The sequence below is a fragment of the Thunnus thynnus genome, chromosome 1, assembly GCF_963924715.1.
Source record: "Thunnus thynnus chromosome 1, fThuThy2.1, whole genome shotgun sequence".
NCBI lineage: Eukaryota > Metazoa > Chordata > Actinopteri > Scombriformes > Scombridae > Thunnus > Thunnus thynnus.
In genome coordinates, this window is record NC_089517.1 from 32,305,253 (window position 1) to 32,426,290 (window position 121,038).

Sequence of the window (121,038 nt, forward strand, 5' to 3'; positions counted from 1 at the left end):
ACCTCCAGCCAGGTTGGAGTCGTTTCCATAGCAGTAAATACCATTTATCTAATGTATTGGCCTATTACGACCTCTCCTTTATGTGTTCCTGCTGAGGGATCCCCTACAGTCTCACAGCAGGGCCACCAACGCACAATTGATTGGGGAGTCGTTCTATTTCTGCAAGCAGACCCTCACTCATGCTTCTGCCTCTTGCTCTTCCTTTATCGCCCCCTCCCTCTAGCTGCCTATTCCTCTTCCTCCTTGCTTCTATCTATCTGTCTTCTTCCGCCTGCTCCTCTTTATCTCCCTTCCTGTCTCCTTCTGTCCCTTCGCCTTTTTCTGCCTCTGTCTCTTCACTCTCCGAGGACTGGCTACAGGCGCATTGTCAGGCTGCTCTTGCAAAAATCAATAATATCATTCTAATTCAAACTGATATCAAAAGGCACAGGGCCAGCAAACCATTTCTCTGTAGACTATCATAAGCCCATGTTTTTCCACGCCATTTATTTTTTGCCGTTTGGTCCCTTCGATCTCCTCTTTAGAGGGCTCCTCTGGGCTTCACTCACCCAGCATGTCTGAGCAGAGTTTAGATGTTACATTTGACGCTGACAAATTTGGCAGAGTATCCGTGAGTATCCATGAGCGGCCGTTTATGAGATATCCTTTTCTGTGATAAGTACCCCAGATATTGGCATATAAAGACACTTCTGCAACAACAAAGGGAGAAGTCTGCCTTAAACGTAATTTTAATCTTTCATGAGCCAGGCCAAGAATAAGACAAGTAATTATGAATTCTCAGAAGCCCAATTTCTTAAGAACAATGTGGGGGGGATGGGAAGCATAATGCAGGGATGCATTAAGCACTCATGTTTATTCCATTTTAAGTCAGCCAGTATCACTTTCTTAATGTAATTATTGCAAACTACCAATCTCTCTCCCCCTCTGGCTATACCAAACCACTAATGTTATTCCATACTCCCCCAAAAATGCATATCAGCATGTTTTGTCCAATCACAGAGTCATTTGTGAAGCTAAAATGCAGTCCAGACGTATGAGGAGATGTTTAAGGCCTTGAGGTGCTGTTACAGTTCAATATTAATGGGATAATTTGATTAACTTAGCACCAATTCAGACATTTTGAGGTTGGATAATTCACAGTCCATAAGGATTGTAGTTGGTTTACCAGAAGCCTTTTTGGAAATGCAGGAAGCTGCTGCAATGTTTGTAATGAGCAGCACAGCAAAGGAGCCCTTAACTATTTATTCTTGTGTTAGATTCCCAACATATTCTCGTCTAAAAGCATTATTAAACAATGAACTGCTAATGCAGCAAGGTAGTTTTATATTTCCGTAAATTTCTACTTCTTCTCAGTACTTCTCCTTTCTGGCTGGATCGCAACGGCGGAACCAGCCCTACACACGGGAATGTCTGTCCGTCACAACTGACTGACTGACTCACTGAGTGATGAAGTTACACCATTGGTCGGCTGGTTCTCCATTAGCCGTTGCTCTTTCAAAATTAATTGGTGTGAATAGTTTTCTATTACATCCTCAGTGGGGCATTTACACCTGTCCCACTCATTGACTAAGAGAGCCCTGCAGTCGAGCCAGCAGATGCCCTACCTTGGTCTGCACCTGAACTCCCCCACCATGATTGCACGACTGTCGGAGTTGCATGTAGTGGCATTGTTGTTGCTGACCCGGCACGGGAGGTCCGCAGCCTCGGTGCCAGCGGAGAGTGTCATGTTGCTCCTCGGGATGATGTCAAAAGCTCACCTGGTGGTGTGCCTGGGGCTGAGAAACCTCGAGCGTTGGTTCACATGACTTTGGCTGCATCCGAGCCGGGACGCAAGCTTGCAAAAAGAAAACAGCTCTCCATGTGCCCGGAGGCATGAGGGAGAGCGTACAGTTAAGGCACTCCAAATAACAATCACTCTGACAAAACACTCAATACAGAATGAGTCTTAGAAAAATGAGACATCCGCAGATAGAAACAGATGAAAGAGCAGGGGAAGTTAACAGATCATTAGAATGGTTCTAATTACAATTAAAATCAATTCTCTTTCAAATCAAACATCCCAAGATAAGAATGGAAAGTATTGTTCTTGCAGCTGCATTTGTAACCTTTTTTTTGACTCAAACATAGCTCAACCATGTCATGTGATATGCTACTTCAGTACACTTTAACAACAAATATTACTGGGACCACTACATCAAATTTCAGATGAACATTTAATATCCAGGAATTCACATTATAGACACTACTACTGACTATCCCTGTAACAAAATTGCCACAACTTCACACATTGACCATTCATGGTCAGGCCATATACTAGGTTTTGGCCTAGTCTTGTTTAGGTACTAGAGGCACAGTTTGATGTAAACCACATCACTCAACTTGGTTCAAGATACTGTCCTGTTTTTCCTGAAAGCAGTGAACTCTAGTACAAGATGATTTGCTGTTAACTGCAGCAGTTATTTAAAGAGTAGTTGTAATGTTCACAGGCAATCACATATAATTCATTCTGTATGGGGTGGGCACAGTAAGAGCATGTCACCTATTTGTCATTGTTTATATGCACCAAGTCAGCCTGACAGTCAGTCAGTACCAGTTTGTCAAACTGAGAGCACAAAAGGTTTAAAAAAAACAGTTCAATCAGGAGAGTCTAGTCTACTGGTGTAAAGTGTTGCTGATAAATAAAGATTAGAATTTGGCACTGACTCCATCTGGACATAATGACCAGTTTGTTCCTTATAATTGGCGAGCAACGAAACACCAGTCTGATTCTAGATGGAGTCTTCAAGCTAGTAGTTGGAAATCAGGAGTTGGCACAGGTGCAGCCAATTTGACTAATTGAGAGGACTGCTGACTAATGATTGGCTACTGCCTGGCTTATTTGATATAGTGTGAACCAGACTTTTAACTGATATAATAATGGAGGAATGTGTAAAAATAAACAAATGGATAGGGGCCAAGAGGAATGGCTCAGGAGGTGTAATGAATTCAAAAGAAGAAAAGATAAAGAAATACTATGTGTGCAAACTAGAAACCACATTATAACAAGAAATCAGGTTAAGGGAATGAATCAAAAGGTGTTAACATGCAGCTGGAAAGCCAGGTAAGCATAGACATGGTCAAAAAATCTGGTATATGTATTTACTGGGTTTCTCAAACCCTGGGTTTCTTTTTCTGGGTTACATCAAACTACTGCAGAAAGCTGATAACTCCCAGGTCACTTATCCCTCCTGGGGTCCGTTTCACAAAGCAGGTTTAGTGAAAACTCAGGGTCTGTTAACCCTGAAATGAGAGAAACTCTGAGTTTTCCGTTTCAAAAAGGGAGGTAACTCAAACCAGAGAAAGAGGGATAACTCTAGCCTGTTTCATAGAGAGGGGTAACTTAAGCTCTTGGTCAGTTACCGTAAGTAACAGACTCTATGAACCTAACCTGGTCGGGACCAGGTTTTTCTCAATGAACTTCGAGTTTCTCTCAGTCTCCGCCCTCTTTCAGAGCCACACACTCCATTTGATTTCCTCATTCATTCAGTCAGCAGGCGAGTTTTGGCGTAGCCTAGTTCTGCCGTCTGTCATTTAAAAAAATCATTAAAAAAAATCAGAGTCAGTATATTAGAAGTCCATTAGGCACAGTAAGTGGCGACTTTTTCACTAACATGGCATGTCCTTTTGATAACGATCCCGTGGATGAAGGTGCAGCATTACTGCACAGAGAATTAAATATTCGTTGAGAGATGGTTATCAGACCGCGGCATAGATGTTCTAGCATTTCCAGACAATTATCTTTTTGAGCGGTACCATTTCATGTCACAGTCCATCATCTACATACAAAACCTAATCCGTCCTTACATTTGCAACATTACTAATCGTAATCATGCTCTCACATCCCAGCAGATATTGTATGTTGCGCTGCGTTTCTTTGCAAACGGAAGTTTTTTGTACAGTGTCGGGGCCAGCCACTGGCCTTCCTAAATTCTGGCTTAGGGCCAGCTCCTCTGCCTCCGTTAGAGGTGGCGGTGCTGGACCACCACCCGTTTTACGGACATCTGCCTTCTTTCTGTTGGCTGAGTAGAAGTCTGTGTTAATTTAAATAGGATTAATTATTTAACAGAACATGATGTAGATGAGAAGACATTTATGTGTGTGAAACCAGCATTATGTTGGGGATAAAACAACTGCACAGTCAAACAGCCACTTAATATTTACTTTACAATGTAAAACATGATCAAATGAGGTTCCCCCATGAGATTATGCCGAGGTTTCACCTGTTTGAACAATGTTTTTATATTTCATCCTAAACTGCTGCCAGGTGCGCTTCTCCCTCGCGGGATTGGACCTAAATGAAATAAATTAATAGGCGACCAATCAAGCAGTTTTCCTCTGTAATATTATTGTGATTGCAAAGGACTACATTTAAACTTACGCATTGACCCGAGCAGCGATGTTCTCCCACGCCGTCTCCCTCTCTTTTGCAGCTGCAGCGGTGTTGCACTTCTTTTTGAAAACATGTTCAAACTCGCCGTATTATTGCATTAAGATTTCTAATTCTGGTGGGGCGAAAAACACAGCCCTCCTCTTCCCCATTGCCATGGTGACTCGTTGAATCGGGGCTCCATTGATGCTGGCTTTTTATAGTTGTGGTGCACGCGCTTAACTCCAGGTGAAACTACTCCGAGTTGAATAAACTGACTCAAATCAGCTGTTCTGGAACCGGAAACTCAGAGTTTCTTATCTCAGAGTAGATCAACTCAGAGTTCAGGATTAGACTCAGAGTTTGTTGAACCTGCTTTGTGAAACGGACCCCTGTTGTTCTCAGGTCAATTTTGACCCGGGAGGACAACAGGTGTCATTATGTGCTGTCATCAAAAAAATTTAAATGGTTTTAAAACAGTATCCTGACTAAACTTACATATACCAGTCTGCCATAATCCATCAACATATTTTCCTCTGATCTCAACTGTAGTTAAAATAATTCATAATTTCTTAGTCAGGATACTGTTTTGAAACCAATTTTTTTGATGACAGCACATAATGACACCTGTTGTCCTCCCGGGTCAAAACTGACCCGAGGACAACAGGATGGTTAAAGAAACAAAGTGTTCCCTGACTGAAATTTGACTAAGGTCACAGCTTTTGTTTCCTACAGCATAACCCCAAAAGTCACAATGGCAAAATAAATCAAAGAGATAGAAATTAAGAGATAGAAAAATGCAAAGAATGAGAAAGTTGGTTAACTTAATGCTAACAGACGGGAGAGACAGATGTGCAGGTTCAACATAGGAGTAGAAAACATTGTTTTTCCACTATAATACCCAGTAGTGACAGGCCATTTAGCGGAACAGGTGTTGTACAGGTGTCATTTATTTTCCCTTTGAGAGAGTAACAGTTGGGTATTATTGACCTAATTCCTGTATCTGGCATTAAATTGAGCATTGAATTGCTTTATTGTTTTATAGAGTATAATTAGGGTTCATTGTTATCTGCTTTTCCAATTTTCATAGAAAACAACTGATTTCTTTTTAAAAGGAGCAGATTGGTTTAAACTGATTTTGAGACTTATTTTATATGCTCATCAGTGTTGGGCAAGTTACTTGTTTTTTTTTTTTTATTAATTACTGATTACATATCATTCATTGTAAAAGTAATTACATTACTTTACTCATTACTCAGCCATCAGCTCAAAATCCTCCACACACACACACACGCTGCATCTTTTGTATTTAACATGTAGAGGTAGAAAATAAGACAGATGTTGTTTAACAAGCCAGAAGGATTCAGTTTGGATTTACAGCTAGCATTAGCACAGCCTCAGTTACTGCACACAGCACTTCAGAAGTCCTGACCTCAGCTGCATACATGATACCAATGAACACAGTGTATCTAAGTGTCTACAGTGCCATGGAAAAGTATTTACCCCGCTCCTGATTTCTTCTATTTTTGTTTATATCTCATACTTATTTTTTTCAGTTCTTCAGACTAAACTAAATTTTTTATTTTTTTTTAGTTTATTAATTTTATTTATTGAAGCAAAAACATTGTCCAACGCTTTTATCACGTACATGCAAAAGTAACTGCCCTGTTAACTTAATTGCTGGTTACGCCACCTTTAGCAGCAACAACTGCAACCAAACACTTCTGATAACATGGTGGAATTTTGGCCCACTCTTCTTTGCAAAACTGCTTTAATGCATCAGACACTGGAGGGATTTCAAGCATGAACCACCTGTTTAAGGTTCTAGCACAGCATCTCAATGGAGTTTAAGTCAGGACTTTGATGAAGCCGCCTCAAAACCTTAATTTTGTTTCCTTTGAGTCATTCAGAGGTGGACTTGGTCTAATGCTTTGGATCATTTTCTTGCTGCATAACCCAGTTGCGCTTGAGCTTCAAATCACGGACTGATGACCAGACATTCTCCCTCAGGAATTTCTGGTAGAGAGCAGAATTCATGTTTCCCTCAATTATGGCAAGTCACCAGGCCCTGAAGCAGCAAAGCATCCCCACACCATCACACTACCACCACCAGGCTTGACCGTAGGTATGATGTTTTATTGTGGAATGATGTGTTTGGTTTATGACAGATGTAACAGGACCCCTGTCTTCCAAACAGTCCACTTTTGACTCATCTGTCCAAAGAGCATTCTCCCAAAAGGCTTGAGGGTCATCAACGTGTGTTTTCACAAAATTGAGACAAGCCTTAATGTTCTTCTGGGTCTGCAGTGGTTTTCGTCTTGCCACTCTCCCATTTTTGCCCAATATCATTCTAACAATAGAGTCATGAACACTGACCCTGATTGAGGTGAGAGAGGCCTGCAGATCCTTGGATCCTTGTTTTCTCCATATGGAGACTCTAGTTTTGAAGTAGAAGAGATAGCTGCATTGCTCCACGTAAGATTAGTAAATTGACTGTTTTTCACAACGTGTCTAGAATGTGAACAGTCAGAAAAAAATATAATAAATCGACAAAACAAGAACCTGTCTGTTCCTAAGAAGGGCCCTGGAGAGACATGATGCAAATTAAAAACAGGTTGCCAATTATTCTGGAATATATGTCTGAGAAATATGGGAAGTGATGATTTAAAAGTAAAACAACAGATAAACAAGCTGTCTGGCTGTTTTCTCAGGGTCATCTACAGAAATAACGGTGGTTTCTGCAGGTCACTTTCCATTCAAATTTGCTGATCTTCATATCGCAGACATACTAATGGCACAAACAAAAAACACATGAATTTACTATGTTGCCTGTCAGAAATAACTACTGGTGGCTACATCTCAACTTAAAATGTTCCTGAAACATGCTGGGACTCTTTGATGCTTTCAAAAATGGAGACAGAGCCACACTGACAGAGTGGACCGTTAATTCTCTACTCACAGGCAGCTCCTCAACTCCATCAAACAAGTTGGAATTAGAAATAAACACTTTTATTTTTGACATCTAAAAAAGCCATTCCTCCACTGATGGCCACTAACAACTCCTCTACTTTTAAGAATTCATGATTTAATTTCAATGCAATTTGATGAAAAATACACAAAAACAAAACAAGCATGTAACTACCATATGATTTTCTATATTTTTCAAACTTTGCAGTTCACCTCCCATCATAAGATGTAGGACTTAGTTTACTTTATATTGGTAATGGTGCAGTGGCTTTAAGATATGTGAACATATAGTATGTATTAAAATTAAGAAGAATAACTGCCTGGCAAAGTCCTGTCAGTGTTAACACCTCTCCAGCGTGGGACTCGGGGAGGCCGTGTGTAACTTTATGATCAATCTGATATTCACATCCACTTCACACAGCCAGGTGAGCGGAGGTGAGCTCTGTCAAACTCTTTTGTTTCATTCTTTACACAACTATTTCTGTCACTTTCCATGTTTACAACTGAATGCCGCACTATCCCTACACCTCCAGGAGAAACTGTCTGAAAATGTGGCCACTATTATCACATCTCACCCCTCTCTATGATGGCCTTCTTTTCACGTGCACATTCGAATGTGGAAGTTCAGAACAGCTGTACACACTTTTGCCTTCTGATGTGGTCATACGACAGGTCGTACTATTTCTTTTTGAGTATACCAGCCCTTGGGTAAGGTTGGGGAAAGATTTTGGTTACAGTGAATAAAACATTAATTGCAGGTCTGTGATGGAACATAAACTCTGGTATCAGAGTCCATCTGAGATGTCCATCCATGATCCCAACCTCCACACCTTTACCTTTTCCACCTCGCTACATACAGTATAAGACACACAACTTTCCTCATTGGCACAGGATGTACATCGTAAGCCACAGAATTGTCCAATATTCATGTAATTTCCAGTGACACTGGGTTGGCATTTTTCAATCTGATGCCCAATCAACAGGATAACATCATCACTTTCTACAAATTTGTTCATGTGACCATTTTCTGATCTGCTGCTGCAGTGGTTAGGTTTTGGTTAGGTTTTGGCCAAAGAACTATCTGGGTACAGTTCAAAGAAGGTTGTGCTTAAAAGAAACCAACTTTGACTTTTGGTTGGAAACGAAATGCGAGTCCCATTGACTCATCCTGCTACCCCAACCTCAGTCTATGAGGTTTTGAAAAAAAAACAACAACAATGCTACTTCCACCTTTGGTGCAGACAGACCAGTCAAAATTCATGAGACTACTAGAGGTTCTTGTCAGGTTAGTGTAAACGTAGGTCATTATAGGCATTTTAACAAACTAGAAATGTTGCTGTTTTCGTGTGAGCACTGACAGTATCAACATGCTCTCACAAACCCTGCTTTAAAACAAGGTCAGGTATGGCCACATTTAAATATCCACAGACAACTGAGTATCCTCTACGTCATATGGATCATTGTCAATTCTGATGGCCTTTAACTTTCTTGAGATATATGTTAATTTTCCTCCCTGACAGAGCAACCACCTGCTGGTTTGTCTGGCCAGTCAGTGGTAATGAGGAGGTTGGTATCACATGAAAAAATGGCTTCAACACATACCCTGTACTCTCTATCCATCTGCATGGCGCCTGTTGGATTATCTCTGCCAGCAGCCACCTCACGTCACTGTTAATACTAAGTTAAGCAAATGCATATTTCTTCCGAGCAGCACTCTTTCATTTCATGAACGACAGCATTAGTTTGTCAGCATTTTGATGCTCTCCTCAGGCTGGGATTTAACTGAGGGATTAGATGTTACATTCACTTGTTGTGACTAACTTCATCTTTCCTTCAGGTGAAAATGAAGTGCTTCATCAAATGTCCGCACCAGAGCCCTTTTTCACAACATTACCAACTATAATATCAAGTGCACAAGTGTGACATGAAATGACATATTACATTCACATGATATTTTAGGGATTTACAAGGGTGACTGATAGAGAAGTCATGCATTTCGTGACAAGCTTGTTGCAGTGCCTCTGAGAAAAAATAGTCAGAAATATTAAAGACACTTTCATTTTTTAGCCCCGGAAAGATGATTACAGTCAGGTCTTACAAGAAGTCGTATGAGATATTTGAGTTTAATGTTATAAAATTTAATTCAGCATACAGAATCTGATAAAGAACAGGCTGCAGTGACGGATGTCTGTCTCTCACAGTACTTGAGTACCCTGCTACCCTTATCAGCAATAAGAGGAGCATTAACATGATAAAAGACTCCCATCTGCACAACAAAGTGTGCAGCTGTGATACAACACTACAATCTACACATTGTCATGTCAAAGACCTCCAAATGCACATATTAGATCAAAGATGCCATCTTGAAACAGATTCAGCCCATGTGGGAATGTTTTTGCTATTATTTAGCACTGATTTATGGAGCTGTCCCGTCTCTGAACACATGTTTTTTAAAAGCTTTCTAGATCAATCATACATGTGCTGTAACTGGCTAAAGGTGTTGTTCTAGGCCACTGGGCCCTGCAGTCACCATCTGTTTGGTTTCTTCTTACCCTCTTTGCAGTTTATTCGATGAAATAAGCCTGCGCCCTTTACAGTGACAGTATATCTATGTAGAACTTGACTCATACTTACAGATTAACACAGATGGCTTAATGCTGTGAAAAAAAGAAAAAATAACATAATCTCTTCCTTTCAATGAATTAAAAAAGGATACTGCTTTAAGAACCATCTGGCTGAATCGAGGCTGTTGATGATGACTATCTATAACTAATCACCCATCAGTTTTGTATGTAACCAGGTCACAAAGAGTTAACAACATAGAAGTGCCTTAGCCAATCAGAAAACAGGTCCACAACACTTAAGGCAAAATTTCTTTTTCTAGGATGGCAACGGAATAACCCGCCCTACTCTGCCTCACTCTGCCTCTGATTGGCTAGAACTCATTACCGTCATTGGATAGGTTGGTTCAGTTCAAGCATGAGGATTGAGATGGTTTAACCTGACTTGTCAGATGGTTTATTACACGGAACCACTGAAGTCTTCCTTGGAAACTGTTTGGAAAAGGGCAGACACTTTCAAAACTATTTGGCAGGTGATTGAATGAACCATCTGTCTGTCACCATCTATCACGTCCATCTTTCCTTGCAAGGCAGCTGGATTCTCGAGATCACGCAAGAATCCTCATATGTGGGAAATGACTCCGAAAATATGAAATATTTTAAAAATGCCAAAATACACTGGAGGGGGGCTTTAAGCGATGAACAGTGCAATTAGCCAACTGTTTAAGAGCTCAACTAAAGTAAAGCTGTTTACTGGAAAGAATATAAAAACATGACATATACAGTGTTTAATTACTCAATGTTTTCTGTGGTTGGTAAAACTACTGAACTGTTAAATTTTGAAGCATCACATTAAGTTATGTCTTGTCGGGTATTTTATTTCATTGGTATAGTGATTTTGAATTTTGAAGAACAGAGACATAAGAATATAGTGTTTCAAGTTTACACTGTTTAGTTTGTAATTCATATAATGTTTTGCTTTAATTTAAAGACTTTATACAACGTTGAGATAAAATAGAAATTTAGTTTTGCTTTACTAAGAAATGTATTTACTGTAACGGTTATTTAAAATATGTTGATTGTACAATTTACACATATATATTTTGTTGAAGTTAAAGGGATTAAAAATTCCTGATAAATCAGAAAGGCAATTGACTAATGAATCAATGACTGCAGGTCAGGTTTTTTAAATTGATCTGAAGTTGATGGCGAGCCAACCCAGACAACGCCTCTCCTGCCACTGCAGTAGGATAAACATCAACTGCACAAGCCCAGCACCACTCTTACACTCTACTCCCAGCACCATTTGCACTACCGCAGATCCCAGACTTTGACTTTAGCCCTTTTTGACCTGGCTTGGAAAAGACACCTTCTTCATTCTTCTTCAACGCATTCTCTGTGCCTGCGGAAGGACTGAGTTGTAATCAGGCCTGCACGATATGAGGAAAATCTGCAGTGTGCGATAACATTATTCAATACTGGGATGACAATATGACTTGTGATAAATAATAAATATTATAAGCCAACTTCAATTTCACACCATTACTGTCATTATCTGTTGTTTTTATGTGTTTGTAAAACCAAGTTAACCAATTTAAAAACAAACAAACAAATATTGAAGTGTACATATTAGCTGTACAGTTCCTGTCTTCCTGCTTTAAGGTACACTGCTAACATAGACCCAAATACTGAATAGCCTATGCCCACTGAATAAAGAAATGAAATAAATTATTTCGAACATGCTTTTGTTGAACATGAATACCCAACCAGTTAAACACAACATTAATTTAAATAAGACATTATAACTATAAGAAATTTAACTTTAATTTCCCCTGCGCCCTTTAAAATATTTTCTTCAAAACTCAACAAATGTTAGTTAATAACCTGACTGTTTCCTCTCAGATTTTTTTCAGGGGGTTGGTAGGCCCCGAAACTACTAGTTATGTCGCAGGGTGGGCATGTCACAGATATGGATAAGTGGTGTCAACAGTCGACATAGAGTAGTAAGCAGTAACCAACCAGCAGTAAGGTGGTTGTCTGTATCTGTGTTTTTCTCTACACTGAGCCGAAATTAAACGAGTGCACATAAATTAGGTAAATAAATATTAACATTTTTTATTTACAACGCATAAATAAGTGTAAGCCTTATGGATGATAGATGGACTAATCAGTCTCTATTTTAAAAACAAATCTCGATTCTCACAGTGTCTATATGGTCCTTAATATAGATCACTGTTTGTAATATAACAAAATAACTACACTGACTTATGGGGAATTAATTAATCAAACTTAAAGCCAAATCAAGACAACAGTTTCACTGATAAATGAATCAGTCAGATGAATGATGAATCAGCATTTTGTGTTTCATAATAACTGAAACTGAAATCTGTCAATTTTAGTGCTGTTTACAACAGTTACTGAGGTCAACAACGTTTTAACAGCTTAAGTAAACATTGTCTTAATAGAGTTGTTGAGTAGTGTTAGTGCCTGTATTCAAAGATCTGTAAGTCCTTTTAAAGCAGGTTTTAATCTTGTTCTTTGACATTTGTTTGTTTAGATGTCCTTTAGTTTATAAGTGGATAACAGATTGTGCTTTTAAAAATATGCCTCCTGCTTTGAATGTGTTCATGTCTCTGCTGGGGCTGCTTCACATGTTTCTCCTTCCTTCTTAAACTTTTTCTTTTAATCTTGAATCAGTTGCACCTTTATGTTCTCCTTGTTTTTCTTTCAATACCATTAACATTACATCCTGCAATTCTAGCTCACTTCTGTCTCCTCTCTCCTGATTCCTTCACTTGCTCTGAAAATATAAAATACCTTCCTTTAAAAATCTGAGTGAGCATAAAGCAGAACTTTAACTTGTATGGTGTTAATTACACTAATTGTGGACAAATGACAATCTGTCTGAATGCATCAGCCAGTCAAGTTATCCAAACTATGAGGCTACATTAACATTACTGTCATGTTAAGCAGCAGCAGCAGATAAATTGGATGGTTAAAACAACACTAATGTCAATTTAAAAAAAAAACTTTAGCTCCACTTAGGAGTTTTTGCTAGCTACTTACTTTGTTGTATTTTGTCAAGCAGATTATTATTTGATGCCGCACATGTCTGTTAATGTTATTTATGATCCTCTGAACTCTTCCTCTGTCTCATGAAAGCGGCTCCAGTCTGCCTGCTGGCTTCAGCACGGAGGGTTCGTTTGTTTTGAAACCTGTGTAACACGACTGGGCAGTGGTTTGTTGGTCCGTGTTAACAGTAACAGCCATCTCCATGTCACGTCTCTCAGTCTATGGTATCACCTGTAAATAAAATTATTTTTCTTATTCATTGCATTTCAGGCAGTCTTTTGCGATGTGCTTATCGTGCATTTTTGTTAGCAAGTTTGTCAGCATTTTAGCCACTCTAATGGCAACAAATGTTGAGGCTACTATCCGTTCCTGCAAGCTATTTCATCTTTTCAAGCAAGGAAATGGGTATGAGCCTGCAATGTATGTGCTGCTGATGAGCCTTCTTTAATGGGTCCAACAACAGCCATATGCTGGTTCATCTATCATCTGCAGCCCTGCCTGACCGTTCTGACAGCCTCCAGAGTGAGACTGCTGTTTAACCTGCAGACCTGCTGTTTAAAACCTCGAGTGGACGTAATTAGCTGCCCTGACTGTCTCTTCTTCCTTTACTTCACCCTTCTCCCCCTTTTTCAATTCTCAAACCTTCTCTTGCTCAAACCTCTATTAAAGGATAAGGCTTGCAGTATTCTGTATTTTTGTTTTTGTCAGCAAACCCCAAAGTAAGGCTGTGTCAGAAGTCACTCCCTCATTCACTCATGCATTATTCCCTCTATAACACATATGAAATAATTTACTCTATTGTGAGCAGTAATTTCAGAGACTTATGAATCATCATCACTTACAGGTGTAGTGTTGCACAACACACATCTACAAAATGCTGCACGTTGCATCGTGGGATTATTAGTAGTAGTGTCCATGGCATTTGGCATACTTTTTACGTTGTGGCATGTGGCATTGTGGCCATTGTGGCATGTAGTATATGTGTCAGGCACTCTAATAAAATTGAATCCAGAACCTTGAATCCAGTGGACCTTGTTTACACAGCTTGAGGACCTTGATTTCGCAGATGACCTTGCACTAGTCTCTGAAAACCACACACACATGCAACAGAAGACAAATAGGCTACAGACTAATAGTGACCAGCTTGGACTCAAGATCAACACCGGAAAAACCAAGACAATGAGGTTAAATCTGAAAACACATGATCCAATCACACTCAGGGGAGAGGCCATAGAGGACGTGGAGCATTTTACCCACCTGGGGAGTAACATCAGCAAGGATGGAGGAGCAGACAGGGACATTGAGGCACGCATCAGCAAAGCACAGGTAGCATTCAAGATACTCAGGCCAATCTGGTTGTCCAAGCAACTCTCCAACAACACCAAGCTACGGATCTTCAATACCAATGTGAAGACTGTCCTGCTCTATGGCTCTGAAACGTGGAAGACTACCGAGGGCCTCACAAGCAAGATCCAAGTGTTTGTTAACAAATGCCTGCGCTACATCCTCAAGCTGTGGTGGCCCATCAAAACCACAAATGTGGAGGATAACAAACCAGGAAAGCATAGCTACCACCATCAAAAGGAGAAAGTGGAACTGGATAGGGCATACCCTGAGGAAGGATTCAAACAACTACACTAGACAGGCTTTGGGTTACAACCCGCAGGGGAAGAGGAAAGCCAGTAGGCCAAGAAACACCTGGAGACGTTCCACACTCCAAGACCTGAAGAACATCGGAGTGAGCTGGCAAGAAGCAAAGGCCCGGGCCCAGAAGAGAGTGAGATGGAGAGCTCTGGTGGACACCCTATGCCCCTCAACATGGGTAAAGAGGATTAAGTCAAGTAAGTCACTCAAATAAAATGGCAGACAGTTAATATAATTCATGATGCAGCATATAGGGAGTGACTTCTGACATAGCTCAAACTATCTAGTTTTCCATCCAAATGTAACACGAATTTTAACCAAATTTTCAGGAAATCAGCAAAGAAAATTCAAATTACTTCATGTTTTCATCCACTGCCATTATGTAAATATTAGGAGTTGGGTAAGCCAGATAAACTTGTGGTGCTAATTTTCCAGTCTGGAGCCATTTAACCAATGCAGAAGAGGAGGGAGCAACCATAATTAAAAGAGCACCAGTCAAACTTCAAACAGTGAAAAATAATGAAGAGAACATGATGGAAATATAGCATTCAGTGGACGATTACGTCACATGCACAGTGTACATAATTTGTTTGTCGGTTTCCACTTAGTTGCATTTTGCTTTTATTCATACACCAACTTTTCCACCTTGAGTGTAGAAACTTTTTATGCAATATTTCAATAATTTTTTTATTTTTCTGTGTTTACACTTTAATGTGAAAATGTGGATAAAAACAAGTGGATGTAAACTCACCAAGTGTTTTAGCCCATCTCTCAATACTTTCCAGCTTCCCTATCCTGTTTGTGGCATTCAGCCCCAAATCTATTGGTTCCTGAATATGTAAATCTTCAAAAAGTGCTCATAAATATATGCTTTCATTTTTACATGAGAGCTTAATAATTTCCAAAAACAGCTGTGCACTGTAGTTTCTAGCAAACAATACTAAAACAGGAGTAAACAGTGTGTTTGTGACTTCTTTTTGCTGCAGATTAATACACATTTGGTGTGTGAGTAAGTATATACTGCACCACTGGAGTATGTGGGAATGCCCCAATATAAACTCCAGTGCCTGTGCTCTTTTTTATGAAGGAACATGTCACCCAGTGCAACAGTGTGGCTCATTGATCTGTTTTTAATGATTTTTAGACAACAGTGGAGTCTATGACACAAAGGAATAAGATATATCAGACTTTGGATACACACACAATATTATAAATAAAATATAATAGATCAACAGTAGACTGCTGTTGGTTTTGGTTTTTAATGGGATTTCATTACAATAAGAAAAAATATCACCAGACGTACTCTTTAAAATTAGGTATGATATAATCTGCACAAACTATAAAACACAAAATGGCACTCTTCAACATTTTTCATATTACTGTAATAGATGTCATGTCATGTTACTGTAATACATTTGCAAATGAAAGTAGAAGAGACCTTATGAGCTTGTAAAAAAATACTCAGGCTTAAGAAAGAAAAGCAAGATGAAAAACAAAGATTTTAATTAGCAGTTTAAGAGGAACTTAATGTCACAGCAGTCAACCAAATTAATTAAAACCTCATCGTTATCCTCTGGGCTGCACAGTGTCATCATGTGGCTTCTGCTAATTTATACAATCAATTACTTTGATTTAGCATTTATGTTTGTCACTTTTGATACCCATAAATACTAAGTCACTGTCACAGCACGAAAGGATCCCTGACCATCTTATTATCACTTTCTTGCATTGTTGGGATCCAGGACTTTATTCTGCTGGAGAACTGTTACTCTGGTGAAGGGATTCAGATGGATGCTTTAAATGTGAGTATAAAAACTGAAACCTGAAACCAAAACAAGCTACATGCTCAGTGGATTTTAATGAAAGCCACAATTTAGTGTGCATGTAATTGCTGTGATTATGTGGTGATTGCGTTATGTAGATTACACACCTGTTATGAGCCCCCCACTGGCAATTTGTATTTGACTGAGAGATGGAAATTATTGTCTGACTTTGATTCAGGTTTAGTTAACTTTCTTTGTAAGACACTCAGGGATGGGCATTCAGAAATTGTGGGGTGTTTGAAAATTAGAATAAGATAACCTCCAAAGGAGGGATCTGTCAGTGCTTACTCCTGATTCCACCTCTCCTGTTTTCTGTGAAATATTACTGTTGGAGCCGTGAGTTTGCGTTTAGATTTTGTGCATTTGCAGCTACTTCCTAGATTGAATTACAATGAATGCAAGAACAGAAAATTCTAAAGCAAAATATGTTTCGGTTCCAAGATTATGATGGATGAGGGCAGTGAAGGACGACAGTAAGTAACCTGACAATGTTCCTGTGATAGATATAGGAAATAAATATAAGGAAACAGAGCAAAGCAGAAAGGTGGTTAAACTGTTTCTTCACGGAGTTGAAAGAAGGAGGAAGATGTGGGTGGGGATATAAGATTCAGTGCGGTGATTCACTGGATTGCTGACCCAGTTTGGAAGAACTTCAGAATGGCTTTCCACAATTCATCCTGACAACCAACACACAATGACCAGCCCTGAACTGGTCATAGTGATGGTTGTTAGAGTTGTAAGTGTAATAATGTTCTTTGTCTCTGGGTTATGATGCATGGAGCGAGGCCAGGCACAAAAAAATACACATACACACACTCAGTCACACACAAGATTTTATTAAGAGGTCCTTAAACAAACAGTCGGTCAGGGAAGACCTGAAAAAAGTCCAGTTTCCAGTCTGTTGTTCAGTATCTGTTTTGCCAGTCCAAGTAGATTTTTCTGTCAAGCTTTGTGTGTGTGCTATAGCAGGAAGCCCAGTATAAGAGCACAATATTGCTGATGGTATACAGACTATTTGGCTGCACACTGTGCACTGTGAGCCACTCTTATCGTCCAGTCCATAGCTGCCACTTTAAAGACTGTATGTCATGGTGAGTATAAAGCCCCAGTCAGGTTAGAAAGTGGAATTTTGGTGATGTCATGACTACTTGTAAGGTTAGCTAGCTCGGTTGCTAAATGAACAATAAGTTAATGATTATTCAAGAGATATATTAGGCATATCAACTGCTTTCTGAAAGATGACTACATGCTGCATCTCTATAATGAAAGAGCTTATTCTCTGGCAGAGCAGGGTTATAAAAACATTAAATGGTGCAACACAACTAGCAAGATAGATCCTTCCTTTTTGGACTCTGAGTCCTCATTCCCTCAAAGTTCAGTTGTGCAAAAATAGTTTCCCATTGGTTGATGGCACAAATTTGCATGTTCAAGTTCCCCAAAGTTGAAAAGTTACTGAATGTAGCAATTCCACTGAAATGCATTGAACTTGTTCCTGTCTTTAGTGCCGCCCCCTCTGTAAAACTTCAAATAATTCGTTGCTTGTATTCTTCATTTGTCAGAGGGTGAAACTAGTAAAAGCAAATGATGAAGATGATCTAATAAGAGAAACTCACAGAAAAATGAATGATTCAGTTACGTAATTGAGTATACTTTTAAAGTGTTGGCTCATGAATAATCGTTAGCTAGTATAAGTATAATCTTTGGTCAGTAAGAAGGCTGAGCTGAAGCCCAGCGCATGTCATTAAATACATTACTTGGAACTTTTGCCTCTTCGCACAAAATAAACATATTGTATCAGATCTGAAACTTTCTAAAAAAAAAAAGCAGAAACAGCCCTGTGTGTATTTGCTGGGAAAAATCCTGAGAGAGTGGAGCACTCAGTGCACTTGGTTAACATAATTCGATCTCAAAAGAAAGAAAACAGAAGGGCATATGGTAGAGAAGGAAAGAAATTAATTGAGGAGAGAAACAAACGGCATTAGACTGTCAAAAATACAAAATACAAAGATGTTAGTAGATACAAAGAAAAAGAGAGTATGGGAGTTCAGGGGAATTGCAGAGTGCTGTTTACTCTCTCTGCCGTAAGGGCATGATGAAATATTGAAATATTGAACCAGATATTTTGCATGGCCAACAGGCTTTCATCAGTGCAGAATCTGTTCTCTGTAATGAGGCCAGAGTTAGTCCTCCTATGGTGAAATGAAGACAGGAACACAAGAAGGATAGAACTGCACCAGGCATGATGGTCCTATATGCTGTTAGGTCTTCTGTTGCTCTTCGCAGGTGTGTTCAGTCCAGGATCTTGGCATGATGGCTGACTTTGTGGACAAAAGAAAAGCAACAGTTCTCTATGCCGGCAATGTGAGACAATTTTGTTTTTTTACAAAATGGAAACATTTCTTATCATCATTTATTAATGACTATGATCAAACCCACTCATTAGCTTAATTCCCTCACTTGACATTTCCCTGCCACAAACAGAACACCACCAAACAAGCAGGTTGCTACTGTAATGGGCTATTGTGCATCTTTGGATATACTACAGCAGTCCATCCTTACACTCACCTCTCTCACCAGGTCTGAATATGATTATGTGAATATGTGCATAATCATATGTGATTACAGCCAGAGAGCAGGGGGGGTCTGCTGGTGAGCGGATGGGGCCTTTTTTTTTTTACAAACTTTATTTATAGATTTTATATATAATACAAAATTGTGCACAAAGATATTGCATCAACAGTGCTATTTCAGACAACAGACAGAAATAAAAAGGAAAATGTGCCTGAGGGACAGGGCCTTTGCATAATGTCCCAGAGCATGTAGCACAGGTGACAAAGCCAGTCATTTAAAATGGACAGAGCTGCAGTTCACACCACGGGAGTGCATGATATGGATGCAGGCTGCATAGCAAGAAAGATGGATGAGGCCTCATTAAGACCTCTCCTGTTATGCACCGGCTACCACAATAAATGAACCATATTCTGTCATAATACAAATAATAATGCTTTGTCCCCATTCCCCCCCTCGAACGCAGCTCCTTGTTTCAGAGTTGGCTTCAGTTTGGAGAATCCTCCTTGAAAAAGAGTCATTGGTGGTTAAATTACTCTTGTAAGGTACAGGACTTAATCATGAAAAATTACACATCATGAAAAGTTAACAGCAAAATAAAAACACAGTCTGAAAACAAGTATGTGGATGACCACTGCTTCTAATGTTGCATTTCTATCTGCTGTTCATTTTTTTGAGATATTCACAAAGTGTTATTAGCCTCAGTGCCGGGTGCAGTGGTGAAAAATCTCCATTTGAGAAGTCGTCTTTTGAAACCATTTGGAAAAGGGCAGGCACTTTCAAACAACAAAGGTAGGTGATTGGATGAACCATCTGTCTATCATCGTCTTACCTTGCGAGGCAGCTGGATTCGTGAGATCAGGTGAGAATCCTAATTGGACGCTGATTGGTCTGAGCTAGAAGCCTGATGAGATGGATTCTCGCGTGATCTTGTGATGTCGCAAATCCAGCTTCCTCGCAAGGTAATGAGTTTTCCACTAAGACGCATTTAATATGCAATATTTCAGGTGTATTGAATCATAATTAAAAGAGGACAATGGTTAGCAGTAATAGCACATACAGCACTCATACAGTAAATACACCTTTGAAAAAAAATAAGAGAGGAGCCTTTCATAAATAGTTTACAAGATAATACATAAAACATAGGACAAAAGGAATAAACAGGACATTATGCGTTAACAAGTGTACTCAGTAAAAATTTTAAATCAGTTCTAAAATTGTTAGATGGTGTAGAGAGGCTAAAACAGGAATATGCTCACAGACTTTTCAAAGCTTGTTAGAAGCCTTGCATTTTGCCGACATTCTGGACAAGCTGCAGCATGGAGACCAGTCTTTGATTTAACCCAGAGTGTAGTCGTATAAACAAGATGGGATAAAAATGTGGATAACTGTCTCAAGGTTTGCAAAAGAAACAAAAAAGACATTATTTTCAGCAGCAGAAAACGAAAATGAACAATCAGATTTACTCAAAGCAGAGGTTGGATGTGTGTTTTTATCAAGCAGCTTAGTATAAGCAAGCATGTAGTATAAGCATTATCAAAAGAGTCAGTGTGTTCAAAGTTTAGTGAGACAAAAGAACAAAGAGGCTTGTTGTTTGTTGAATTGCTGGTTTAAGCAGAGCAGAGCACCAGCTATATGTCCGCTGCAAAGCAATTGTGTAAGATTCTGTGTTTAAAAATGATTTTGCCAGAGGAGGCATGTTATACAGAAGACAAAAAAAATGGGGCTGAGAATTGTTTCTCAGGGAATTGCTTTTAGAAGCAATTTTTAGAAGCTAAAGATGAAGAGGCATTTTCTGCAGCTACAGTAAAAGTTGTTTTTTACAGATAAGAATAGATCAGTGGTCTCTATGTAATGATGAACTGTAAAGCTTTAAAACCTTCCTGAAATTTCTGTTGAGAAGCAGAACACCTATGAGGAGACACGGGAAATACTGTAATTATCTCCAAACTTTTCATTAAACAAGACTAATGGCCCTATTTTCATGCCGGCACATGACCAGCACATGCGGTGTTCCAACAACCAGCGTTCCAAGTGTTAGTAATTTCCTGACTATGAAATTTGCTTTGCCCGTCTGTGTGGTATTTTGGCCTCTGAGCCACATCACTCAACTTCCACTTTGATGATTTTATCAACAAGAACAAAACATACTTGCTGCAGGTGCACATAAATAAAAGAATAATGCTTAAAATAAAAGTAAACAATTTTAATTAAACACTATGCAACAAGATTGGAACCAAAAAAATGTGCATTTAATGCGGTTAAAGCAGGAACATACTATAGGTAAATCAGCTTGCAGCAGCATTTATCTGTAAATTTATGGTTGATTGTTACAGTATCTGTTGTCCACAGATTTGTAGTATTATATATAAACCTTCTCCTTCTGTTCATTAAATCCCATCTGAAGGTAGCAGGACAGATATGTTGATACATCTGCAGCATGCAATTCGAGAAGTGCTGTTGTGTCATTGCACTCATCCTCTCCGCACCATGATTATCTAGCAATCCATCCAACAGTTTTTGAGATATCTTGATCAAGGAGGTTGACCAACCAAATGACCAAACGACAGATGTAAAGGTCAAGCGGCTGTGGCTGTGATTTTTAAGATTTTGGGGCAAATGTATTAATGGTCTCTTGAAATTCTGCAGGGATAAAGTTAAGTGGAAATAATGAGAATTTAATTTGAGAGATGCTTCCTGTGTGATATACCCAAATGAATTGCCTGCTGTTATATATAGGAGAGATGCAGGAGAGATTAAAGTTGAGCTACTGTGGGGTTTGTACTGTATTTAAAGTCTGCCTAGAATGCAGTGTCAGCTTAATGTCAAAAAAGTGAAATAAAAGAAAAGTAACTCAAATGATAGTAAGGAAGAACTTCTGGTTTAATAGCACAGCACAATGATTGATGGTTTGATATCTCAACTGAATCAAGGAACCACAAGCATCATGGGGCCATTAGTATACAATCTCCCCTTCTGTTCTTCAGCCCTGTGGCACTAACAACTTTCAGGATTTGTGAGCGCAATAAAGAGACCATAGATTCAAGGTAATTTGCTCCACAATGAGGTGAGACCCCGAGTGCTCACAGAAGGCTTGCTACAATGCCAGATCAGTTAACCTATTCATCGGTCAAAACAAACAAGCCTCAACGTCAACTTTTATCAGACCTTTATTTCATAACCTCGGCGCAGAAATGAGATCCTCTCTGAGTGGTTTATAGGGAGACCGTGTTGAATCCTGGGAGATGGTAGCCCGCCGGAGCAGCAATTGCTCTGATCTACAGCAATCTATTGATCCAGCGAGTTTGTCCAATCAATACAAAAGAAGAGAAGAGGGGAAACAACATTAGATGAGAAAATAGCCTATTTAAGGAGCCTGAAGAACGGGAGAGAGGGCTGCGTACACATTCTGATAGGACAGGTACTGTATGTGGATTCTGCACGCACACATAGGGCTAGATGAAAGGAAATGCATTTTTTCACGGAGACCAATAGAAAAGCTCTGTATTATTTCCTTGGGAGTGCCAGGAATGTAATGAGAAAACTAGCAGAGGGAAAAAGGCTGCGGAGGGGCTGGTCGGGATGAGATATGAGATGAGGCAATGAAGCATAGCCGGCACGCCGCAATTGAGTTGTCTGTGTTAGGTGGACATTACAAAATACGTTACTGCAGCAAGTCTGTCAGCTCTGCATACAGATCTCTTCATATCGGCAACAGGATGACCAAGGGGATAAAAAGAATATAAATTGTAACATTACTGGTTTGACCCACGCAACAACTGGCATTTACATGAACAGCCATGTGTTCTGTCAGTGTAACCCTGAGGAAGAAACAAATCTCCTTTTTCTGGAAAGGAGCCTTTAATCATGGCTAAACTGTAACAGACAGAAGCTGATGGTGAATGAGACATTAAACCAATCTAACGAAACAATTATCAGATAGAGGAGGGATGAGTTGTAGAGCACATGGTCATGAACTTTATTAAAGTTCCTTTTTAATGAAGTTAAAAATGATTTTTTCTTCCAACAAAATCCAATAGTTGTACCACATAGCTTAACTACAGAAAATATTTATCAGAATATTTAAAAACTTTCATAGAGAAATTCATCTCAGTAAGCGTCAATGAGAAATATTCTTTGGACATACATTATGTTTTAAGGTTATATTGAACATATCAAAAAGTGAACAGTATTAAGAACATCAGCATTGTCACCAAGGAAAGAATGAAAATTAGTTTTCTTTTTCTCTTGACCACATAGTACTTTTGATGTTTTGTTTTTGTTTGTTTTTTGGGGGTTTGTTTGGTAAAGTTCCTCCTGAGAGGAGTTTTACAAACCTTAGCATGAGTATTTTGTCTCGTGAAACTGGATCTGACACCACCATTACAGTCCAGTCATACCATTATTTAAATGTCCAAAATTTGTAAAAATGCACCAATCTGTCAACTTTGGTGAACTTTGACAGATGAATTTGCAGTGTTGACTAATAACAAACTATGACAGTGCTGACCTTTGAGGAAAGGGAGAGCCAGAGATTTCTAAGTGACCAAGCTAATGAGCTTGCTATCTGACAGTGAGCTAACTAGCTCGGAGAGCTTTTTGAATCATTAATGATTGACTAGCACTAGTTCCTGGCTGATTAACTCACCAGCTACAGTAATTCACCAACTAGCCTTGTGAAATCCTTACTTCACCAAGCATCTAGCACTGTCTACTTTGCAAGGGTGCACCATGGATGTAATATAACTTACACTGGATTACAAGATGGCACTCCAATAAAAACATGTAATAAGCATAGTAAGTAATAAGCATAGACTTTATAAAAATGGACATAGCCACCATGATGTCAACCATTTGTTTGTGAACTCCTGTTTTGAAGCCTCGAGTTTGGCATTTTGAACATCGCCATCTTGGTTTTTTGGAGCCAGAAGTGATGAGAAGTGACCATATTTGGACAACCATAGCACCTCACACACTGCCGTGGTAGCAACTTGTCAATCACAAGGTAGCCACACTCTAAAGCATACCCTACTTTATTGTCTATTTTCCTCTAAATGGGACCATAATATACAAAATGAACATCATGCTGTATTGAAGAAGATTTGAAACTAGTGATTGAGTCCATAAACTCATTAGGAAAATGTTTACTGAGGTAGTAAATCAAGTGAGAAGTAGGGTCATTTCCTCATAGACTTCCATTAAAATGGACTTCTTTTTCGAGCCAGTGGAGTCGCCCCCCACTGGCCTTTGGAGAGATTGCAGGTTTAAGTACCTCTGCATTGGCTTAACTTTTCAGACCCAGGGCTACCCGCTTGGTAATAAGTCAAAAAAGTTTTATAGCTTCCGGGTTTGCTTCTGCTTTGTGTGACCGACATGCTCATTAGTGTTTCTCGCGCTGGTTTTACATGTGCATGTAAAAATGCTTTTTGGCCCATATTTAGATTTTTCTTTTACAATAATGGGAGTGTCCACTTGGACAAATTTGCAGTAAGGCTGTGTCGGTGCTATATCCATCTGCCTTGGACATCCATCTAATGCAGGGTTATACTTCCCCATACCACTTCCTGGTGTGACGGGGCCTTAAGTCTGCTCTTGCTGCATTGGGAGGGGCAGAGGGTGAAAGGCTTTCATGCCCCTTCTAGTCCACCATGTTGGCTAAGCAGCACTATGAAGTCCAACTCATGCAGGCAATTTAAAAATCCACACGGTCAATGCCTCCCCTTACTCTGAAGATATCTTTCATGTTGAAACGTTAGTTGCTGCACATTTCTAAAGGCTTTCATGCATGTGTGTTTCATACCTCATCCTCCTACAGAGTTAGAAAATCATTAGTTACTGTATGTGGGAGAAGAAAAGCAGCTATGCCGCTTCTACTGATTCACTTCCTGTTCTTTAACTCTAACTAATGTTCCTCTGTTCTAAATGTGTTTTCAATATGCAGCTCAGTAGCACAAATAAGATATTTAAAAAGAGCATTCTTTCAAGACATTGTGTGTTGTCCCCTTTAAAGCTTGAATAATTAAATGTGATATATAATTAATACAGTCACGCTTGAAATCAAAACAAAGAATCCTCTCTACACATCACACTGACAAACTATGGAAGTGGCACATTTAGGCAGTGCACTATAAAATCCTGTCCAGTGTGCTTTCTGTCTAGGAGGTTGTTGTCACAATCTTTCAATATTCTCTGTATCAGTATCTGCATCACAGAAAGAAGTCTCCTCTGCTAGCACTAATTCTTATTATTAGTTATTTCGAAATTCATTATTTGGAAAATTAATCAAAACTCATTGAATGATAGAAAATTTAAATAAATGATCCCACTAATCTGAAGGATAATAGGTACTTAAGTCCTTCATTGGCAAAATTAAAATAATACTATGTTTATTAGACTGATAGGATACTTCATCTTTTAAAGACAAAAGATGGAATATGCATGGAACAATGAACTTAAGTTAATGTTTTCCCCCAAAAAATCGATGCATAATATTTTAGAAAACTATTAATATCACTACCAGTTTGGAAATATACATAGACAGATGTTTACAGTGATCCTGTATTCTATGATAAATGGGGTTTTTAGTGAGTATTGATATACCAGTTATATGCACTTTAATGTCATTTTCTTAGGAATACAGGAACATTTTTATGTTTTGTCATGTGTTATTCTGTTGTATAGCACATTGAAGTACTTTGAGCGTAGACTGTGTTTAAAGTTTAAATTATGTCTCACCTGACGGATGGATGGAATTTAATTACCACTTGCATGCAGAGCAATATGAAATGATGGGAGCAGGTAGACTGTTGCTCAAAGACACATGCCATGGGCCTGTCACTTTTTAGTGTGAAAATGGTCTCTCTCACAAAAAAGCTCCTGGTGCAACAGGTCATTTTACATACCATCCTGGTAGCTCCGCTGTAAAACACACAATAACATTCTTATTCTACCTTGTCATTTTTCATAATTCAGTCAGTGTTTAAATGGAAACACTTTCCATTTGACATTTTTACCATCTTACACAAAATAATACTGAGCCTGAAAATTTCTCCCATAAAAGCTTAAAATATTACATATGAATCTACAGCAATTAGCTCCCATTCTATGATTAGGGCCTCCATATTTTACAATGACTGGGACACTGAAGATGCAAAGCAGACCATTGTATGAGGATCTCATTACGCTACTAAGAGTTTGGCTCCATCTAAATCATGCCACTGACGCGTCTAATAGGGTCCAAATAAAGTCAGCTCATTTATGAAGCAGTTAATGTGTTCAGCAGAACTCCAGTAGTAGGTCTGTGTTTATGGCCGTTACACCATTCAAGACAATGTTGCTCATTTTTCAACATGCTACAGGGAAATCCTCTTCACTGTAGTTAGTCTGTGGAATAAAGTGGAGCTGCGGTTCTGAGCACATCTCAACACGAGTTGGGAAAAATATTGGTGGCAACTATTTATTTGGAGGATAAGGTATTAAACACATTTGCATAATCTCAGCAGCGCTGCAGCTGGCCCACAACAACATCATCTCATACGGCCCTAATTTCACTCTCATCATTTCTCTGCTAACAGAGGAGCAGCAAAAATCAACTATTCATCTCTTTCACATTTATTAGCATGACTGCATCTACTGAGTCTCTGAGCTGCCACTGTTCATTTAGAGAGTGTGTCTTCTGGGAGAGATATCATATGTTGTTTTATGGGTGTGATAAAAACAAGTGGCCATGAAAAACCACAGACACTGGGCCAACCTTTTAGATAAGGTGAGACAAGGCCCTCAGGAGTGCTTGTGTTTTCACAGAGGTGTCCTAATGTCATAAAGACATAAAGCAGCATCCTCCAGATATGGGACGCGTGTTAATGGAAGGTACACAGGGGATAAAAAGTAAGTGATCTTGGTGACCAATGGACTGTATATTTCATATGTGCATTTTTCGTCAGGTTAATCGAAAACAATATTTGGAAAATTAGATGTAACAAAAAACAGATACAGTACGTTCACAAAGCCAAAGAACAGCAGTTACAGCACCCAGGGGTGGTAAAAAGGCAGAACAAACCCACAGAAGTGGGTCCTGAGATATTGTTGGTCTATCAAGTGCTTACTGTATGGTTTACTAGGGGTGGGCGGATCCATCCCAAAATATATATACTACAGATACTACGTTTCATTTTTGAGGATCGATTTTAGCGTCAGTTGGATCGATACAAGTTTCAGTTTTCTCACTTCTACGTTGTACCCATTTCATCAAAGAGTAGAACTGTCTGTGCAACATTCTATTGTCGTGAACATTGAACACATCTTAATGCATGCACTCTTTGCTTTGCATTTTATCGTTTGTGCACTCAAAAAATAAACATATGGTATGCGGCACGCAGCCTGACTACCAGCACCAATCTGACACATGACTGCAGTGATGGCTGAACGAAAGAGGAGCATCATGTGGAGCTATTTTACAGGTGTCAATGAAAACGTTGTGAACTGCGATGTATGTAGGAAGGCTGTTCGCTGCTGTGGCAACCCCACCATTTTGTTTAAACACATGAAAAACCACGGGAAGAGAACTCTGAGCTGCCACAGAAAAGAAGGGAGGAGGAGGGAAATGCCTCAGACAGACCCCCGACACAGAAACAGAGTTCACTGGCAAAGTCTTTTCAGAGAGGCTAGGAATATCTAGGTATACAGTATACAGTAGTGAAATTAATACTTTATTCAGATCAGATCCTCAGCATTGGTTGATGTTACATTTTCAAACTGTATGGTCATCATTAGCTGTTACTCTAGCAGACTGATTAAATATAGACTATATTTAGACATTCAAAAAATAGATTCAGCCCATTGAACTTGTTATCTAAATTAATTATTTTAATGAAATTCAAAAAACTATACCACATGCTTCCGTTGGGAAACCCAGCTCAGGAGGTCTGGTCTATAATGCAAGGCCTTGGGTTGGTTTTTAATTTGAACTATAACTCTGTCATGTATGGTCTGCTGGATAAGAAGATGCCTTCCAAATGAAAAGAACTGTTCCAACTGATTATCAGTATAGTGTGTGTTAAACTGTGGGAAACCAGATGTGCCATGGTCATCAATCAGACTGTCATTGACAGCGACATGGTCATTAAACAGGTGCTTGCTGACCTCAGAGAGAGGAGAACTTTGGACAGAAATCAGAACTTTCCTTGGCAGGTGCTGGATCTCTGATCTGAGAGACCAACATGAACTCAAAGAGATATTCAGATTGTCCTGAATATCCACTGAACTCTCTGCACTTAATCACACAGCACTTTATATCTATTTAATGTTGGCTTTTTTGTTGTTGTTGTTGTTGTTTTTTGTTTTTGTTTTTGGGGGTAGGGGTGTATTCATTTTGTATATTGTGAACTTTGTTAAAAAAAAAAAAATAGCAATGAGGTATGCGAATGTTTGCATTTTATTGTTTAATATATTGTATTTGTAAATGTATTATTGTGAAATTTAATAAAGATCTTTAAACACAAAAAAAACAGAAACCCAGGTCTCACGGGTGGCAATGATTGCTTACCTTTGGCAAATCATTTAGTGGCCGTGAAATTATATTCAGATTTAGCTTATTGATGATGCATTCACCTCATAAATCATGACACACTGCTCTCCCTACATGAAAGTACGCTGCTATAAATAATAAATAAGCTGCTTTTACTAATCAAAAGTATCAGTATCGGTATCGATTTCGGTAATTCTGGCGATTCTGCCCCGTGTTACTTGGTATTGGATCGAAACCAAATTTTGCGGTATTGCCCACCCCTGGGGCTAACACATAAACAGACAATTGCTTGATTGCACATCCAACAACCCATCATCTTCACCTGCTACTTATTTACTTCGGCTGTTGGCCATTTCATGCTAGGCAGCACAAGACTGCTTGTCTGTACTAGTTAGCTGGATATAACAACCTATAGTAGTTGATAAAAACTTTGCAACCCAACCCAACAGCCTATGTGCAGCCAGAAAACCAGAACAAAGAGTTAAAGAGGCTAACAGCAGCTAAAAGCTGCACTGAGATACAGAATTGGATATTAATTCTTAGTGGGTTTGACACAATAAGCAACTCCTTTCACATCATACCTGTAGTAACTCATTTTAGTCAATGGTAGGCTTAATATCTATTAATGCAAGTCTGTCATTTGGTTGCTCTTACGGACTTTTTTGTTTTACTGCATGTGGTGTTTTATATTTCATCTCCACACTTAACTGGCATATTTGGAAACTGTTATTGTCAGAAGGCATGAGTGGCAGTTAAGTGGTCTAACAGCTACTTCATTCAACAAAATAATGAATGACAAAATAGCAAAAGAGGGTTTCCACCAACTGAAAAGTATTTTACTCACAAGAGCCATGGTGGCCTGTCACAGTGCCTTTGAGTAAGCCACTGAACCGCTCCCTGCTCAGTTCACTGTAGACACAAGTTTCCACCTACTGCTTACTTTGCAAATAAGGCTGAGTTTGAGTATATGACTGTATGGTTCTTATACCTTTCAAGTTCTACAATTGGGGGAAAGTGCAGAATATTTGCAAAGACTCGCATTGTAAAAAGTTCAATTTTATGATAAACACTTTTTCATAGTAAAATGTTTTTTTTTATTTCAATTATTTAGTTCTCTCGCTTTCTCTCTCTGACTGCCTTGACTGCTTATGTTTTGGTTTTTTTATGTTTTAACTTTTACGTTTTCTGCTTTCCCTTCAATGTAAATGTAATGTAGAGCACTTTGGGCTGCAAAATATTATAAAACATAAGAAGGATGACAATGATTATTATTAACATATGCAATGCTAAAATCCCACAGTATATGTATGTATCATGTTTTCTACATGTTACACAATATACACATTGTGTATATTGTGTAACACATTGTGTATATTAAACATAGATGTTCACCTAATGAAGTGGCCAGTGAGTGTACATGCATGAACATCTATGTTTTATTATTTATCAGGTATTATTTTGAATAAAGAATGCTTGAAACATCTTTTAAGAAAATCTTATACTAATTGTTGTTGTTTTATTTTCTTTTATTGAAAGTCAAACATGAAATGGCCTTGTAACATGTCAAGTTAAAAGACACCAGAGTTCTGTGTCACAATTTAACTCAGTTGTGTAATTTTTAAAAACACCTGTCTGCACCTTTAATACAAGATCACTGCGGTAAATATACGTGACTGTGGAGTAAAATGGTTTCCACTGTACTGTTATCACTGCCTTGTTGGAGATCAAACAGCAGACACATTTCATCCGATATATCACTTCGAGAGGAAATCTCTCTCTCTCTCACTTATAGACCCTCATAATGCTAAACCTGTCCAACCGTAAGTAATTTCATCTCGCATTGTCTTCTCTCATTTTAGGTTTCCTCAAACATGTGATATAAACCTGACGTGAGATCTGATGTTTTTTCTTCTTTCTAACGCAGAGGCTAATATCAAGAGAGCTTAGGTCAATTGACAATTGTGAGATACTTCAGTGTCAGTCAGTCGAAGATAATTATTGAAAATGGGTTCACATGCCCCAGAGGGAAGTGGAATCATCAAACTCCAAGGCTCGACATTTTTCACTTATTGAATGAAAAAATATGATTTTCAAGACTTACAATAAGATTAGATTTGTTCTTTAGTAACTTCTCCATGAGTTTCTTCTTCTTCTTGCCCCCTCCCACCCATCTCCCCACTTCCATGCAGCTTCACACTCCATAGAGCCCCAGCCCTTAGGGCCTAGTGCTCCATCCTCATCCATCATCCTGAAGGGGGGGGGGGGAGGGAGATTCACGTTTCCTTAGGGCGGGAGTCATGGCCGGGGCTGTCAGCCAATGGTGATTGATGGACGGGGTTACGACAGGGCATCTGGGCCAATGCACACGGCTCCGCAAGGGAGCATGTTGGCTCCTCAACACCAGCTGGGTTCTGCTATTCCCCTCTACAGTATGGCCTGTTGTACTGACAGTCTGTAGCTAGACGGTCAGGGTGCCTATAGGAACGGCCGGAGGTGAAGCTCCTCTGTCAGAGGAGCGATCCTTGTTAACAGCAGTATAGTTTCAAGGCAGCAGACATGGCGGCAGCAGTGGGAGAGTCGTGCAGACACCCACCACCGGGAGGATGACACATACAAACACAGACACTGACGCTGCTGTTGCAATATAGTAACTAAGCAACAGGAAGCCTGAAACACTGACCACTGACACCACATAGTAATAGAAATATGGGTTAGCATCTCACTCTCTCTCTCTTTCCTCTCTCCCCGTCTCTCCCTCTCCTTATATTTTCTGTCAGACCCAGCAGACGTGACTCTATTCCAGACTCAAAAACAGCTAAACAGAGCCTCCTCTGCAGCTTTCTCTTCCTCCACCTAGTCCTGCTCTACAATAGTATTATACACCTCCTCTTTCTTCTCTATTCTGTCCCTCCCACTCCTCTTTCTCTGTAGTGTTTTGCACCCCATCCTCCTGCTCTACAGAGACTTATACGCCACTTCTTGCACTGATTTCCTTCCTCCAGCTCTTCAATTCTCCTCAGTTTCTAAATTGTTATGCACCTCCTCTCCCATTTTGTACCTCCTTCTTTAACGTACCTCTCCTTCCCTGCACCACCACCAGGTCCTCCTTCTCTAAAGTGTCCTGCACCTCCTCATCTCTCTTCATAGCATTCACCTTCTCCTTCGCCTCCTCTTCTGAGACTCATGCCACTGCAGCAGACAAGTGTGCATTTCACACGCTATTTGTTTCCCTGTTTTGTCATTCTACAGAGCTCCATCGGTCATCATTAATAACCACAGTCCCTCTCACTGCCTGTTTTTGTGTCTCCGGGCTGATGTTTCTTCCAGCCTGTTGGCAGCGCTGCCAGGCTCAGAGCCTCCAGTGTGCAGAGAGATGGAGTAGTTAGATCAGTCCAGGCACACAGGTAGCTGAATCCAGACAGCTACACTGCACACAGCAGCACAAACAGCAAAGCAAGCTCTCAGAATACTAAAGGAGATGATGATCTCACATGAAGCACACAATGAACAAGAAAATATGTATCATGCAGGGGTGTAACAATAAATTGTATTGTGCCATATTATTCAATACAATATTGTTCAATACATGAGATGAATTAGAAAAGATGTTTTGTTAGAAATCTATTGAACAATTTCTGGTTGTTGAGCTCGAATGTTACAATTGCTTTTGCTGTATGTTATAATGTGGGGGTGTTGATAAGAGTTTCTACCTTCTCAGCCAGCAAAAGCTGATTATAGATCATTCAGTTATTTAATAGTAGTTATTAATAGTAGATATTATAGTGGTTAATAATAGGTATTTAAACTTTAGTTACCTGCAAATGTTGAATTAAATGGATTGCATAAGTGATTCAATTCAGATTCGATACAATCAAACCCCAACTTTAGAGAGGACCTGGATTTGAATGTGCATGTGTTTTTATGTGTGATGGCCCAATAATAGACTGACAGGTGATCAAGGTCAATTTTATTTCCTCTAAACAAAGTACACTGGGACAGGCTGCAGTCGATAGTGTGGGCTAACACTGTGATTTGCTGCCAACCTTTGACTGTCTCTTCGCCTAATATCATTTCCTGTACTGGGCAACTGTTGCCCTACGGCCACTGCAACAAATACAATCAGCAGCTCTAAGTAGTTTATTTAAGGTAGCATATATTCACTTGTGGCAATTCTCCACCTCCCACACAAAGACATTAGTTTCCTCCCAAGAGAGGTTCTGTGGTGCTCTGGACTATTACATCACAACATTGTCAAAGTTTAAAGGGAAGGAAAAGTCGTTATCTGATTGGTCATGACTGAAGCCAGAAACAAATAATATATGTCTCTAAATCCAACCTAATTTCCTCAAAATTACCAAAAATCAGTCACCACACCCTGTGCGCTCACATCCCGAGCATCCCAATTCACAGAAACAGACACCACAGTGAGATAATGAGGAAATATGTCCTCTTTTTATCATCTTCTTTATGACATCAGCTTTTCTTCACAGTTAAACTGCACTCAAAGGGGTCACACTTTGCCTTCCTCCGTCCTTCCTTTTTTCCTCCCTCACTCCCTGAAGCCTTCCCTATTGCTCCTTTCACTTCCTCTTTCCTTGTAATACTTCAGTCCAAGTCTTTCTTCTTTCTTTCTCCTTCTTTCTGTCACTTCTCCTTCTCTACACCTTCCCTCTCTTTACCAGTTCCTTCCTTCCCTCCTGCCCATATGCTCGCAGTCTGGTTCGCTGAGGTCATGAAGGGATCTGTGTCCCTTGGCCTCCGTGAGGCAGTGTCCGGTTGGTGTAATTATGATGGATGGAGTAATTTCCAGAGGCGCCTTTTGCCAAGAGGGTTGAGCCCACCATGCTTTCTCTCAGCTTTAATGACTTTTTAATAGAGCTCACTCCCAAACCTACATCACAGAGTGCCAGTGAGAGTCACCGACAAATCACTGCTGTTAAAGCAGGTAATGGCACAGCAGGACATCGGTGGCCCGGGCTCTTTAAAAGCAACTGCCCCCTTAGGTAACAGCAGCTCTCAGTAGATTTGTGTTGGGCTCTCTATTGCTGGGTCCACACTCGGTTGGTCTCCTCGACTTTAGAAGACCTGTCAGAGGAGCTTAGGCAGCTGAATCTGTAAAAGTACTTTTTAAAAATACATTTAAAAGATCAGCTGTGTTTATTAATCTTGAGTTAACATCTGGGTCTTCAAAAGATCAACTTGTGATCTTCACAGGTTGATTATTATTTATTGGGAAGAGCTTTAAATATACAGGGAAGCTGCTGATTAACTCTAATTAGACACCAGAAGGCACGGTGCTTAAAACTGGATGGGAGATTATGAGTTTAAGAGTGCAGACACCTGCATGTTTATACTGTACAATATTTTCATAACAAAACATTGACATAAAGTGCCTTCATCACTTTTCTGTAGGACCTTGGTATTTAGGTACCATCTCTGGAAACTGACAAGATTATTTGTGTAGTTTTTGAAAGTTCATTTCTCACCCACAATCCCAAATACATATGGTTAACTTTTTGGTTAACTCTCCCCATTAGAGTTCAAATTAAGACATATTATCATGTTTTGTGCCTCTGGAAATCAACACAAATTTTGTATTTTGTCACTGTTAAGAAAACTGTCATCTGCATAAAAATGCATTTGTCAAGAACAACAACACAACACAATCAACACCATTAATATAAATGCATGTAGTAAAGAGGATTGATATTGTTTCTTGGAAAGCCCTCTGGTTATCTTTTAAAATATTGACTGTACACTCTCCACCTTCACACACTGAGCCATCGCTGACAAGTTCATTTTAAACCATTCATGGATCAGAACCAATGCGTGAGTATTCAGCTGAGCTGAAACAGAGTAACATCAGGTCATTTGTCATCCACCACAGTCACAATGTCTTTGACATGTAGAGATAAAGCTTACTGTTATTGTTATTGCTCACATCACACTAAACACTAATATACAGAGATGATATTAGATCTTGTCACTAACACTTTATCACAGTCCGTGGGAGGCAGCAGGACAGTCTAGTAATTAGACTCAGAGCAGTCAGTATCTATGAGCTCTTCAGTCTTTGTAAGAGCAAACATGTCACTAGTTCCAGGGCAAATTGTAGTTCCTGATATATTCCTTCAATATAAATGTAAAAATGTGTATGCACTGTGGTGCTGAGTAAGATTTCTGTTATAGGGGCCTTTGAGACACTGAACTGGGCTGAGACTACAACATCAGCTCTTTTGTCTGAGGGTAGTAAAAACCCTCAGAAAAAATAACTTACTGGTCCCTTTTCAGTTACAAATTTATTTTGCTATACAAATACACCATAATGTATTCGTACGAACAGGCTGAAGATCAGTTTTTATGCTAGTGCTGTAACACTGCTGAACACACAGTGCCCCCCCCCCCCCCCCCCCCCACACCCCTTTTACAAAATCACCACCACTGTAACAATTACACATGTTGATCATGTGCAACCGTTCGTACTGGTACTGACTCTATTATATCTCAACCACTGTGATTGTTTATTAGTCATCTTACCTCTCCTCAAGTGCAATAACGGGATTATTTACAACCACTGTGACTGTTCCTTTATTTATTTCACACCCTCCCTTAACTATAATCTGTTCTATGCAATATATCTTCATGTGCAATAATCTCCTCTATGTAATATTTCTCCAAACTGCTGCACTACTAGCTCAACTGCTCCCAGTACCTGACTTTTTTTTTCTTTTTTATTCTGTGAATATACAGTATTTTGTTCTTATCTATTTTATATTTTTAGTATCTTTTAATGTGTAGTATCTATATTTTTTGTAGTTTTTATTCTTAATTAGGCATCTATAGGCTTGATCCAAATGACATTTCATTGTACAGTGACAATATAGTTATCTTATCTCACCAGTATGAGGTCGGAGATGTTACCTATGTGTGATAATGAAGGGCAGCTGGACTCTTTGTTTGCATTTCTGATAACAGAACAATGTTCCACCATTCTAGTCTTCAAAGATCTCGTTCTCATGCTGATATGTACTTTACCACAAGGACAGTTGATGAGGTATATGACTCCAGAGGTTGTACAGGAAATTTTGCCCCCAATTTTGTGCTCTTTTCCTGTTACAGGATGGAAGAAGGAAATGCACGTAGTTGTGTGTTGGCATTGAGTGTGTCAACCACATTTGAACTTGCCTTCTGGCAAGGGTGACAACAGTTAGGTTGCTTTGGTGTAGAGGCAATCTGAGTGTACCAATTTGTCTTCAAGGTTTCTTCCTCTCCTAGGAAGTTCTTTGTAAAGTTCACCAACTTGTGGGTCACTAGTTATGCCAATGTCTTTTGATTGAATGTTTGATTTGTTGTGCCCTGTTTGAGTACACAAGGACACAGTCTATGGAAGACTTGGAGGGGGCTTTTTCCACTCTTGAATCTCCAAATACTTTATTCAATGCTGTGTTATTTGTTCATCAACATATCCTCTATCCTTGAATCTCGTCTTTATAATATTCACCTGTTGTTCTAAAGACTCTGGTGTGCTACAGATCCTTTGTAGTCTGTGAAATTGACTAATGGGGATGACATCTTTAATATACTGGTAACTGTCTGTTCTGAGAAGGTTATTACGTACTGGGGGTTTTCAAAAGAGATCTGTAATGAGCGTATTGTCTTGTTCGATTATGCACAGGTCCAAGAGGTTTACCTTTTGAGAGTCAAACTCCAGCTTCAACTTGAGTGTCACTCAGCCATGGCTGACACTGGTGGAACGACAGAAGCATCAGTTGTTTTAACAAATCCCTGAAAATAACATAAATTTATGTTAAATTGACAAAGACTTTTCGCCACCATAGGATTTATGAGTCTTGTCCATCGGGAGCAATGGGATAACAAACATATTGGATTTATCATGGGAGTCTGCTGATAGTTTTCTGTTCCCTACTGACAGATAACACTGGCTCCTTTCAACCATGACTGTGATCGTTCCCCAACCTCAACCAAGTAGTCACTACTGTAACCATGTCAACAAATCATTTTAACACAGACTAGGATCCAAGTAGTTTTTGTGGCTAAACCTAACCAAACCTTAACCATAGCATTGTCAGATCATAAAAAAAAAATTGGTTTTGGAAGGCAATGACAAAAAATGTTGTGCAGCTAATAGTGGTGTCAGATCAGTTTATATGTGTTGTTTGAGAGGGCATGGACCAAAAACATTTTGTTGTTTAATTTGGAAGGCTTTTGGGTTCTTCTTCTGTCTCTCTGACTGAACACTGTGAGGTAGAAATGTCTTGCTCTGCCTCTATAATTTCAGTGACTCCTCTTATTTTGGTGGCCTCAGTCTTATCTGGGTTGATATATCACGTCTTAAATTGTGGATCGAGCAATGTTGCAACACCAAGAGGTTCATTTGTTGCCGGGTCAGTATATTTTTCATCAAGATATGTTGTGACTGTCACTGCGTCAAACATTTTTCAGAATCTGTGCTATGATGATAGGGAGCTCTAGCTTGAGGTCGGGTATAGTGAGGTATGATTCACCAGAGAATGACTCAGTGAACTCCAGCAGTAGATTCAAGGCCTCCCTTATAGACTCCAGCACATCAAGTGCCTGATCCTCTTGTCAGCACTGAGTGAGATGACCTTGTGTTGCTTCAGCATGATCTGATGAGTGTCCCACCTGGGTGGTGATTCTGCCATTTGCTTGTGTAGAAGCAGGTACTGTTCTTCCTGAGCAGACAAAAGCTCTCTTCTTTTCTGCAGTAGTGGGAAAACACAGCCACCACTTTTTGTCTTTTGTACAAACGCCAACAGCTCATTCCTGTCTCTTGTCTTTGCCTGCCCTTTGAGGAGAGGCAAATGGAAATGTAAAATGATATTAAGTCCAAATAAGTAAAACAGAACATTTCAGAGTTGATAATATTACATTTAATAAAATATAATTTGCTTCCTGAATTGAACATTAAGGGCAATAAGTTGATTTTTCCTTTTTTCACACGGCACTATCTTTTAAATTGTATTACCATTTTTATTGTTCCTCTTCATTTGGCAATGAGGTAATGAAAGAGTAAGACGGGAGACCACTAACCTGCTTCAGAGTGCAGCCACAGCCCAAAGCACTGCAGTTGGGTCCAGTTATGTAGTGAAGTGGCCTTCACTATGTTTGTCCCACTGTCAATTGCAATGCAGACCTGTCTGTCTCAGGCCCCACTATGCCAGTGCCTCAGTAAGGCCTTGGGCAACAACCTTGCCTGTGTGGTCTTCAGGGAAGCTGTTTGTAGACATGTAAGCATTTATTCTGAGGTCAAGTGGATGGTAAGACTCATATACGGTTGACCACAGATCAGAGGTGGTTGTGAAGAATTGTACATTTGGACAGGATGAAGAGAGATGTTTATGGCCGGACATCACATAACAATCAATTATTTTAATGAATGAATGAATTATTTGCATATGACTGAATACCAGTTCAAATTATGTCTTATGTAACAGCACATTTTTAATTGCTGTTGATGTGTTGCGCACTGTTTGTCTGTTCAAGCTGTTTTCTAAATGGTAGCACACCAGGTGCACTAATATACAACTCAACCCAGAGAAACCATAACGATATGGGCTTTGACAAACCATTTTCCTGTTAAGTATGGAGGACCACAAATATCATGGAAATAGTATTAAAGCATTTCATAAATTAATTACTAACTGTACAATAAAAATAGGAATTAATAAATTGGTTTACAAATCAATTAATTAATCCATAAATAAATAGACTAAATTACAAAGTAATTTATTATTTGATATTTTAATGGGCAATAAAAGGAGGAATTATAAAAAGAATTACAAATGAAATCATTATCCATCAATAAGTCATTCACATTATAAAGGGATTTACAAAAACAACACATAATAGTCAATAAGTAGCCTACAGCATTTTAATACATTAATGAACTCCTAAATAAAATAGAATTGTTGTAAAATTTTAACTGACATTTTTAATTGACAATTTTCAATACTTTTTTTTTCTTTGTTAAGAAACGTATACAGTGTATTGTTTTTATTGGCTATTAGGGCACAGACATATCGTGGTTAAATAAGGGTTTGACTTCTTGTAAGCTTTTTGTAAAAAAAAAAAATTGGCAGGGGTGGTCAATAGTATTCTCTTTCTATTGTTTTCATTACCTCTACTGTTCATCCCTCTTTCCTTTACACAGAACGTCCTCTCCTCTTCTTCAATGTTCTCCTTCTCATGCTCCACCATCACCTCCTCCATTTCCTCAAGGAGCAATATGTTGCATTATGTTGCTCCTCCTATATGTTGCATTAGGCTCAGCTGACTCAAGTTGTAGGCTGTGTGACAGACTCAGATGCTCTTCGCATCAAGTGATTCTTGTAACTGTTGGCCTCATTTGGTAGCATTTCTGTGTCACCATTCACACCATCTACTCCTTGACATTAATATCTCATGAGTGTGTTTCTGTCTCTTGCCATCGCCTACGCCGACACACAAATAAACCAAAGCCATTAACTTCACTTACAAGTGGAGATGATGTTTAAAACATGCAAAACGTCCCCAAACCTCACTGTGGTCAAGTAATGCAACAGCAATCAGAGACATGAAAGCAGCTGGTCAGCAAATTGTCTTGGCCCTCCACCTCCTCTCTACATCACCCCTTTTCCTCCTCATCACCACAGTGCTGAGTTGTGGACTTGTGGCCTGTAAAGAGGTTTAGGTGCAAACAAACAGCCCATTTAGTAGCATCTCTCCTCCATTTAGGCCGTCATTACGGCCCTCAAGGCCCTGGCTCAGCACTGAATTATGAATTAAGTTGTCAGGAGAGCCTCTGCTTATGAGCTGAGGGGGTCATTTAAATTTAATTTGAAAAGGGATTGTGTTAAGAATGTATGCTCAGCAACCTCCTGTGGAACTTCTCCATCAGAGTGAAGAGGGGTATGTACTGACAAGGGAAAATGAAATAAAAATGTCTGGAAGAGCATTGACCAGCTATAATAATGCATAGTGCATGATGCAATGAAAGCTACAAAACACTGACATCGCCAGAAGTGTTTTTTGAAATCATTATCAAAGGCGGAGTAAATGACTGAAGTTGGTCTTTCCAGGCTGTTCAAGTTCAGATGTAAAACCTACTGATAATCATATGTAATAAGTTCCAATTAATGTCTTACCCCCTGAATTTAGTCTTTAAGGTTACTTTAGTGCCTTTAGGCTCCATTAACAATTTTTGGCAGATTAGAAATGGTTCAATTTTTGCTCATTTTAAAAATGGTCAATTTCAGAAGCTTGGTTGGAGTGAATGGTGCCTGAAAAGACTAGTTCTACTGAACACAAGTCCTTCTCACTGTGATTACAGAGTTATTTGTCTTTGACTTGTAAAAGTGGTTCTGATTTGCTGGTTTCTGCATTGATTGGTAAAATTGGCCAGCATTCTTCCCATTTGAACTGCGACTGTGAGAACTCGACACACTACATCCTAAGAAAACATTGCAAATAGAAAGAACACAAGACACAGAAAACATCTTCACCACTGTGACAACACATACTGATTTTTTATGAAATGCTGAATATGAATAAGACACAAATCAAGCAACACACTTACCAATTTCGTCCTCACTGCAAATACAGAAGAACCAACGAATAGCACACGACAGATATTTATGGAGGACACTAAAAATGATGAATATGTTGACCATTCATGAGTGATGTTTTAAAATGAGCAAACAATGTTAACTTTAGTTGTAACATTCTGCAGTAAACACCCTCACTACTGTGAGGATACCGTCAAAATCTTTGCAGGACTAAATAACCCTTTCATGCCATCACAGGATATTCCACAACAATCAAACCTTACAACTTGTGACTCTGATGACTCACATGACCTTATTGACTCAGATGTGACCCTTAAGGTGTGAGCAACCCACCAAGGTTACCATACATGAATGGTAACTAAATGTTCTTACTGATTCCTTTTGAGGAGGATGCTGAAGTACAGCTGTAGTTCAGCAGGCAGGCAGGTACAAAAAAAATGGGTCTTCTACACCGGCTGCCACCATGCATGCAGTATGTAACACTGTCTAACATAGTCCCTCAGGCCTTCCTATCAAAACCACTGTCTTTTATCACTGCAGAAATACTCAGCAGCACTTTGAAGGAAAGATTCAGATCAGTCCTCCGTCTGGGGAGTAGTGTGCCGTGCTGTTTGCAGTCTCTGTTAACAATGACAGCACCGTCTTACACGATTCTCAATGCCACCGTCTCTCTTAACAACCTTCCCGGACAAGTCTTTGACTTTCCTACCTTTCTACCAGATGTTTGGTCCTGCTGCAGCAGCTGTTGTCCCTCCGATCCCAGGGGACGTCAGGCGGGAACTGCTGCCAAAGTGGAGCCATTCAGAAATCCCTCAGGGACCACTGATAGTCATCAGAAAGGTCTTTGGAAGGGGACTCACCCCTTCACAGGCCACTGCCAACAAAATATCCACACCAATCAATGGAGATACCGCATGTGTTTGCATGTGTGAAGATTTCTTTTTTATATTTCTATGTTTTAGAGACTAATCCAGTACTTCAGCTTTGATTGGTTTTGTGTCGGCAGATGTGCTACCTCTGGAGCTCTTTGATCACACTCAAATTAAACACCTCTGTCTGCTCTCTTTGTACATTATTATACAGTATTGAACCCGTGAACTTGTTTCAGCCTTGATTCCATATGCTACCAGTGACCCGGAGGTGTGATGACGCTTCGCTCCAGCTGGTGGTTGGTGGTGAACCATTAACCTAAGCAGCCAATCAGATGGCCTGCAGGCCAGAAAAAGAGGAGGAGGAGTGCTGTGAGGGAGTGATGGTGATGGAGGAAGTCGGGGTCATTGCAGGGGACGTCCTTCCTGACATGATGCCATCTTACCACACAGTAGGATATGACCTTAACCCTCCTGCTGTCCATTCACACTCCCAACCCTAACACCCTATTTGTCACCCCCACCCCCCTACCCCACCATCACTCAACCCACTGTTTTGGATTGACAGCTCCCAGGGAAAGGGGAAGGATCTCAGCGATACGGAGGAGGTGGCGGATCCAGGATTCGCCCTGCAGGCCGGAGGTCTGCCTGCCAGACACAGTATGAACGGATCTGCATGTGTGTGTGTGTTTGGGTGTGTGTGTGTGTGTGAATGCCAGTGAGTGTGTTGGAGAGGGTGAGGCAGAGAGGAATAAGGAGAGGAGGTTTGGACGGGTTTATTAGGAAACAGGGAAGAAATAAATCAAAAGAAAAACAGTCAATTGTATCACATACATATTCAACCATCTATTTTTAACATTTACACAAATGTATAAATGAGAAAATATATTTTAAAAAGATAAACTGCGTGACATATGCTGGGTTTACAAATCACAGCAGAAGGAACAAATATAAGTCTATGATATATTCATAATAAAACGACTGAGAGAGACATAGCTTTGGATGGAGGGATGGGAAGGAGGAGGGCAAAAAGAAAGGTGTGGAGGACTAAAGCTTCCTCCTGCAGAGTGGAGACTGGGACAGGAGGAAGCAGGAGGAGCGTCTGCCATCTCCAACTGTTCCATCCCAACAACATCGCACACAATCTCTTGCTCGTTCCTAATGCGTGCAGATTCACTAGAGCTGGAGCTACACAAAGAGGGAATGGCCAGAAGTGAAATATGAAACATTTAGTATGATGATTTAATGTGTTGCCTCAACAAAAAGATAGACATCACAGTACTCTAACTCCGCACCTATAAATTCACATTAATAGACGTTCACATTCTTGTAAATTCACATTTACATGTAAATTCACATTTACATGTAAATTCACAAATTTACATTTTTGAAAATTAAGCTTAACCAGTGGAAACAAATGTGCACTCGAGGTTAAGGAATATGGTCCAGAAAAAAAAAAAAACACTTATCACTGATCTCAGCACTTATATGATTTATACATTTATTCATTTTACAGATGCTTTTGTCCAAAGTGACATACTGCACAGGATCATGACAGTGCTCCTTACATAGACTACTGTTAAAGAGTCAGTTCACCCAAATTACAAAAAATACAGCATTTTATCACTCAACTAAAATGCTGTCTAGTCTTGTAGATTTCAGTTTTATGAGCTGAGATATATGCCTCTGAAACTTCTACCTTTACCCCAGAACAATGAAGGTAAACTGAATGTCATTTGTGCTGTGCTCAAAACACTGAAAAAACATACATTTTAAAAATGAGGCAAAGTGTGTATCTACAGAAAAAACACCCTGGTTATGCTGGACAATCCACACACCTTGCTGTAAACTGCTTTTTATAGGGACTAAAGAAATTGTTGTTTATTTAGTTTATCCAGAGTAGCTTGAAAATTGTTTCTAGTAGACAGGTTGCTGTTGAATTTTTTATGTAATTTTTACTTTACTACTACTTTCATTTACTTACATTATACTGGGGTGAGGGCAAACATCTCAGAAGCAAATATGTGAAAACTTGGTCAAATAAAACCAAAACAATCTCCATGACTAGATAAGTGGAAATTAAATTTTTTTTATAATTTGGTTGAACTGGTGGAAGAAAAAAAGTGTAAATTAAGATTCAATTAATGATATGCAAAATTTGACCAACATATCGTCCCTTGAATGTGATGATAAGTAGAGTATGTAAAATATACAATATATTATGATTCATTGGAGTTCTGAATGATTGAGGGGAGTAAGAAGAAAATACTCTGCACTTGAATTTAGAGGAACAGCTGCTGGCTGGTAGCACCCAAAAGGATTATAAGAGATTTAATATTAAGGCAACAAGTAAAGCCCAGTTCTTTCCTTTTTTTGGTGTTGTTTTAATAAATATATCTAATAATAATAATAATAACCTTATTGATACAGCACTTTTCAAAAACAAGTTAAAAAGTGCTTCACAAGGACATAAAAACAAAACAAATTACCAGATGAATAATAAATGAAAGTAGAATTGATACAGTAATAATAACAAATTAGGTATGAACTATTAAAACACAGAGTAAAAACAAAAGAATAACTGATTAAAGAGAAAGCAAATTTGTAAAAATGCATTTTTAAGAGAGATTTAACAGAGCTAGTCTGCCTGATCTCTTCCGGCAGGTTGTTTCAGAGTCGTGGAGTCCTGACTCCAAATGCTCGGTCTCTTCTGGTTTTTAGCCTTGACCTAGGAATGACTGACAGACCTCTGCCAGAGGATCTCAGGCTGCATTCAGGCTCATAAGGGGTTAGTAAGTCAGTGATATAATCAGAGGCCAAGCCCTAAAATGATTTAAAAGTAATAAATAATATATACCTTTTTAATAGCAGGAAAATGTTTTTAAGCACCTGTACAAATACTCAACATTTTCAGTTTTTTATATCATTAACAGTAAGACTTTTCTCAAATGGATATGTAGTATTTTTTTTTTTGTAGAATAGGGATGCTTCATACCAGAGTAGCTTAAAATGAATTAAAATTATACAGGCCTGTTTCGAGAATGAAACCTGTGAGTTGCCTCTCTATACCATTTCTGCCACACTGCCCCCCCCCCCCCCCCCCCCCCCCCCCCCCCCCGAATGACACCACAGCTTGAACATCCTGGAAAACTGCTCCACTTTGACTGTGTGCTTGTGATTGGAGATGAATATGTTCACCCACCAAGTGGAGAGACAGAAATCACATCTCTGTGAAGGACAGGCCTTAGCAAGAGCAATGGGTTGCCGCAAAATCCCTTTTTTTTTCATTGTTTTTCTCTGTTTGCATGCCCCTGTTGGTGCCTCTCTGCTGTGATGGGTGGTAGACTATAGGTTCAGATGGCTCACATCACCCCCTGCTCAGTCACAGATCCCAACCATCACAGCGTATGACACCTCATCCCTGCTTCTCCTCCTCCAGTCTGCCACCCTGGCTATTAGAAAGCCCTCAGAAACGCAGCAGGTACTGCATTTGTTGCATTTTCTCTAAACGCAGCCAGAGTAAAAGAGTCTGCTCTTGTGGTAGAAATATTGTGTTCTGAGGGTGTGAAAATGGCTGCTGGGGTAGAAGTAGTGTACTCCAAAAAAGGTAATTCAAGAAAATCAGAATGTCTTCCTGGTGATGCTTCTACCATCAAAGTATTTATGTCTCCTTTAAAGGTTGTTAGAGACTTATTTTCAGGCCTGGTTTAAAATATTAAAGGCCCTGAAAACATACTGCCTTTTTCAGTCACCTTGTTACTATAAGCCGTAGAGATTAATGTATTTGTGTTTATCTCTTTTCTTACAGGTTTGAAGTCGGCAGAGCTGAGTCAGAAAAGGGTGATGTCATGTACATCTGTGGAACAGTCAAGATTTAGCAACATTGCATTTGAATCAAAATGTGATGACAGTTGTGGGCTTTTCTTCTTATGTTGCCAGGCCAGTGTTAATCAAATCTGATCAATTCAGCAGATTAGTTATTTTTATCTCTTTTTTTCACTATTTTTAAGGTAAGAAATTCAGTCATGGATTTGCATGTCATCCGAGCAGTGTGGCTCTAGGGATGACAATGTTGGTCTGCAGGGGTGGACGGTAATGAAGTACATTTACTTGAGTACTCTACTTATGTACATTTTTTGAGTATCTGTACTTTACTTGAGTATTATTTTTTGGAAACTTATGACTTTTACTCCACTACATTTGACAGACAAATATTGTACTTTTGACTCCACTACATTTCTATGAACGTTCCCGTTACTCTCTACTTTGAAGCAGCTGCAGTAAACTACACCTACACTGTCAGTCAAGTTCAAAGAGCTTTTTGTACAGTTCAGCTTGAACCCGGCGGTAATAATGATGCCTACGGCAGATAAAGATGACGATTCCTCTCCAGAGCACCCATGGCCATATCTGAAGTCCATGTTTCTGATTTTTTAAATGAAGAAAGATTCATATAGTTTTTTGGGGGGTTTTTGTCTCGCTTAAAGCAGTGTTGCTATTGGGCAGTTATAAGAGCTAAGAGCTAAAGGTGTGTATCTGGGATTTTAATGTATGTTAGTTGTTTTATTTATTTTTTTTTTTTTGAGTGTGCGTACGTGTACACACTCGCACACACACACTGCCAGAGCTGTGTCAGAATACTGCCATGCTGTTTTAGGGAAGTGGGGTAGGGGGTGTTAAACAAAAATATGAAAATGACAACGGCTGTCCTGTTGTCAATTAAGCTGTTTCTATAGGTTCAATAAGCTTTTCATTCCACAGGTTCTACGAGCAAGTCAGTCCATTCAGTAGGTTGTTTCAGAGTCATTAGGTTCTGTAAATGCTTTGTGGCAACAATGCAGCAATGTGTCGACATTAAAAAGAAAATGTACTTTTGAATACTTAAGTATATTTAAAAGCAAGTACTCCAGTACTTTAACGCAAGTAAAAATTTGACTGAACAACTTTCATCTGTATCAGAGTAACATTTGACCAGGAGTGTCTATACTTTGACTCAAGTAATGGAGTTGTGTACTTTGTCCACCACTGTTGGTCTGTCTGTCAGATGGTCCCCCACTTTGGTCCAGACTAACATTCCTCAACAACTAATCAGTAAATTGTCCTGAAATCTTGTTCGGACTTTCATGTTTCCCACAGGCTAAATCCTACTTTGGTGGTTCCCTGACTTTTCCTCTAGCGCCACCAGCAGGTAAAATCCATATATCCATCTATCCAGTGAAATATCTCAACATCTACTTGGTGGACTGGCACAAAAAAATTGACAAAACATTCATGGTTCATAAAGGATTAGGTCTTCTGACTTTGGGGAGCCCCTAACTTTCCCTCTATAGCCATCTAGTGTAAGATCACATGATGCAGTGGGTTGGTTTTCCTCCTGTCCTCCCCAATTTTTTGAGTCACAAGGCCATTACTGCATTATACCTGCTAACAATCACAATTTCTGTGGATTAAAAAATGTTGTTTGTAGAAAGGAGTTGTTTGGAGAGTGGTTGCTATAGGCTGGTTGTGCTGGGGTAGTATTGTCAGGGGTTTGGGTAGTAGGAGCAGTGGGAAACGAATGCACAGTGGGCATCTGTTTCACTGTGTAAAGGCGAGCAGGATGGGGCTGAAAGTGTGCGTGCTTAGCTGACTGTCACTGGATGATTAAGGGTAAGAAATATAGTGCATGCTGGGAGTGTGGAAATGGGGAAGGTGGTGGAAAAGGCGCTTAAGGTGGTCCGGCTCTCTCGGGATCCAGGAGCCTTGCACTCCTTTACCTGCATGTTTTTGTGCTTTATTGTTGTTACATAAAGAGTCTTAATAAGCTTCTTTATCAAATGTTTTGGTAAGCTGCTGTGAACGACTGGCCTGCTTACATTCCACTCAGTCATGAGAGATTTGCATAAATAAAAAAAAAGCTGCAGTGTGTAAACACAGTTGAGGGGGGTTTGCTGTATTTTTTATGTGAATGGAGATGTGGAGCAGTCCTTTAGTCTCACTAAGTCAGGTTGACTCCAAACAGAGCTGCCCTGTTTTCTGCAGATGGTTGCTGTCTTCTGGAGCCAGGCTTTGTTTAGATGACACTGACATGTCAGAGTGGAGAAGTTTCACTGTGTGCTCTCAGCTCATTTTCACTGCCCTGCCAGAGGGATTTTATATATTTGTTTTATTTCTGCAGTGTTTTTTCATAGATATTGATTTAATCATTGTTATGTAATGATGCTGCATCCACCAACAGTGTCACTGAAGAGGAGACATACCATTTGGTGGAGGATTTTACCTCTGGTAGTGTCTGACAGTGCAATAAGTCAGCGTAGTATTTTTAGCACTGGTCACCCCAATGGAACTGAGCCCCTCACCCCGGCAGTTCCTTGCTCCATATATTGAACTTCAAAGGATCACGAGAATAAGGTAAAAAAAAAAAATCAGCTCCTGCCTTAAAATCAGTTTGAAATCCCCGGAGAGGACGAGGCTAGTGTGAATGTGACAGTCTCGCGGCAGTAGTACCATCCTCTGCTCTACGTGCAATTGTTTCTAAAGCTGCAGCCAGGGTTGAAAACTGGCCATCAGCCACCTCCGAGCCGCGTGCCTTGTCCTCGGCATTTACCGTCTCTCTTTTACCCTTTCCAGTGGCGAAAAACTGCAAGACCTTTCCTTTGACATTTGTTATCCTGGTCCTATCATGTGCTGTCTAATTGGATGAAGAAGTAGACTGTTGGCCAGCCTCTGGCAGGAAGAGGAGGTGAGCTTCTTTACTGAAGTGAAGCCATGATCTTCTACCTCTGTCTGCCTCTACCTGTTTAGATGTTTTGGCATTTTCATGTCTATATGATGGTCATGATTGTCAATAATATCACAAATGATGAATGTCTGTAAAATGGACTAATAAAACTGACCAAATTTGTCTGGCTTGTTTCTGCTTGGTGACTGTCGAGATTGAATTAATTGTTCCAGAAAATGAGAAAAACATTCGACTTTATTTCTCTTTAAAAGGGAACTCCCCTGGTTTTAAACATGAATTTCGGTTTACTCATCATGAGGAATACTACTCAGCCTCATTTCTTCTTTGTCTCTGGAGGGAGCTCTCCAAAGTCAGAAATAGAGTTGTGAAGTGGGAGGTGCAGCTGGTTCCGGGACTGTTTTTACCAATTCTGTATTCCCATTTCAAATTTTCTGTAAACAATATCCTCATATTAATAATGTAACAATCCTTAGAGGTTTATGTTTTCGCCACCAGTTTTAATTATTTTAACTTTGACAAAAAGTCGAAAGTACAAGACTGTTTTTCTCAGAAACAAAGATTCAGATATTTTCTAACACAGTTATTCAGCTTCGTCGACTGATGATTTAACTGGGAGTTTCCTGTCAATCCAAACCATAGAAATGTTCAAACTGTGAGTCTCATAACATTGTCTATTGGAAAAATGAATGACATATTACTTTCCAAACCAAGGGCGCCGAAGTAGCTCCTCCCACTTTGCGACTCTATAATAACCCTAATGATGTCATTAGGGTTGTGTCAGATTGGACTTGGAGACTAAATTTAATACATTTATTTTAAAATAAAGTCTGTACTACAAATTGAGGAAAGATGCAATTGAGCGTTATAGGAATCCAGTGTTTTTTGAGCTTGACCCATAGTAGGAACAAAAAAATCTCAGCTTCTGATGCTTCATTTTTGACTGTTCTTTTTTTAATGTGTCACTCCCAAGTTTGCAATGCCACATTGTGCCCTTTAACTACTGGTGAAACCGCATCTTAAAAGGTTTGGACAAAGAGATATTTTACTTTTTTTTTAAGGACTGTCAAAATCAATACAACAGAAGCAGAGATGTCCTGAGTTTTTGTCCTACTCTTCCCAAAATGCATCTCAAAGGCATTTTTTTATTTAACCCTCCCTGATTCCATCATTAAACTTTATTTTCATGGCTTTTCTTATCCTGCATTTACAGATTTAATTCACACCCTGAGGTGCCCAACAACTTCTGTTATTCAGTGAGCAGCTCCACAAGAGTAAGGTGTAGTGCCTCACTCAAGAGCACCTTGACCTTGGTTTTCTTGGTCACTTACTACTCCCTGATGGTTTAAGGATTCAGACTGGCAACCTCCTGATCCAAAGCTAAATTATCTAACCTATAAGTCAATTTTACTACAAACTGGGTGAAGATACTTTCATCAGACTCCCCCTGGAGATGAAAGCAGCAAACGTTGCTCTTTTTGTACCCGTCATTACTTTGATTTGACGTCAAGTACCAGAACTGGACTGACGGCTGCAGGAGGCTATTGTCAGCCGGCAGAACAGTGAGCTCTGGTTCTGTGTGCAAAGCAAATTGTCTAACAGTAAGAAATGGCCTTTATCAGCTCGCCCTGACCTTCACATCCACTGACAGAGCAGGGCTCCATTGCACTCAGCCAATCTCACAAACAGGCCACGGGCATTCAGCAAACTCTGAAAATACAGATGGAAAAATCTAATGTCAGTGTCTACAACATTAATAACTCCTTGTCCCAGCAGACACAAATAGAAAGAACAGGCTGATCGCAGGCAGAGAACGGCTCGGGAACATCAGAATGCTCTTACCTAAGAAGAATTATCGTAGCTATTCCAAAGGAACATTAGCCTGGTATGATGGATATTTTCAGTATGAGAAATAGGAAGCCAAGTTGATCAGAAAAGCTCTCTCTGCAGTCCCCCTCTGAGGTCACTACACAGGCGTAATTACAGAGCTTCTCACAGTGCTCCTCTGTGGCTGGTGTGCAAATATTGCCATCTACTGTTAGACAAAGAATATGCCTGCTCCTGAGGCCTGCCAGGCCCACACAGTTCAGGATCAAGTGTGCACTCCAAACTGCAGCAGCAACATTTATTGTTCAGTTCTTGGTGCTAGATATGTACTCGTTAACAGCTAGTTCTAAAAAACAAAACACTTAAAGCAAGACACCTGCTACTCTAAGTTAACATGACAGTCTGAATTGCTCACTGATGGTTGACCAGGGCTGGTAGAAATAAAACTTCTACAAATGGTTGCGAGAGAAGAATGGTCCTCAAATTTAACTTATGAGTCGAGAAACACTTGACACAGGACTGAGGAGTGTTGTAAAAAAAAAAAAAAAAAAAAAGGCTAAAAGTAACTTTTAGCACTGACAAGCTTTGTTTAATATATTGAAGCATGCAAGAGGAAATCTATATTTCTCCTACAGTTATGCTATAATAATATAATAACAATAGATTCTAGTTAGGATATTACTTATAAAAGTCTCTGAGTTCAAGAAGGATATATGGTTAAAAAGAATAGATGAATATTTAAGTGATATTCATATGTGGAGGTCCTTAATATGATTTAAAATTATTTAAGCAAATACATATTTAATTGTTGCTGGGTTTTTTCAGAACTGAAGGCTCACAGGGGTTGACCTAAAAAAAATGAGACATTTTTGTAAAAAGTGTATACTGACAAGTTTATATTTTTAGAACCTGTTTAATTAGTCATTTCTGTTTTGTTGTCTTTCAAACTCAACAGACTTCTTGTATTTCACAGCTCAGCTAATTTAATATTTAATGCAATTGGAATAACAGAGATGTGGTACATGTGAACTTTGAGAAGAATCACATTATTGTATTCATGTTGAATGCATCATGAACTTTGTCATGTTGCAAAGGCAGTATGTGTGTGTGTGTGTGTGTTGGGACAGAACTTGTATCTTTTGTCAACTTATCATTCATTTGCCAGCTACAGATGAGGCGTAGCTTCTGCCTCAGCTGGTCACCCTTAAAATGATTCTTAATGTATGAACTTACCAGTAAACTTTTTATATTAAATGTTTTATTTTTAGGTGTACATGAATCTGTGATGATTGATGTGATGGAGCTGTGATACATCACACCTGGAGGCCTGCTATTGGCTGACAGTCAGTGAGAGGACATTCTGGGTAGACATAACTGTAGCTCTTATTTTACAGCCCTTACTGTGAGAGTCGCTGCAGTCAGCACTGAAGAACCACATTTAGACTTTGCTGGAGGCTTCTTCATACAAAGCTTCTCAGTCCTAATTTTTACTAAGAATCTTTTGACTCATGAGTCAAAGTTTAGGACCATTGTTAAGGTCATGTATTAGAAGTTTTATACATATAGATATTACTTGCCATAAGATCTGAGGGTTTTGCCGACTTAACACTCATGACACACACAATATGTGTGGAAAAACAATTTATTTATACAATGAAACATACATAGCTTGAAGGGAAGATACATTGTTTGATACAAGACAGCAGATAAGTAAACTTTCTGGGCCTCATAAATATTGTTCTGGAAGTCAGTGTCCCTGTTATGAGTTTAGGCATCATAGGCTGAGGATGAAGCGGTCGACCTTCATCATGTACGCTGGTTTCAGATAGCGCTGCAGTTCGCTTTTCCTCACCCACAGAAAAGGAGCATTCGGGGCTGCGGAGGGACCGCTGTCGGACAGAACGGCTTTGAAGAAGAATACCTTTGTTCCGATCGAGCCCTCCGTCCGAACAGCTTTGGGCAGTTTGTACTTGTACACTCCGCAGGGGGCGTTGCCGAGGAAAGTCGCCTTAAAACTGGCTCCTGCATGAAGACATGTGGCTGTGAGTTAATACAGATGGAGTACTAAGACAAAAAGTGAGTGAAAACGCAGATGTTCATGCGGTCGCACCGACCATTTGACACTGCAGCTGCGTTGTTAACACTGTATTTTTCTGGATTATAATTGTTTCCGCTCTGTTTCTTATTCTCTGTTGTGACAACAACACAGTTTTCTCAGTTACGTTTTTAATCTAATCTCATGTCGTGTAAATCACATTGCCCCAGTGGGCTCAACAACACCATGTCAGGGATTCAATTCCCATTGAGTCCAGCTGTATTAAAAATGGATCAACTCCTGCTACTGCACTGTAAGACGCTTTAAATAAAACCCTCCACCAAATGGCAGACGTTAATGTCAAGTGGAAAGTCTTAATGAGAAGTGATGGATGGAGTTGGCACATTAATAGTTCATGAGTAATGTTGTGAGACCGTTTAACACACTCAGTCACTGGCGTTTTATTTAAGAATCCACCGCTTTTTAGATGTTAAATATCTTTCCCTAATGTTTCTAAGATCCATAATTGTTACTGGATCATTTGTTCCATTTTTTCCTGCTGTGACTGAACCTTAACTTTCCTCCAGTCATTTCCTTGTTGTTGCAGATCTATGAACCGAAGGCTAATCTACTGCTGACATCAATGGAGGTCTAAGGGAATATGACAAGTTGGGACCGAGAGGTTGGAGGTTTAAGGAGAATTTGTTGTGGATAAGTGACACGCAACTATTTTAGATAAGATCACGTCAAACTTTAATGTTCTTTATGTTAAAACTGGGTCAGAACAGCAGAAGAAATTAAGATAAAGATACAGTATGAACAGAACAAACAGAGCGTGTTGATGATAACACGACCTGTTACAACTTATATTAAGGATGTAGATGGTATCTTGGTGTATATCCTGCCTTCAGTGAGGTTTAAAGGTCATATTAACCACATAGTTCAGAGATATCATGTTTTGTTATATTTTATAGTGAACATGGACAGCTGCAGATTTTGTTAAGGATAGCATGACTGCTGTTTGCAGCATGTTTTAAGAATAATTAATCTTGAATAATTAAATTCATTATGGGGATATCATACAGACTGATTTGATTGGTTACATATATATATATATATATACACTTTATTTTAAGGGTGACATTAGCATTGTTTTGTCATGATAACAGTCTTGCCTACCTGCCATTTCTATTTTTGTTTTAAAAATTATTCTAGGAGGAAACACTAAATACTCCTTAGGTACAGAATAACAGTAAAAATATCATCTGCGTCATTTTAAAAAAAAACGTTGTGTTTCATGTTACCTGGCAGCGAGGCGAGGGCTCTCTCGGCCGTCTGTCGCAGGGTTTCTCCTTCCTGCCACTGAGTCTGAGGTAGCAGCCACATCTCCGAGCCACCCACCTGCTGCTTGGATAGAAGAACCAGCGAGTCGGCCAGGCAGCGCTCCACTGAGGTCAAGTCCTTATCCACATCACCTAAACGTGAGACAGGACCGTCAGCTGGTTCACAACAGCTATGTTTCTCTGTAACTGTCAAGCTAAATTTACTCAAACTTTTGAAATGTCACAATGTATAAAATGGAAATTAGGAGTGCTGGAGCAAAGAGATTTCCTGAATGTGAAAAAAACCCTAAAAACCCGTATTGTGTATATTCTGTAGGGCTGCAAGTAACCATTATTTTCATTATTGACTAATCTGTCAATTATTTTCTCGATTAATCGATTAGTTGTTTGGTCAATAAAATGTCAGAAAAAGATGAAACATGTCAATCACTGTTTGTTAAATCCCAAAGTGACATCCTCAAATGTCTTGTTTGTCCATAACACAAAGATATTCAGTTTACTGTCATAGAAGAATAAAGAAATCAGGAAATATTCACATTTAAGAAGCTGGAATCAGAGAATTTGGACATTTTTTTTTTTAAACGATTATCAAAATAGTTGGCGATTCCTTTAATAGCTGACAACTAATCGATTAACCGACTAATTGTTGCAGATCTGCTATTCTGGTTTACTCAGTTACCCCTTTTTCATCTATTTCCTGAACTGACCTCTGACCCTCGGCGCAGGCTGGAAGCTCTTCAACTTCTGCTCCCAGGAGTCTTCCAGGTCCTGAGCCAGCACGGTTTCCTGGTGTCTGTGGTCATCCTCTTCGTCAGAGTCATAGTCAGCTGCCTGCTTGCGACTCATTCTCTCAGCGTCCTCCAGCAGCCGCAGCTCATGGTCCGCCAGCAAGCTTTTCTCCAGCTCCATCTGAAACAAACACTTCTCAAACTCAAACTCCAGTTCGCTTTTCAGACCTCTGTTTACATACCTGATTTGGGAAATACAGCTGGGTGTCGTGTGGTGAAGGCCATTGAACATTATGTCCCGTACCCCTGTATAGCTGAACACTGTCCTAAACTACAGCTGATGTCACAGTGTATTTTGACAGGATATGACTGATAAAAGGTGATAAAATAATAAGATAACACAATATCAGATTTTCACAAAACGGTTATCGTGGCCAAAAGAATTTACAATATCTATAGAAAATTTGGGGAAAAAAATGCCATCAACTGTGTGTTTTGCCTCTTTTTCTGGCAAATGAATTACACTCAAAATAGAGTAAAGGGAGGTGGAGAGATTCGGTAACCATAACTGTACATAGTTTGAAAGAAGTTTGAACACACTGAAGTGGAAGGTTTTTATTTTCGCCTGAATATTTTTTTGCAAACAGATGCCTGCAGGTGAACTATAGCTGGAAAACACAATAGGACCACAGCATGGAGCCGTAACTAGTCCAAGTTCTAATTTAATAACAATACCACAGAAAATGAATATTTTACACACTTTTCTAAGGGGATTTCTAGGCGTCTTGCAACAAAAAGACATTTAGAGACCAAATAACCTCTGCCTCAGAGTAACTGAAGCATAAAGACATTATAGTGCTTTGTTCCCCTGTTGACACTAAACTTTATGCATATAAAAGAGTCAAAACAAGTGCTATGGTGGGAAAGCAGTTCATATATGTAAGTAAATCACAGCAAACTATTTATATTTACATAAATGGTTTGCATCGATCAAATCACAAGAATCTTAGCTTTCCAAATATGTCAAATGAAAACTCACTTAAAGACAGGAGTTGTGTACATAACATAGTTGTGTACCGTTGGAACGTTAAGGGGTTTTAAGAGGCGCTGGATTATTTCCACAATATTATCATATGTGTATTATTAACATGATATCAATATTTCATTTTTTAAATATCAGTTATCGTCAATACCGGTATAACCGGTATAACGTAACGAGCGGCCACTGCGCCTTCGGTTATTGGTAGTATGGGTCCTCCTGTATCTCCTAACCACTGCTGCAGCTGTGTTTTGGCTTCTGTTCAGTAACCTATCGATGATCTTGTACCCTCTCTCATCTATATGAAGTCTCACAATCTGGTTTCTTACTTGTTCAGGCAGTTCCTTACCATGTGGAGCCATGTTGCATTAGACACAACTCAGGCCAAAACTGAGAAAGTTGTGGTGTTCACAGGTTCTTTTATAACCTTGTTCAGGAAATTTTTCTTAATTGGAAGTCACAGGTGTCCTCACTTTTGTTTCAGTGGTCACAGGTGGAGAATCAGCCACTAAATATCTTATAACTTTCCCCTTAAACCCGAATTGGAAGCTAACTTCAGCATTGTTATACTGTATGTATATGTTTTTACCACTGTCACATTAGTGTATGTATATGTTTTTACCACTGTCACATTAGTGTATGTATATGTTTTTACCACTGTCACATTAGTGTATTTTGATAGCTGTGCATCTGTAATCTCACTATAAAGGAAGGAGTCTCTGCCTGTATGTGTGTCTGTCTCTTCTTTGGTTTTCTCGACAACCGTTCATCCGATCTACATCAGACTTGGTGGCTGTATTGCTGGAGACTGAAAGAACTGCAGTGTCGAGTGGGAAGTTGTTTGTTGTACAAACAAGGATTTGTAACATTAAGATAACTCCTACATGTTAATGACACTCTTATCAGCTGAACTTTTCATGATTGAATTTAGATTGATTCTATTCAACTTCTAAACAATAAGAAATGTGCAAACAGTGAGTATGCTCCAAGAATCACTTTTCTCAACAACAGTCCATCCAATCGACTTTACACTTGGCGGGTGTATTGCTGAGGACCTGAGGAAGTGCAGTGTCCAGTGTAAAGTTGTTTGGATGAAAGGTTCAGTAACAGACTGAATCACTGCGACGTTGCGCTAACATATAACTGGTGGTTGATTTGAATTGCGGATATATGTGAAATCGGCAAAATTGTTTATTTCTGTTGTCATTTTAAGCCGTTACTGTACCGTTGAAAGATATAACGTAGTATATAGTATAGTACACACAGTGGTCCGACCTATCTGATGTTTCCACTGGGCTTATCTTACGTACTATGTAGCTTTGCTAGTGTCTTTGATAAACCAAATCTACAGACAGGTTGGACATTACGTTGGAAGAATTTAATTTGAATGTTCAAAAGTGGGTACATACATACATGGATGTATTATAAGAGCAGAATAAGGCACTGCAGCTCAGTCTTGCAGCCAATTTTTCCCAGTGGTCACTTGCAGTATTGCAGCAAAAAATCCTCCTGCAGCCCAAATAGCCTTTTCCCCATAGACCACCATTGTAAAAGAGACTGTAAAACTGTTGAAAGGACACCTCAAACTGCAAACAAGGTCAGTTATAACTCTTTCTATTTTGAACTTTTGATCCATGGAGTTTTTATATTTGTAAACTTTCCTTGAGCTGAAAAAAAGTGATTTAAAAATCAGATTCCTTGACACAAACCGGAAGCAAGGAACATTTTTTGGTGTCTGCGCCAGCCAAGCAGTTCTCATCAGATTGAATGGGTGCCATTTTTGGTCAGGTATCCAGCTCTTATAATACATCCATGGTGCCATAATGAATCTTAGCTCTGTGCTGCTAAAAGTTGAAGATTAATTGATGGGTGGATGTCATGATCTTATTGGTTGAAATTGGTTGGTTCAAGCCTATGTAAGCACATATCATATTTTGTTTTACAGGAAGAAAACATGATTGGATTTTGATATAAGAATACAAAGACATGGATTTTTGTAGGCCTATATATTGTGAAGTAGGTGCACAATATGAACAGGGATGTGATCTAAAATGGTTAAAAAGGCATTTTTCATGTAATATCGACTTTAAATACATTTTCTACTTACTGCTTGTACTTACTTATACTTATTTGCATACGCTTCTTGGTGCACAATATGAACAGGGATGTGATCTAAAATGGTTAAAAAGGCATTTTTCATGTAATATCGACTTTAAATACATTTTCTACTTACTGCTTGTACTTACTTATACTTATTTGCATACGCTTCTTTTTTTACTTCTTTACTTGCTTAAACTGAGATTTATTTTTGCTCCGCGCCATTAAATTGTATGTACGTGCCGCAAGGATGTATTATAGGAGCATTTATACTTATTATACATCCATGACGTGCCGCATGGGTTTTCAACCCGGAAGTTATTGTAAACAAACATTGTGATTGGCTCTAAACATGGACGTATATCTTTATACATCCATGGTTCTAAACCGGAGGTCAAGCAAATGGCCCGTTCCAAACAGGCACGTTTTGAACGAGCACTGAACGAGTGTCTAGAAGTGAATGGATAATTGTTATAACTGTGAGTTATAAAACAAACGCACCTGCTGCATCATGGTTGTGACCTGCTGCTCTATCGGGCTGCTGTCCGCTGAGATCACCGGCAACCTCTGCAGACACACCGCGGCCGTCAAACTCCATGGAGAACTTGGTCTTTCTGTTAACATGTTGGTCTGTAAAGTCGCCCGACACACAGGACTGCCGGAAAACTGACGAAACACCGAGTTACCGGCCGCTGTCCTCCCGAAACAAGCCATGAACTGTATGAGAGACCGACTCGCCATCTTTCTACAGGGCGAAGCCATCTTCTTCTGCTACGTTCAATGTATGTGCAAGAAAATGTGACGCGGGCTGCTACTCATATAAAAACCGGATGGAAGTAGGATTTTTAACCACGTGTTTCCCCCTCAATGATACCTGAATATAAAATAAAGATATTAGTGCCTATAATGTAAAGTGTTATCTGTTGACTTATCTGGAGGATGAAGCAGATTTATTGTCAAACTATTTACTTTAGTTAGCGAGTGTTCACCTTGTACGTTTAAAATTTACGAGGGTTTACGAAGTCCATGAAGGCAGCAATTTTACCCACAGTTCTGTGCCGAAAAAGAACAGTCTATTCAGATCAAAGTAGGGGAGCTTGACGTTAATATACTTAAAAAACAAGAATATGTCATTATATGTACTACAGAAATATATTTTTATATTTATATAGGTAATATTTTTATTTTTCGATTAATTTTACAAGTGGTTCTAGTAGTTGTAGTTGCAGTAGTAATGTAATTATGACCTTGCCACCCCTCCAAAAGTAACGATATTACTGCTCTGATCTAGATTAGCTGAACCTTCAATGTCACGTTTGTTGTTTGTAGCGGCTACTAGCTAAGTGTTTAACAACGTCAAACATGTTTAAATTAAATTGTATATTATTCAGTTCTGTGAGTAAGGTTTGCCGTCAGTTTGCTGCCCCCTTAAATGCAAATGGGAGATCTATGTAAGTGTTTTATGGTTTACTAGCATCCGTGTTAGCTTGTTGGCTTGTTGTGATAAAGTCAGTCTGCCGTTTGTAGCCTAAATTACAGAATGTGGTGATATTCACAGAGCCTAGTTTGTATGAAGCTGGTGCTGATGATATGTTATGTGTACAGATGTGGAAGCAGCGCTGTCAGACTGCAGGACGCCGCAGCAGCCACCAAAGTCTCCTCTAAAGACTTCAGGTCAGACGTAGCTAACGTTACACAACTCACATTTCACTGCCTACTGACTGAATTATTCTGCATTAGTTTCTTGTATTCCATATTTAAAGGATAGGCTCATAGTTTTTCCAAGCGTGTCTTAAAACAACAGTCAGGTGTTCAGATGAACACTGAAAGAGGTTTTCCTCGCTGTAATCATTCCTCCTGTTCACACTGGCCGTTAAAAGATCCCCTTCAAATGTGCTTTCAATGTGAGTGATGGGGGCCAAAATCCAGTGTCCACAATCATTTTGTGAAAAAATGCATTTAAAAGTTGATCTGAAGCTTATATGAGGCCTCAGCAGTCTGAGTTAGTCATATCAGGTTGATATCTGGCACATTTACAGGCTTTTTAGCATCAAATTCCCTCTTTGTGTTTCCGTAGACAGTATTTCCCTGTTGAACTGTGGTGGAAGTATAGTAACAAAAAGAGGGACTTTGACACTAAAAAGACTGTATCATTGAAAGATATCTACTTGATTGGACTTATTGGACGGCTGAAGCATCAGATTAGCTTTAAATAAACTTTCAAATACATTTTTGCACAGAAGGAGGATGTGGATTTTGCCCCCCATAAGTTACGTTATGAAGGGATCTTCTAATGGTCAGTATGGACAGGAGGAATGATTACTGCAAGAAAAACATGTTTCACTGTTCATCTGGGCTCCTGACTGTTGTTTTAAGACAGACTTTCAAAATTGTGAACCCATCCTTTAAATGTGTGTGCAGTTTGCTCAGTAAATAGAGGCACAACTTAATGCAGTAAATTCCTGTTGATGCAATATTAACTTTAGTTTTAACCCTTCAGTCAGACTCCTCCACTGCCTGGTCAGGACAGTCCACTCAGATGGGGTGGAAAGAAGTTTGAGGAATTACCAATTGCTCACATTAAAGCCACATACAACAAGTAAGTAAACTATATGTGAGTATATAAGATTAGTACATTGTCAGCTAAATTGCAAAGTTATGCAGTAGTTGTATTAAGTGTTTGCCTTTTTTCCTCCTTCAGTACGTCAGCACTAAAACCCTTTTTGAATGAGGTGTAAATATTAACATCACTAATGTTTGCTGAAACAGAGCCATCATTAACGTTATTACTTCCACGTGTTTTTCCTGCTATGACAAGGCAAAATGTCTGCTGTGAAAAATGTCTATGAATTTAATTAATCTGAGAACAAGACAATGGCTCTGATGTTAGCAAGGCTGTGAAGATTTACTCAGAAAATGTCTTTTGGCTTCCAAAGGGAATGACATGACAGAACAAGTTAGATTAAGTCACCTTGTGAATTTCACTCATCTATCCATCGCTAGGTTTTTCTGAAAGCAGTTTTGGCATTTTGTTTTGCCACTGTCAGATGTTTCTTTGTTGACTGAATGAATACCAGAATGAGATTTGTACCTTTGTGACTCAGAAAAGGGCTTCAGTCCTAATGAGACAATGCATGGAAAACATTTTTACATTAAAGATCCAGTCAGATTCTCTTCATCACTCATGAAAAGTATAATTTATAGAGCTTTAGTGTTTTGCTTTTAAAGCAGATCTTGCTGTTAGAAAGCAGACTGGAACTTTCCTTTGTTATTTTAAGTAGAACTAAATGCAAGTTATCACACAGAAAACACACAGTGATGTCATTTCTCTCTTGATTTGGATATTAAACAGACCTTTGTAAGATTAAAAAAAAATGACTCATGGTTATTCATGATTTTTTTTCCAATTAGATAGAAAAGGTTTTGACAGAACTCTTATTAGCAGTTATGTGACACAGAAAAAGCAATCATGGGGAACATGGTATGTGTGACAGTTAACAAAATCTTTTTGACTATCCCAAAAATGAACACACACTTCAGTTGTGAGCCAGTGACCCAGTAAACTGTCCTGTCCTGTACCAGCACACACATCCAGCTGACAGACAGCGCGGGACAGTCGATGGTCAGGACGTCCTGTGGAACAGAGGGCTTCAAGAATATTAAGAAGTCGACACCAATCGCTGCTCAGACTGCAGGCCTTTCTGCTGCTGCGGTAAGTTCTCACATTCATGCACTCTGACAGTCTAAACGTTAAAGTAAATTAATATCAGTTAAGACTGCAGCCTCCGCTGCTTCCTCGCTCTGTGTAGCAACATGTTATTTAAGAATATTAAATGTCTGTTGACAGTAAACTGCCCTCTCATAGGACTGTGTGACAGTGGAGCAGTGTGTGTTAAATGCTCATTTAGACGGTGTGTTAGCCTGATTTATGAAGGCTGCTGGTTAGAAGGGTTTAGGTCACACTGATTTGCAGTGAGGAGAGATGAAGTGTTTAATCACTACCACCGGTCATTTATCACAGAGGCAGATATGTGAGATTATTCTGATCTCTCATCTGTTGTCATTGGATGAGAGATCAGCTGGGATATCAACACAAGCCCAAAACTCATGCTGTTCAATCCTTGTTCATTGATCTTTTATACTGTATGTCTCCTCTCAACAGAAAGCCACATCGAAGGGAGTGACGTTTGTTCGTGTTGTGGTCAAAGGTCTTGGCCCTGGACGTCTGGTGAGTAGAAAATATGTGTCTGCTTTAAAGAAAGAGATGTATTAATGAGACCACTCTTATTTTCAGAGTATTTTATATCAAAATGTTGCCATTTTAATTATTAGCAAACATGACATTTTAGAGATTATAAATGGGCACAAAGGACCATAAGATGAAAGTGAAACATGTTTTGTGAACCTGTTCTGTATTGATCTAAAAGTAGATGTGCCGCACAGATAAACCTGTCACTGCATGAAGAACTAAACCTCTGATCAATTCCAGCCTTTCTTACAATGACGATAATTTACACTGACATCTTGATCTGTTCCCATTAGCTTTGTTAATGAATGAATGCGTTTCTCACTGTTGTGCAGTCTGCGATCAAAGGGTTGACGATGGGAGGCCTGGAGGTGGTATCGATCACTGACAGCACCCCCGTGCCACACAATGGATGCCGCCCACGCAAAGCCAGGAGGATGTGATCTCCAAAATGCATTGAAAACAGGAGGAGGCTGTTGTCTTGTAATATGCTAATAAAGTGTTTTGTTGTATAACTTTCCCGGCTCTGAGCTGACCCTGCATAATTCATTTTGTGGAAATAATTGCAGATCGTGTTACTAATGAGCAGGAAACGAGTGTCTCGGTCCTCTGCTGGGACTGTTGACACATGAATGAACCTGCAGGCACTCCGATGTTCATTAGTAGACTGATGTTTGCAGACAGCTGTGAGGGTCACAGAAACAGACTGATGGTTTTGTATGGGGAAGAGAAAAACAGTGCTTTTCACACATCTGTTTGGACCCAGGTGGTAACCATGGGGACTAAACCCTTGAACCTGGCTGTGTTAGTGCCACGACGGCGCTCACACAACATTCAGCAGATGGTGAGAGAGAAGAGATGAAGCAAATTCAGCCTTCTGGTATGAACCAAGTTCTCTTTATGTTTAAGTACATTAGACAGCCAAACATCTGTTTCACATGATATGCAGTAAATACATCATTTGTAAAGCTCTGAAGGAAAAGTTAGCATGACAGATCAGTGCAGTATGAGAAGCGTTACAGTGGAAACAAACAAGAGACAAACAGGCATCAAACCAAGTCAGTGAGTGTGAATATCACTGTTTGAGCATTTTACTGATTTGTCCTCAACATGGCCAACATCCAGTCTCTCATGTTTACACCTTAAATGTTATGGATGATATGTTACACTTTAAACACATTGTAAGCTATAGTGTTTTGGGATGCATTTCCAAATCCTTACATAACCTTCAATTTTTTTTGAAATACAAGAAAACCATTTAATACCTCTAATATCAGTCAGACTTCAGTAAACACCCTTTGACCCAGAGAAAAAAAAAAGGCAGGCTGCCCTTGTTTAGTGCAAATGTTCAGGGCTATTTCCCTTTAATTACACAAGTACCCACATAGCAAGACAGCAGAAAAAGACATCACAACAAATGAAATGACTGATGCGTCAGGTGGTCAGTGTCAACATAGGAGTATATTTTTGCATTAATGTGTTTCAGTCTCCTCTTCGCACTTAGGCTCTTGGACATAAAGCCTTCTGTGATGATGAAAAATGATCTATATACTCAAAAAGAGTACCATGTGTTAGTGTATAAATGAGGCTCCATCAAGACTGTACTCTGATACAAAGACATGACATGCAAATGCTTCATTTAATATCAACATCTTTCTGCAGACAAACGTTAAGTACACACAAAGTAAAATTAGCCCTTTATGAGAATCGTCCGACTCCCTGCTGCAGCTGGTGTCTTGACATGGACGCTGACAGTCACTGTACAAGCAATTTATCCTGCATCCATTCTGAATTCATATCTTTATAGCAGAAACCTCATTATAGATCAGCTCAGCAGCATAAATCAGCAACATTTTTTTTCTCTCCCAGCAATGAATCTGTATGACGGAACCGCAGAGACACAGTCGTGCAGCAGCACCATGATGTGAAATGTAAAACAAAACTGCAAGTTTTATTGTGCTGCTTTTAAGAAAGTCTACTGCTGAAGAGCACTGAAAATTTTATTTGTTCATTCATTAAATAGTGTGTTTTATGAAGTAGAAAGCCTTGGATGATAGCAAAACGGATTAAAAGAAGTATGAAGATTTGGTGAGGCTTTCAATATTCCTTTGTTGTCTACACAGCAGCTGATTTCTACACTGTAGGTGCTGCAGTTTTCTCCCCAGTCAGAGGTAAAAGTGCTTCAGACAACCCTAAAACAAATTAAATCTGCTATAGAGAAAGAGAGGACTTTCAGAAAAAGTAAAGTGATATTGTGTTTAAACTGAGCCAATGCCTCAGTTTCCAAATATATAAATTACAGGCAGAGCATTAGAGTTTGAGATACACTGTAGATAAAAAAAAAAAAATAAGAGGCTTCCTTACTGCTGTTTTAACAACATCAGAAGACAATAACTTTCATTTTGTTGTTACCTGGTGTTGAAATAAATGTGTATTCAAAGACATGTTGAACAGTTTGAGTGATAGCAGGTAACCTTATCCTGGCAGCGCTGGCCTTTTGTTTACATTTTTAATTGTAGGATGTCAGATTGCAATTTAAATTAAACTAAATGATTTGAAAATGACAGCGTCACAAAGCTTACGACTATTTTCCCAGTATGATGTGATTGGCTGGGTGAAATGTCACTCATCTGATCATCGTTCCTCTCAACAGCAATGCTGCTGTAAGTGTCTTTGGGCAACACCGTTAATCCCTAGTAGCATTGTAGCTCTCCCTGACCTTTCACCTCTGAAGAGGACAAGAGATAAAGGAGCAAATTATTTCAAAGATGACTACAAATACCATCAAGCTGTTGCTGACAAATTACATATAAAGAATATTCTGGAAAGCTTTTGCACAATCACTAGGACAACTGCAGGAATTACACAGCTGACCACAGTATGTAAGATGATTCAAGCAGCTGATATAAGTTGAAACTTATATAGAAAAAATGTGCAGTACTCAAAATAGAGATTTTATACACACTAGCTATACAAAAATACATTGCTTTATTTCAAATCGCAATGAAGTCCTTCCTCTGTTACACAAACATCTAAACTCTGGATCAGGCAAAAATCAAATCACCAATAGAAGATATCTGTGGACTCTATCCAACAAGTTCAGGATCACAGCTTTCCCTTCCAAACTTCCCTCATCACCTGACATCAGCCACACATTCAACTAAACAGAAGTTTAACATCAACAGAGCAATGCTGCTTCAAACGAACAAAACATAAATAACAGGTCGGATTATGTTACTGTAAATACATTACCACAAGCTCATCACACTGCAAAAAAACAGCGGGACAGCGGACTGTTGATGGTGAAGACACCACCAGGGGAGGTGCTACAGAAAGCATGGGAAGCTTTTTCAACAGGACTGCTTGTATAGAACAGGAGGAGTAATGGGCGGCACAAGAGACAATGGTTCACTAATGATTACATCAGGCATCTTAATGCTTTTACACACCGCCTTTTTCCCTCCTAACAGGGAAGGCTATTTTCCTTCATTGTTATAGACAGGTAGCAGTGGACAGTAAATCTGAATTAGGCCACATCTCTTCACATCACATCACTCATATTCTTTACAGCAGCAAATTCACAATTTGTATAATGACAGTAGAGTCTACAACATCAGCACTGACTAACATTTCTTCAGACTTTGTAGTGTTGAAACGTTACTGTGACCGAAACACTACTGGAGAAGATTGTTGGATCAATTCCCTTCTGGGTGGGAAAAAGTGGACAAAGTGAGAGTCCTCAACAGCTGTTGTTGATGTTGCCTTGATAAAGGCACTTCACTGCGGACTTTCGCAGTAAACCAGCCGTTGAGAGTGTGTGGACTGTGTTTGAGTGTGAAGTAGGGCGGGGCTGGATCGATGTCACAGGAGCTCTGTATTTTATACAACTCAAGCATTTGGTGCCTCTTAAATATTGCACTTAAAAAGAGGGAGTGGAAGTTAAATATTAGAGGGACAAGGAGTGATTGTGCAATCAGCCCTCTGTTTAGGACCTTGACAGGGGAAGATAGGTTGGCACTGCGAGGTAAGTGCAGGAGTGGATTTGGTGGACTGAGGGGAGTGTCACAGGAGCCTCTACTGAGGCCTTCTATTACTCCGCATCACTTCCCCTGGAGATTGCTGAGCTCCAGGTCCTCCTTGCGGCGTTTTTGCTGGGTGAAGAGGGAGCTGAAGGGGTAGAGCTTTGCTTTGGCTGGGTAGCGCTGGCCAGCAATATCTACCTCGTAGTCCCCGCGGTTGATGAAGTCTGGAGTGATGGGTGTGGGGAGCCCCTCTGGGCCTGGCGGTGGAGACACAAAGCCCAGGCAGACGTGGCGCTCTAGAGTGTAGCTGTAGGCGCTGCTGGTGGTCGTGCCGGCCAGCTGACCGTTGCAGAAGATGGGCTCACCCCACCACGGCCACAGGTCCAGCTCAGTGTCGTGGTCCTCTAGAACCAGCATGACGAATCGACGAGATACTCCGTCCTGACGCTGCTGCAGCAAGGCCTCACGACCGAGAAAATCTGTGTCCTGATGGAGGCAGGGAGACAGGAGGGAGGTGTAGAGAGATGACAGGAGAGAAGGAAGATGTGAGATAAGAAGGGAAAAGGGTGAAGGAAGAAGGAGTTTGGGAAATTGTAAAAAGTTCAAGAAGAAGAAGGGCAAAGTAAAGACATGGATTCTGCTGATAACTGCTCGAGAGTTTTACACTGTGGGGTCCATTCATTAACACCATGCTGACATTATGTCTGTATGCAGCAGACAGTACACCTGATGTTCAACTGTTCTCAAGATGAGAGTGATGGCAAACTTTAAGACTGCTGGTGTAGAAAGCCACCTGCTGTGCCTGCAAGGGTCTAAAAAAGCAGATGGCCTACCAATTATTAACTTACTTTCTCATCTCCCAATCATTTTAAAGTAAAACAGTGATGTAGCAGTTGAAGTGAGACCTTCAAAATCATCATTCTTAATAATATAACTGACTGAAATGAAAGGTATCAATACATTTTATCTTGTTCATCAAAATCACCATGGTAACAGAAAATTTCCTATTGACTGAAACACGGTAATGTAATATAACCATTATTCAAAAAGCAGAATTGAGAATCCACACTGGTTAATATCATGTGACAGCTGGACTGAAAACAGACCTTATCAAACTTGACCCTGAACTCTCGTCCACACTCCAGCGGGGTGGTGAAGGCATCAAGGTCCTGACCCCAGAAGGCAAAGAATTTCTCTATACGTAGGCTGCGCAGTGCGTAGTATCCAGCGTTACGAATGCCATACTTCTGACCCACTGACATCACCTCGTTGTACACATGCAGTGCATACTGTGGGGAGCAGAGAAAAACATTCATCTAAGACAGTATTACGCAGTTCTTTAAAGCTGACTTTACCAACCATCTTGTGGAGTGGTGATGAGAAATATGTTTGTGAGCAGGTTGCACCTCTATTGGGATGTAGAGCATGAAGCCTGGTTCCCCTGTGTGAGTCATACTCATCACTCTGATCCCGTTGGCATAGCCCACACTCATCTCCTGTGTACACACATACATACACAGACAGTTAGTGTTCCTGCTAATGTGGGGAAAATAAGACAAAGACCAACTTCAAACAATCAGTCACATCACTCCCTTTTTAATGACCTTCATCTCTACAACCACAGCTGCAACCTAAACTATAGCTGCTGCTGCTGCTACTACCAGTGCGGCTACTTCAACAATTATAACAACTCTTATAACTGAGTAGTACTACTGTGATCAGCACTATTGTTATCATTATTTCTAGATTAATATCATTGCAGCTAGCCTTAGTTTCCCACCTTGCAGAACATGGAGGGAAAGTGATCAGGCGTCATGGAAACATAAGACAGCTCAGCCAGGACATCCATTGCACGAGGTCCAATCAGATTTAAAGCTGTAAGTAAATGATCAGAGTTATAAACACTGAAAAAACACCTTCTGATTAACAAAGCTGTCCAGATCAGGTACTTTCACTGTGCAGGCTTTCTGTATCGATTCACAACTAATGAATGACTCGTAGTAATAATAATAATAATATCTGTTCAAAGCATTGCTTCAGGTCTGTGCACTAATTATCATCCTTTAACAATGCAAAAGAGTTGTTAAGGAGGAACAACTGCAAAATACAGAGAAGATAGTGTTTCATTACAAAATTTAGCTCTTTCAATTTTTTTTCCATCAGTTGATCTATAAAGATTATTCCGTACCATTTGGGTAAGGACGAACTGTATAATGCCATGTGTATGTTTTCGGATGGAGATCCTCAGTTGGCGTTTCATGTTGCACACAACAACAATGTAGGTTTACTGTTGCTTGCATTTTAGACAGTTAAGGTAATGGCCATTTCAATTTTGGAAACATAATTAACCACCTTCCCTCCATCTATTTGGTCCCTCCAGTGTCTGATTTCTCCAAACGCCAAACCCAGAACCAGCTTATTTGAATAACTAGGTTAAGAGCAGAATTATGTGTGCATGGAGAGTGGACGTGTGATGCTGGTTTATGTAATATTGTTTGGACACTAGATGGTGACAACAACACAGGTGCTATTAACTAACCTGTGTACTTCCAGCTGACATCCTCTAGGTGGAGGTGTGGGTCATTGGGCATGTGTTTCTTTATCCAGGACCAACAGTGGACCTGCTGGTCCGTTGGAGAGACAATGAAGAAGCTGCAGAGGGGACAGAAATGTGAGTTGTTTTAGATATCTTTTAGTCATAATAAGCTGCATGTCTATAGTCTTATTCTCTAGATGGTTCAAACCTGTTCTTGCTGAGGCGGACCACGCTGCAGTCGTTCTCATAGCCGCCTCTTTCATTCAGCATGCCAGTGTGAACGATATGTCCAACAGGAACATCCAGGTCGTTGGCACACAGATGTTGCAGCAGCTCCAGGGCCTGGTCCCCCGTTGACTGGGACATCAGGACAGACCAGAAGGTTTGACTTAAATCACTTTAACACTCTGGGTGCATTACTCATTTAAAAAGAAGTAGTACATTACTGCTGCATCAGTGGTGACTAATTGACATTTTGAGTAATCAGCCATTTTAAAAACATTTTGCTGTGTTTTGGCGCAGATGAACACAACACTGATGGAAACCACATGGCATATATCTAATTGGGTGTGAGCTTATAAATTGTGCATAGTACGTTGTGACTTACAGTCAGTTCAAACTTGGTAAAGGAGGACATGTCGATGACACAGACGGCCTCTTTGCAGCATTTCACTTCTGCTCCAACAATGTCAAACCAGTCTGGCTTGTAGAAGGTCTTACTCTGGTCCAGAGATAACAGATCTACAGAGACAAACAAAAATACACAAAAAATATGTAAAAAAAAAAATACAATGCCCAGCATGATTCTGAGAGTTAGAATATAGGTTGGAACAATGCCTCACAATGAACATTTTTGAGGTTCACTTAAGACTTTTTTGATAAAGACAGTGTGGCGTGTTTCTGGTCAGTAATCTGTACCTTTCCCTGGAGGAACAAAATATTTGGGCCTTTCAAAGCCATGTTTCTCCATCCAGCGTGCTCCCTGGGTGTCCAGACGGTCATACAGAGGGCTGGTCCTCAGCTGACGACCAGTCTGAAAGTCCCAGCGAGGAACCTTCAGTTCATACAGCAAGGCTAGACACACACACACACACACACACACACACACACACACACATAGAAATACACAGTGGTCAGACCAAATCATACCAGAGCAAAATTGAGACACTGCACATTACAAATTATGAATTTGTAATTAAACAGATGTTAATTATGTTGGTGCCCATGCCATCAATTCCTACAAGCGTTATCAACAACTGTTCTCTGCTGCTTTATAACATCTGTCAACATCTTTCAGACCACTCTAATGGCATAAACGCTTGTTTGTTGAGACAATTCTGGTTAAAATTGGTACAAATTAGTAAATTCTACATGTGGGGGCTTAAATCATATCATTTTTGTTTAGAGAAGAAAAGTTTCCAAATACTGCTCTTACCTGGGCATGACCTTTAATGTGTGAATGACTATTTAGTTATCTAGATTTGAAATTATTCAGTCTGTCATTTCTTATTACTACAGCGCTGTATGCTGTTGTTAACCAGTCTGTTTTAACAAAACATACAATATATGTATATATATACAATATATGATTCAGTATTGTGCTATATAAGCCCCTGATGATTGTACCCCTTTGGTTAAGAACATTAACACCCAACATACAAACGGTGACAAGAGGTGACTTACGCATGACTTCCATTACTCTGTGTCGTAGGAAGGTTCGGCTGCTCTGCAGGTTGCCAAAGCGTTTGACGTCCAGTGGCCAGACATTGGCAGTGGGGTATCCGTAAGTCATCCACTCTGCCAGGTACCTGGACACCAAAATACGTAACATGGCATTTGTGCTTCACAATCAACCATCACAATGCTGATCACTGTGATTAAGACACTACAGATCAATTATATTTTGCTGTGAGTTTCTGAATTTAAACCACCGGATAGAGTCCAGTCTGTGAGTATCAACCGATCGTAAAGTCTGCACTTAGTAGACTTACAGAGGTGTGGACCTATAGACATAGTACTGTTCTAGGATATTCTGTTTACTGTATATACAGTAGGGAATTAAAGACTGAAATAAATAAGACTTCAGCCTAATTTCAGGAAATACACTTATACCCGTACTTACTTGCCAGCTCCTCCAGCAAAGGACAGGCCCGAGGAGTTCATCCCTGCCAGCACATAGTAGCCAGAGACACCTGGTGTCTCCCCCATCAGACAGCGCATATCAGGGGTGAAGGATTCTGGACAGTTGACCAGCTGTTGGATCTCAGCTGACTCAAGACCCGGCATTCTCCTCAGCAGGGCACTGAGTATTGGCTCTACAAGTACAAGACGATATATACATTTTCTATTTAGACATACTCTAAAAGGAGCTGTTTCCACAACAATACGTTGCATTTTCAAATCCTATAATTACCATAAACAAATCACTATGATCAAGATAACTGGTGGCCACATTTCCAAAAAACCCCACTGCCACAAAAATATGGTTGCTACTTGTTTTCCTGCCCCTACTGTTTGTTTTTCTCATTACTGAAAAACAAAAACAAAATAAAATACTAAAAAAAGTAACACATTACATTACAAAAAGTAATCTTTTCATTGTCTTTTGCACAACCACCCACCACAAATCATCTAATATTAATTACAACTACAAGCTTAAAGCTCAGTTTTCACTGCAAGAAAAACACCCTTTTCCCATGTTGTGCTATAAACGGTCAAGCAGGTTTTCCAACATGTAAACTGAGCCAGAGGCTCAATTAGATAATCTCTGACTGATATCAAATGCTACACATAACATCTTTAACCTGTATTCTGAATTTGATCACAGACCTAACATAATAAAAGGATACTCGAGATTTTTTATGATTTTCCAGTCATTATTGAAGTTTCCATTCACATCTTCAAAGTATTATATATTCATAATAATATATTGACTGTTCAATGTAATATATTTCATTCATATACATTCATGAAACACATTCTTACCATGTTTTAAAAAACAACATGAAATATGAAATGATAAATAGGGTTTAAACTGTAGAATGACTTTGATGATATGCTTGACCCTGTACAGAGCTGCAGTTCAAGGTTGGCTGCTGTACTGCTGTCTTTACGACTGCCTGTCAAGCTGCAAGAACATTCTCAGATTACTGGCAGCATGAGGTGAAAGCCAACAAGACAGTATGTGTATGTGTGTGAGTATGTTTGTTTACATGTGTATAGAGTAGTGCACTTTGGACTGAGTCCAATGTATGACACTGATGGCAGTTGAAGTCCAATTAAGAGCAGAAAATAAACATTTCACATAAGGCTACTTGCACCACACACACACACACACACACACACACACACACACACACACACACACATTTAATATCACATGCTGAGACAAGCCTCCAATACATAAAGGACCTGAATTCAACAAATCCTCAAACTAATTACATGTTGGATAAACTGACACCACGACTGAAGCCTAGTAAAAAAAACAATAAAACGTGTGACCAAAATGATGTTGGGCTATGAAAACAAAACAGGTTGGACTATGGAGCTATAAACAAAATAGCCTTCGAGCCTAAACCTAACTAAAAATCACATAATATCATGGTAGATGAATAACTGTGGAGCTCTGCTCCTAGGAGGGTCATGTCACATGTTATGACCAGGTCAGGTGATGAAGTGTAGCCTAAAAATAGCTCAGTCCCACTGAAAAACCATGACCTGGTCCTTTGCAAAGTTCTAAGAGGTACTCTGCAACTTTTGCAGGAAATGACTAAAACCTGAAATTCAGTGTCTTATAATCACAAAATCTTTGTCCTACAAAATAAAGCATTATGAAATCTCATTTACTGTCCATTTGGCCAATTGCCAAGATGATACAAAAATGATCTATCAAACAACAAAATTTGCTCAGGAGAACCAATGAATGACAAACAACTAATTGAAATATAATGCTAATTTCTATTAACCTCTCCTCCCTCCCTCCCTTACCAAAGTGGTCCCAGTCCTCCTGCATGTTCTGGATCTCCAGCTGGTTGCGGCCCTCAGTGAAGATGGGTTTGGGGTTCTTCTCAAAGCCACCTGACAGAAGGCCTCCTTGCCAAGGCCGTGCATATATCCTGCCATCCATATCGATCACCACTGTGGACAAGACACAGGCTCAGTTACACCACCTCCTCTGGGCTTATTTGTTGGCAACCATCTGATTTCATGTAACAGGCAAAAACATGTTTAAAATGTACTTTGACAGCAAATAACGATTTTCATCTTCAATGTTCAGTTCAACAAAGTGAACAATAAATTAAGCACACCTTATACCCTCTCTCTCTTTCTAACTGTCACACTAAATGCATTTAAACTTATTTGCACTGATATACCCTCCACCATAATGATGCTGAAACTCCTCATGAAATGCAGCTGTTGCCTATAAAAAAGGCGATTTAAATCTGCAAATGGTGCTATAATGGCATATAGTCACAGAGTAGACTTCACCTTATGTCACTGTGTGTCAACAGGGAACCTAATCTTAGAGGAAAATACTTGGGGGCAGACTAGGAGATGCTTGTTACAGTAACTCTGAGTGAAGTGAGTTTCTCTGTCAGCCAATTTGCCAAGAAACCAATCATAATTTAACAGATTTATTCCATTCTAAATATCATATTAAGCTGCCAATTTTAAAATCCATCAGCAATTGTGCCTGCTGTGAGAAAAAGTACATTTTTATGACGTGTGTTTAATGTCTGATACCTGGCGTGTTGAGTGGAAGCTGCTCCTGGAGAGGTTTGGTGAGGAGGTAGAAGTGTTCACAGCCATGAAGAGGAACTGACACCTTCATCTCACTCGCCTGGCCCAGCTCGTAAGCCCACTGAAACAGAGACAGACAAAGCAAAAAAAGTCTACCTGCTGCTCTAAACACTATTTACAGTTGGGATTAAACTGTAATCTATTATCTAAAAAATCAAACACATTTATGAACTAAAATCTTAAAAAAATTCAGGAAAAACCTTGTTTAACTAATTTCCTGCGTGAGACCCCGATATAATCCTAGATGTCCTCAAGTTTTTAGTCATACTGAGTTTATCAGAATGACGTGCTGTAGGAAAAAAAAATCAGGCCAAGTTCTAGTAGCAATCGATGAAAAAAATCAGGGTAATTCCAAAATGCGTATTTAGGTTTTCCTGCACAAATTTGTTGATGTTTCCCCATATGTATCCCATAATCCCACTCTGAGGTTTACCTGTCCAGCACAGTTGACAAAATATTCACACTCAATGGAGCCGCGATCCGTCTCCACCGCCATCACTTGACCCTTCTCTACCAGAACCTGCTGAACACTGGTTCGCTCCAGGATCTGAACCCCTGGATAGCAACATGGAAGACGAGGAGATGGGAGAGGAGAAAAAGGGAAGGATGGAAGGCGGAGATGACAATAAATAAGAAATGAATGAATGTATTGAACATTTGGTTGGTGTTATGTCACATTTTAAATGTAAAATATGTGTAATTCTATAATATCTTGCTACAACAGTGCAGTCAATGGTGTGTCATCAAGTTATGAGTTTGAATCTCGTGCCTTGTCCAGCAGCAGCCACAGCCAGAGCGTGGTTAACATCAGGTGGAGACACCACGGCGTCTGCAGGGAGGTGGATCGCTCCCACCAGGTCATGAATGTTAACAAGAGGGTGGAGTTTGGCCACTTCCTTAGGTTTAATGACGTTACAGCTGATCCCCATGATCCTGAGAAGGGAGTGAGGAGATATAGGTGAAGGTATAATATTAATGCAAATGTTATTTTTCCTATTTTAAAGGCTCTGCATATCAAGCTAAGATCTAGTCTTCTGGAAGCTGGGTGTAGATATGATTTTCTACCAGCTATAAACGTGGTCAGTCAAAGCATGTGATCAATTTGTCTTGTTGATGTGTTTGTGCAAGACAGTCATATATCCGTCATATATCAGTTGATATTAACTTACATCACAGGTATATTGGTTTTATGTATGTTGGCTGATAAGTAACAAGACACTGCAGTACAGAAATACCAAAGATATGTTTGAGGTCATTTAGAAACTGTGTCACCATGACAGTTTGTCCACCAGAGAGCACGGACAAGTTTATTTTTCAACGCAAAATGTCCTCCAGGGTGTACATTTTGTTCACAACTCTTCAAAGAAAACAAATTCAAAAATGTTTATCTATGTTATGTGTTTATGTAAGGAAAATTACCCTTGGCTGATATATCATTACCAAATTTTTAAACACATATTGGTATCAGTATCTGTCTCAAAATGTCAGTATTGATCGGGCTATATTGCCTATTACCAAAAAGTAACTTACTTAAGTCTAGATGCCAGACGCTTCAGGGAGATGAAACGATCCTGATTTTGGGCCAGACACAAAGAACCTGTCTTCACATAACCTGAAACAAATAAACACAAGTCTCAAACTACACACGGCTCTTCACTGCTCAAATACAGACGACAGCCATAATGAATAAAACTGTGGCAGAATCATCATTCTAGCCTTGTTAAAAGTCAAAACATACAGACTTGTGCCATCAAATAATCTCTTGAACTTGGAAGTGGCTACTATTGTATGCCACATGCAAACATCTCAGCTGCATCACTGTAAAAATACTGCACTGAAACACAATGTGATGAATACATTTCTCATTTAATTTTACAAGGCATGATATAATTCTGAAAAGCAGGATGCATTGATTGCACTTCTATAACCCACAGAGGGTACTAAGAATAAATGCATATGTAACAGATTAATGTAGACATATCAAATCATTCCTGTTTATTGTTTTTGCCCTATTGGGTCTGTATCTCCTACCTGTGTCACATTTGGGGTTTGTGTGTGTGTATGTGCTCAGCGTAGCAGGTGTGTGCGCGCATGCACGCGGGTCAAAACTTTTTCCACCTAACAGACATGTAGGCTGCGTCAACCGAAACTCCCTGATATATTTTTTTTTTTTTAAATGCATTAGATGTGACACTAAGGTGATCTAATGCTTGTATCTACGTCATGACAGTATCAATATTGTAATGTCATGTTTCAATTCATAGTCATGGTTACTGGGTTTTGTGATTTACACTGCAATGTCTATCCATGTCTATGAAATTGAACTTCATTGTATCCAATAGTTATTTATTTTGTAACTTTTTCCCACTGACAGAGAGGGGGGCCAAGCAGACACACACACACACACAACACCAGCTGATGTTTTTGTTACTTTGTATATATTTTACCAGATCAACACTAAAGACCTGAGACCCAGTGCTGCCTCCTGCCTCTTAATTGAAAATGCCAAGAACACATGGCAGAACATCACAGGCGTAACCCAGCCGGCTACAGATACATAAATAAATAAAAACACAGTTAGCCATATGTATCCGGGGACTGTATACACAAATCTATTAATAGTCAATAAAACTTTGTCTTCATGAAGAACATGTCAGAGTGGCTCACCTGTTTTAACTCCTGTATCTTCCTCCAGCTGCTGATAAAGAGTGTTGGAATAGCTGGCCATTTGACACTCAATGGTGATAGGCTTGGCCACGCTAACAATGCCAGCACACAGTCTGGTTGTTCCTGCACCCAGTCTGCCAACAGAAAAACAGGACAGCCATTATAGCATTAGCAGAACAATATCCAGTTCACAGCTCTCTTTACTGATCCTCTATTGTCTATTCTACAGTGGGAACTGTCTTTTTTACAACCCCTACACAGGAATTTCAGAGGTAAGATTCTGTTACAGTAAGGTCTCTTGAACTACTGTGACTTGGGTTATACATCATTTGTATATCAACTGGGGAGAAAAACTTCTGCCAAATAAATAAATACAAATATATACATGTAACCCTTGAGCTAGAGGTCTTTCTCAAAACCGATTTAGCACGATTTAGACCACCCCCCATACAACTTCATATGTTCCCAATAGATTAACTATTATCTCACCTGCCCTGCTCCAGCAGCACAATATCAGTCCAGCCCAGTTTGGCCAGGTGGTAGGCTACTGATGTTCCCACAATACCTCCTCCACAGATCACCACACGGGCCTGACTGGGCAGTGGGAGTAGGTGGGAGTCTCCACTGACAGCCATGCAGTGGGGGGAGGTCCAGAGGGCCCTGCCAGCCAATCTGTACCCCGTCTGTGGAAGCAGCAGACGGGGGAGCAGGGCAGGGGACAGAGCCCTGGAGCTCCGCACACAGCTGCACATAGCTGTGCTTTCTGCAACCATATACAAACAAACAAACGTCAGGTGATCGAGTATTCAAGGTTCATATGAAGAAGGTTAAAACGTCAATACAGAAAATGTCACTAATTGTAATTTCTATAAGGTTACATGCAGGTGCAGTGTTGTTCTTCAGTCAGTTGTAGTTTTAAGAGACTACGAATGATATTGATCAAGCTGTTGCTGTTAGCCGAACTAATACAGGTTGACACTAAATAAAGTACTCAATACTTTATGTTACAAACAGTGAAGACGTAGCCTGGGAAGCTATCAATGCTAGCTTGCAATAGTCCTTCAACTGTCACAGTTATATTACAGACTTATGGTAGCTCTAAAGCATCGCTGTAATTCTCCGTTTATCTGTGTAACTCAGCTAGCTTTAGCTTATAGGGCATTATTACCTTAGTAAATTGTCCTGGACATTTTGCTTGGACGGAAAGAGCCTTAGCTGACCTGTACATTCTTAAAGTTTTGTAAAAGTTTGCTGACATTTTGTAGTTTTTCGAGCTCCCGGGGTTAAAGTTAGCGTTAGTGGTACTAGTAGCTAGCGTACGTAGCTTAGCCTAACGGAAAACCAGCTAATGTTGATTATTTAAGTAGCTAACGTCCAGCGTGTTGACAGACTTTATTCCCTGAGGCTTCCTTCATGGCTTACACTGATATAAAACTCACCTAATCAGTTCAGCCCCGTCGTTGTGATATTTTAAGGACAGAAGTGATATGACAGAAACTCTTGTTTGGGTACAGCAGGCACTATCAAAGTCAAACCTGCTACAATAACAACGAGTACTTCCGGTACTAAAAAAAACCCTTCAAAATGAAGTCCTTCCCTCCAGTACAGAGGTCAGAGTGCTTATGTTCTGTCTACTTCAGCCTCGTTGGCACTTTTAAATTGCTGTTATTGTTATTTGAGTAAAGTTCCTTACAGACCCCATTTCTGCGACATGATTCAAGCCTGGAAAACATCCTCTAATCCAGTGGTTCTCAAAGTGGGGTCCCCAGCAAAAAGGGGAATAATTTATTTTCACTATAATTCCATCCATAAGTAACACAACGACAGAATATATGACTATTTTGGTCACAGGTTTCACACACTTTCTGTCATAAAACATCAAAAAGCAAAAATCTTATCAGATGGGGGACCCTGGGACAAAGTCTTATCAAATGGGGGTTTATGGTCTAATTTGTGTCAGTTTAGGGGTCTGTGATGTGAACCACTGCTCTAATCAATTGAGCTCAACAGCTCAACAGGTATAGAAGCCAAACCAATATCTGGTACCAATATCACCATCATCTGTGTCTAGATGATGGCAGTGGTGTCTCTCAAAATCCTTGTGACAAGTTAACAAAAATTTTTGTTGCCTGTATCTTGTTATGCGTAACAACAGTCATAAATGCCTTGCCTTAAACCTGCTTGATTGAAATGGTCTATTTGGATCTATTTTGATCTAGTCTTGGTTCTTATATGGTCTGGTTTGGGAAAACTTTGAACAGACCTATTCTGTGTTGTAAAAATCTGCCTGATCTGGTACAAATATAGTAAAGATTTCACACACCAGAAACAGATTGGGGGGTTTTTTGTTGTTGTTTTTTTAAGGTTTTCATACAGTACATGTTTGCCTGAGAAGTGCTGGAAGTTAGTTAAAGTAAAAGTTAGTTAGTTAAACTGAGCTTCATTAATGCCCCCGTTTATCAAATAATATACAATATGTAAAGAAGAACTGACATGTGGTTGACATGGTTGAAAAATAACCATGTCAGTGTAACATTAGGTTGTGAAGAGCATTCAATATATTTGCAGTGTGCTCAGCCAGGCATTTATACAGAACTAACCACTGAGGGGCGCCAAAAGCCTGCTACCACTAGAGTTTGTGTCTGCACTGTCTTTACCTAACAATTAGTTGCAGTGTTTTAATGAAATGTTGAGGGATAAACCAGTTCCTTTGTTGGAATCTACCTCAAGGCTAAAAAAAATGAGAAACATTACTTCTTATTGAAAGTAAATTCTTGATGTCTGTCAAATATAGAAAGATCTCACACAGAGTGTAAGCCAGTCAACTTCTGCTGCAGTGTTTTCATGAAGCCTTATCATGCAGAGCTAATAAACACATTACTTTCTCTTTTCTGCTATAAACAGGCAATTCTGACCAGGGCACAAATTTAATTTTCCCATTATTTTCTTATTCAAAAATGAATATTTCTCCACTTTTCAAATGGCACAACCGTCTCTGTCAATTTCTAATTAATGTACTTTACTGTACACACATTCTGCATTGTGTCTTTTCATCAGGTAGACTTCAGAGCCCAATTGACTCTTGACTAACTGGAAAAGAGCTATAGTGTGCATATGTGCCAAAATACATTTATTAACTTATTAACATAATTCACAACTGCAGACTTGATGGCTTGTTCGAAATTGAGATACCATGATAATTTATTAACATGTATAACTACTGAATGACTTAATGTAAGGGCAAACACCAGCCAAAAGAATTTTACACAACCTGATCAGAGTGTCTATATAAATGTAAAAGTAACTGGAAACGGTAAAGACATTACTGTAACCCACTGGTCTCTGGCTATAATACTAAGAACAAATCACCTCAAGACACAGAATCAGTTGCTGCATGACAAGCCACAGAGGAAATAGTAAACTATTTTTATTGACATGTTTAAATTCAGCTATTTACACAAAAGACGTTTTACACCATTACAGTTTAAAGAAAAATACCAAACACTGTTTGTGCATATAGCAATCTGGCGTCTGCACACAAGAGCCAGTCAGAGATGATGCTCACTTGTACATAACATCAGTTTGGCAGACAGATCAGTAGCATATACACATGGATATTGAGTGTTGTGTGTAGTGTTTCAGTTTGCCATGACACCAGACTGAAGGAGAGAGCTTTTAATTAAACCTGCTTCAGTAGCCCTGTCTCAGGTGTGTTTTGGCACAGTGATAAATGAATGACTTTTAGCAGTGTTTTTGCATTCATTTACCGTAAATCACATAGAGCATACTTCAAATTACTGCTGACATTACCCTAATGCTAAAACACAAAAAAACATTGATATTGTCCTTTAACAGAGACTGAAGTCAGGATTTTCCACAAAATGGTTGTAGAGTAAAGAACGTGGTCCATCTAGATAACAGGTTACCTCTGGACCCTTCCCCTGCCGGAGGCATCCATGTAAAAAGATTTAGCACTTTTTACACATAACCCATCACAGAAATAAAAAATATACTGTATTAAACATGAGGTCAAAAACAACAGTACATAAAACCATAAAATAAAAAATGTATTTTTATTTTGCTCCAAACCACTCTAAGACTCCAATGGATTTAAAGCTTCAAAGCTCATGAGCTCATGTTTGGGCAGCTATTCATATGAAACATGATCTTTTAACTGGTACATCTCCACAAGGGGCACTGAATGGGAAATTTGAATGATTCAGGGTGCCTAGAGCTGGACAACAGGCATGGAAGATGCCAGGGATTATAGAGTTTCACAGTTCGGACAAAGCTGTTTTCAGGGGGGACAGAATTTCTAGTAACTTCTTTGGAAGGTTAAGCCCGAGACTAATCACTTATGTCTTGGAACAAAAAGGGCTTCAATGGGGGTCTGAGATAATGGCCTTAATTTTCACTTTTTGGTAAGGACTCTGTAGTTGCTTGGATTTAAAGGGGCATTTTTGGTGACACTGGTTTAAGTTTGACATGTTGGTGATTTAAATACAAAACAAGATCAGTGAAAATACAGGAAATAGTTTTATGGTAGTGGCTCAAAGGTTCACTCTGCTAAACTTCATTCTGTTGAGTGAGGTCCTCTGACACGCTGTTGAACTCAGTGGCCCGAGTGCTCATCCCCAGATACTGCTTCAGAAATTCACTGAAACGTTTTTGGTTGTTCCACTTGCGGGCTGACTTCCGAATGCCGATGAAACCACCATACCTCTTCTGGTACGATCTTCCTGGAGACATCAGCTTCTTGTAGCCGTGCCTCCCTTTGACGAAGCCGCCAAACCTCTTGGAGACACTCAGCCCTACATCATCCTGTCCTCTCACTGCCACATCAGCATCCCCTTCTTCCTGCCCAGCCTCCTCATCATACTCATTCTCAAGGGACAGGGCATTCTGGGAATTGTAGGCAGTGTTCAGCTGGCTGCCCTTGCCACCCAGATCCCTGTCGTCCACCCTGAGTGCCCGGGCCACGTGATCAAACCTCTGCAGTGCAATGGGCTGCAACAGAACTCCCTCCATCTGCTCCTCCTCCTCAGGAAACAGGGCTTCCACCTCCTCCTGGGATCTTTTCCTTATGTTACCACCAAGGGAGGAAATTGGCGACAATAACGCCTTACGGCAGAAGTCCCAGGAGAAAGCTGGGGAAATGTTGCCTTCACACTCAATGAGACACACCTGACAGAGACAAAGACAAGAGATCACCGTCATTTCCTTTCTTAATTCGTCAATGAGTACATTTATATGATTCTAACAGTATCCAAGTTTCTGGTCATCTGTCTCAACAAGTCATTTCTAACAGTGAATAACTACTACTTGATTATTATTATTGGATATGGGAGTAAGAAAGTCTCAGAGGTTGATATTACAAACCAAACCAAATCTGCATGGGTTGATTACATCAGAGTATTATAATGTTTTTTATGATATGGGTGAACAGACCTTTTAAAATAAACCCCTAAAGATTATCATTTAGCATACCTGAAATTTCTTTCCCCATAATTTAATCTGGTTGTATTAATCATTTCACTGATGACATTGATTAATAATTGTTCCATATAGGTTCCAATAACCCATACCAGAGGACCACACACAAACAGACGTTTCTTAATACTATCGGTTACACCTGTGTTTGACAAATTGACAAAGATCCAGATTTTGTGTATACCATATGTATTTTAAACATAGCTATGTTGCAGTGTTAGTCAAAGCATCTCATTTGTTTCGAAAGTGTCGTTTAAGTGAAAAGTCCTTAAAAGCCAGAGTCTTAACACGGAAAATACAAAAATCAATATGACAGAATGAGATTGATTAGATTTTTTACATTTCCATCCTTAATCACCTATATCTTCTACTACAATGGTTCAGTGGGCGTGTGTGTGTGTGTGGCGTGTACAGTATGCATAAAATACCACATTGCTTATGAGCACATTATCTAATGTTTCCAAAAATGCTTATTATAATTGAGGCTCTGTTGTGTAAAATGCCTTCCAGCCAGGAAGGAGAACAGAGAATAATAATAAGCCAAGAAGGCAGAGATTATAAAGAAGATTTCTGTATAATGTTAATGTTTGCTACAATTGTAGATTGCATGTATTAAGGTGCCTCCACTAAACAATGACACTTTCCATGAAAGTCTTTCAGCAATCTTACAAAACAAAAAAATCCCATTTCCCCCACTCATTAGAAGTCAAAATGTGACTATTCTAAGTGTCTAAAACCAACAGTTCAGAGTTTTAAGCCATGTGCACTTAAATGTCTTCCAATGTGCTCCCTGCTGAAATGTCTGAGAAGAAGGCATGTCATTAACCAGAGAACAACAACCAACAGACATAAGCACTGACTGGAAAAACACACATCTATCCCCAGGAATCAATTAGCCACAACAAATTAAAACTCAAATGCCAAAAGGGTAATTTGTTGAGTCAGAGACAGTGAGGGAGATGGAGGGAGGATGGGACAAATGCAGCAAGGTGGGGTGATGCGGGGTTTCCAATCATTTTATCAACAAATTTAAAGAACCCTCGTGGAGAGATTGTGTTTGTGTGAGTTTGTTTATTTGTGTATAAGTGTAGTCCAGTTTTGCCTGGATGGAGAGGCTTGCTAGTTTCAGTGTACTGAGAAAATATCCCACCTGTGTCTATGCCCAAACTACAATAACCACTTGATTGTTAAGGGCCACTACAGCATCAAAATGCCCTTTTTGCCATTGCAATCATCCTGTGTGGCAGTAAATTGATGCGAAATCTGAATTTGTTTAACTGTGACACAGCTGTAACACCAGTGGAGGCCTCTTTTTGGATGGCTGCGGCCCTCTTGCAGTCTCCAGTGTGTGTATGTGTGTGTGTTTGTGTGTCAGTGTGCACTCCTCACCATGGTGTTGAAACTGAGCTGTTTGGGCAGGATGTTGCTGCAGGACAGGCAGTCTGCCTGGCAGTCACTCTGTCCAGGATCACACAGACAGAGCAGCAGCAGAGCCACCACAGTCTTCATGGTCCCACCGTCTGCTGCACAACACAGGACAGAGCAAATGTAGCATCATGCAAATTCTCTTTTCTTCCAACAGAGCAGTAATATTTGCCTGTTTATGTCAGTATGTTAGGACAGCACTTTATTTATAGGTTTTCAACTTTAAATTCAGTAATGTGTCAACTTCTATTCAATGCCTTGACTGATTGCTGTATAAACACTTAAAATGTGTACAGTTTGTTACACTATTTACAATTTTACAATTATGAAAATGATAGTTCTGTATGAATGTACAGATTTTATGGGAATAGTTCAACATTTTTGTAAATATGCTGTTGGACCCACCAGCTTCAGTTAGTTTAGCACAAAGACTGGAGACTGGTAATAAAATCCACCTACCAGTACCTCTAAAGCTCACTAATCAACATGTTGTATCTTGGTTGTTTAATCTGTACAAAAACCTTAGCATTGAAACAACAATTTGATCTTTTACAGGGGATATGTGCTGGACTATTTCTTCTTTCCTACATACACAAAATGTTTAACTTCTTTTAAGACTCTTTCTAGACCTGTTAGCTCCCACCGATGAAAAAAACATGGCTGACATTGTGGTTTGCATTTTTTCTTGATACAGTATTACACCTAATTTCGAGTGAGGACTTTTGTCTTTTGACACACAAAAGTAGTAAGAACTGTTAACTTGTTTAACATTAGTCAAGGATACGTATGTTTAGAGCTAGCTTAGCACAAAGACTGGAAGCAGGAGGAAAGGGTTAGTCTCGACTGAAAGATGAAAAATATGCATTTCAACAGCTCTGAATTTTATACATGTTGTATTTTCTTAGCTAGCAAGCCACCAATACATCCAAGAATCACCTTGAGAAAGTGTAGGAAGCAGATAACTTCACTATAAGGGCTCGACTTCTGAGATGCTACATGGTTATTGGGCACAGCTGTTGCTGGCCAGTAACAAGCACTCTTAATCTGTTCGTTAAGCCACAGTATCAGGCTGCTCATTGTTAGAGAGCAAACACACCCAAGAGCAACCATAAACTTCTCATCGTACTTCAGGTATGGAAGTAAACAAGCTCATCTCTCAGAATGTTGGAAAATATCTTAAAAGTCTGTAACAGACACACAACCACTGGTCAACTACTAGTCAGTGAATTATGTAACAACAGACAAAGACCCAAAGAATGATAGTGCATAGCCAATCATGTTTTATATTAGCATTAACAGTAAAAATAGCGTTTAAAGTCCACATTATCTGCTACTGTGAACTGAAGGTCACATTAAATTATCATTATGTTATTACAAGAACTTTGCCCAGTCACTCATTAAAATGCCATGTGCCAGGTGAATGATCTGCATTTACAGGCTTGTAGACTTCTGACACTATAATGAGAACTGGAGGGACATGACGGACGATAGACCTCTTTCACACGAGACATTTTGACTTGTCATGAACTGGAAAAGGACAGATGGAACTGGGAACATTAAAAATGGCTTAATTCAATTCAAGTGTCCATGTAAGCTATACTGGTGAACCATCATGCACTATACCAGGATCCTACATTTGGAAAAACTAAATATGGAGAATGACTTAGAGAATGTAAAAGGAGAGAAAGAAAATTGTTTGACCTTATTCTGGGAGGAACAGCCCAGTCTGAGGAGTCTGACGTCAGAAACACAACCAGTTTTCATCTCATTAAACAAACTCGTTAACTCCTTTAATTGATGCCTCAATTAATGCCTCTGGCAACAAACTGAATCATTGTTTGTGGCTGGCGTATCACACACACACACACACACACAAGCAAGCACATTCACTCAAACTCACATGCACAAAACATACACAGCATTCAGACATTCATACACACAGACCTACACAGAACACACACACACACACACACACACACATACAAATACACACATTCACACGTGCCTAATGTACACATTGTGTATGCCCACACTGGTAGACACACTCACTTTCACACACACAACACTACACTGCTGTCTAAGCTGTAGGTTGTCATTATCTATCAAACTGACAGCAAGTAATACTAATTTATCTTCAATCAAACACTATTTTATAAAGTCTTAGAAAATGTGTAATTTATTCAGAGTAATTAAAAACTGATAAAAGTGTAATTGTACAACAGTTCGTTCCAGTCTCTAACTACCCATAAAACAGCAACTCTGCGAAATTAATAACTCTAGTGTGCAAACAATAAAAGTGCATGTCAAGTCTTATCAATTTTTTTGGTATAGTTGGAAAGAATGTTTGTCAGTGAAGGACAAAAGAGCAGCAAAGCCATTTTAGGCAGGAATATTGTAGGTCAGTTAAGGGCGGGACGAGATTGGCAGACGGCAGTGGATTTAGACAAACAGCTTGGGTGTGTTCATTTGTCTAAAAGGCATCTCATTCTCCAACAATTAGATGCCATCATTAAGGATAACACATGATTTTCTACTGAGGATGCATGCATGTGTGGGTGTGTCATGTATCCTTAATTTAGAAACAAGTGAAGGGAATTTAAATTCTTACAAACCCACCTTCATACTATTAAACCATTATGTTATTCTAACAAGACTCATGCTGTGTTCATGTCATATCGGAGTTGTTCTCGAAAACAGGGTTCATATGAACATCCAAGTCATAGTTACAACCAGGAAACTCAGATTTTTCCTGAAAGCTGCTATATATCCGACTTGGTGCTTCATAATACAGAAGTGCCTAAAAGTTAAGCAAATGGGATGCCTCACGTCAGCCAAAGTCTGTCGTTCATGGAGATAAACACACATTTACCGGATTTGGTGTTAAATTATCAATACACAGTTTTCAACCCTCACTTCGCCAACACTGTAATCATAACCGTCATCAGTTGTCCTGTGACGTAAATGCTAAAAATAAATATCTTTTTCCGTCTCTACCATCCATCCCATATGATGTGAAAGCTGGAAAAGAGTCCACTATCCGCTAGCCGCTAGCCACTAGCCACTAGCGTGGCTAAAAAATACCAAGTTTAGGTAAGTGTCACATTAAATGTTTATAAGCTCCTCTGAGGATGATGTTTTTTTTATCATAATCTTAACTATGAAAAATGAATAAACATGAGCCAAAGAATAAATTTTGACAGCTGTCATCTGAGGTTTAGAGAGGATCCCAGTTCTATGCTTGAAGGTAAGGAGTAGTCAACTTCTTAAAGGACAACTCCACCTGTGTTCCCTTCTGGGTTTTTCAAATTGAAACGCCCACTCAGCCGTTAACTGAATGTCGCAGAACTGAGTCTGAGTTTGTGAGATGTTTATAAAGTGGACGGACAGACAGTTGCTGACTGCCAGGAGCTCTGGAGGAGAGAGCTGGGAGCAGAGCCGGAGCTTCAGACGAATAACACCCACGAGTCACACCGGACTCTGCTCTGATCCAAAGCTGTTTACTGGTGGGAGGAGTTTATTTTTTAAACTTTGAGCAGTAGCAACAGTGGGTGCTTAGTCTGTCTCTGTGGCTGCTAGCTAGGCGGGTTTATACGTAGCAACATCATCATGCAGAAACCTACGTTGGGAAAAAGTTTTTAGAAGGGCTTGGGAAGGTGGCATTTTGACTCTAAAACATTCGTACTTTGACCAAAATTTAAATATTCAGATTGGAATACATATGGAACACTAATGTTTAGCTTCTGAATGACATGAAAACCTGAAAAACTCAAAAAAATAACGGACCCGCCCTTTAATTCTCTTTTGTATTTTGAAAATAAATTTGTATCTGACTTCATCTTATAGCATCATTGAATGAATGCAGTGACTCAAGTCTCACTCAGGATTGTACAGATTAGATTCTGTATGTGCACATGCAGACATTCACACACAGATACACAGTCCCTTCAATGTCCTTTGTTGTCTGTAAGGCACTTTGTGTTGTTAATAGCACTGTAAAAATTGTGCTTCACTTCACAAATGACTGATCCTTTCTGTGGTCTTATACTAACGTCTGCCAGGTTCTCTTGAGAGCCCTTAAAACCCAATTACTCTGCTTTTAATTAACTGATTAACCACTAAATAAACCAGTTAATTAAGTCATTACTGTCTGGTGCTGTACTGGGGCGCTGCTGATGGAGGTCTTACATTGCAGTCAATGATGAATCAGACCATCTTTCATATGAAAGGAAAACCCCTGTCCACAGAGATTCTTCTATAACAGCAGAATCTTAATAGTATCTTTCATCCAGACACAACCTCTTATGAGTTAACATGTGAGTTCACGAGCAGATGTTGTACCATTTGACTTGTTCTGCCACCTGAAAAACATCTAATTCAAGTTGCAATTCAAGGTTAGCAAAGGAGCAATGAACACTGAAAAGCTTTAGTACGAGGTGACATCCATGTTCTGTAAAAGTGTGGATAACTAAGTCCAGCAAGTTGTTGCCTGGTTAAATGGAAAAAAAGCACTAAACATCACGACCATCGTCAAGTTGTTGATTAAAAAGCACATCCAGTCAACCATGAATGAGAAATGTCCAACAGTAAGCTCTGCTCATCATCCAGTAACACACAAATCAGAAATTGTCAAACTACCTCACACTGTTATCAACTGTTTCAATTATTTTTCTTCATTATTGCCCTTTTCTCATCAAGAATAGGAAGTTTAAAATAAATTACTTCCAGCCCGAAGAGCAACTTAAAGCCGGATTATTCACGCATGGTTGAGCGGAGCAGCAGTGTGCCTAGGTCTTGGAGTTTGCCTTTATTTTTAAAAGCTGAACTGCAGATGATTCTGTAACTTAAATGTAATAAGCACAATATTGTCATATTCAGCGCAGTACACCATGTACCTCAGCTGTAACTCCTCACTGCGTGGGTGGTTTCTTTATGATACCAGACAATTGAACACGCTGTAGTTCCAAGAACAGTGAAAAAAACAAAAAAAAGGAACTGCATTTTTTTAATGCAAATTATGAAGATCACATCTTGAGGTCTTACTGTAGTTTACCTTCCTCTAATTTGAATCCAAGTTACGGTGTTTGCATCAAATTATAAGACAGGGTCTCTCACTAAAACTAAACAAGCTAAAAGTGTAATGTAGTTTAAACCCTGTCCATAATGTTTGAATATTAAAATAAACCTTGATGCATCAGATAATCAAGATGATGAAAAAAATAACTTTAGTTTCATACTGAATGTGCATACCTAGAGTTCAAAGTTTTTAATGATTTAGAGATTTTCTGTGCTAAAACAAACCTGCAGCTTTAAATATGATAGGTTCAAATTAAATTTAAGAACAATGGCTTCCAACCCATAAAGGAGAGAGAACCAGGATATTAAAGAAATCAAATCAAACATTGAATAATTAGAGTGTATTCACTGTGTTGGCTTTGTTGGTTGATGAGTCAGTTTGACAGGTAATTAAATGTTATTTAGTCTTCAGCCTGGAGCCAGATTGCAGACTATTTTATCTGTCAGAAAAGTCACTTTGATTGACAACTTGTCTCTGGCCCACTCAGAATACATTGTTCTCTTTGTTTCAATATTGATAGCTAACTGGCAAAATGGCAGAGTGGTCACTGACTTGACACATTTCAAGACAGTAAATCTATATTACCGGTTTGATCTATATTATCAGTTTGACTAAAAGTATCAAATCCATAAATGAATCGTCTCTGTCACTACCTACATAAAATATCTACATAGCTGTCGTTACTGCTCACCTTCTTCTAAGACTAACACTTAGTCTGCATCTTTAAGTCTCACTCTCACCCACTCATGCTCTTTCTCTCTGTCTACTCTTCATCACGCTCACTCTTTGTCTTTCACTCATATAGAACAAGACAAAAACTACTGCTGCTACTACTACAGTTACTACTACCAGAGTTCACAAGGACACAAAGACTACACTAAATCAACTAAATTCTTGAACTAACTTTTTAATGCTTTTATTAGATAAGCAATAGTTCTCCAGTCAGATTCCAACCAGGAACATTGAACTTCATGGTCATAAATGGTGGAAAGTAACTAAGTATATTTACTGAACTTAAAGGTGGAGTGTGTAGAATTTAGTGGCATCTAATTGAACGCAGTAATGGACTTGGCAGTAATGGAATATAATATTCTTAAGTATGTTTTCAGTAGTGTATAATCACCTGAAAATAAGAATCATTGTGTTTTCGTTAGCTTAGAATGACCCCTGGAGGGATTTTTGCATTTTTCGCAAGTTTCGCGGCCACCATAGGTTCTCCTGCACACTTGGAAGGGGGGGGGGTATAAAATACGACAGATTCTTAAATATTAAATCAGTGGTACCAAAAGCAGTATTGGGGTTTCATGACATGTTTCTGATGTCAGATAGCAGTTCCACCAAAAAGAGATTTTTCTCTCTAAACCTCTCAGATGGTTTTGTTAACAAATCCTACTCACACACTGTTACATTTATTAATATATAAATATTAATAATCTAATTATGTAATATACAATAATATACAATAATATATCATTTTTCTGTAGACTGAGTCCTTTTACTTTTGATACTTAAAGTACAATTTGTATCACATTTGTACCACAATCATCTAAATTCTATTTGGTGAACAAGACAAATAGATTCAGTTTTAACAGTGCTTATTTCACTTGTTATCAGTGTAAATCAACTTGTTTTGAGAATTGCCTCGATACTAGAGCACCATCTGCCTCATTTCTTTCCATCATCTAATATCTTTATAATTTTTTCTGTCTGGACTGATTATGAGTGACTGATTGATTTATTGCATGGATTCATTGTAAGAGACGATCAAAAATATTCCCATGCAGTAATAGTACATCTGTAAGAACATGATTTCTTATGATTGTGGTCTTTTTTCCTCCATAGGTGGTCAGAGGTCATGCCAACTCACAGATGCTCACAGATGAGTCCACAGAGTGGGCGTTTTGACATATCTCCAGCCAGGAGAAATCTTCAGCAGAAACCTTTAGTGCTTTTACAGGATGTTGCCTGTCTGACTGTGGTGTGATGTGGCAGTGGATTGCATGCTGAAGCCATTACAGGCAGACACGCTAAGCCAAATCAATTTCCTTTCTCAGTGTATCTAATCACTTAAGGTTGATAAATGATCAGGAGATGTGCTCACACACTTACGCAGGGGTCATATAAGACTCATTTCATATTAATTTTCATATCAATTTTTTGTTTATGTTTTGAGATGAGGTGTTGCACTCATGTCATTTTTTACTTTTCTATCCCATCTGTGTAAATTGGATGTTTATTTGTTTATCTTGTTTTTCCCCTTTGTATTTCTATCTTACTATGCAGCTAAACCAAATTAATCTCATGGCACTGGGACATTTTTAAAAAGCTTTGATACTAATTTTTTTGAGAAAAAAAGAAAAAATTGTGTGAATGAATAAAAATAAATTACATCGACATATTATAGCGTAATATAGTGTGGGCTATAATTTATGGTAACACTGTATAATAAGAATTTATGCTAATGCTAACAGTCCAGTAGTACCTTAGGAACTGTGATCATGTTCTGCCATAACACCCTTGCATAAAACAACTTTAAAACAGTTACATTTTTCTAAATTTTACAGATGTTCTGTACAGGCATTTTACAACATAACATCTCAATAAAACCTTTATGTTATAGAGAAATTACCTCTGTTAGGACAAAAATATTGGTCTGAATAAAGAGCGCCAAAGTAACTTACCAGCTCCTGGTTAGCTTTTCTTCTATTAGCTTTGGGTTCTCAAAGTTCTCCATAAATCATTTATATTTGCTGTTTTTTCTGGAAATCTCAAATATGATACTGGGGTCTTCTATCCATATAAGATCAATGGGTATCTATGGTACTCAAAAAAAAAAGAAAACATCCTTGTCATTTAACCAACATACAATAATGATTGTTAGCATAATTTTGTTAGCATTCATATGCGTCTTAGCCACTGAAGCCCTTTAAACCTCATCAAAGATGACATTGTGGAATATAACTGTCAAACTAAGGATATTATAAGAACAGGATGCTGAACTCCAAGATGACACACACTCACTTAATTAAAAGTTTCTCACCAAGTGCATTTACCAAAACGTTCAGTCTCTTCCTGTTTTACCCCTGAGTTGTGCAGTGCACTGCACATTGCTTTACTGAACTCACATAAAAGGAGAAATAGAAAAAGTAGTCACATCATTACAAAAGCCTAAATTATTTTATTTTACACTGTTATGTATTTGGAGCAATTCATCAACATGTGAGCACAGATATAAACAAACTGTGTATAGCTCCTTTTAAATTAGCTTAATCAGTTGCATTAGGGTTAACATTGGAATTTATTTAGCTGCAGCTGTCAGCAGTGGTGGCTTTGCAGTCATTTGCTGTGCTGACATGAGCAGTTGCTCATAATAGTTAGCTATTTAGCTTGCCGTGTCTGCCTGCCCCATACACTATAATGTCACACATATAAGAATTAGCTTTGCTAGACTCTGGAAAAGTCTTACAAACATTAAATCTTTTAAGTTTAAATTCATAATATAGTGAGCAATAATTAATTCATATTTCTCTTTTATTATGGTCACTTATGAGGAAAATTCTTATTTTTTTGTTACAGTACGATGGTTGACCACTATTGCCACAACTGGTACTCAATGTGCTGTATCCAGCACTCTTAATACATCCTTGTGTCAAAAACAGGTAGTAGGTATATACATTTTATCTGACACCGACACTTATCACGACTTCCAGTATGGCCTCCAAATATTTCATTTCCTAGATTACTAAGATTACAAGGCACTCAATCAAGGAGGCTGATAAAAGGTTACAGCCTTTCTGCTCTGATACTTTTCCTGAGAAAAGTATCAGAGCAGAATTGAAATGAGCACATTGCATCTGACAGGAGTCAGTTCTCCTTTGAAACAGAGAGAAAAAGAGGAGCACACTGAGGGCAGCAAGAAGACATGAAGAAGTGCCTCCCAGCACAAAGCGATGGATAGGGACCCTGCTGTGTTAGGAACATTGTATCCTTGGATTAACTCCACGCATTCACAGTCAATTCAGCGCAGCCACCAGAGCTGTACACACCAGCACTATGCAGTGTGACCTTTGATCCAACACTCCTAATTCTCTAGCCTTTGAATGATAATAGTTTCCTGGGGTCAGGAAAGTTTATCCATAAAGCTAATGAGGTGTGCTGTGTTGTGGAGGAAAATTATATAAATACCAAAGAGGAGAGGAGATGGATTCAAAAAGGATTGGTAAGCCATGAGACTAGTAAGGCATGGACTGTGGAAATAGGGCTACAACTCAATGAAGTGTTCCTAATGTTTTGGTTAAGCTGAATAAATCTTGTCTGGTGAAGCAGTTTGCTTTTTGCGAGTGGAATTTATTTTTTCTTGCTTACTACTCTGTTTATTTTTATGTTTCCCAAACAAACTGCAGTCACTGTTGGATGACATGTAAAACACCTTACTTCCTTTTTGGTGGAGCTACATCATCAAGAAATTATTTTGATTTGCCATTGTGTTCAGGTGTTTTGCATGCAGGTGGACAGAATTATAGTAATAGAGACAGGAGCAGGAGTGGTACCCTTTCCTCAAAACACAACGTCTTTTCACTCTGATGTTTTGTCAAGACTGCTGATGGTCTTCTTTGAGTCTGATTGTAAGACAGACAGGAGACCTTGCCCTTTATTTTCTCTGGGACCTGTACCAAAGTTGTGTAGATATTTGAAGTAATTTCTGTTTGAAATTCTATTATAGTACATGTCAGAATTTCATCTCTCTCTCCCATATGTCATCATCACTTCCTTTGGCCAGCTATCCACTGGAACACGATCAAATATCCTCACAAGACAATGACGCAGAACATCCATCACCAACAGTGGATGTTTTTCAGGGTGGTTTAAAAACCTAGCTAAGATCTAAAACATTTGTATCTTTTCAACCACTTCTCTAATTGAAATCAGCCACATATCAGAGCTTTAATTTCTGCTAAAAGTCAGACTACACTATATGAAGACATTATTTCTTTTTTTCCATCCAACCAACACAGAAATGCTACAACATAATTCAAAGCCAATCACAAATACATTTCACAGCTAACCCAAATCTAAGAGGCATAGGAATAGGAATGCTTTGACTATTTGGCCTTAGGTATGAGGAAGCTGTTTCTAATTTCTCTCAATCACTTAAAACTCACATTGTTTCAGCCCAAGCACTCTCTGTAGATCTACACCAGCGTCTTTCTAAAGAAGCCTGAAGCTTCTGTTACTCATTTAATTAACCACATACATGCACTTACAAGTCAGTTATCATCAAAAGTTGTTGAAAGAGCCTTTTTGTAATAGCTTCCTTCAAATAATCCATTTTGAACAGTGCCTGCGCTGTTTATGGAGTTTCTTTCAAGGACAAATGAAAGGCAAGCCCCAGGCTAAATAAAAACACTATGTTAATCATTCAAAGTAAAAAAAAAAAAAAAAAATGTAAGACTTCATCTTAAAGTTTTTTATTATCAACAGAAACTTTTGCTGTTGGAAATCATGTACCCCTTAATGATGAGGTTAAAGGTATAAGTAAAATAATATTAGTTGAATTATTATAGTATATGTGCATAAGAGTCTGCAGTAGGGCCAGGTTTCATTTCCCAGCGGAACATAAAGAAAATCAATCTGAAACACTTACAGGTAATAAATAATATTTCATACTCTTTGTCATAGATCAACCTTCAAAAATATAGTTATTTTTCATAATGAATAATTTGTCAGTGGGCTTGCCATTCAAAAAAAAGTAATCAAAATATTGACTCAGTTACCTTCAGGCAAAAAAAAAAAAACCCAACTAAGAATAATCGTCTGATGAAGTGAGATTGGGAAAAACGACCCTGATTGACCAACGCGCCCTCACTTAAATTACCTGTCATTACTCTGTGTCACGCGCTACAATACAAACACAAATAGGGAACAGCTTTCTGCAAAGGCTCCTTTCATTCATGGAATCCACTAGAGCGCAGCGGTAAATCAGGCCTTAAGGATTAATGACTAATCAGGGCGAACAATTTATGACCTCTTTAGTAAATACCAACAGACTGACTAAACAAACTGCCCATGTAGTCCTCAGATGAAGCTGCCTTACCTCATTCTCCCTGGTGTGTGTGCTGCCTAATGCTTTTAAACACGTAGTATTTAACCTTGAGTAAGTAGTCATAGGACATAATAGTCTGTCGTTGCTCCTTTAGAAGTGATGTATGGATTCCATGAAACACAGAATCAGCGGTCTGATAACTAGAGTGACCTCAGACATTATCTCAACCATTTATCTACCTGTCTATCACTGAGGTCAACAATAAATTAAGCTTAAATTCTTTGATCAGCGTCATTACAAGCACTCAGCCATAAGGAGCTGAAGGGTCAGAAGGCCACAGCACAGGGAAAATAGACCCTACAGCAGTTGTGGATGATGGAAGTGAAGAGAAGTGATGGAGACAAAGACTGATTGGGGAGAAAAAAGCGTTACTCTTAATAGGGATGAAAAACACTTGCCAACATGTCTGTAGTTTTCCTCTCCATAGACAGATAAATTGAAAATGACAGTGTTAACAGTGGTTTTCTGTCAAATTGATTCTGCCAAATTTAGATTTAATTGAAAGCGAATTTACATTCTGAATTATATTCATTTATTGGACTCTCTAAACCTGACTGAAGTAATAACTGAATGTCACAAAATTGTAATAATTTTGTGACATTTGATAAACACACTGACAGACAGGAAAGAAGAACAATGATGTATATGTTGTAGCTACATTAAAGACATTGCTACATCACCAACATTAGAAGCAACTAGTAAGGAGGTAAAATGACATAAAAATGTCTTTTATGTACAACATATACAGTATTGTTCTTCTTTCCTGTCTGTCAATGTGTTTATCAAATGCCACAAAATTATTACCTTCAGTTATTAGTTCTAAAACCAAACAAAAAATTCTGTATCAAAGGTCAGAGGTCAAGCCATTTCTTCTCCTCCTCCTCCTCCTCCTCCTCCTCAGGATCTTACCTGTGTTTAGGTGAGATTGTGGGTGCCTAGTGGTCCCTCAGGTGCAGGTTGAGGTTGTCAGTGTACGTTTCCTTCCCTCAGTCTCAGCGTGGTTTTCTGGCTACGTGGAGGATGAAGGCAGCCACTCTTATAGAGAACCACCCCTCCCCTTCAACCTCCTCCTCTGATTCTCTCCCTCTCTCCCTCTCTCCCTCCCTCTCTCTCTCTCTCTCTCTCTCTCTATCTCTCTCTCTCTTTCAAAACTCCTTCTTTCATCACACAGAGGGAATGACAGGGAGGGGGGAATCAGAGAGAAGGAGGTAGGAGAAAGAGGAGAGCAAGGATAGGGAGGAATGGTGGGAGAGAAGGAGGATAAGATGAGAGAAGAGGGGGACAGAAGGAGTCGGGGGAGGCAAAGTACTTGAGGAAAAGAGGGAGGCACAGGAGAAGAATGAAAGTAGAAGGGGACAAAACAACGGAAAGAGAAGGAGATGGATGAAAGTAGGGGGGTAAGAAATGAGAGATGAACGGATGAAAGGGAAGACGGAGGACAAAAGAGGCATGAAGGAAGATATCTATCTATTGTTAATCTTTAAATGGTGGGGGTTATGTTTTGCTCCAAAATGGTGTTATTTGTCACATTTGCAGGGTGAGTTACATGATGAGAGCAACATGAATAAATTCAATTAAGGAAAAATGCAAAATATGAATAAAATACATAACTTAGAGACATAAAAGACATAATATAATAATGAGATAATAATAAGCAAAACAAACTTTTTAGTGAAGGGGGACTTTAATGTTACGTATGAGTTCTACATTAATGTATTTGTTTCAGTAACTTTTGCTGCATTTATACTTTTTTGTCAGATTCCCTATAGAAATCATTACAATATATATTATCTGCATTAACCTTATTATTATTATATACACAGTCTACCGTGATACCAGTGTTATTTTAATATTTCTTCCTCATTCTTTAAAACTGTCTGTTTTCAATTCTGAAATCACATGCTCTAAAAATAAAAGGCAAACATTAATAGGTAAAAATTGGCAAACAAGGCCACTAAGTCCTATTTTTCATTTCATTCACTTTTTCATTTCATTTTCCTGGTAATTATACAAGTAGTTATTACTCCCTATGTTAACATAGTGTTACCTCCATATAAAAACATAGAAAATGTTGTATTTAATGTGAAGTATTGTTTTGAGAAAGAGGTTGGAAGACATGTGGCTGTCACTCCTCCACCGTGTTGTGGGAGTGACAGTCAGATGTCCTCCAACCTCTCCTCAGGCAGTGGCAGGACTGTATTACTGTCATTCTGCTCATAAACAAAAATCAGCACGGGAAACAAAGAAACCATGACAGTTTGTCCAGCCTTCTTTATCAAGAGGATATGTCCTGTCTCTGCTCTGATTACGGTTACTTTACTTTGACCATGCGCATGCCTTGTCTTGTCAGGATTTTCAACTTCCTGTAAATACTGGATCACATAGCCTTTAAAGGTAGAAAGGAATGATACCAATGAAGGCATAAATTCATACTTAATAGTACAATGAACTAAATGTCATGTTACAAGTCTACTAGCCACCCTTTTGATAATGGGATCTGAGCATAATGTCACTCTCAACTATAACAATTTGAATGTCAGAGGTCTTTAAAAAAACATTAAGTGAAATGATATACGTATGCTTAAATATAATATGATGTATCTAAATATATTGTATTGATAGACGTAGTGATTCTGTGTGTGGGGGTTGTATCGTACATGAAAGTTATATGTAATTTCAAAACTACTTTTCCCTATCTCTTCTAATTCTACAGTCTCTCTTGTGTTTTTGCACAATAAATCAGAAAGAAAGAAAAGTGAATTATTCAGAGGGGGACACGGTCATTTTTAGGGCAGCTGAAGCAACTTAAAATAGGTTTTGTCAAGTGGTCAATCCTCATGAGGATTCATCTCAACCTAGTGGGTTAGTTTACTATTTCTGGAGTATTTCCTGCCTCAGGTTGAGTGCATCATGTTTGGTTTCCTTAAGTCAACAGTGGTTTTGTGAGATGGGATCTAAAAACTGCAGGAGGGTCTGCCTCGAGTCTATGTACACATAAATACTCAGCAATAGTGCACACACAAGCTCTGCTTATCTAATAGACCAGCCAAGTGACAAGTTATTTGTATATATTGAGAGGAGCTTATGAACAATGAGATAGGTTCACATCTTCTAGGATCACATGTATGAAGGGTCACGCTGCAGGTAAAACCTCTTGTGAAGTGTAGTAAATTACTGCCACCAAACCAACAAACTGTTAGTCAGACAGCCAGGCACACAGACAGTAAAGACAGGCCTCTAGAGGTCAATAGGCCATTATTGTGTTTGTGTCTTCTAGCCAGTGCTTCATTAATAGATAGCCATCAGACGAGAGACAGCAGCTCAGTCAAGTAATCCAAGAGATTGTCGCATAATGAAGACGTCACAGTTTAGTTTACTGGCTGCATTTACTCTAAGTCAAGTCCGGTAAATTCACAAAGCATGCCATAATATGTCACATTTCAAGAACTTTACAAACATTAGCAAAATGTCAGAAGCATTGAAACTGTTGAAAGTCAAAATATGAAAAGTACAAATTTAGGGTTCAACTTCTTTTTTGTATCATCACAACTCTGGGGTTACAGGAATATTTTCACCACCTACTGTCTGGATGCTGTGTTCCCTGACTCTTGATTTTCTTACTATTCATCACTCCTAGGGTTGAGAACCTTAGAGCTCTTGAATTAGAGCTACATCTAAACGTTCTGAAAGGAAATGAAGTTGTTCATGCAGCGCAGCCATGTGAATTGTTAGTTTAAGGACATGACTTTACTGCAAAGACTATGTTTTTTAGGGCCTTGTCATTACCTGCTTAATTACTTTCTGAAGTAATCGCAGTGAAGTGAATGATAAATTTTCCCCTGTTGGTCTTTTAAAGAAAATGTTGAATGGTGTTATAATTAACACTGATGGACAGTGGCGGTAGCTTAGTTGTCAGAAATGAGCTAAAAGGAATTAAACAACTTGACTCAACTCAAGTCAGCCCATCTCAGCTCAGATCAAATAATACGGAATCAACTCACACACAAATCAAATTAAGAGTCCAGATAATACATCATAATGAGAGCAGAGACGGGGTCATCAGATGCATATCTCTTTCAGTCAAAGTTACGTTCTCCTCCATCTCCAGAGACCAAACTAAATAGAGGAAATAAACCTCAGTCACCCTCACAGTAACAATGGTCTACAACGATGACTTATTTGTCTTGCCTCATTGGGTGCCCACCCCTGATTACACATTATGGTGTTTTGGCAATCTGAAAAGAGACACAAAATGCTAAATGAGCAATTAGGTTGTTTTGTGGAGCTGACTGCAGTTAGTTGATCACTAATTAAACCAAACAACACCATGAGACAAGAAATGTTGTCTTTCTACAAAGGTATCACAAAGGAAGGAGATTTAAAGAAATGTAAAACACAATCTGCTTTAGTAACTGAGGTTGAGAAACAATGAGAGACATCACTGTGTCTCATCTCAGTGTCTAATCCATGAAGCAGATTTTCCTCCACCGAATGAATCAATGTCATTAATTAAATACTCGTTAAGACTTTTCCTGTGGGAAATGGCTGATAGCTAAACAGTAAATTAGACAGAACCACAACAGATGCTAATTTTAGCCTTCTTCAGAACAACCAGAAGAAGAAAACAATATAATTCAAAGCACGACTGTGATTTACATTTGAGCAAGTGCAGCCAAAGTTTATACACAGACAGTATGTCTTGCTGTTTAAATTGCTTGCAAAATTATGTCTACAGTCCATCTCCTCTTTTAAGCCAAGTGGCATTTCTCTTACTTTACCAAATTGACTTACCAAATGTCCACTTGCCTAGCATTTAATGGCTGGATATACCTAAAATAGGGACGTCAATGGTTAACCATTACTTTTTAACCGCTGAGAATATTTTTGACCACTTGCGTATTTTTTTAGTAATGTTAGTGTTTAGTTCCTTTAATTTTATTTAATAAACATAATTGTTCTGAAACTCTGAAAACTTGTCTCTGCCGTCTCCTTCATGCTGTATGATGTGACGTAGTTGGCAGGATTGAGGGTTGAAAAGTAGAGACAGTTTCGAAGTTCTATTCATATTATATATATATACATATGGTGGGAGGTTCTAACAGATGGTTAATTTTTTTTACAACTGTTATTTTAGTAGTTTGTGAAGGCAAAACAGCAGTTGGCTGAGGAAGGAGTTTGCTACATGGCTGGGTCCTCTGCCATTGCTCACTCATCACATTCTGGCTTGACTCATCTGTGTCCAGCCTTCCATTGCAGATATGAACTCAGAGTTCCAAGAACTGTGGGACCCAGTGACACAGCTAAGGGCAGAAAATCAGCAACTCCAGGAGCAGCCAACCAGGTCCCTGGCACCTCTAAAGAGAGCGACTCTTTGTCTGGCTCTCTAAGGCTGCCTAAACCTGTAAGACATGAACCTGAAGAAGGTGTCCCTTTTTTCAGGGTTGGTATCAGTGAATGGATTGGTGAAGTTCGTGCCAGTATCCCAGCAAGACATCTCACCCCTATTGACCAAGCATAATTTATTTATGATCACTTGGATGGAGAAGCAAAGAATGAAATTAGGTACAGCCCCAGAGCTGGTAGGGAGAATCCTGAATGCATCCTGAATATCTTCCAAGAACTTTATGCATGTCATCAATCCTATGTTGCTTTGCAGGAAGATTTCTTGTCTAGGAGGCAATTTGAATGAGAGTCACTACAAGAGTATTCCCATGCATTATTTGGTCTTATGGAGAAAATAGTTAAGAACACCCCCAGTGGTGTACCCAATTCTGCTACTTTACTCAGAGATCAATTTGTCTAGAATCTCTCTTTGCTATGCAGCATTACCACATTCCTGAAAACTCTCTGTAACCCAAAAGGACAGTGAGTTAGCACAGTTAAAGGAAATGATGGGCAAAAAAAAAAAAACAGAATAGTCAGCTTGCAGACTGCATTAAGGGGCCTCAGAATCCTCCTACGAGATTTCTACTAATTCTACTCATCAACCACTGTGCCATCACTGTCATCAGTCAGACCATTTTGCTAACCAGTGTGTCAACAATAGAGTTTCTTCTCAGGCCCAGTCTCCTGCAAAGAGGGAGGCTACCCCACCGCCAATATTCAGTACCAAAGCCCACTCCTACAGGCAGTGCAACACCACAGAAGGGGAGCCTCATAGTTCAGACACTACAGGTCAGTTAAATCAAGATGTGGTTTCTCAGTTAGTTCGGCCCTGTCCTGAGGTAACTGTTAGAATGGGGAGTGTAGCAGTACCATGCCTCATTGATACAAGGTCAGTGGTTTCTACCATTACAGAGGCCTTTTTCAATCAGAACTTTAGGGAGAAATTCCAACCCTGCCAGTGGCTGCAGCTAACTGCAGCCAACGGGCTAGACTTACCTTACTAAGACTATGCTGAGCTTGATGTGGACATTTTGGGGATGGTTGTTCACAAAAGGGGATTCTGATAGTCAAAGATTCTCCCAGTTCCCTCCTTGTTCCCAAAGCCCCAGGTGTACTCGGTATGAATGTCATAGGGAGTTGTCTCTAGAGTTTGGACCTACTCTGTTTGAGATCCCCCAGATCCAACAAGCCCTTGATGTGTAGAAGCAAGCCCTGCAATATTGCCAGCGTGTACAAATTCAGAGCACGATCCCCAGAACCAGTGTAGTTAAGTAAGGGGTAGACATCCTATTTGCATCCCAGAGGTTAAAGTTGTAGCTGCTACCTGTACCCAGCAATTGGTGGGCCACACCAGTTACACCCTCTTTGAACCTTTAACTCGCACAGATTCTTTACTGGTTTCCCCAGCCCTGGTTCAGGTCTGCCGAGGCACTGTATATGTCCCTATAGTTAATGTAGGGACAACCAGTGTCACACTCCCTTCTTGCTGTATCCTTGGGCTTCTCAGTCAGGATTAGGTCATGAGTTTATCCCATAGGGTTACAGAAGTAGGCAGTCTTGGGACAGAGGTAACCAGGTTAGCCAAGTTCAGAAACTGATTCAGTCTGTTGGTTTGTCCAACAAAGCAGAGTCAAGTCTTTGTTGATCAAACACAAGTCAGTTTTTTCAGCACATGATGGGGATTTGTGGTGCACCAACCTAATTGAACATGAAGTTCCCCTATTAGATGATGTCCTTGTACACCAGTGCTACAGGTGAATCCCACCTTCTGATTAGGATGCTGTTAAGTCTCACATTAATCAGCTGCCTCTCCCATAGTCCTATTCAAGAAGAAGGACGGTATCCTCTGCCTTTGTATAGACTACCATCAACTCAATGGAAAGACCATGTGCAATGCCTTTCCTCTGACCCACATTGAAGAGTCACTGGATACACTCTCTGGAGCCAGGTGGTTCTCCATAATGGACTTAGCTAGTGGCTACAACCAGGTACCTGTAGCAGAAAAGGACAAAATGAAAACAGCCTTCTGTGCCCCCTTTGGCCTCTTTGAGTTTAAAAGAATGCCTTCTGGCCTTTGCAATGCCCCTAGTACATTTCAGAGGTTAATGGAACAAATATTCGGGGCCCAGCATTTCCAGACTTTGCTTCTGTATCTTGATGATGTAATTGTCTTCTTCTTCTCTGTAGAGCAGCACTTAGAGCACCTGTATGCAGTCTTGAGTAGGTTGCTGCTGTACATGTTCCTATGGGCCACCTGATGGCTGATAGACCTAACCAAGCTAGCTATTGACTTCACTTTTCTGGCACAGAATGGACAAGAACAAGTACTAAATATAGCCACAAGCAGCAATTGGCGGGTTCAAACCTTTTGCGCTCAGCAGAAGGAAGCAGCTTAATCAGCAAAATTGAAGCCGCAAGCAGCAACGAGAGGGTTTCACTCCAATCACACACTTGTTTCATCACAACTATACCACCACTGTAATGACAGCTTTGCTAGAGAGGGCAACCATTAAAGTTCCCCTCCCCTAAAAAATGCGTTTTGCTTATTATTACTTTGGTTGGATTTTTGAGCTTCACTGTGCAGAGTTTGACACTACAAGGCTGTTTTCACATTCATCTACTGAAAGTGGAAAATGATTTGTGACATCACAACTAGTTTAGAGCCAATCATGATTCAATATGCAACTTGTGTAATGTGGAAACTTGAAGCCTCCAGAGCACATACACTGAGAATGGACTTTCCAGTTAAGAAGGAGACATCTTGTGTCCAGCTGTTAAACTTTTAAACTAAAAAATATTTGCAAATATTTAGTTCTGACTACGCATTTTTCAATGAATGAGAGGGAGTAGTTTTATAATATTTTATTCCATACATACTTCATAGACATCTAGACTTTACAGATATTTTCAGTTGCTTCTGAAGTTACAATTACTTACTGACATAGGTGCTAAGATGGGGGTAGACTTGGCTATAGCCACACCATTACAACAGACTCCCCTTAGCCCTATGAAGAGATTGCCAGATTTTTGACATATAAAATCCTGTCTGCTTTCTGTTATTCAGTTGTTGTTTCTCACATTCTCTAGTCCTGTAGTGCCCCAAATCACATTACCAACCTTCAATGCACTGGTATCACCTGGGTGACACCATGTCACATGTGGTGTATTTACTAAGGTAAACTGATATACAGTTTGCTTCTTCGATATGCTAGTGGCAGTGTGATAAAAATGTTTCATCAAATGACCTTGTTTAGATGCAGCCTGTCCTCACAAGAAAAATTACAGTATACGTCGAAAATTCTAACCTGACGTCTCAGATGGTTCTGTCTAACAAACCATCCAAGTCGTCCTTGGAAACTGTTTGGAGAAGGGCAGGCACTTTAAAAAAATACTTGGCAGGAGATTGGAAGAACCATCGGCCTATCACACCTAAACCACACCCATAGCTGCTAGTGGTGCTAGGACGCTGATTGGTCCGAACCAGTAGTGGTTCAACCACAAGAGCATAACTTGAAGCCTGACAAGATGGATTCTCACGTGATCTCATGATCTTGCAAATCCAGCTGCCTTGCAAGGTGACAAAAACTCAGCCAGCAAAAATTACCTATAGTTATCATCTAGTGGCCATAGTAATTATGATCCAAGGAAGTGACGCAGTTCAGATGATGTCAATATAAGGTGACAAATTTTCATTTTATGAGGCAGGTTGGGTGGATGGCTAGATATATAGATGGCAAAAAGTGAATTTAGCTGCAGGAGACTGCTGTTTGCCTCCCATATCCAATCACAAGAGTCATATTTCCAACTGTGAGTCTGGACAGTTTTTTTTTTGAAACATAACTTTGATTGTCGTGATGTTTGTCATGTTGCCTTGACAATGAAAGTGGTGTAACTTTAAAGAAGAAACTCAAACCCACACCACGTTTCAAGTGATCATTTTAACCCCAACCATGATCTTTCCCTAACCCTAACCAAGTTTTTTTTGTGCCCAAACCTAACCAGACTTAAACCACAGCATTGTCACACCATAAAACATAATTACTTTTTACGATTACTGCCAATAGAGGTAGCATATTAGAGAACGCTCCTATGAGTCGTTCTGGAAATGCTCCTATGAGTCATTCTGGGGTGCAGGTACAATTGACCTATGTGGTCGTTTCATTATGAGGAAGTGTTGTTAGAGGAACCACAAACTAGTGCAAATGAGAAAGTTTTCCAAAGTTGACAAGTTGTCTGCATCTGCCTCTTTCAACTTGGATCCTACGCTATCTAACAGTTCTATCAGAGAGCTTTTTCACCTAAAAAAAACATTGTTAATGTGTAGTACTTTTGAATCATCAATAGTCTTTGTAGAAGGCATATGATACTTTAAATTAACTTTCAAATGCCGTATGTCTGCATCTAGCCTCATTTATTCATGTATTCAGTAGAAAGTCCACGGTACCATCCATAAATACTTAAGTTCCCAACTAACCCCAGCAAGAGAAACATGGCGCCATCTATGCTTACTGCTACATGAGTATGGTTTCTGCTAATTATGTAGGTTATCCCGCTTTCCTCCTTTCTTCTTGCTGTATAGATCGCTGAAGGTATCAGGGTTTGCTAGATTTCTTGGTTTGGTCAAGTAACTAAGTTCTTGATTATTTCAAGGTTAAAATTAGCCATTGTCAATTCAGTATGCCACCTCCAATTCTCTATTCTATTTGTTGCTGCACCCAGCCCATTTCCCTCATTAAATTTCATCTAATCTTCATTCACTGCATACTAGTGAGGATGTCCCCACAGCAGCTGCACTTTGTGAAAGGACAACACAAAACAAATGCTGGAGGAATGGTAAAAACATATTACTTAAAACACAGAGCACAGAATTAAAACAGACCTGAATCACTGGCTAGATTTACCCCTGTCTTAGATGGGCAGACCAAACTTGATAAAGATGAACACACTACCAAGGCTTCTCTATCCAATGCAAATGCCCCCTCTCAGTATTACAAAAAAAAACAGTTTATAATACTGAAAAGTCTTTTCCTAGATACTTGTGGCATGGAAGGAAAGCAAGCGTGAAAATGAAAAACACTGCAACTTCCTATAGACAGAGGCCAAGTGACCAAGACAGAGACCAAGTCTTCTCTATTATAATTGGGCTTGCCATGCTCGAACAATTTATAATTGGATACATAATTTCTTAGAAGCCCAAAAAAAAACCCACATTGACTCCTGGTGCTGTCACCCACACTCCTTACTAAGTTATAGGTAATGTCTAATTCCCTACAGATAAAGAAAAATGTAATTGTTATCAGCACATTAAAAACATGGTATGATATTTCTGAATTGGCTGACCATTGAAATTTTATGTCTTTTCATCAGCTTCAGGTTAAATATGGAATATCATCCACATACTTTTTTGCATATTTGCAGATTAGACATTTTATATTCTCAACCTGCAAGTTTTCTAATTATAAGCATGTTAGGAGCCCTCTTGACAACTTTTTTCTTACTTTAAACTTTATTTCCCTTTTTTATCAGAAGCTGTAGTCCCTGGATCAATACAGCATTAATAAAATTACCAGTACATGCAAGAAGGACCTTGGAATCCAACCAAGCCAGGAAGAGTGGTCTAATGTATTCACATTGTCAGCTAAAATCTTTTCATGTAATCAGTTAAATGTAACCTGACACGCCAGATGGTTTGTTACACAGAACCATCTGAGAAGTTGTCCTTGGAAACTGTTTGGACAAGGGCAGGCACTTTCAAAAAATACTTGGCAGGTGATTGGATGAACCATCTGTCTGTCACCGTCTATTACCGTCTTACCTGGCGAGGCAAGGTTAAATGAGAGTCAGTACCAAATACTTCATACTTGGTCACAGCACACACCTCAGTTACTCAACAAATTTCGCATGTGCAAAAATTCGTGAGACAGAGGTGGGAACTTATTTTCACTTAATATGGCAATGTCCTGTGATTGCTCGTTTTTAAATATTTTGTAAAAAAAAAAAAAAAAAAAAAACGGACAATTTTGATCTTAACCCCTCACAGTATATTCTCCTAATAAAACTAATGATGTGTCTTGTTCGAGTGGATTAAAGACAAACCTCCAACAGTAACACAGTGATACAGAGAATTATACAAGGTTTTATCAATGGAAAGGCCTCTCTGCTTTCCTTTAAAAGGGAATGAGATATATTCCTTAAAAATGTGGCAACCAGTCTTAGTTCATTTAACATATGAAATTTCAGTCCTCCTACAGAGGGGTGGATTATCCTTCAAAGTGAATCCCATCTCATAAAAATTGAATTGAATCAAAATTCCCTTTTTTTTTCTCTTTTTACAAATTTCAATTCTTTCCTGTCCTCTTTCTCTGGAAACTAGTGGCCTTATACTGGAATGCAGTAGATCTCTTTTTAGTATTATATTAGTCTTGTAATGTACAATATGTTGTTACATGGCTGTGATTCTTGATATGGGTGTTATATACATATATTACACAGGGCACCTGGGTGGTAGAATTTTAAATTCTTTTAATTTCTTGATCTTATTTTTGCAGTTTTTTGTACTTCTTTCATGCACTTTGTAACATCATTACCACTATTATTACTTATATCTCTACCAATGTATTGTTGTGTTTTCTCTCTTTCACTCTCTTCATCTGGTCCAGTCATGGAGAGGACAGAGGGAGGTTGCAGGTTTGTCGGACAGAGATAACAGGTCTTATCTTCTCCCTGCCAGACGCTGAGAGGCCTGATCCAATCAAGACCTGGTTAGAAGAATTCATCGACTTTTACACGCAAGCCTCAATAAGAAGTAGGTTTGAGGATAAACAAAGATGTTGATGCAGGGGTGGGGGGGTCTTTTTGTTAAATTCCATGTCATCTTGAAGGAGCATCACACTGATTTAAGTGGGGTTTTGGAAGAAGCGGGGTATTAGCATGCGTGGCGTCTAAACTGAGACAACACTAACTTGTGTTAGTGATTTGTGGAAGCATGTATGTCAAAATGGAAGACAAATTAGTTGAAGTTTTCCCTTAAATAACTGAGCTCACAACATCCATACATTGCATGACACACATTTCTAAACCAAATCAAGCGTCAGACAGGCAAAGTACATATGCGCTCAATATATCTAAGTGTTCAAGAAAGTGTCCAACTCTTCCAACTTTCCATCTCCACGCCGTGAGGTTGTTGTTGAGTTGCTGATGCGGGGGTGTTGCTAGCCACCAGACCTCGATGTGTGAAAATCTTTCTATGGACCAAATGTCACAGATGTGATTCATTCAGAAACCGTCAGACCATGTCATTTTCCTACCCACCAAGATGCCAAAAAGGTTACTGTGACTGCCCCTTCCTCTCTGCCGCAGACTGCTGCCATTTTTTCTCATCTAATTGAGCTGCTGTCTATTAAGGTTAATGGTCATCCTCCCGCCACTACCATCGTCATATCTGATGATGATTCACACGCATTTGTTCACCACAGAGACACTGTAGCTACTCTGTACATTATTTATAGTATACTGTTATAGAAACCAACATTCTTAGCAAAATAAATTCACTTTTTAATCTTTTGTGATCAGTAAATTTAGTCATATTTTTTTTGGTACATAATATTTATAAAACTACCAGCATGAAAGCTAACTGGTGATTGATTTTTTTTTTTACAGTATTTTATGTTTTACAGCAAATATGTAAAGATTTAAATGACCAGTGTGTAAGATTTAGGGGGATCTATTGGCAGAAATGAAATATAATATTCATAAGTATGTTTTAATTAGTGTATAATCATCTGAAAATAAGAATCGTTATGTTTTCATTTCCTTAGAATGAGCCCCTCATATCAATGTAGGGAGCGGGTCCTCTTCCACAGAGCCCGCCATGTTGCACCACCATGTTTCTAAAGTAGCTCATAACAGAACAAAACAAACAATGGCTCTAGAGAGGGTCTTTTGCATTTTTCACGAGTTTTGCGGTCACCATAGGTTCTCCTACACACTTGGAAGGTCAGGGGGAGGGGTATTAAGTTGGTTGCAATCTGTAACCTCACCGCTAGATGCCACTAAATCCTACACACTGCACCTTTAAGCCTTGAAATTTGACTAGACTTTTTCACATATAGACACAGGAAAATTGACTTAATAAGAGTGATACTCTGAATTTAAAGGGTTTGGAGGGTTACTTTTTTATGTTAGCATGCTCGACTAACTAGCAGACTTAATACTTTAAAGAGTTTAAGTCTAAAACTGGTAAGGTTTCCTATATTCTGATGCCTGCTTTAATTAAAGAGCCAAACCTTAAATGTAAAGTAAAGTAAAGGTGCCATGACGGCAAAATATGTTTTTAAAATCTACCTTAACTCATAGATATTCAGCCTACATCTCGAGTTATCTATTGTTTTGTGATTTCCTTTAATACTTTTCACTTTGACTGCTTTTTGAAGAGTTTTTATCAATTTTATGTTCATATGACTTTTTGATTTTTTGACTTGATTTTTCTACTTCTTTAGGCCTTTTTTATAATAAATTTTAACGTATATTATTTTTCATATAATATGGTATGCCATTTATATTTTATTCGGTTATTCCTCATCCTCAAATCCCTCTCTTGTAAAAGTGAAACATAGTTTAAAGTAAGAGCATTAAAACATGTAAACACTGCTTTGGTTATCCAAGTATGTTTTTCTATAGCAAGCATCCAAACCATCCAAGGCTTATGTTAGAACAAAATACTTTTTGATTTGATGTTTATTCGTAATTCTGTACTATAAAGGCTAAGCTACATGAACAATGCTGCTCCTCAATATTCACGTCTTCTACATGGATCAACTGGTTAGGATGTTTGCTTTGTACATGGGGCATCTTTAGCCTCATAGTTTAGTATTATATCATGTAAGTAGACATCCTATTGATATGAAGGATTCCGGAGACATGAAATGGTCAGGTGGAGTTTTTATCAATTTCACAGAGTTGTAGTAGCGTTAGCTTAACCTAGTTAGCTACAGCTAATAGAATCTACGTAGGTGCCAAATGAGAACAGAGAGCATGAGAAGTGTGGCAACAGTAACTAAGAAGCAGGGCTTAGTGAGCAGTTAATTATGCAGCACAAATCAAATAGGAGCATGCATAGTTAGACATCTAAAACTGATTGACTTTTTTTTAAAAACATACAGAAATCGACACCTTGTCATGATCACCAGGTGTTACAGCAGCAGCTATCTGTGTTGCTGCTGTAACACCAAGTTTTACAGATTACAGTTATGTTTTAAAAATATTTTTTCCTCTCCCCTCAACAAGTCATCCAAATGAAATGGTCAAATATGTCTGTTTGTAGTTGTGCTCCAGAATGACAGATGGAAGTGTTTCTGGATCTGATACTCCTATCACCTGGACATTATTACTTCTCTTTGCCTTCCAGATCTGTTACAAATCACTGTTGCACAAATAAAAGCATTTTCTGATCTAACACTGATATGGTCAAGGTGTTGTTAGATTTAGGGCACATTAATGACTTGGTTAGGGTTAAGAAAGGATTGTGGTTTTGGTTATAATAACTATGTGGTAAAGGTTAGAGAAATTGTGGTTTGGGTTAAAATTAGGGGATCTTCATTAAATGACCTTTGTAAAATAATTAATGTTAGGGAAAGATCATGGTAATGGTTACAAAAAACAACATTGACCGTCAGTAGGAAACTGGAGGCAAAAAAACGGTCTTCTGTAAAGGTTTAATTCACTTTTGTTTGCTTCTGTGGGTCTATGTTCTGTCTTATACCAACAGACAAGGAATCTGCTAGAGCTCTTTATCACCGTTTTTGGTATTTGTTGAAATGACTGATGCTGTTGTTTTTCTTGGCAGGACAGTCTCTCTCCTCTCCTCTCTCCATATACAAATCTACATTTTTAAAAGTACAATTCTTCATTATCACTAAGCATTGCTAATCATGATCAATTCCTCTGATCAGTCAATATCATCAGAGCAGGCATCGCATAAGAGAAAGCCTCATCCTCGTGGCCCTGACTGATGCTTATGATGACAACAGTGTAGATCGCAGCTAGTTTTTGTTGCTCTCTTTGCCATCATGTGCTTCATTTAACAGAAGAAGTTGAGGCTGGAGCCAATTAGGCTTTAATCCTGCCTCCACCATGATAGCTGATTTATCAGCCTCTAAAAGTCTCACCATGATGGCCACATCAGCTAGAAGTCATGAGCAAATGATTGAATAAATATATTCCTCCATCTCTGTCTTGTGGCAGCCCGTTGCATCCAAGAAGTTTAATGGTGACAGAGAGCCGAGATGGGGCTGTAAATTCGATGCAATACTCATAATTCATCAGCAGGGAGTCATCAGCTGGTCAATGTTGAAGGGCGTCAATAATCTAGCCATCAAGAGAGAGAGGGGAAGAAAACAAGATGAATAAAACAAGGAGGAGGATCAGACAGACAAAGGGAAGGAATTTTACTTGCACCTCAATTCCAAGATAAACAGCAGTGACACATCTGGGATTTTCTGCGTCAAATGGACTGATGTGCTCCCTCGCTTATCTGGAAGAAGATAGATCAGTGATGGAGCTGAAGGCTGAGGTGGAGGTTTGGGGTGGCAGGTTGACCAGCAGCAGCGGTTCTCAGTCTGGGGGGTGACAACTCCAAGAGTCAATGGATGAAATGAACTAAACATTGTGAATATAAACATGATGTATTATATAGATTTAAATTAAAAAACTATTAAAAGACTTCAAAAAATCTTTGTAAATGTAAGTGGATGCAATGCTGTGTAAGTAAAAGTTAAGTAAAATTAAATAATTCTTCAGTATTTCTTAGAACAGTAAATCTGACAAAAAATGAAACTAATATTAACTTCTCCCATAAAATATGACTTTATTTCATAGCTCCCAGAGATAATAGAGGCACAGTGAATACAATTTGTGCTTTTTATTAATGTGAGCTATGTTTGTTAAATTCAATTCAATAAATCTTTATTGTCCCCGGAGGACAATTCTAGTGCAGCATAAAAAACATTCTGTGCCTACGAAAACAACAAAAACACTATCAGCAACAAGTAACAAGAAACATACTGTCCAGATGGCAAGAACAAAAACACAGTAAACAACAAGTAATAAACATCAAGTTTACAAAGTGCAATACATAAAAAAGTGCAAGTAGTAGAATGTACAATGAACCACAATAAAATGTGGACTATAGTTCCTGGTTAATGGTAGCATTGCCTTAGGGATGAAGGAGCCTTGAGCACTGGAGCTCCTGGGCTAGGAACCCTATACCTCCACCCAGAACGCAGAAGGTGGAACTCTTGGTGCAAAGTTTGAGATGGGTCAGCCAGGATGTAGGTGGCCTTTCTGACCAGGTGTCTGTTGTACAGAGCAGACAGACTGAGCTGGGACACCCCTGTGATCTTAGAGCACGTGTTCACCACTCTCTATAGCTTAGTCTTACTCCTCACCTTAAGATTCCCAAATCAGCAGATCAGGACAAAAGTTCAAATTGATTCAAAAAAGATCTAAAACAGAGTCATAACTGTTTTGTCCACATTAAAAGAGTTTTACTACCTCAGTAAAAACAGTCTTTGTTGTGTACTGGAGTGGATGGCGTTTCTGTTATCCTCCAATTGCAGTTTTTCGTCAATGATTGTGCCCAGGTATTTGTAGGAACTAATAATCTCATCTGTGTCATCTGCTATGACAGTCTGAGATGGAGTGGGTGGGTTTTTTCTAAAATCAATCAGCATGTCCATCATTTTGCTTGTGGTGATCTTTATGTAAGAAGCTTTACACCAGTCAATAAAACTATCTAAAACCTTCCCTTGTACAGACTCATTGGTGTGAAGAGTGAACAACAGAATTGTCAGTGTATTTTACATACCTGTTCTCATACAGACTCCTGCAGCTGACAGTGGAGGAAAGCAACTCATCGGACAGAATTCCGTTAACTCTCACTCTCTGGAGTCTGTTTGTCAAGAAGTCCAATATCCCTCCCACAAAGGAGGGGTCTAAGGTGAAATGGGATATGAGCTTCACTGCCATGATATGGGGTGGTAGGCTATTAAAAGCAGAGGAGAAGTCGACAAATAGGAGGCAAGCATGAGTTCCCCTTGTTTGAGATGGCTGTAAAGGAGGTTAAGGTGAGTATAGCATACTCCGTCCCCCTATTGCTCCTATAGGCGAATTGCGTTGGTTCCAATATGGCTTCTGTTTTGTGAATGATAATGGATTTGATGATTCTCTCAAAACGTTTCATCAGCTGGGACGTGAGAGCAACTGGTCTTAAGTCGTTTAGCTCTATGGAAAACTCTTTTTTTGCAATGGGAATGACAGTAGCTTTTTCCAGGGCATTTACCCTCTGTAAATTCAGAGAGGTCTGAAATAGGTGGTGTGTCTTGTTGCAAAGTTAGATGGCACAGGACTTTAGAATTCTACCACTAACACAATCAGGGCCAGAGCTTTTTCTGATGACCATTATTAGTGTTAAAAAAAGAAAGAAAAGAAATAAACAAACAAACAAATTAAACTGAATTTGTAGTAATTTTAGATTCCATAAGTGTATACCAGCATCAATTCTGTGCTCTGACAGTCCAAAATATGGAAGTATGATCCCTTAAAACAATCCAATCTGTACTTGCTACTGCCTCGTCACCAGTTATATAATGTGTCTGCTGGTTTTGATCAGGTCTACCAAAATGTGTTTTTTATGTGAGTTTCTGGTTTATTTTAGTATCATTTAGAGACCCAAAAGTTAAAATGATTATTAAGTTACAAGAAAAAGGCAAATAGTAGAAGAAATAATAATCAATCAAATTATGAACAAATTAATAAAATTTTTATAGCTGAAATCTACTTTTTTTATCTAGTTAATCGCCTTGTGACCCCTTGGAGGGGTCCAGACCTCAGGTTGAAAATCACTGATGTAGAATGAAGCATTATGAAAATGACTTACGTTATTTAAGGATATAACTACGCAGGAGACATGTGACAAGTATGTTCGCAAAGGTGCATCGTACATCTAAAGGTCACCATAAGACTCAACAATAATTTTCAGATATGTGCATTTACAACTCCAGACAAAGCTCCAGAAAACAGGGACCGAACAGAGGAATAGATACAGCTGAAAAAATTAAAGCATCTCATCTTTATGTCTCCGCCAACGTAAAAATGAAGCTAAAGGCTTCTTTCCACACATCCTCACCATAAAGATATGAGGCAAGACTTGAGGGTATTGTGGTAGAGTTGTAGTGGATAAACTTTCAAGTTATGTTAATCAAATCCCATGTGTCACGATACTGGTTTAACCTCATTGGAGAGTGATAATGTCCTGATCCAGTCCTGATGTTGCCAACATGAGGGTCAGCAGCATCCTTCTTAGAGTTGGGGGAGGAGAGGATAGTTGAAAAGAGAGAGTGCATTTCAGAAAAAGAGAGGAGCAGAACAGGAGGGGAACAATATGTGGAGGAGGATGGAAGAGGTGAGTCTCTGACGGAGAGGGGCACTAATGGAGGTCAGAACCATTAGCTAAGAAATCTGGACCTAGACAGCAGGCCAAAGCATCAGGGACTCAGAGAGGCCCGACCCTCTGGTATGTGGGGTTTGTGGGGTTTTTTCTGCCAGAGGGTCAGTCCAAACTAAGATCAGAAAACAGACTCAAGGACAGCTGGATCAGCAAAACCGCAGAAATATTTAATCCAGTACTTTTAAAACAGTAAATGGTTCATTGTCACACACCCATGCATAGACAAAAACACACATACACACACTCACTAGTCTGTTTTCATTCCTCTGGGCTTTATCTGAAAGAGGAAGTGATTGGTGTTCAGCAGAGCGGAGAACCGAAGCACTCTGTTATCTACCAGTGTTCCCCGGATGCTTCACTTCTGCCATCGTGTCTCTGTCTCGCACACACACACAGACACACGCACGCATACACACACAAAAACATTCACTGACTCAATCATGCACAGCTCGTACAAGCACACATGCACCCGTGCGTGCACAAACACAGCAGCCTGAATTTGGTCTCAGTTTCAGTGTTTTTTGAGAAGCATTGCAACTAGTTGCAATTTGTTGCAATTTGTTGAGAAACTTAAATATAATCCTCAAATCAAATTTTCAGCCTCACAGCTTCACGTTTCTCACTGAATACTATATAGTGACACAATCACTGTTGCACCAGGAGGGGACGCTTTGTATAACAACTGCTATACGGGAGTTGAAAATGGAGGAAAGAGACAAGAGGGAAGTGTGAAAAGAGAAATTACCAAACAACGAAAGTTTTGGGAGAATTTCAGTTTCAAAGTGTCACTAGGACATTTAGTGTTCCTGCTAGATCAGCTCCTTCCAAGGTACTGTGGTAGTGTAAGTGAAATTACTGTCTAGCAGTGTGCCAGTGGCATGTGATAGTACATCTGTCTTAAGAGACTATTTGCACCAAAGGTCATTAATCACATTACCAAAAAGATGAGATATATATTGTAAAAGACAAAGAATTTAATTTCACAGAAATGAACAGACAAAATTGCACTGCAATGTGCATCCCAGTGTCCCAAAGGAATCATGTTGTATCAGAGACTGGAGTTCATGTTCTGTCATAATTAGTATTGGCTTCTTTATCTTTTGGCTTTTTTTTTTTTTTTTGCTGCAACATCTATTCACACCCTAACCTTAACCAAGTACACTAGTTTAGTTATAACTAGATTTTTGGCCACTTGGGGGCAGCGTAAACAAGTTGTGAACACAACACTGACATATCACCAATATAGTGAATTTGTTAGCGAACAGTTGCTTATTTACACATCCAGCAGATATGGAGCAACATAATTATTCATTTGTCATATATCTGGCCACCTGGGGAACAGCCACCTTGCTAATTGCGTTTGTTTGCCGTTTGGTGCTGAGCAGATAGTGTACGGTGAGTTTTTAAAGCCTTTTCTCTGGAAACAGCTGCCTGCTATGGGAGCAGTGAGAGTGAACCAAAACAGTAAAGCTGTAGGCCAGACAGCAAAACAATGAGCTGAAACTCACTATATAGCTCTGTAAAGCCGAGTGGAGCTGCAGAGTCTGGTGATAATAATCTGTAGGTTCATCACTACGAGCGACACCTCCCACATCACACTTTGTCATTTAACACATTGTTATTATAAAAATATTGGTTATAGCCACTTTTAAAAAGTACTAATGCCAGGTTGAAAAGCAGTGCTTCACTCTGGATGAAAGTTTCAAGTCTGTTGCACCTGTGGTCAGAAATGTTTGCTGTTGCATGTGTAACCAATGTCATAATACTACACTAGCATTGGGAGACATAAAACTACTAGCAGTGAGCAAACACAAGATTTTCAGTTGATATTAAGTTGCTCTTTATTGGAAAATAGACATTTAAAAATTTTGGCGGTGAAAGTTCAAAACTGTTGTCATTGAATGTGTAGAGTTGTTCAAAATCAATATTCTGTCTGGTAATCGGATTGAACTGAAGATTTATGTGTAAGGGGAAGTTCATTAGTCTTGCAGCCATCACTGCAAGACTGTATTGAATGGAATACAATTAAGCTGGGAGTTACCACCATGCATACTGGTAAACATACAATACATACTGTAAGCAATCAGCAAAAAAGATGAGGCCGGATGGTAAGTGATATGATAAGGTAAGTGCAAATGCTCTAACCATGTGATTAAACACTGGAAGATATACAATTACATTTTGCCCTGGCCAGCACAAGCCACTTCCCTAACTTCTAGACCACTGTGCACCATCAAACTCTGGGTTAAAAATAACCCTGTCAGTGGTTGATGTGTGAGATGAACCAAACAAACTCCTGCAGCTCCCATATTGAACACTGCGGATCCAGGAAGCACCAGGCTGATGAGTCGATGCAGGAACAGTCGATGATGATGCTGCTGTTTTTCATCACTGTCTTCCTGTCTGATGGAGGCTAAAAGATTCTTTATCTACACAAACACGTAGATGTTTGAACAACCTTTATCATTTCCGCAGTGTACATATGTCATAGTCCTACATTAGTGTGACGTCAGTTGGAAATTAAGTCTACCATTGCAATCATCAAAAGTCATGGACAGCCTCTTTTTCAAGTGCACTGTGTGGTCATGAGTAAATGTATATGTATGCTTCTCTTGGCAAGTAGTTTCTGTCTATACAAGACAGAAACCATGAGTATCTCCCAGGCTGCACAGGGAAAACCCTTGGGTCCATTTTTACCCACAAACCAGTTTGCTGTGTCGGTGGTCACCGGTGCAGCTGGTGATTAGATTGGGCTGTCTAAGTAATGAGCTCATGGCCATAAAGCTGCTAAAGTCATTAACCTAATAGAGCCTGCTGTAATGGACGGCCATATTCTGGCATGGACCTCCGCCACCAAGGCCATAAAGAGCAATCTCCACTGTCTTCTGACCAGGGCTCTGCTTTTAGCCTCATACCTCCACCCCCTTGCACACATTCAGCACTAACTGCAGCCCTAATCCCCACCATGCCCTCCATAGAGGCAATAGGCAATAATGACAATTGTATTAAGCAACCATTTGAGATCCCATTAGGGTCTGGCTGGTTTGTTTTGGGAGATGTGGGAGGAATGATGCATTTCTTTGTTTCTTGTAATGGACAGGGTGACATCACATCACTCAGGTCGTGACCATGTCATCAGGTGGACTACTCTCAGATCATGTTCAGGTGTTGAACATGACTGAATTATGTTGTTCTCCAGCCAAAAACACTACAATACAGATCAGCTTGGTCTGCGCCTGAGAACATGAGAGTTCTGCTTTAAATATTTAACTGGCTGGTAAAACACCAAAAGTCTTTTTTGAAGTTTTAAGATCAAGCCTGTCTAGTTGACAATATTTGTTTTCCACAAGTAAGTCCCACACAGCCTTCTTTTTAACCTTCATTGCGTGAGGATAGACAAGGAGAAGGTATGACTGGGGGCCAAAAAGTACAAATAGTTTTCAGTAGCAAGCAATCACTGAAACAGCGTCTCTGTGTGTGTGTGTCTGTGTGTCTGTGTACACTGCTGGAGGGTAGCATCACTCAATTATGTCTCCATCCCGCCTGGATTTCCCCAGGCCTTTTGGGAATTCAACCGAGCAGCGCTCCAATCACCAACTGGCTCCTGTAACCTGTTGCGACTGCTGGCTGTCTGCTACAGACAGACAAGGAAACAAGAAAAGCTGGTTAATGTCCACAGTATGGGGACCATTTAATTTATCACATTATCGCTACCTGCACGAGGAGCAAGAAAGTGTAGTGCCCTCAGTAACAACTGTCAGTATGTCCTTAAGCACCAACTGCTGTAGAGTAATGGAAAACACCAAAAACATCTTGTGAGACATTTAAAAGTGAGATAAATAAATTGAAAAGATAACTTCAAGATTATTATTGATTATTATTGACAATTCAGCAAGTGCAATTTTACACACACACAAACACACACACACACACACACACATACACACTCGTGCATAAATCATCACCATGGCTGGACTACAGCTGTGACCAATGAAATTTGTCAGATGAACCTACCTGTTGTGTATGCTGGGCTGTTCACCGGCACTAAGCTCATATAATGTTGAGAATCCTCAAGACTGATCCTTCAGCTAATCGTTACACAAAAAGCAGATACACACACACACACACACAAACATATACAATCACACACACATGCAATCACACACACACACACACACACACACACACAAACACATCATCTCCTGCTTTGGTCTGATTAGTGGCCGGAACAATTACTGTAATCGTGTCATCTTAACAAAGAAGCAGACAAGGATTCAGACCTTCCCCTCTACCCCCCCACCCTTATCACTCATATCACCACACCCACACACACACACAAACACACGCACACACACACACACACACACCACATAAGGCAAAAAAAAAAAACAGGAGAAAGCTCTATTTCCTACAGATGACCACCATTTACATACATTGATAAATAAAGCACGTCGGATCATTTCCTTAAAAAATAATTACAAATAAAGATAGAAACATGAATACAAAATATATTAATGTCTATAAAAAAGTCAACCCTCTTTGCTCTTTGTATCCTTTTCATTGCTATTCACTTTATGTACAGTCTCTTATCTGTATCATTAGTTATCATCAGCACTTGAAACGCACTGACAAAATCCAGACGCTCATGTCCCAAACCCTTCAACTGGTTTTGCCATGATAAAGGCATATTTTCTGCTTTTCACTCAGGTTCACTTTTTGTAAAACACCTCACACATTTCTGTACAGTTGCCTTGATGCTAATCATTGAAATCTGTATCTGTGTTCGCACGAAGCAAAAACTATCATTCGACTGCTAATTTGAATTTACTAATTTAGCCACACAGGCTGTTCACAGCTATTTCTTACATACTAGCAGCCAAATCGGCCAATTACAAATCAAAGCAGAAAGTGTAAGGTGTCATCTGCTGTTCTGAACATGTTGAATAAGAATGTATGATTCCAGACAACAAGAGGACTTGCAAGCATCCATTCAGCGATAATAGCGTTGGATCCATCATGTCAGCTGAAATTAATGTAGAGCAGTGGTTCACTGTGGACAAGATGCTGTGGCCAAACAGAAACACAAGGCAAAATCTAGCTTCTTCTTTTTTCTTTTTTTTTTTTTTTTTACATTAGACACATTTATGTATAATGACATCAATGATCAAGTACCTGCAAGATAATGACAACACCAGTTCCCCATCAGCCTCAGATGTATTTTGTGTTTAGTGCTCTAAACTCCTATCTTATTTTGATGGTTTGGCCATCATTTATACCTATAATAACACAATTGTACTCACTGGATTCATTTCTAAGATCAAGGACTGCAGCAACATCACTAAAAAGAAGTCAGAGAGGACACAAAATAGTAACAAAGCCCCAGGTTAGCCAAGCTTATTTGGAAGAGAAAACAAAGGTGAACAATAAAATTAAATCCCAAACTGTCCGCTGTAAACTTTGACCTGCCATACAAACCATAGTTATGCATGCACACAGTTATATTGTGCAATAGGGTGTGATTGTGACTTTTCAGGTGTGCTCTCTTTCAGGCTTTATACCCTCAAACAAAGTGGTTTAGATAATTTGGCTAAACTGTTTCTTGTTTCTAATCTGTTGCCCTCCTTGTTATTTTGCCATGTGTGACTTTGTTGTAATAATGTCACCATGTTCTCAGACCTCAATAATTACGTTGGTAAGCACAATGTTATCATAACTGACAGAAATGTTGGCCAAAATTTCAAAAATAAGACGTAAGTTGTAATAAATCAGACTTATCCTCTTAACTGTTTCAAGTCTTCTTTTCCTGTGCTCCTCTCTGTTGACCTCTGACTTCTCCTTTGACATGTATTTATTGCATGTATCTGTCTGAGGGAGATAACAAGAGGCTAATTTCCTCATTACCCTGAGTGGAAGATGCTAATTGAAATGGAATAATGAAAATAGAAGTAGCCATCTTAATATTCTTCAAAGCCCCTGCCCTTTGCATAGGAAAACCCCTCGGGAGTCTTAATCACTCTCAGCCCTCCTGGTTTCCTTCAGCTGTGGGGTGCAAACATTTACTTTAAATTAACCAGCTTGAAGGAAAGTAAACAGACCTGTGATGCATTAAGTTGATTTTTTTTATCCAGTCATTTACAATGTGTCAGCTTTGACATCCTTTTCTCCTGCGTGCTCTGGCCCACACTTATTCTGTTTAAACCTGCTATTTCCAGTTCTCCTACGTATAAGAGGAGTGGTGTGTCTGACATCCTGTGTCCGACATCCCCTCCTTCACTTTCTCTCAGCACTTACGCAGCACCATACGTCATGCAAGTGGCCACGTGCAGAGCAAAGGGACAAAGTAGAGGAGCAGAGGATTGAAATGCTCATGGACGTAAGCAGGCCGATTAATTCAATAGTAAATGATGATTCAAACTACTTGAAAAATAGGAATAAAGTATTGCAGATGGGTCAAGGTTGTGGGTAAGATGTGTATATCTCTTGAGTGTACATCGTGGTTGACTCACTCACTACCTCAGCCTTGGTAAGTCAGTTCATTTGACTTTTCAGATGCTTAAATGTCAGATGGCGAGGGGCATTGCTGTCACCTGTCCACTAATCGCCTTCAGCAAGTGGACCCCTCCTCCTGTCCCCTCACCCGTTCACCCTCAGCCATTCTGTGCACCAATTCAGGTGCTGGATGGTGAGCAAAATGCATGTCAAGAACAGATACATAATTTTAAACAGACATGGCCAGTCCTATTATAAAGGCTCCTCCAAATAGGGTGAGGAAATGCAGCCATTTGCCAGAATTTGGAAGACACAACTTGTAGACCACACTGTCCCAAAATGCAAACCAAGAATTGTTCAATGGAGTATTCAGGCAGTCTTCGTCAACACTTTAAGTTGGGAAATATCATGTGACCATGTCATATTGCAAGGTATTTGTATTTAGGTGATTACAGTATCAGTCACCAGTGAATAGATCACATGAATTACACTAACAAATTATTTACACTGCAGCATGTAAAGAACTGAAACCATAAACTCTACTTTTTGTTCTTATTAGCAGCCTGAATATGTTGTTAATCACAATGTGTGACAGATAAATAGAAGTTATATGAATATGATCAAAGAAACAATTAATTTCCATCACAACATTGACCTGGTACAAAAAAGTATATGCCATTTGTCTCCAGGCCTTCTTCATATCAGACATGTTGATGTGTCATACTAGGAAAAGCAAGTGCAAAGTGTTACTAATAACATTACTGATGGCTTTGCTCTATTCAAGTGTCCAGTAAGACATGACAGTGTGACAGTAAGGCAACACCCTGAAACTTAAGCAGCTAAATGGAATTCAGCCATTTTTAATATTTACACCTACTGCTACATTACATGAAAAAGGCTTATTGTGCGAAAGAAGTTGACTTTTCTGGACCAAAGACGTCATACTGTGATGATAGTCTTACATATGTTGACTTTAGGAGGATCACATGCTTTTGGGGACTCATCTTTTTGGCTTTTAAAAGATCCAGCCATTGAATGGGACAGTTTATATATAACGACCGTAATTTGCCACTACCACACTACCTTGTTGATATGTTGGTTTATTAGCCATAGCTCTCTAGCGTTCTTTCTTTCTTGCCTGCTTGAATAACACAGTTTGACTTTGCTTTAGTTAACCCCCTGCTTGCCTGCCAGCTCCTCACTGTAAGGTTGCTATATTCTGAGTGACTGACTGCTTATATTACATATCATATGTTTCATCAGTCTGCTTTTCGGCCCACAACAGCTTGTTACCCATCCTGGAAATAAGACATATTCATAGATTAATCCTTAATCTCAAATGAAAATGGATTACTGCTTCAGTGATGACTTTAACCTGTCCGAATGTTTGTCAGATATATTGTCTAAATTGTGACTGAGTGTGTACATTATGATCCAGATCCCAGTGTTTATCCATCAAGAACTGAATATTATTCAGGAACACTAAAACACTTAAACCCAATTGGCCATCTGACTGTTTAACTTTTTAAGTTTGACAGCTTAAGAGCATCATCTCAGTGAAATTACATTTACATCCTAAAGTACTTTATCTGTTTACACCAGCTCATGTAAACCCTTTAGACACAGAATACACTGACATTTTATACAGTGTTTTAAGATAAGTCTTAATACTGTATGCCTCATTTTCAAATGCGCATTCATTTCTCTATATTTTTTATTCATCATATAAAATCTAAATTATTTGATGGAATGTTATGGCTTTGCATAAAACCAATGCACTTTTCTACCAGCACTCTGTCACATACTGTATATTATCATAGTACATTAACACTGAGAGCCACCCAGTGAAAAAAATGACAGGCAAACAGCCAAACATCATTCAGACATAAGTGATGACTGCAGATGCTGGTGTGTTTGTGGTTCCTGGAAAACGAGGTGGGGTACCATCTCTGCCTGCGTCCATCACCCCTCTGCCTACGCTCTCGACACTGTGACGACAAGAGTTGCATACGCTCTGTCCTTCTGATCGCCATTCCAGATAGCTGCAGTTCACAAAGGGAACAGTGTTTGGTTCAAGCTTAAGTGATGTAAGGGGAAATAAAAAAGAATCTTTGACCTTTACTCACTGAACACCAGGCAAACCACGACTAAAATTAACAAAGATAATCATATTTTCACAACAGTTTATGCTATAAAGAACTGCAGTATAGGTAAAACAGGTGGTAAACTCCAGTCTGTAAGGACTGTTTTTACACAGCCAGTTGTTCTAAACAGCATCAATCATATTACACTTGAATGCCGCTACATCTTGCAGAAGAGTGTCCTCTAGTGGTCTCAAATGCTCCACTGATTATATTCCAGCAGCAGTCACCACTCACACATCACCACATCCCACATCTGCTGCCCACCTGACCTCTAACCTCTCTGCTAAAATACAAAATACACTACATATTTAACAATTGCTAACAAGTGTAAACAAGTTTTTGGCAT

At 39.3% G+C, this 121,038-nt stretch overlaps 4 protein-coding genes and 1 long non-coding RNA gene across 7 annotated transcripts; 1 reads left to right on the forward strand and 4 right to left on the reverse strand.

Moving 5' to 3' along the window:
- Positions 1-51,191: 51,191 nt before the first annotated feature.
- On the reverse strand, positions 51,192-57,588 carry mrpl46 (mitochondrial ribosomal protein L46). Its single transcript, XM_067595854.1, has 4 exons — positions 57,309-57,588; positions 53,651-53,852; positions 52,905-53,075; positions 51,192-51,587 (listed from the first exon to the last, which is right to left on the reverse strand). The coding sequence occupies exons 1-4, from the start codon at positions 57,567-57,569 to the stop codon at positions 51,340-51,342; spliced, it is 882 nt and encodes a 293-aa protein (XP_067451955.1). The 5' UTR covers positions 57,570-57,588; the 3' UTR covers positions 51,192-51,339.
- Positions 57,589-58,079: 491 nt separating this feature from the next.
- Positions 58,080-61,572, forward strand: mrps11 (mitochondrial ribosomal protein S11). The gene is made up of 6 exons (XM_067595865.1): positions 58,080-58,258; positions 58,413-58,481; positions 59,308-59,406; positions 60,390-60,519; positions 60,970-61,035; positions 61,389-61,572. The coding sequence occupies exons 1-6, from the start codon at positions 58,170-58,172 to the stop codon at positions 61,494-61,496; spliced, it is 561 nt and encodes a 186-aa protein (XP_067451966.1). The 5' UTR covers positions 58,080-58,169; the 3' UTR covers positions 61,497-61,572.
- Positions 61,573-61,921: 349 nt separating this feature from the next.
- pdpr (pyruvate dehydrogenase phosphatase regulatory subunit) lies at positions 61,922-76,650 on the reverse strand. The gene is made up of 18 exons (XM_067595843.1): positions 76,518-76,650; positions 75,568-75,841; positions 75,079-75,212; positions 73,942-74,023; positions 73,181-73,344; positions 72,845-72,966; positions 72,355-72,472; positions 71,599-71,748; positions 69,734-69,926; positions 69,295-69,419; positions 68,530-68,685; positions 68,219-68,352; positions 67,820-67,968; positions 67,615-67,727; positions 66,856-66,950; positions 66,482-66,571; positions 66,182-66,364; positions 61,922-65,561 (listed from the first exon to the last, which is right to left on the reverse strand). Exons 2-18 carry the CDS (start codon positions 75,828-75,830, stop codon positions 65,154-65,156), a joined length of 2,679 nt encoding a protein of 892 aa, XP_067451944.1. The 5' UTR covers positions 75,831-75,841; positions 76,518-76,650; the 3' UTR covers positions 61,922-65,153.
- A 1,811-nt stretch (positions 76,651-78,461) lies between these two features.
- On the reverse strand, positions 78,462-94,218 carry pnoca (prepronociceptin a). 3 transcript variants are annotated; one of them, XM_067595875.1, is made up of 3 exons: positions 94,080-94,218; positions 81,958-82,091; positions 78,462-80,262 (listed from the first exon to the last, which is right to left on the reverse strand). In XM_067595875.1, exons 2-3 carry the CDS (start codon positions 82,075-82,077, stop codon positions 79,645-79,647), a joined length of 738 nt encoding a protein of 245 aa, XP_067451976.1. In that variant the 5' UTR covers positions 82,078-82,091; positions 94,080-94,218; the 3' UTR covers positions 78,462-79,644. The 3 variants fall into 3 exon arrangements, with proteins under 3 accessions (XP_067451976.1, XP_067451979.1, XP_067451984.1); XM_067595878.1 differs by having other exon boundaries at positions 81,958-82,088; positions 94,080-94,195; XM_067595883.1 differs by lacking the exon at positions 94,080-94,218 and adding an exon at positions 89,749-89,946.
- A 10,310-nt stretch (positions 94,219-104,528) lies between these two features.
- Positions 104,529-110,492, reverse strand: LOC137186856 (uncharacterized). The gene is made up of 3 exons (XR_010929119.1): positions 110,419-110,492; positions 109,011-109,171; positions 104,529-108,920 (listed from the first exon to the last, which is right to left on the reverse strand). It is a non-coding gene; the product is annotated as an uncharacterized lncRNA (long non-coding RNA).
- Positions 110,493-121,038: the final 10,546 nt, after the last annotated feature.

Excerpts from the sequence above, each read along its gene's own strand:
- mrpl46 (XM_067595854.1), bottom strand. The coding sequence starts at position 57,569 with ATGGCTTCGCCCTGTAGAAAGATGGCGAGTCGGTCTCTCATACAGTTC. Across the intron at positions 53,853-57,308 it reads TCACAACCATGATGCAGCAG|ATGGAGCTGGAGAAAAGCTT; the intron begins GTGCGTTTGTTT and ends TGTTTGTTTCAG. Across the intron at positions 53,076-53,650 it reads GCCTGCGCCGAGGGTCAGAG|GTGATGTGGATAAGGACTTG; the intron begins GTCAGTTCAGGA and ends TCTCACGTTTAG.
- pnoca (XM_067595875.1), bottom strand. The coding sequence starts at position 82,077 with ATGAAGACTGTGGTGGCTCTGCTGCTGCTCTGTCTGTGTGATCCTGGA. Across the intron at positions 80,263-81,957 it reads AGCTCAGTTTCAACACCATG|GTGTGTCTCATTGAGTGTGA; the intron begins GTGAGGAGTGCA and ends TGTCTCTGTCAG.
- pdpr (XM_067595843.1), bottom strand. The coding sequence starts at position 75,830 with ATGTGCAGCTGTGTGCGGAGCTCCAGGGCTCTGTCCCCTGCCCTGCTC. Across the intron at positions 75,213-75,567 it reads GTGCTGCTGGAGCAGGGCAG|ACTGGGTGCAGGAACAACCA; the intron begins GTGAGATAATAG and ends TTCTGTTGGCAG. Across the intron at positions 67,728-67,819 it reads GTCCGCCTCAGCAAGAACAG|CTTCTTCATTGTCTCTCCAA; the intron begins GTTTGAACCATC and ends TCCCCTCTGCAG.
- mrps11 (XM_067595865.1), top strand. The coding sequence starts at position 58,170 with ATGTTTAAATTAAATTGTATATTATTCAGTTCTGTGAGTAAGGTTTGC. Across the intron at positions 58,482-59,307 it reads GTCTCCTCTAAAGACTTCAG|TCAGACTCCTCCACTGCCTG; the intron begins GTCAGACGTAGC and ends TTAACCCTTCAG. Across the intron at positions 61,036-61,388 it reads GTCTTGGCCCTGGACGTCTG|TCTGCGATCAAAGGGTTGAC; the intron begins GTGAGTAGAAAA and ends ACTGTTGTGCAG.